General features: G+C 42.6%; 4 protein-coding genes across 8 annotated transcripts; 2 read left to right on the plus strand and 2 right to left on the minus strand.

Moving 5' to 3' along the window:
• The first annotated feature begins 13,528 nt into the window (after positions 1-13,528).
• LOC120106621 lies at positions 13,529-17,239 on the plus strand. The gene is made up of 4 exons (XM_039119604.1): positions 13,529-13,571; positions 13,989-14,065; positions 14,750-14,926; positions 16,282-17,239. The coding sequence occupies exons 1-4, from the start codon at positions 13,561-13,563 to the stop codon at positions 16,491-16,493; spliced, it is 477 nt and encodes a 158-aa protein (XP_038975532.1). The 5' UTR covers positions 13,529-13,560; the 3' UTR covers positions 16,494-17,239.
• Positions 17,240-20,903: 3,664 nt separating this feature from the next.
• Positions 20,904-23,759, minus strand: LOC103717077 (pentatricopeptide repeat-containing protein At5g08305). 3 transcript variants are annotated; one of them, XM_039119602.1, is made up of 3 exons: positions 21,593-23,759; positions 21,415-21,513; positions 21,099-21,320 (listed from the first exon to the last, which is right to left on the minus strand). In XM_039119602.1, exon 1 carries the CDS (start codon positions 23,685-23,687, stop codon positions 22,074-22,076), a length of 1,614 nt encoding a protein of 537 aa, XP_038975530.1. In that variant the 5' UTR covers positions 23,688-23,759; the 3' UTR covers positions 21,099-21,320; positions 21,415-21,513; positions 21,593-22,073. The 3 variants fall into 3 exon arrangements, with proteins under 3 accessions (XP_038975529.1, XP_038975530.1, XP_038975531.1); XM_039119603.1 differs by having other exon boundaries at positions 21,415-21,473; positions 21,570-23,759; XM_039119601.1 differs by having other exon boundaries at positions 20,904-21,320; positions 21,415-23,759.
• A 7,271-nt stretch (positions 23,760-31,030) lies between these two features.
• On the minus strand, positions 31,031-67,948 carry LOC103717076. Of its 3 annotated transcripts, XM_039119605.1 has the most exons (13): positions 67,535-67,947; positions 67,250-67,441; positions 67,038-67,171; positions 66,018-66,363; positions 65,859-65,922; positions 65,072-65,768; positions 63,493-63,822; positions 58,025-62,770; positions 57,837-57,909; positions 41,770-41,855; positions 41,493-41,606; positions 41,213-41,283; positions 31,031-31,487 (listed from the first exon to the last, which is right to left on the minus strand). In XM_039119605.1, the coding sequence occupies exons 4-13, from the start codon at positions 66,289-66,291 to the stop codon at positions 31,472-31,474; spliced, it is 6,471 nt and encodes a 2,156-aa protein (XP_038975533.1). In that variant the 5' UTR covers positions 66,292-66,363; positions 67,038-67,171; positions 67,250-67,441; positions 67,535-67,947; the 3' UTR covers positions 31,031-31,471. The 3 variants fall into 3 exon arrangements, with proteins under 3 accessions (XP_038975533.1, XP_038975534.1, XP_038975535.1); XM_039119606.1 differs by lacking the exons at positions 31,031-31,487; positions 41,213-41,283; positions 41,493-41,606; positions 41,770-41,855 and adding an exon at positions 53,218-53,617 and having other exon boundaries at positions 67,535-67,948; XM_039119607.1 differs by lacking the exons at positions 31,031-31,487; positions 41,213-41,283; positions 41,493-41,606; positions 41,770-41,855; positions 57,837-57,909 and having other exon boundaries at positions 58,031-58,216; positions 58,285-62,770; positions 67,535-67,948.
• A 65,231-nt stretch (positions 67,949-133,179) lies between these two features.
• Positions 133,180-133,647, plus strand: LOC120106620 (secreted RxLR effector protein 161-like). Its single transcript, XM_039119599.1, has one exon. The coding sequence runs from the start codon at positions 133,180-133,182 to the stop codon at positions 133,645-133,647; it is 468 nt and encodes a 155-aa protein (XP_038975527.1).
• Positions 133,648-144,179: the final 10,532 nt, after the last annotated feature.

Genomic DNA, 144,179 nt, shown 5'->3' on the forward strand with positions numbered 1-144,179 from the left:
TCCTGTTCTTGACCTCTCTTCTGAATAGGGTTCTTATCGGATTCAGTTTTATTTTCTTTTTCATGTTCAGGAAGTTGAACTTTATTGTCCACTTGCTTGCCAGACCTTAAAGTGGTAATTGCCTGGACTTCATAGGTCGGATTTCCATTAGAATTGATTTGATACTAACCTTGATTTTGTTGTCTACTAGGGTCAGGCACTGGTTGACTAGGTAGTTCACCTTTCTTCCTATCCCCTAAAGAGTTAGCTATTTGGCTTAGACTAACCTCAAGTTTTGCAATCGCTTGCGCATGAAATTGGTTAGTCTGGGCTTGGGCTGTATTGGTCTGTTGTTGTTGCTTGATAAAATCTTGTTGTTGTTTCATCATATTAGCCATCATGGTTTCTAATGGTGAAGATTGCTGTGGGATAGGGGCATTATAGGGAGGTACAGATGGAACCAAAGATTGGTTCATTTGTGGTGGCCCTATCCTGGAAAAGTTGTTCTGAAAACCTGGTGGACCACCTTGATGCTGAATAGGTTCATTCTGCTTATATAACCCAGTATTGTAAACGTACTTCATTAACAGTCGCATTACTGCCAATGTTATGAGAAATTTGGGTGGAACCTATTATCAGGGTGGTAAACTGGGCTGAACGAATTGGGAGTGGGCTTCTTAAAGGCACTATATGAATTTAGAGCATTTGCTTGCTCGGCCTTTATGGTGGGCAAATTAGGGCAGCACTCCACTAGATGCTCTGGACTGTTACACAAGACACACAAACTATATGACTCGTGATCCACGTTCATGACGGGATTTGACTCTTTATATGAACTCGAACTAGTGGAAACAGTGAAAGCATCAAACTTTTTACTCAAGTTGTTCATTTCAGCCACCAGATTGGACATGACATTTTTGAGTTCTGGGTCTGCTTTCATTTCATAATTATCTGGTTTTCTAGACCCAAACTCATCTCTAATTACTTCCTCACCATAGCTACTCCAATTTTGGGCATTTTCAGCTAAGTCAACAAGAAATTCATAGGCTTGATCCGGGGTTTGGTTCATGAACCTACCCTTATGCATGGACTCAATCATGTTTCTATGTGCTGGAGGTAGTCCTTTATAAAAGAAGTGGACCAGATCAGCCTTATCAAGCCCATGGTGTGGGCATTTGACCAACAAATCATAGAATCTTTCCCAAAGTTGGGAAAATTCCTCCTCAGATTTTTTTCTAAAAGTTCTTATGGCATCCTTAATTTTTTCAGTCTTTACCATAGGATAGAACTTAGCCATGAACTTCTTAGATAGTTGTTTCCATGATGTGATGGAATTTGAAGCAAGGGAATACAGCCATGCAGCAGCACGATCCTCTAAAGTCATGGGAAACAACCTTAATTTAATACCCTCTTCATCTAAGTTTTGATTTCTAAATGTTTGACAGATTGTCAAAAATTTGTTTAGATGAATATAGGGTTGTTCACTCTCGAACCCATGAAACTTGGGTAACATGTTTATTGTTGCAGCCCGAATTTCAAATTGGGATGCATTATTTATTGGCAATACTATACATGTAGGTGGACTAGCGGATGCAGGAGCGAATAATTCATTCAGGGTTCTAATGTGATCACCCATTGTATAGATTGGTGGTTGATCAATAATTCGTCGGATGTGACGATGCTTTTTTCCAACCTCTGGGTTAAATGGTGTTAACTTATCCCTTAATGATCTTCTACCATGCATACATTATCCACAACTTAATTAGACTCGACTCCTAAACGAAATCCTAGAAGAAGAGAAGAAGGGCTAGACCAAGATGACCACAATCAACACCACACAATAATTTGACCCTATTAGTCTTAGAACTAAGTGAGATTTAGTAGCTTTTAAAATCTAGTTGCACAGAGATTTATCAGGTTTAAAAGTTCCTGAAATTCTTTCTAGATTAGACGGCTCCTAATCTCCCTTTCAGATTAAGCTTGAGCTTACCAGTTAAGTGATCCAGTAACCAGTGACCAGAAAAGTCCCGGGGTGTGCGGTGGTGCCAGAAGGGATACACCGATACCACAATACCCGTAACAGTTCTCACTGTTGTAAAACTTTCCTAGACATCACCAATTACTAAATTCTCACTGGAGTGGCTTTCAGCCGCTTCTTTCCAAGAGCCTAATTGAGCTCGAAAACCCTAAGGCCAACGTCTAATTTGATTTTATTTTAATTTGGCTTAGGATATGTATGCAAGGTGGTGATTTTTGGGCTAAGGACAGGTAATGACTTTCCGACCTTATCTTTTTAATGGGTTATGCCCTTAAATTCTTTTATGCAAATGCTTAATACTAAATGCAGCAAATAATCAATGATTTTTTAAAGTTTATGCAATGTCATTAGGTTGTATTGATTAAATGAGCAAGCAATTTTTTTTTTACTTTTACTAAAAAAAAATTTTATTTTTTTTTATTTTTTTTAGCAATAACTTGAATGTAAACTAAACACAATCTTTATGCGTCAGTCAATCTCCGAATGCCCGTTGAATAAGCTCTGGAGATTACTCCGTGAGGAGTCCCAATAGAGGTATGATCACCTCGGGGGATTGCACCCTATCAATTACTAGCAGAAATAATATTTTTTTGAATTTTTTTTAATTTAATTAATTTTTTACTTTTTTTTATAATTTAAATTTCAAATTTCGAATCACAGAATTCAAATTTTGAATTTAAATTTTTGAATTCTTGATTTTTTTTTGAAATTTTTTTCAAATTTTTTTTTACTTTTTTTTAGAAAACTTTAATTTCGAATTTCAAATTTCAGAATTTAATAACTACAAAATTACTAACTAAAAATAATCAAAATAAAGAAAATTAATAAAAACTTACTACCGGAGTGCGTTCACTCCGGGCATCCAAAATTCAATTTGATCTTCGTGATTGTTCTTGCTTCTCGATTTGCCTCTCTGTCAACGGCGCCAAAATTATGTTCGTCCGATTTCTGTTTACCTAAAAATATGCTAAACGGATCGTTGTTAGAACCGACAAACAAAGTTTAAATTTAATTCTACTCTTACCTTTCCTACTCGAAGAATAGCGGTTGTAAGAGGTCGATCCACAGGGAGGCGATTGGAGTTGCATAAAAATTAGAACGTTCATCGGATTTGAAATCGATTTTTGAATGATAAAAGAAAAACATTATCTTGAGGATGTTGATGGATTCTCTAGTCTACCGGAGAATATATTTTTATTTAAAAATAATAAAAAGACAAGTACTTAGAAATCAAAGAGTATTTATGAATTTATGAAATGTTTAACTATTCAAAGAAAATTTTTTGCATAAATTAAAATGGATGAAGACAAGTGCTAAGAAGATCAAAAGCCTAGAACATAAATTGCATCAAAGAAAATTTAATGTATTGCATCAAAGAAGAATTAAAAGATTGCATTAAAAAAAACAGAAATTAACTTGAACCTAGAACAAGGATTGCATGATAATAAGTGTACTGATTGCATAAAAAGGATAATTACAAAAGAAATAAAATGAAGTTTGGAAGCCTAGTGCCTCCTCCTTCTACAAAATAAAACATAAAAAAACAAAGGAAGGAATAAAAGAAATTAGGAAACTCCTCTTTCTCCCCTCCTCTATTTTTTTATTCTTTCTTTCAAACCAAAACAGAGCATTTCTCTTTTTTTTTTTCTTCTTCTTCTTCCCAAAAGAGCTCCCCTGTTTCCTTGGACCCGCCGGCCTCTTTCCTCTGTTCTTTGGAACCAACCACCCAGCCGAGCTCCCCACCCTCCTCTGTTTCTTTCCCCCCCCTCCTTTTATAGATCAATCGTTGACGCATTGAGAGGGGGAGGATGCGTGATTGCTGGGGATCCGATTGCTTGGGGGCTGGGATTTGGAAACGGAAGGAGGGCGGCGCGGGCTGAGGCGCGGGGATTTGGTCGCAGATGGATGGGAACGGGTCGCGGACGGCTGGAGACGCGCTGTGGACGCGGCCGTCCTGGCTTCGATCGCGTTGATGGCGTGGAGGAAGAGAAGGTGCTGGCTGAGACGGCGACTTGATGCTTGTTGACGGGTGCTGCTGGGGCGGAAGAAGCGGCGGAGGAGGTGGAGATGGGAGGGATCACCGAGGAGGCGATGATGGCGTGATCTGTGGACGGCTGGGAGGAGAAACGGGCATTGCTTTGATTCGGATGAAGGGCTGGCCGCGGGATGATGGCGTTGAAGACGTGGACGCGAGTGGCTCGATTGCAGCTTGGATCACGGCTGTGAATTGGCTGCTAGGAGGAATCGCGGAGGAGATGGATCCGTGGATCTGGTGGATGGGAGACGCGGGGAATGGGCGTCAATTCGTGCTAGATCACGGGCTAGAGGAGGCGCGGGCTGAGGCGGAGGAGTTGTGGCGTTGATCACGGAAGAGCTGGGAGCGCGAGATTGATCACGGAATGAAGGAGGAGATGCGCGTGGGCAGATGGGATGGCTGGGCATTGTGTGATCTTTGGCCCTCCTGATATGGGAGCTGGGAGACACCAAGTTCAGTCATATAGAAAAAAAAAAACAAATAGTGTGATGTGAAATTTGGTTTGTAAACGGACAGACTCAGTTCGTCACGGATCATTTGTTCTGACTGGAGGTCTATTGCAAGTCTTTCAAGTCATGGGTTACCCAGCACCTCATAGTTATGATATGGCCAAATTAAATTTGCCCAAAATTCTTTCTCAATAAGCCTAAAAAAATTGGACCCGACTCGGACCCGAACCCGACTCGGACTCGACTTGGACCCGAACCCGACTCGGACCCGACCCGATCTTCAACCGGGTCGGATCTGGGAAGGGATCATTCTTTAGTCAAATTTGTACTCAATGTGCATTTTATCTCTAATTTATGAAAATCTGTGTTAAACCCAAATATAATATTAATCTAGTGAATTTATCATTATCGGTTAGCAATAATACTAATTTAGGTGACATGTAGGTCGCACTTTTGTGCTCTCATCAATAATGATATTGGCTTAGAGACTTCTAACCCATTGAGTTTGAGATAAATCCTGCCGGAAGGAAGATCAACCTAGATTATCTAATCAAATTGCAAAGGAAATCTACGGTCAACCCACTATTTTACCCTTCAGGGTTGGCACTCTACTAGATAAACTGGCATGAATATATATTGATGAAATCGTATGCCTACAAGGTGTGCCAATAAGTATAGTATCTGATCGAGACCTACATTTTGTATGTAGGAAGAGTTTTCAAGGTGCCATAGGAACTAAATTGAAGCTCATCATTGCTTTTCACCCTTAGACTAATAGCTAGTCAGAAAGAATGATTCAGACTTTTGAGAATGTGTTAAGGGCATGTATGGTTGATCTTGGAGGTTGCTGGGATGATCATATAGTTTTGGTGGTTTGAGTTATTTTAAAACTAGTTAGAGACATTAATTCTTTTGTCGAAAAGCTATTATAATAGAAGACCTAAGTTAGGAAAGAAGAATATCGTAATTCTTTGGCTACTGAACGTAGTTATACGATTTTCACCTGTGGGTTCTTCTATTTTTGGTTATTTCAATTTTAGCGTTAACGGATTGATGGCTCCGTGGCTAAGCTCGAACTTGGAATGTTTTAACATTGATCTCCTACTCCAACGGGTTAAATTTGGTAATGAATATAAACTATGTGGAGTGATTGATTAAAACCCCATTTGATTTTGATGAGCTCAAAGCATTTGAGTATAATTCTTGTTTACTAATGAATTCAATTAAGTGTTTCAGTGAAAATCCTGTCTACGTGTCTCTAGACTTGGTTCATAGTATTTTGGATAAGTTAAGAAATCAGCCTGAACCAAAGTCTGAGACTCGAGTCGACTCCAGAGTATCACGAGTCGACTCCAAGCGTATCAAGTTCACTGGCACGAGCTCGAGTCGACTCCAGATCAGTACGAGTCGACTCCGACTGAGAACAGACAGAAGAACAGAAAGCTTCAACTCAGAACCTGTCAACGAGTCGACTCCCAAAGTGCGCGAGTCGACTCCGATGTTCACCGAGTCGACTCCAGGGTAGTAAGAGTCGACTCCAAGAGGAACACAAAGAAAAAGTCAGAGAGCAGTTTTCGGGTCTGAGATTCGAGTCGACTCCAGTGGAACGCGAGTCGACTCCGATGGTTGGCAGGTCGACTCCAAAGAAAGCAAGAGTCGACTCTCAGCGGTACACAAAGAAAAAGTCAGAGAGCATTTTATTGACTCTGAGATTCGAGTCGACTCCCGCAATACGCGAGTCGACTCCAAGACTCCGCGACCATCAACAGACAGAAGACCAAGTTACTGCCTCTGAGATTCGAGTCGACTCCCAGACAGCTCGAGTCGACTCCAAGACAGCTTCACATCAAAAAGGCAGAAGACCAAGTTTCGGAAACTGAGAGCCGAGTCGACTCCGAGGAAGCACGAGTCGACTCCAAGACTGGACGAGCCAAAAGACAGAGGATCGGGAGTTCGGGCTCTGAGATTCGAGTCGACTCCCAGGACAGTCAAGTCGACTCGAGTGGATCAAATTCAAAATTGGATCCACGGACTTCAGTGGATGAGCCGACTCCGAAATTGCCAAGTCAGCTCCAGAAGTTGGCGAGTCGACTCCAGGTCAAGACGAGTCGACTCCCAGTCGTGAAGGCAACTTTAATTCAAATTTGGAACAGTTGCCGAGTCGACTCCGGAAAAGCTTGAGTCGACTCCCGCTACAGCCGAGTCGACTCCTGATCGCGCGAGTCGACTCTAACCCACCAACGGACACATTGTCAGGGTGCGCAGAGTGTGCAGAACGGGCAGAAAAAGCTCTCTAACGGCTAGTTTCCGTGGGGGTTGGTTTAAATAGCCACAGAAGACTGTAGCAAGGCAGAGAAGAACTATTCCACTCCAACAAATCAAGCATTCAAGCTCTGCAACGTGTTCTTCAACGAAAAAGAGGAAGATCTGCATTTACTGCATCCACCTACATCTTCCCAGCAATTAAAGCCTTCTCCTCCTGCATTCAAGTCGACTACTCACTCAAGAGGAGACCAGAAGTTTAAGAAGCCATTCCTCTTCTCCAACCTAAAAGCGTTTGAGGCTTCTTAACTTCATTTATTGTTCATATTGTCTTTTATCTGCTTTTGAGAAGCTGTATTTTTCTGTTTCTTCTTTTTATTTACACATTGTATTTGCTTGGTTCAATCGGGGGACTGAATCAAGGGGTTTGAGGTTGGTTGGTGAGCCGAGTGTAAAACTAACGTGTGTAAGGGTTCGATTGTGATCCCGAGAAAACAATCGGGGTGGTTCTAGTCGGTGAGCCTGGGAAAACCGACCGAGTTCGTTGTGAGCTCGTAAAACAACAAGTTTGGTTGTGAGCTTGGAAAACAACCGGCTGTAATCCAAGGGGGTTATAGTGAATTCCCAAGTGAGACTTGGGGAGTGGACGTAGGAGCAAGGGTTAGCTCCAAACCACTATAAAACTTGGTGTTTGTGATTGCGTGTCTCTATTCTTCTTCCTTTCATATCACTCACAGCACATAGTAATTAATTAAATAACTTACACTAGTTTTAATTACTTATCCACATCGTTTTAAATACCCAAATTATTTTAAAACCCAATTCACCCCCCCTCTTGGGTTGTCTATCTGGGCAACAAACTATGATATCTTATTAATTATGAAAATGGCCCTGTCAAGGATCATAGTGATTATAGCATAAATATCTGTGAGCAGTGTTTTGATCCATGATAGAATTAATGATATGAAGATCGATTTACGAATTTAATTGCAATATAAACTTGGCATTATGTTTATGAAAGATAGATGATTTGTTTATGCATGATTTACTTTATAACCTATTTTTAATATACCATATTATGAAAAAAATATTTTAGAATATCTATTATTTTTCTTAAGTGATGCATTGACATGAAAAACTTATATTTGATTTGGCAAGGTAGTGAAATATTTACTTACTGAGCTATGTCGCTCATATCCTTCATTTTTATTTTTCTCTCTCCAAACAAATAGGATCGATAGGAATGAAAGATGGTCTAGGCTTGGAGTTCGCACTAGCAAGCTTGGCAATTTATATAGTAGAAAAGAACCTTAGTTCTTTAGTTGATTATGAAATTATAGTTAATAATTTTTTGAATAGTAAAGATTATGGATTTAGTATTCATGTTCGGATTTAGATGCTCTAAACCAATATTGGTTTTATTCATTGGATTTTTTTTTTTGGTATGAATACCATCTTAAATATCGAATTTTGCATGAATACCCTTCCAAAAGTGATATTTACATCTATACTCTTGTAAAATACTTCTTTTGCTATTTTGCCCCTTTTTTTATTCATACTTTTGCATATGTACCCACGCTATCTAACGCTGTTAAAAAATTAACGGTTTCAAATTAAAATGACTAAAATATCCTTAATGGGTAGATATGCAAAAACGAAGAACATTTATAGGACAAACACGATGGGGGACAAAAAATGTAATTTCAAAATTTTATTTTATTTTTAATTAAAATAAATTTGTTTTTTTATTAATGGTGTTAGAAAAACTGTTATATTAGGGATATTTATGCAAAAATAGTATTTTATGAGGTTATAGCAATAAATATAAATTTTAAGAGGGTATTCATGCAAATTTAATTTTTAGAAGAGTATTCATGCAAAAAAACCCATAATAAAATTAGACTTTTAATTATTATATTTTGTTTGTGATGGATTTGAAAGATAAATGCAATATTGGCTTCGTGTTATCGTAGGTTGTACCTCTTGGTAGCATGACTATGTCATATTCCGGATTCGGGGCATGATAAACTATCTTCGGTCATTTCACCTAATTCCTCGTACCTTGGCCAACCCATTTGAAAACCCCAAAGCTGTCGTAGACCCTTGACCGGTGCCTATGTCAAACCTCTTGGAGGTGGATGAACCATCGTGGAACGCATTAAAAATGGATTCATTTTGGCACCTCTTATACTAAAAACAGATATTGGATGAGAAGGCTATGACCTCCAGAAATTGAGGTTCAAATTGAGTTTCGGGTGTGGTTGATCTTATTCTGAACTTTGTACAAGCCTACCCCTAGTGTTGAGAGTGGACCACATAGAGTTTGGTGATTTTTTAAATTGGAGGTGGGAAAATGCAAGCTTCCTCACCCCACAGATTAGATTCTTACCTTTCTGATTTGTTGATGAGTTCATCAATTTCAATGAAGTATTTACTTATTTCAACATCAATAGGACAAAATTCTTGTAGGCATTGACGAGTCTTTTTCTTGCACAATAGTCACAAGGTCAATTTTTCTTGTATTTTGGTAGCAATGATCAAGAACTCCTTCCCATCCTTTATAAGCCAATACTTCCATTGTCTCTAGTAGATATTACATCTTGATCCTATAGAAAGGGCTCCCAAGGATAACCTTACAAGCATCTAAAACAACCGCTTCATGCATCACCTCATCAACATATGTCTTAGTTATAGAAAATTTAAATATGTGCTACTTAGTGATCTTTAGCTTGATGTCCTTTTAGATCAAATAAAATGGGTAAGGATGTGGATGTAGAATAGTCTATAGCCTAGCTTTTGAACCAGAGTCTTCGAGATGAGGTTCTTTTGGCCACTAGGATCCGCTTCCCCTTTTGCTTTAGAGTCTTATCAATTTCAGTCATGTTACGGACTGCTTCCCCTTTTGCTTTAGATTTTTCTTGGTCTTTTTCCCTTTTAGGGATGGGGTCTCTAGCACTTCTCTTCATTATGCCACTATCCAAAATAATCGAAATAATTCTTCTGCATTGTGTTGACTTCGTTCTTATTTTGCTCCCTATTATGGCGCGATTTGCCGCCATTTTTCTTTGGCTTATCAACTTTACTATCTTTCCTCAATACCTTAGTCTCCTCGGTTGCTATGGGCTACATCCTAGCTTTGCTTACGTCTTTCATTTTGAAGAGCTTTAGCTCCTTTTAGATGCTCCTAGAGATCTTAACATACTTTACAAAAAATGTGTGATTATTGATGGAGAACTTAAGAGAGTTAATCTAATTATAGAACCTTGTGGTACAGTTTTGGACAGATTAATTATACTTTTACCATAAATACTACTACTTAATCCACTAATCTTCCTCATGGCCAATTGGATAGAATTGCATCCTAACTAGGTTCTTAAATTTTGAACATGTTACTCTAGAATCTTTATTATTCCTTATGTAGGAGTTCCACCATGTAAGGGTATGGCTAAAAAGCTTCAATTAGGCAAAAGACACCCTCTAGATACTAATGTAGACATAAACAATGAAATAGGTCTCTAATTGGTCTAATTAGTTATCTAGTTTCTCTACATCGACGACTCTATTGTATGCAAATATCATAATTTGACCTTCCAGTTTGAAATGTCAAAAAGAGAGGGATTTTAAGTGCCTATAGGTTGTTCATCCTTCTTATAGGATGATAGATTGTTATCTCCAAATGTTAGTGATAGCTTTATAGTAGGAGTTGTTGGTGCTTGAGTTAGCAGCTAAAGAGACAAAAGCTCGATAAGTTGGGCAATTATGCAAGGCACCTATTCACATCACAATCAATTAAAGTAGTAGTAGCAGCTATATTCGCTTTCATCATTCAATATACTTCGATTTGTGTTAGTTGTTCTCCTATCTACTTGTATCGCTCCTAAGTCTGGACCACAAACTAAAGCTCCATAAATTAGAAAATTAAAGCTCTTGTACCAACTTGATCAAATTAGGGAAAGAAAGCAATTCTTTTAATCTATTCAACTCAAATTTCTTGTGTAGAATAATAGTAAATAAGAGAATTGACAAAAATAAGACTTAGGCCCCTTTTCTTTTATTAAAGATTTATAAAACTGAGTTACAATGCATCTATTTATACTAGTGAGATTCACCCTTACAAAATCTATCTCAAATTCCACCACTGCCTAAAATATGCTACAACTTTCTAAAAATAGCCATCACTAGCAGAAATAATCATGAAAAAGCTAAAATCCTATTGGAGTTAGCTCTTATTTTTTATATCAACTTTGTGTGCAATCGTTTTATCTAATTCTATCGTGGTGAAGGGATATGTTCAGCCAAAAATCTTTCCTGCAAAGAAATTTTTTACCTTCATGTTGCTCTTTCAAGGTCCAAACATCATAGTAGGCCCCTGATCGATGCGTGCATCAAATCTCTTAAGGGTGGATACACCATTATTATACTTGTTGAAAGCTTCATTTTGGTGTCTGGCATGCTAAAAGGGGTGCCGGATGAAAAATTTATGGCCTCAAGACATTTACGTTTCCGATCTGGTCTTGGATGTAGTGTATTTACTCCTAGACCTTATCAAAGCCTGCTCTTCCAGAGAGGTCATCGGAACTAGTAATCCTCCTAGATTATGTCAAATCAAATCTAAAGGCAGTAAATTCATTATCAGAATATTTTCACTTCTACAATCCAAATTAGCTTAATCCTTTTGCTCCCCTCTGCTTACACTAACCTAACATAATTAGAGCCCTTATCTATGAGATCCTCAACAACATCATCATCAAATAAATAATTTATGTCATATAAATTTATGGTGAAACAACGATGCCAGTCACATGGTACTTCAAGGATTAAGAATATTTAGACTAAGGGAGGCGATTGAAAGTAGGAATCCGGACTTTTGTAAGAAATTTTTTGGAAATTATATTTTGTGTGTAGGTTAAGAGGAGTTTACTAAAAAAATAAATTAACTTTAATATTGAGATTAAGTTGGAGTCCTGAGTGAATGCTTTACTTTCCATGTTCTTGGTCACAATGAATGTATTGGGCATGGATCTTGAGATTAAAAAGTGAGTTAATTGGTGAGTGGTATTTTATCACGAATAATCTATATTTGGATAATATAATAAATGTGGTCGATGGATAATAATGAACTATTTGAGTTTGAGCAAGGAAGACCTTGTGTGGCCAGAAATAGATTTTTGTAATAATTAGATTGAAAGTAATGAAATGAATACATTCGCTGTATTTATACTATCTATCTCTGCTTCTACTCCTTGCTATGTTCTCAACTTTCTTGGTCTTTTATTCTTGAAACAGCAAGATTCTACCTATGGTGCTAATAAACTTCAACACTCATCCATGTTTTGCATTTAGTACCTTATTTATGTGGGCAACGGTACAATAGATGATAATGGAATTCAAATCCATTGTGAAATGGAAACTACTTTTCCACTTAGAGCCTACATACCTTATATGATGGATTTGGAGATATTTATGGAGCATGTATACAAATTATATGGTAGTCGCTTTCAAATATCAAAATTTTGATGGATATGAAATGCACTTTAGTTTGGATTTGCTAGAATACTTAGTGTTATGCTCAATACATGGGAGACATTGGATCTCATGAGTGCCCCATCATCCATCATTCTCTTGAGATTGCATCAAAATAATGCACTCCGATGCAAACAAGTTTTTAATATAGAATGTATTAAAGCAAAGCAAATCAGCGGAAACAAGTTTTTAATATAGAATGTATTAAAGCAAAGCAAATCAGCGGCGACACAAACTAGCAACGACGCAAAATAGTTGCTGCATAAACTAGCGGCAGCAAATTGGTAACAATACAAACTAGCAGCAATGCAAACTAGCTGCTGCATAAACTAGCAGCAGCAAAATGGTGGCGATACAAACTAGCAACAATGCAAACTAGCAGTAATGCAAACTAGTGGCAGCGCAAATTGGTGGCGACATAAACAAGCAGCGATGCAAACTAGTTACTGCACAAATTGGTGGCAGTGCAAATTGGTGGCAATACAAACTAGCAGCGATGAAAACTGGTTACTGCGCAAACTGGTGGCAGCACAAATTGTGGCGATACAAACTAGCAGCGATGCAAACTGGTTACTGCACAAACTGGTGGCAGCACAAATTGGTGGTAACACAAACTAGCAGCGATGTAAACCAGCTGCAGCACAAACTAGTGGCAATGCAAACTTATGGCAACACAAATTGGTGGTAATGCAGACTTGTGGCGACACAAATTGGTGGCAACACAAACTAGTGGCCGCACAAAGTAGTGAGGGTATAAACTAGTGGCACCACAAACTAGTGGCGACACAAATTGGTGGCAACACAAACTTGTGGCGACACAAACTGGTGGCAATACAAACTATTGGTAACATAAATAGTTTTTTGATCAGGGATTAGATAAAAGTAAAGAAAACTAATGGCGTATAAACCGGTAGGGAGCAAACTAGGGGCAACACAAAAAGGATGACTAATTAGGAATTGAATAATAGTGAAATAAATTTATTTCTAAAAGGGTATTGCATAAAATGATGCAATTTGCTAATTTTCCTCAGGCTCCAAAAATTTGGTTCTCATATAGTCATCTAAGTTCACAAGTCCAAAGTCTAAACCATTTTTCTACTAAAACAATTCCAAATTTCTCAACAAAAATCCAAAACTAATAAAATAATAAATAAGTAAAGAAATGAATAATTCCTACCCTACCATCTCCTATTATAAATAGCATGCTACAAATAAGAATCTCGAAACAAATCCTAGGACTTTCTTATCATGTTGAACCACTATCGAGCAATGTCATGGCCTACAGGTATGTGTCTCCTACAGATATGTGTCTCCATGAACCCCTCTCTCTCTCTCCATCTCTCTCTTTCATTCCTTCTGACCTAATGTTTCACTCTTGCATCACTTTTACCCTTGGTCCGCAGCACCCCAAGCCCAAATCCGAATCTTGCAAATGGATCAGATTGTTGATTCTAAATAGGTCTAGAAGTGGATCAAACTACAAACAATCAATCAATTTATCAAATGGAAATTTCTGTTTTTTCAATCTCTTGAATTAATTGATTAGGCTCGGGTCATTCTTGATTCCAAAGTCTGAATCATTTGTTATTCATCTTATATTCTAGCTCACCTCTCCTCTCCTTTTCTCTCATATTCCCACTCCAATGAATTTGAAGATTCGATACTAGTATTGATGACTATGAATTTGAATTTTTCTTGGTAGGTCCGCCCTTACATATCAAGACATTAAAACAACCTTCGTATCGAAGTTCTTTGGCTTGGGAGGTATTGGAAAAAAAGGTACGTAAAAATTTTTTTTTCATGTTATATTTTAGAGATACACAGCTATGGCATGACTTCATTTGAATGCAAAATATTAACAAATTAAAAGATAAAAAAAATACTGGAAATAAATATTTCAATTTGTTTATCACATCTACACATGCTAGATTCTACAACCTCCACACTTCTTCAACATTCTTTTTTCTTTTTTTTTGGCTGATATGGGATGGGAAAGCCCCACCCAAATTTGTTTAAAAAATCAGTGCTAAGGCATGAGCCCCCATAAGAGGAGCAAAGAGTTTACAAACATAAAAATAGACTCCATAAGAGGATGGAGGACACTGTAGCCCCCATTCCCTAAAAAGCTCTAAAAACTTTCTTAAGCACATCTTTTAACTGCCTTCTCTTTCCAAGATAAATTCTATCATTCTTTTCCTTCCAGAGTGCTCGGTCTTTCGCCAATCTCTTGGCACTCTCAGCCTCCAATCCGACTGGAGGAAAGACATCAACCTAAGCATTCCCGTTATATTCAGCTTTTGGAGAATTGATAGTTAGATTTGCCGAGAGAAATTGCACATTGAGAATAAATGATCAGTAGTTTCCATCACCGGGCAAGCATCATCCACTAAGAAACCAATTCTTCCTCTATCACCAGCTCCTCTTCCTCTTCCTCTGTCCAATATATCTTTAGCTCTTTTGCAGATTCAACAAGTAGTGACCATGCTGCTCAACAAGACCCAACTAAAAGCAGCTATGGAAATCAGGCAGCTCCAGCACTTGAACTGGCAACCCTACTGGCCAATCAAGCTTACCTGGGAGTAGTTTTGCAGATTGACGCTTGGGATCTTGATATTGACGAAGCCGGCCTCCCAAATCATGGTTTCTCTCTCTCCTCCATGGCTTCTCTCTTTTTTTTTTTTCTTCCATCCTATGCGCAGATCGAGGTGAATATCCAGTAAAAATTACTACACTCAACTTTCTCTTACACTATTATATTTTCCTTCATACAAACCAGTTCAATCCTTAGGCGATTGAGGCAGCCGCCTAAGACCCCGGCCTAAAAACTCTTAGCTATAAATGCATTGAAACCCCCAAATAATTGCCAAATATATTTATTATTATTATTAGTGAGTTTACCTTAGGCCTCCAAATATATTGTGCCGCTTACGTGCATATGGATACTTTTAAGATAATTATTCTATATATTTCTTTGATATATGAATGCTAATTAAAGTCCATATTTGTTTATTCACTATTAAAAAGGAATTAAACTGCTGTTATTGGTAATGTAATTTAATTTGTAGCTGTAAATTATTCTCAAATATTTGGCAAATTCTACTTCTTTTTTTTTTTAATTTTAATTTTGAATCCTCGTGACTATATGAATTGTTGCCATACATTCTATGCTATGGTTCGCTATGGTTTTTTTATTCCCCTCTATTGTACATTAAATTAGACTTTTCTTGGAATATATGCATGGAGTCCCGGGAGGTCTCCAACACAAGCTACATCTGAAACAAAACAAACATATAAGGCTGCTACATAACCAGCCCGCTACTTCATACAAATGTTTTTCAGCATGGCCAGTTATGCAAGTATTGGATAGACAAGCCATTTGCATGACATCAATTGTTTTAGAAAAAGCTAAACTGACACAACAATGGACATTGTTTAGGTCTGATATCAAGTGGAAAATGAGTTTCCAATTCGTGCCCGCCTGCAATCTATAGGTGGTTTTGAGAATTTTGCTTGTTATTTTGTATATTTGCTGGTAAAACGAAAAGTTATCTTGATGTGCCTGTGAATCTTAAACTCTTCCTTCAACTACATGTAGTTTCTAAAATCGAGACTCATTTTCCACTTCGCTGTAGATCCGAACACTCCTAACAATAAATGGATCAAGTTGAAGAACCATGCATATGTTATGAGTAAAACGCCATGAGCTTTAATGGCGCGCCCTTAAAAGCAAACAGGTTTTAGGCACTAAACATGATTCGTTAGGGTTCCATGCATGGCATCGTGTTAGTTTATCATCGCTTTAATATGGCATGACATCAGTTCGATGAGCCAAAAACAATATTAGAATGTAGAAGAAGAAAATGGAATTAGCTTGTCATGTTCTGAAAATCTATCTCGCATGCTAGTTTGAGAAGCACAACTTCTTTTGATTATGCTTTATTTGTAAAGTTCTTGTTGGCTAGTCCATGCCTCATACCTCATATTTGTTCTGCCAGAATTGTTACAGGCAATTCCATTGTACCTATTAGAGATGGCCCCACCAACTCATCAACTATACATGGCATTCCAAGAACAAGAAAGAGTTTTGAGTGTGGTAGAGCTCCCTAGGGATGGCTGCAGCTCCAGCTTTCTTCCTCATGCTCGGCATTCAAATAGCTCCATCCATCAAGACAGACTTTTTGTGAGGATGTGGAGACACTCCGGATGATCCAAGGGAACCCTAACATCCTTGCAGAACTGAATGATACAATGGTCGTCATTTGTGAAACCCGCAGAGTCACAATCTAATCCTTCATGAGGATTATTCAAAGTACATGGCCTTAACTTGAAATGGTGACAGCATCCCACAGCCCATTGTTCCAACAAGTCATATAATTTAACATCATAGACTTCTGCACTCCAAGCTTGATCCAAAACATCAACTTGGGTGAGAAGTCATTACTCATATCAGCATTTGCAATGGGACTAACAATAGTAGCTTTACCTTTGTCTTGATGAGTCGACTATGTTTATGGTGGGGGGCATCCAAATGCTCATCACAATGGTGATCATTGGTACAGCAGAGGGGCAAAACTTGGCAGCAACAAGGAGATTAGCAAGGGCTCGGACCTGCTCATCAAGCAAGATTTTCCTGTTAGGAATCAGATCGGCAAGGCAAAGCATCGTGGGAGAATAGTGGTCTGAGTTTGCATTAGTGGTGGATTGCTCGGATGATTAGCATTAAAAGAATGGATAAACTAGGAAGCATTGGTTTTGGAAGAAAATTGCCAAGGTTGAAGCAACACAGGATGGCTGTTCTGATGACAATACGTAACCTTTCAAAATATGGTGTCTACTGTTCCTGAACCACAAAAAACAAGTAAATCAGCTGTATATTGACAAACATATGCAATGTGCATGTAACTTGAAAACATAACCTACCATCAGGATCTGGTCAAATTTTCTCCCCACCAAGCTGCTCTCATGATCAAGAGTAACCTTTTGTTACTTCACTCTCTTGATCAAGAGTAACCTTTTGTTACTTCTCTTGATCAAGAGAACTCGGAGGAGGGCTTTTCGGTGCTAAATTTCTGCCCCGTAGTTTCATTTCCTAGCAACTACCTAATGGATGTCTTAGGCCTCAACAATACGGATAGGATTACTCAAATCGCCTCATTTAGGGCTATGGAATTTTGACAGAAAGTTTTAAGAAAAGGGCGTTCCATCCTTTGAACACTTTCCTAACAATGTAAACGCAAACTTAGCGGCATGGCAGATAACCTTATGTGCCAACTCACAAGTGAATAGTAAGTTGATAAAGCAATTCAAAACAGGATTAGGGCAATAAGAGAAGATAAATGAATTTTTTATCATTCATTTCTAATAATGTATTTATCAATACTTTCTCTATACATCAGTAAATTATCGTCAGCAAAAAAAAAAAGTATTTTTATATTCAACAACCTTGGCTGCAACAAAATGCACCGCAATGATCAATATCTACAAATCTTTATTAATAATCCACCTGGGCACCCTTAAGGTTCATGTTACCTACCTAAATATTTCCTCATATTCCTGCATAGAGATTCTCTCGCTGGAGAACAAGCTACTATAGATTATGCACTTAAAAGCTTCAAGGCGTGTGCTTACACCAGGGATTTGTTCCTTGCACCAAGGGACCATCCTCACAACTCAAACTGCACCAATCCCCTTTTGTCATATGGTATCTAATTATGAAGCACCTTTTTCTAGTATCATGCTTGTACCCCAAAGCATTACTCCATCAAAAATCATAATAATATATATAGCAAAAATCTTAAAGTTGAAAACCATTCATCAAAATATAAAACAAAATAAAGGAATCATTGATAATGATGAGATGACTTTGGACAAAACAGCACTCAAATGCAAATGTAAAAAAAAAAAAATGCTGAACCATGCAACTTAGAAAATATCAGCGATGGAATGTAGAGTCAGATCATCCCCGTGTACCCAACTTAAATCTAGACAAACATAATCATCTTAAGATTATCTGCTCGACATGATAATAAAATAGACTCACATATGAATCATTTAATTACTTATTCTTGCTTCAGGTGAGCCAACATTTTTATTACTCTTATCTTCTTCTTAAGCAGCTTTATTTTTCACAACCAATCATTCATTTCAGTAAAATAATAAGTAAATTGTTTGTTGGGTGAAAAAGGAATATGGAGGGAAATGCAAAGGAACAAGCTCTAGTAAAGAGGATGAGGATTTAATTATTAGAAGGAAATAGCTTTAGTACAAAGAAATACTTTTATTAGAGATGTGCAGGATGCATATTTTATTAGACTCTTAATGGATTGACATGAGGCTCAGTCCCTACTACTTGTGGATATGATGGAGAACTCTAGATTCCCTCCACCAATTTCAGCATTACAACATTCTCCAGATATCTGTATAAAACTTCAAACATGAAAGATCACACAAAAAAGTAACACACCTACGTGGCAACTAAACTGACACCCAAGCTGCCTCCATTTCTTCTAATGGAGAGGAACATTAAACAAATAAAGAGCACCTTCCTTCTCACCATATTTCTTTTTCCTATGATATGTTGTACCGTACCAAACCAAACGGTACCAGATGTACCATCCCGTACTGGTTCGGTACTGGTACCGGTACCGGTGGCGTATCGTGTACCATAACGTACCGACATTATGCTAGTGTGGCACCAGTACGGGGTCCGATACCGGTACAGCGAACCTTGTTTTTTCTCCACCTCCTCGGCCATAGCTCCCACACCTTTCCACCTTCAACTGTCTCCCCTCCTCCCCACTCGACAATGTTCTCCACTAGATTATTGCCCACTTCCTGCACTCCAAGGATGATGAGGTCATTCTCATTCAAACAAGGTGAGTCTCCAATTGAACCTCGCATGACAAACTCAGCTTCAAATACAAAATCAAATTGAGAGTCTTAATTCGTGTCTTAACATAGATCGATCACAAGAGAAAAAGTACATTGAATAAGATTTGATCTGTTGGAAGCAGATATCTTATATGAAACGCATCAGAAGTATTTGAATTGGGTTGCTCAAGCCTTAAGTTGAACACAGCATGACTTTAACCCAGATTGACATCTACCATCCTAAACTAAACCCAACATAAATATATAGGCTCAACTTACCCAAGCTATGAGGAAGGCCTAGATTGATCTAGACCAAGTTGCAACATTAAGAGGACCTAGATTCATGCCCATTTGCTTGAGAATGGATATAATTTTTTAAGGAGATACGTTTTCTTCCTTTCTACACTAAATTAAAAAAGGAGAGTTCTGATTTTGAAATATTCAACTATTATTTCTCAGTCAATTTTTTTGATTTAAAATACCTTCCACTAAATTTAAAAATACTCTCTACTTCATGAGTATTGCTATATTGGCAAAGAATCTATAATTTCTCATCAGCAAGAAATATGACCTATATTTGCTGCATAATCATGATAATCTAGAACTAAAAGCCTTCAATGAAATGCAAGTCCTAGTCTCCAATCACCATTAGTGGAAACAAGAAAAAAGGAAGGGGAACATATGAAAAAGAAAAGGTAAAAGTCTACATCAGATAAGAAAACCAACAACAAAGTTCATTATGAAGCCTTTGAAAGAGTGATCACGGTGATGTGAGCCGATAGCAAAACCATATAGTTGGCAAAGACAGATACATGAGTTTCACTACAAGGTGAGATGACTGTTTCGAGAAGGCTTGAATCGTACTTTGGATATACGGTGCCGACAACTCCAAAGTAATATGGGGCTCCGATAAGGGGATCAGATTTGGAGACTTTGCTCCCACACAAATTTAGGCTCCAAGGAGGATGGATCGAACCCCATATATTTGGGTACCTGAACCTGAATCTGACACAAGTGGGTAGGTAAAAAATACTTGGGGGCAAAAGACAACTCTCTCCAAGGAACTAGGCAAAATAGCCCCACTCTTGGATAGGCATGATCTCTAAATTTTAGTTTGTCCTCGTCTTTCCTATTTAAATTTTTGACAGGAGCTTAAGGATGGATCGTATCTATCTCCGTGCTGGTCTTTTTCAATCTTTGTTTTAATTGGTAAGTAATTTAACCTCCCATAGAGTATATTGGCTTGTATTTTGACATCCCACTGTGGTCTTATTTTGTCTTGTATTTCTTTTGCTTACATGAGTTTCTTCTTTTTTATAATTTTTATTTAATCCATTTTTCTTTTTCATTTTGTCTTTCTCATTTCATCCAATCTCATTTTATAATTTGTATCTAACATTTTTCATGTTTGTATTTTTATTCAACTGTTTACTTTTTAGTAATTTTCTATTTGTATTTTAGTGTGTGTTGATTGCTGAAATTCATATTTGATTTTACCATATTCTTACTTCAATATTTTCTACTCTATGTTATTGTTGTACTTTTTAAGTTGATATGTTCTTAATCTTTTGTATTATATTATTTTATTTCTTATTATTTATTTATTTGTTTATTTTAAACTAGATTCCATGTGATTCAAAATTCTTTATATTTCTTTTTGCTTATCATTTTTTCTTAAATGTGCATTGGATGTGCTTTTTTGATAGCAACCAATAAATCTGTCAAATGACAATTATGCACCTATGCAAAGAGTAAATACGACCAAAACTGAGGATTGTAGTAATACATCTCAAGGTAGATATTGCTCCAAGATATGCTGTGATATAAGAAGTCTCACTTGACCTTTGTGTTAGCTGTTAACTTGGTGTAGATTATCTCTCCTTGACCTATGCAAGCATGGACACTGAGCCTATAATTATCTCTCCAGCAGGAGGCCTCTTGCTTGCATCAACTTGCTCTAAATCCCCTTCAAAACCATAACTTTGATACAGATACAAGAAACCTTGGGTTCTGATATACATGTTTTAAAACCTTCACATTTCTTTTTCCGATACCACAACACCCAGCAGTTAAAGAATGCAAAGTTCCTGCACAACGTATCTTTCTCCACAATATTCCACCGATTCATTCACCTGTTCCTCTATCCCAGGCTTTGCTTTATTGTCTGAAATCAATGAAAGCATGTTCAATCTCAGAAAATGTTTTGAGCCAAACTGAAATAGAGAAATCTTAAAATGAGTTAAATAGTAGATACACACTGGAGGTAATATTTGACTTCATTCTAGTGCACTATAGGAATCTGGTTTCATCTTTGCTCCTGAGATGAAATTAGTCCAGTTCATCTGGTGCATGCATACCTGATAAAGATAATAGTTAATTTTCAGAAACAAAGCTATTCCAGAAATTGGGTTACCACTTAAGCTATGCCACAATGACCATTTGGAGGGAAGTGCTGCTTCTTGGATCCTGGACGCTTGTAGCCCTTGAAGGGAGCGCTTGCATAAGAGGGACTGTGATAGCCACAGGTTGGTTTCACTTCAAGTTTGTTTCATATTAAAAAGGAAAAGGAAGGTACAGTCTGCAGCCATTGCATGAAAATGCTCCAAAATTGCGAGTACGGGCTTCCTTTCTTATAGCATTCAATTGTACCACTTTCAGCCAAAGATTGGCCTTGCTTCCTTGATGTCATGTCGTCAAGATCTTTGTTTTTATCTCAGTACAATATTTTCCAATAGTTAGATCGCTCTGTTAGAAATAAGAATCCCATAGTGTGATGGGAATATGATCAGTTGCCGAGCAAAGAAATCAACCAGCACTCTGTTGAAATTTTAATCCGTTTGATGGTATAGGTCCCCAAGGTGTTACTGTGTACTCCATTTTTGAGATGTGCATGCATGCTTGACCATTTGCCTTTGGATTACAATGATAAAGGTTCTTGGATGATGCCATTATACTCCATTTTCATTTGCATAGCTACCACACTCAACATAGAATAAACCTCTGTTGATTGGGGATGAGCCTTATCATGAGCAATGAATATGTGTAGACCTCCGTCCACCTCAATCTCACTATACCCAGGAAGCTTCTTCACCCCTCTCTTTTCCATTGCTTCGCGCATTGTCTTGGCCTCTTCCCACCGCCTTGCAATGGCATAAACATTTGACAAGCCAATGTACCGTCCATCATGTTCCGGCTCCAATTTGATGAGCCTCTTTCCCACAATCTCTCCCAGCTTCACCCAACCATGGGTCTGACACCCACTAAGCAGAGCACCTAAAACAGAAGCACTCGGCTCGATGGGCATTGTGCTGACAAACTCATATGCCTCCTCCATACAGCCCGCTCGACAAAGAACATCAACCATGCAAGCATAATGTTCAACATGCGGTGTCATGCCTTGGGCTTTGAGGGATCTAAAGAAAGCCCAGGCATCCTCTACCAAGCCTCCATGAGCACAAGAGCTCAACAACCCCAAGTACGTGATCTCATCTGGTACCATGCCCACCCTCTGCATTTCTCTGAACATCTCTACTGACTCTTTGCCCAACCCATGCATTGCGAGCCCCCCAATCATCGCATTCCACATCAACACATCTGTTTTTTGTGCTGGGACGGCATGAAACACTTCAAGACCCTCATGTATCGATCCACATTTGGCATACATGTCAATCAAGGAAGTCAACAGCTCTGGACTTAAGCGTAAGCCATTTTCCTCTAAATGACGGTGCATCTCCCTCCCTTTATCAAGGGCCCCTAAATGCGCACAGGCACACAACACGCTCACCATGGTGACCTCATTGGCTTTTGGCCCACCTGCCTGAGCTTGCATCATCTCGAATAGGGCGAGCGCCTCTCTGTACTCCCCACCTTTCACATACCCATCAATCAGAGCGCTCCAAGACACCACATCCCTCTCCGGCATACGATCAAACGCCTCCCTCGCAGCAGCTATATTTCCACACTTTGCATAGCCATCAACCAGGGCATTCCATGACACGACATTTGGTTGGGAAATTCCATCGAACACCCTCCGGGCAGACAATATATCGTCGCAAGATGCATACAAGTGAATCAAAGAATTCTGGACGAAGAGATCGAATTCCAGCCCACTCTTCGCAATGTGGGCATGGACGGACAGCCCTAAACGGAGGGAGGAGAGGCGGGCGCAGGACTTCGCGAGGAAGGGGAAGGTGAGGTGATCCGGTGAGACCCCGGCACGAAGCATCTGGGTATAGAGAGAAATGGAGGAGTTCGGGTTCTTGGATTTGGAGAAGCCTCGGATGAGAGTGTTATAGATGAAGGTGGTTGGGGCGGGAAGGGTTCGGAATACCCGGCAAGAGTAATCGATGTCGCCGTAGTCAAAGACGGCGGAGAAGAGGAGTTTGGAGATGAGAAAGTTGTCAGCGGAGAGCCCATGGGTGGTGATTTGGGCGTGGATTCGCTTCAGCTCGCTCATAGACTTGCATCGCTGTAGGAGGAAGACGAAGCAGCGGTTGAGATGCGGTGACTTGGTCGAGGGTACTGGTAGCATTTGGTGGTTTGGAAGGGCGTTTCATGGTCTAGGCGTTACAAAACCAATTTTTTTTCCCCGCTACAATGGAAAACCTTCTTCAACAAGGACAAAACGGGAGTTCGAGTGAAGATCGAACGACTTCTTCGGAATTTCTTATGGGGCTCGTATGGAAAGGACCAAGGTTTGACCTAATGGTATGGAAGAGTATCTGCCTCCCTTTCGGTGAGGGTGGCTTAGGAGTGTTGTCTCTCCTAGAGAGACGGGAGCTGCTCCTCGCCCGGCATGCTACCCGCTTCATCCTGGAGCCGCAGCGGTTTTGGAGCCGGATCATGACTGTCCGTTATGGGAGGGATAGGCCCGAAGGGCTGGACTCGAGTAGGGTGGAGATGCTCCTTTCTGTGGCGTGAGATAGCGAGGTACTTGCCTACGTGTCGGTCACACCCGATGGCTGATAGACGACGGGCGGAGCATTGATGTGGCCGGGGACCCATGGGTCGACGGCCTCCCTCTGCATCTTTGGCCCACTACAGTTAGTGTCGAGGCTGAGGAGGGTCTACATGTCTGTGATCTTATGACCCCCGGGGGGGCGGGCTGGGATGAGACTCGATTGGCCCAATTCTTCGAGGAGCATCTGGCGGAGCGGGTCCGTTCCCTCTCTTTACCATGGAGTGGTGGACTGGATGTACGAGTGTGAAGTTCCTCTACCAGAACCAGGGTCAGGGTGGGCGATCTTTCCCGCATTCTTAGACGGGAGTATGAGTCTGGTCTGGATTGTGCCTGGATCTGGCGATTGGGACTCCACCCGAGGGTCGCGTTGTTCCTCTGGAAGGTGGCCTGGGACCACCTTCCTGCAAGAGCGATACTTGGAGGTCGAGGATTGAGGATTCCATTGGAGTGTGGGGTTTGCGGTATGGTCGAGACGGCGGACCATGCCTTGTTTCAGTGCACATGGGCTAGAGCTACTTGGCGCTTGGCAGGAGTCCCGCAGGTGGTGTGGAGCCGTGGGGACCAGTTCTTACAGGCCATGCGTCAGAGCTCGAATTCCCCGGTGCTTCGTCAGGAGGCGGATCGAGCGAGTTGCACTGCCTACCAGATTTGGTTGGCCAGGAATGCTCGTACATTCGGCGAACGACGTATGTCGTCGAGACTTGTGGTCGAGAGTTTCCGCATTTAGGCGGTTGAGCTGTGTCACACTATCCCCATTGGAGGGACCTTGATAACTCGGGACATCTGGGGTTTCCATTCTGCTTCGGCAATATCCCGTACGGTGTTTTTCACCTGGAAGCCCCCACCCTCGAGTTTCCTCAAGGTCAACTTTGATAGGTCAGTCCTGGATGGTGGCACGAGGGGAGGCACGGGTTTTGTTATTCAGTACCCGTTTGCCAGGATTATGGCGGCTGGGGGTAATAAGTTATTTGACACTTCGGTTCCGTGTGCAGAGCTGAGCTGATAGCTGCCTGGGCGGACCTTCGCCATGCCCAGTGCGTGTTACAGGCCAGGTCCATCATCCTGGAGGGTGATTTAGCTACCGTTATCAGTTGGATCCGGGGGGGGTCCAAGGGGTAACGGCTGTGACTATCCATTGCTCCATGACATTTGGGCTGAAGATGGGGAGTTGCCCTTGGCACTCCGAGGTATCTTATTTTTTGACTTTATTGGGTGTATCCGTAACCGTCAGATATGATCCACCTGTCCTAGCCAAAAAAAAAAGACAAAACGAGATAGCCATGAGGCCTCTCCCTTGCTTTCCATCATATTTAATATTCTGACCTACGTAGATGTATGCATACTAAAATGATATTATCTATCGATCTTATCAAAAAAAAAAACCCTTATTCAATGCAGTACATTTCTACAAGAAAAGCTGAACTTAATGGTGTTTTTTTTTAAAAAAAACAAACCTTGTTCAATGTACCAGGAGGGCTAAACTTAGTTGTGTTTGCTTGGTGGTAAAGATGGCTTAAGGAAAAAACAGTATTTATGGATGGTAATTTAGCCCGCCTCCGCCTCACCATAGAATTTTTTTGCATAAATATCCTTCTCAATATCAAATTTTGCATGAACACCCTTCTAAATTCATATTTGCATGTATACCCTCGTAAAACAGTCATTTTATTGTTCTACCTTTTTTTTATTCCTATTTTTGAATACATACCCATGCCATCTAACGTCGTTAGAAAATTAATGGTTTTAAACTAAAATGACTAAAATATTCTTAATGGGTAGATATACAAAAAAAAATATATTTATAAGGCGATTGCAATGAGAAAGAAAAAAATTAAAAATTTTATTTTATTTTTAATTAAAATAAATATGATTTTTATTAAAGGCGTTAGAAAAACCATTATATTAAGAGCATTTGTATAAAAATAGTATTTTATGAGGATATAAAAATAAATATAAATTTAAAAGGATATTCATACGAATTTAAATTTTTAGAATGGTATTCATGCAAACCCCCAACACCCCCCAATATATAATTCTCCATAATTTTTTGGAGACAAAAAAATAATTTATAAAATTTTTTTTTACTTTATCTGATCCAATTCTTCCAATCCGCCCGGTGTAACTATACCCTATCCCGAAATTCCACCTATGAACAACTCCCCATCTCCAGCCTATAGGATACTACTGGAATGAATGGCTACATAAGCAGCCATCCAGTCCGCAGCCCCGTTAACTTCACGAAAAACATGCTTGGCCTGGAAGGCCCCTCCATCCCTCACCTTTGCCCAGATATCTCGGAGCAATGGGTGACAACCATTACCCCTAGGGCTCCCCCGGATCCAACTGATGACCGTGGCCGAGTCTTTTCAGGACAATGGAACTGGCCCGTAACACACACTGGGCATGATGAAAGCCCGCCCATGCGACCCTCAACTCCGTACTCGGAACCGATATATCGAAAAGTTGACTGCCTCCTGCAGCCACGACCTTAGCAGACGGGTCCCAAATAACAAAACCCACGCCACCCCTCGAACCTCCGTTCAATACAGACCCATCGAAGTTGACCTCGAGAAAACTCAAGAGTGGAGGTTCCCAGGTGAAAAACACCGTACAAGATACAGCCGAAGCAAAATGGAAACCCCAGATGTCCCGAACTGTCAAGGTTCTTACGTCAGGTATGATGTGGTTGAGCTCCGTCGCTTGGACATAAGCACTCTCCACCACAAATCTCGGCGACGCAATGCGCTCGCCAAAGGTTTGAGCATTCCTAGCCAGCCAGATCTGGTAGAACGTGCAAATCGCTCGAGCCGCCTCCTGGCGAACCAATGGGGACTCCGAACATCGGCGCATGGCCTTCGGCCCCGAACCTTCCGCAGTCGCCCTAGCCCATGTGAACTGAAAGGCATGGTTCACAGTCTTGTCCACACCAGTCCCCACATACCGAAGAAATTCTCAGTCCTCGTCCACTAAGTACTGCTCTTGTCGGAAGACGGTCTCAGACCACCTTCCAAAGGAACAGTGCTACCCTCGGGTGGAGTCCCAATCGCCAGATCTAGGCGTAGTCTGGCCCAAGCTCATGCCCGCCAGAGAATGCGGGAGAGGTCGCCCACCCTGACGCTGGTTCTGGTAGAGGTGCTTCAGACCCGCACGTTCGGACCTACACACCTATGTAACGAGAGGGAACAGACCCTCTCAGCCAGATGCCCTCCAAAAATTTGGACCAGCCTAGACTCGTCCCAAGCAGCACCCCCAGGGCCAAGGAGATCACAGACCCGCAGACCCTCCGCCGCCTCAACACTAACCAAAGTTGGCTAATGTTGCAAGGAGAGGGCATCTACCCACGGGTCCTCAGCCACATCAATACTGCGCCCATCACCTATCAGCCATCTAGTGTACATCAACATAGTAGGCAGGTAACTCGTAATCTCTCGCCATAGAAAAAAACATCTCTGCCCTCGTACCAGTGCCTCGGGGCCCATCCACCCATAGTGGGCTGCCATGGTCCGGCTCCAGAACCCCTGCGGCTCCAAAAAGAACCGAACTGCATACCGGGCAATGAGCACCTCCCGTCTCTCCAAGAGAGACAAAACCCGAAGGTCACCCGCACTGAATGGGAGGCAGATGCTCTTCCATGCCACCAGATGCACCCCCTGACCACCACCATGCGAGCCCCATAAGAAGCCACGAAGTAGCCGCTCAATCTTCAATAGCACTGTCCTTGGCACCACTATGTTTGCCATAAGATAGATGGGCATGGAACCAAGTATAGATCTGATCAGCGTCAATCTACCCATCATAGATAGAGACGTGGCCCGCCATCCCTCCAGCCTGCTCTGGACCCGTTGAACCAGCTCGGAGCACTCAAATACCCGCAATCTCATACATGAGATCAGTACACCCAGGTAGCTCCAAGTCTCGTCCTGCTCTGGCATCCCCAAAATTCTTTGGATCTCGCATCGAACCCCAGCCGTCGTGCTAGGGCTGAAGGAGATGGTGGACTTCTGGGCATTCACTTTCTGCCCTGACGTGGCGCAGTAGTCGGCCAGCACCCTCCTGAGGGCTCGTGCATCCTCTACTCGCACCCTCGTCAAGAGGAGACATTCATTGGCAAAGAGTAAGTGAGATATCAGCTGGGCCCCTGAAGCTGGAATATAAGCCTCCAGCTCCCCGGCGGTGCACGCAGCCCGTAGTGCCCGAGACAAAATATCAGAGCAAATGATAAACAAGTATGGGGATAAAGGACATTCCTGCCGAAGCCCCATGGTGGATTTGAAAAATGGGGACAACGTGTCGTTGACTAGAATAGAAAACCTCGGTCCCCGAACACACCCCAGTACCCAATCAATCCAGGTCTCGTGGAAACTAAGACTCTCCAAGGCACGCCTAAGGAAACTCCACCTGATTCTGTCATAAGCTTGTTCCATGTCCAGCTTGACAGCCATCAGGCTTCGCCGCCTCGGAGCCTGCTGAAGATCCCACATCATCTCTTGGGCTAACATGACATTGTCGGATATGCTCCTACCTCTCACAAAAGCTTCTTGCTCCTGGCAGATGATTTCGGGAAGCAAGGCTTTCATTCGCTCCACCAATATTCTTGCCACAACTTTATATAAAGTTGTGCACAAGCTGATAGGCCTAAAGTGGCTTGGTTCCACCGCATCCTGACGCTTCGGTATCAGCAACAAATGTGATCTTCCAGTCGTCAGGCATCCCTGCCCGACTAAAGAAACACAGAACCGCTTCAACCACCGCCGTCCGAACGATGCCCCAGTATCTCCTGGACCAGGAGCCCTATTCTCTCTCAAGGCTCAGACCGCCTCTCGCACCTCCTCTTCCACCACCTGTCGATCCAATAATGCATTCTCTGTAACGCCAATACCCATGTCGGCCAGTAACTCATTCTCCACACCACCAATACCTGTGGCATCCCTTGGGAGCTGGTCAACCTCATCATCCTCCCTATCTTCTATCCATCTAGAGCGGAAGAAATCAAGCAGGACCTGTCTAATTGCCAAGTCCCCCTCCACCTGCTGACCCATCCCGTCTCGTAGAGACTGGATCATATTCCTCTGGCTTCTGATGACCGCGATCCGATGGACCCTCTCTGACTTACTGGATTTTGAATTTCTGTCCGCAGAATATCTCACATTGTCGCAAGATCGAGTGATGAGTGGCAAGAAGCCCTCGAAGGCATACCATGCCAGCCTCAGGCAGTGCACCCTCAAGATCTTCTTTCCTTTGAAGGTCGGCTATCAGGCCCTCCACTTCCTCCAACTTTCTAAAAATATCGCCCACAACCTCGCGGTTCCAGCGGCGCAGCCGCCTCTTGGTCAGCTTCAATTTTCGAGAAACCTTATGCATGGCATCACCACGCACCAGCAAGCTCCAAGCTCCTCGGACAATATCCCAAGACTGAGGGTAAGATAATCAAACCTTCTCAAAGCGGAAGGGGCAATGGTGACTGGAGTCAAATGCCATCGAGATCAGTAGTGGACAATGATCCAAGGCAATCTGAGATAAGTGGCTGACTCGATAGGAAGGAAACCGGATAATCCAATCAGTAGACGCCACGGCTCTATCAAGCCGCTCCCAAACCCTGGCTCTACCGGACTGATTGTTACACCAGGTTAACCGCGGTCCGGAGTCTACGATAGGAATCACGGAATTCCCTCCTATCCATTGTGTCAGTAAAAGCCCTACGACCCCTCTTCTCGCTAGCGTCCTGGATACAATTGAAATCTCCCACCACCGCTAACGGAAACTCCTAGGCGACTACATGGGTAATTTCGTCCCACAAGACTCTCCTAGTCCTATGGTCAGTGCTCGCATACACTCAGCTTAAAACCCACGGTGTTGCATTGGAATCCAAGACAACCTTAATAACTTGTTGGGAGTAGTAGTGGAAAGCGTCTACTAACGCCACACCCCGCTTCCACATTGCCAAAATACCCCCAGACAGCCCTTGGGATTCTATTGCTATTGCGTAGATCTCCCAATCTGTCTCTATAAATCAGAGCCCTTTATCGAACAGACGTGTTCTGGTCCATGGATCTGCACCAACCTCCTGAAAGACGGCTTTGCCGTCCCTCTACAATTCCATGCTAAAATCTTTATAGAGAAAAATCCGAGAGTTCGGCCACAGGCACGTCCGCCCCTTGAGCCTCAGAATCCATCTCCACCTCGGGATAAATGCCACCCCACTGAACGTCATCCACACTGGCTCCAGAAACGGCCCGTATAACAACCGCTTTAACCCATTGCACAACCGTTGAATAATCCACCATAAGTAGTTAATATTTATAAAACCTGTTGCTATCTAGCAGAATGCTGTTGGATTAGACATTATTAAAAAAAAGGGGGGACATCTCCTGCATGAAATGAAGCATGCAGCATTTGATTTATGTAACAGGAGGGAGAGACAAAATCCCATTTCATACCTGTCAAGATATGCAACCATGAAAAAAAATAGGTGAAACAAACAGGAATCCTTCATGGGAAGGTTTGAACAGTGAGAAGTAAGATGTGAAAAACAATGGCCGCTTGACCCCGGTTAGCTGGCGGGAGGGAAATGAAGAATGCCTATTCTTTTGGATGTGGGTGCCTGGTGCCCACTAGGATTGGAAACTTGAGGCTGGGTTGCCTAGCCACTGATGGCTGATGCATTGCCATCCAGGTGTAGGATCGGACGTCTCAGTTACCCAAAGGAGAATGCATATTCACTCTATCAACAGAGTCCAGACTGGTTTTGCCTGGACTTGTCCAGACCAGACACCCACACCACCACCTGGCACCTGCACTGGAAACTTGAGTAGGTGCATGCAATTAGGGTAAACAAGTAGCAGGAAGATCACCCTCGACGATCCCGGCGAAACCCCAACTGGAAGCCGACTGTAAGGGAAATATAAGCAAAGCACTGCTTGAAACTGCAGCATAATGCAATTTTCAAAGAATTCCCACATTCAGGGAGCTGATTATCCTTCTAAGAAAATATTACCAAATGAGGTGTACTAACCGTCCAGATTCACATATATACAGTACTCAGTATATACAATCACATTTACACACTGATGCTTCACATCTGGCAGCAGCCAGTACCTATGCCAAGAAGGATAGTGAGACCAAAGCTTTCAAAAAACAAGGCAACAGTCTTCGAACTTCTGCCACCTTATATATTTACAGATTCCATTTACAAAATTTTGCTGTAGTATCACCGAGCTACATCGGCCAAAATTTGGACGACCAGAAAGTAGAACTCCAAGACACAAGTTTGCCAAGCAATGATGTGGGACAAAACCTGACATGGTTTCAACACGACATATATCAGGGTTTTTGTCTGTTTCACGCGTCTCCTTATCTTACTCTCTCTCCAACCTGATACGACATATGATATAGTCAGTGATAAGCCTCGTGCTAACGCAACCATATCTTTATGAGTTTGGTTTTCCAGAGATTCTAATCTTAAATTCCCACAGATGGCCCTGTAATAAGGTGACAATCAACAGCAGCATGCCCAATGAAAAACATAAGTATTATCAAGAATTATCAAGAAACACAAGAAGGTTTTGTAGCACAAACAGTTATCAAGAACCCCTAATGATGCATGGAATGGAGCTCAGGTGCTTTCAATTGTTAAGACTTAAGACCCTTAAGACACTTCATCTTGCCAAACCATGTTGACATCATTATCATCATGGTAGATTTGGTGTCTCTCTCTCTCTCTCATATTTCATTTCTCTTTATCCAAAGTTCTCCTTAGATTAGTGTAGTTAACCTTTCAACTCAAGGCAGCAGTCATAGCATGGCTTCAATATGTATGGGACTGCACACATTGGACCGCTCCAGAGAAGACTTTATTTATTGCTGGCACGTTTATATTTATTGCAACCATGTAGTATGCCACTCAAGGTTATCAAAAAAGCCAATCAGAGCAGCTACTTTTAGTTGAACTGTTTCAACTATACTTGTTCAAACGTGCAAATTTTTAATGTGTTTAGCTACTTAACATCTTTCTGATTGGTTGGATTGTTTAAAGGATAATATTGAAATTTTACTGTGTGGAACTTAATTTTTCACAATTTCAATAATTGAAATATGACATCTCATGCAACATATGATCTAATGTTTTTAATTGATGCTGCTTTCTTTTCGTACACTATAATCCAAATAATGGAAAGAGTGTGCCTTCACCCATCACACCTCACTCCAAAAGCCAATTTGTGAAGGATGTGTACACCTTGTCTTCCCTCTCTTGCACTCTTTCTGGTTTTTAATTTTATCTTTATTATTTTCTCTAATGTTCTTAGTTCCACATCAGGAATTGCAGTAAATATTATTTTCTTTTCAACTATGTTAATAGTTGTCTGCATCGGTCCTATCTTCCTTTACTCTTATAGTACATGGTTATTGATTCAAATAAATATAGTTAGTCATCACTGTAGTCACTTTATTTAAAATACATGTGCTTTCTAGATTCTATATGCATGACTTAACAAATTGCGTAAGCTAAGGGACTGAGGTGTGGACATGCAGCTAAAAGCTGTAGAATGCTCCATTATTCCCTACCATACTGCATATGTGTATCTAAACATATTAAAATTACAGCATAACCTTCCCCTCCCTCCCTCCCTCCCTCCTCTTCATCCTTCCCCTTCATCTCCTCACCTCTCTTTCCTTTCCTACCTGCCTAATCCTCTTGCCTCTTCCTCTCCTCCGACTATCCCTACTCCCTTTTTAGTTCCCCCTGGCACACTTCTCGTTTCATCCTACACTTCTGCTACCCTACTTAATGTTTCTTGTTTAACTGAAAAAAAAAATCTTATGAATTTCTTATTTTCCACTTACTTTTATCTATTTTTATGAATTTCATTTATCGTAATTGCATATCTGCTATATGACACCTTAGTTGCCTGCACATTGCTGCCAAATTTTCCAAATCTTGAACTAAACAGCCAATATGGCAAGTTTCAAATACTGTAAATTAAGGTCTGCCGAACCGGGCCATACCGCCCGATTTAGGCAGAACCGAACCGACCCGATCTCGGGTCGGTTCGGTTCGCTATAGAAAAACGGTTCCGGCCCCCAATGTTACTGGCCAAAATCGGACGGTTCCATCCAGTTTGCAGCAAGTCAAAGGTGTGGAATCAGGGCCGGCCCGAGCCCTAGGCGACTGAGGCGGTCGCCTAAGGCCCCGGGCCAACGGAAGGCCCCCGGGAGGCTGACCAAAAGGAAGCAAAGGCCCCGATCTGGGGCTGGCTACGAGTCTTCTCCCTTGATGGAAAGGAGGTGGAGAGTTTCCTGGCCTGCAGAGGGGCAATTTGGGATGTTGGGGACAGTAGTTTTGTTTTGGGTGGGGAGAGCGAGAGAGAGAGGAGGGTTTTGGTTGGCTTAATAGACGCCTGAAGCCACTCTTATCTTTCATCCCTTCTCTTTTTTGGTTTTGGTCTTGGTTTTCCTTCCCTCACATTACTCCTGATCCAGCTGGGCCATCCGAAAGAAAGATAGGGGGATTGGAGATGGACTTCTTCGAGGGTGGAGATTCTTTTAGTTTTCTCCTCTCGGTTTCTTCTCCCCTCTTGGGTGGTAGAGAGAGAAAAGGAGGGAGGGGGTTTATGAAAGAGTAGATGCCCTATAAGCCAATCATTTGATAGGTTTCTCTTTGTAATCCTCCAAATCATGTACTTTGACACTCGATATATATCAATAAAGGCATTGTGTTTCATCATTTGCTGCTTATCTATTTTATTATTGGATGATGAACCCCATAAATTAGGACATTGGTTTTAGGGTTATGATGAGATCATATTAGTGAGACCTAAAATCCTAAAATCCTAATTTAGAATATTCCCAGTCAAATTGGTATATTGAGTCGGGGATCAATATTACCGAAAAGACTGGCATATCTTATGTATGCTCAATGTAGAGGGTGATTGATCTCACAATCACTTGTGTGAGACACTAATACAAAGATGTGGGTGCTCATTAGAGGAATGAGTTCACTGAAATGACTAGCCATGAGAACATCTTATGGATTCTTAATTATCAAAAGATGGTTCTCATAGTGGGAGTTGTGCAAGTGATCCTTAGACCTGAGATCACCATGGTACCTTGTGCACTTGAAGCTATATTTTGGTTTACCCTCATTCACGACATTGCGTTGTGTACGGGGTATTCTGGATATGGTGGATTTTGTACGAAGGTTGTGAGTAGGTCAACAAGGAATCAGTCACTTCTAGTAAGAGAAGGTAACATCCTACTTACTCTAATCTTATGATGATTCAAGAAGCCTTTGATCAAAGCAAAATGAATATTAGAAAGAGTTTCTAATGTTTCATTGTTTGAATTATCATATAAAAGATTGAGAGAGACATGAATAAGTGATTGAGTTTGATATTGATCCATACTCATGCACTTATTCAGGATGTAGTATGACTGAGGGATTGAATTGCACAGTAACTTGCCACTGAAGGGTATGTTTGGATTTGTCCAATACATTCCTCATCTTCCGGGTAGACATGATACGTTGCTAGACGTCAATCATGTCTTGTGGGTTGATCGGATCAAAGAGTTTGATTAGATCAAAGCATCAGAAAGGTTCTGATTGCTAAGTCAGGTTTAGCACTAAATTGAACCTAAATTGGATTAGAGGTATTCTAATCAGGTTAGGTCAACTTGCACCTGCACCTACTGCTGGCTAAGATAAGGAACCCAATGGGTCACACACAAGGAAATTGATCAAGGGTCTAATTGGATTAGATCATGTTTGCAAGATGAACATGCTAGCACGTGTTGCAAACCCTAGCTCCTGATTCAAATTAAATTCGAATCTGATTCTTAGGTTAGGTTGATCTAATATGATTAGATCATGACCTAATATGGGTTAGCCAAGAGTTGGAACCCATTTGGCTTTAATTAGACCTGATTTGATTAGGTTTAATGTTTTCTTTAAGTTGGTTAAACCCAATTGGATTGGGTTTGATAGGGCCTTCACTTCTGGACCATTGGATCACTCCCGATGGATTTCTGGATGAAGGATCTGGACCATTGGTCAGCGCCTGAATCTGGACACTGGATGGCTCTCTGGATGGAAGATCTGGACCGTTGCTCAGCGCCTGAATCTGGACCATCGGTGATGGCATCTTGCTTCTGGACCATTGGATGGCACCCTGGATGATGATACCTTGATCTGGACCATTAGATGGTGCCTAGATCTGGACCATTGGCTTTGGTTCCCTGCATTTGGGCCCTTGGATCATCAGGATTTAAGAGGGAGACATGAGAAAGAAGTTGATACACCCTTCTCCTTAGCACCCCATCATGATGGGATGCCTCTCTTAGCACATGCCTCATCATGATGAGGTGTGTGGATGGGATGCATCCCTTTATGATGCATCCCTCCATCTCTTATAAATAAGGAGGTGCCTTGGGGTTCTAAAGATCATCCAAGAAAAAGCTTCTCCTTCTCTCTCCCTTATCCCTTCTTTCTTACAAGCCTCTCTCTTTTGTCCTAACCCAAGACAAGAGGGTCTTCTTTAGGACAAAAAGGCTAGTGAATGTTTTAGAGGTAGAAAGGAAGAAGGAAGTGAAGGAAAATTAGCCAATTAAATCCTTTGGAAGGATTGAACAATTAGAATCAAGTTTTGGTGGAGTTAGAGTCTTGAACCCATTCCTGTGTGGATCAACATCGGAGGGTGAACATTTGGGCACCTTAGGACGTCTTCAGACATATTGGATATAGCGTGATAGGTATTCTTCTATACCAAGATTATATTTTCTACATTATTTGGTTATACTATTAAGGCGATCTTGACTTATTAGGATTTCATATAATGGGTTTTATAAGAAAATTTTATAATCCCGTATCTTCCGCTGCGCCCTAGGGCACTGGGAAACCCAACAGTTTAATGGCTGCTATGCTGTGATGTTGCAGTTGCCGCTTGGGTACTTACTTGAAGGGGAGATGGTGGGATGGGGTGAATTTCCCATAATGATCCTACTTTCTCTTATAGAGAGATTCCTTTATGGAAAAATTCTTTTCTTTACCTTGACCATGAAGTGCCATGGGATGACCTTTTTCTATTTGGCTCTTGCTTGACATGGTAAACAGTATTGCCAAGCATTATCTCAGTTATTTAATCAGTTTCATGGCCCTTCATTTAGTATAATTACTTTTATGTGCTTCCATTCAAGAATTATATTAAATTAAAAAGGCTTCTTGTCTATCTTTGTTAGATTCATGTATTTTTGTTAAAATAGTGTACTTGATAGCTATCTATTTTTATATATTTTTTTAAGTATTTTATATTTATTAAAAAAAATATTAAAAAAAAGGCCTCGTTCATTGGATTCGCCTTAGGCCCCAGAATGTATTGAGCCGCCCCTGTGTGGAATTATTGCCATGCTGTGGCATCTGGTTAGACCCAGACTCTGTGCGAACCGGTTAGTTTGCATCGAGTCAATGGGTGCAGAATTATTGCCACAGCGTGGGCATTGTGGTAGGGCTTTGGCTTTAAAAGCCGAACGCCACTGAAGAAGGCCCAAGAAAGACTTCCCAATGGTCAGTCCAAGCCTTTCTCTTTCCAAAAAATCCACAAACAATACTGATTCAGACTGTCAAAAAAAAGAGCCAAGACTAAATAAGGTGTGCTTCTTTTTTTCTATCTTCTTTCTTTTTTTTGTAGGCACCTTGAAAAGATAGCTCGAAAATTACAAAATAAAAGATCATGCCAAATTTTTTGATTTGGGCTTGATTTTTTTACATATTGTAGATCTATGGACGATGTATATAATGATATAAAAATTTTTAATTTTCAAGGTCATTTAGAGGACATGATACAACTACAGATGACCTCATACGTGGAGTAGGATCCATAAATGTATTAGATTTCGAGTCGTATACTGGATCGTATTATCCGCAGCCACATGCAGTCTATGACCCATACAGATATACGGATATGAATATAGTGCGTCCGAGACATCTTCTAGTGACTACTATCTAACGCAACCCGAAAAATCTCACGGATCGAATTTTGCCGCCGGTATATTTGGATGGACCCCTCCACAACCGTATTATCAGCCAGAGGATCTCTCAGAGCCAGAGCTTCAGCAAAAGTGCTTATAACCCAGCGTGTCTTCCTCCTGGGATGAACATACAAGATTACAACACCGCTTGGTTAGAGGGGTAGATTGATGTGCCTCCTGATTATGCTGATGATCCGGATATCTACGAGAGACATCGCCGCTCGACACAATTTTAGATATCAGTATGTATATTGGACTTTAAAAGTATATTGGACTTTAAATGTATATAATTGATTGTATCTTGATTTGAAAATATTTTATGTTGTTCGTTTTATGATTTGTATCATTTTAAAGCAACAAGATGCATCTAGGATAAACCAGAATCATAGAAGCACCAAAAAACATCAAAAAAACATCACATTAGACTTAAATTCATAGAAAAAGTATTAAAAAAGAGAGAATTACAAAAAAAAAAGGACGTGCCGATACGGCCGGTTCGATTCGGCCTGAACTAGTACCGAATCATACCAGGCGCTAACCGGTATAGATTCCGATACCGGTTCGGCGGACCTTGCTGTAAATTAATCTTCTATTTTTCATCGGAAGCCTTTCTTTTCCCCAAAGTTTCCTTAACAAGGAACCAGATAGTACTATACAAAACAAAAGGTTGGTGCCAAGTAGAAAGATTAGTTGCAATATGTCCTTAAAATCGGCAAATCAAACTTCCATGTACCTAGGAAAGATATAGATGGATAAGGCATGGAATTTAAGGTTTTATCAGGTTGTGAAGCATAGGTCCCAAGGAACACAAAATTAACCCGACCATGTGATTTTCAAGGAGGTGACACCTATCAATCACTACGAGGATGCCAAATACCAGAGATTGCTCTCAGCTAATACAAAAAGTACAAGATAGATTGAAGGGAGGGAAGTAAAAGTCTCTATCTATGATGGGCAGAGGAGTGTTGGTTAAGTTGGTGCTTTGTGCAGTTCCAGTTTATCAAATGACCAGCACTATTGTGCCGAGGGCAGTCATCCACAAGCTCGAGAGTTTGTTAAGAAATTTCCTGTGGGGCTACACTGACAGTTCCAAGAGGGTGCATCTCTTAGCCTGGGATGTGGTGTGTCAACCAAGAAAGGAGGCTGGCCTCACTTTCCAGCCTTTCACTGCTCGTCATGATGCCTTCTGTGCTAATAATGTCATCAGTTTCCTGTTGAATTCAAGGAGTTTCTGGTTACTCTAATGAGAGCTAAATATGGCACTTGGGAATCTACATCCAATCCAGTTCCACCAAATAATAGCTCGTTTATTTGGAAAGCTATCTGCTCTTTTGATCATGACTAGCATCAGATGGATTATTGGGGACGGAAATTTGATCAGCATTCTCAATGATCCCTAGATCTTGCAGCTCCCCCTCAATTGCACCCTTACTTATTGGATTGCCTTGCAATGGAAAATATGAAGGTTAAAGACCTTATCACAGAGGGAGTCGGGGGTGGGATGTGGCTTTCATCAAGCAGGTTTTTGGTGATGGCCTGGCTCAGAAAATGCTTTCTCTTGCCTTACCGATTCATGGGACTTGTGAAAGATTGGGCTGGAATGGTTCGGTGTTTTCTGAAGTCATGGTCAAAGACCTTTATAAGCTCTATTGTCACAGCCCTTCAGTAAGAAGGGATATGGTGTGGATATGGAAAGTGAAGATTCATCCCATAGTGGCATTATTTTTATGGAAAGTGGCATGGCATCATCTACCCTGCCATGAAGTTCTACATCGGAGGGGTATTCAAGTCTCCCCATATTATAATTGTTGCCCAAAAGTAGTTGGGATAATCGAGCATGTTCTCCTTAGCACCCAAAAGCCACGAGTGTGGAGTATGGCAGTCATTCTCATTGTGGCGTCTTGGCTTAGCATTCCCCTGGACCTTTTTTCACAGGGCCTTCAGCAGGAGTTGCAGCGTGTTGCCACTCACAATCATGTGACTTTAGTGTGTTATATAGCCCACCACATATGGGGAGCAAGGAACAGTCGCATATTTGAGGGCAATGCTAAGGCCCCAAATGGTCTTTATGTAGGCAACCACCCAAGCAGAAGAGTTCACTAGCTCTCACACCCTGGAGAGGTCTTTGATGATAAAGAAAATCTCAGGTTCCTCCCTTGCAGCTTCTGCATCCTCACATCGGATCCATTTCATATGGAAACCTCCACCCCCAAGCTTCCTCAAGATCAATTTTGATGGTAGTGTGGTAAGCAGTGGTGAGCCGTGGTGCAGGCTTTGAAATTTGAGGATTGAAATCCTCAATGTTGTCACAAGTGGATTGCATTTGTATGATACTACGCACCAATGGCAAAATTGGAAGGGGCATAGAAAGGATTGGTGTATGACACCTCTACTTACAGGATCATGATTGAGGGAGTTCTAAGATTGTCATTAGCAGGGTCGCACGCTTCAAAGCCCATTCAAAGGGAATTCATCCTCTATTATCAGATATTTAGACGATTGGCGCATCTTTGGAGGCTTTTGAAGCTATGCACATTGATCAGGAAGCAAATAACACAGCAGATTGGGTGGCATCTTTCGTTGCCAACAATCTAGACTCGGTGATTTGGGACTCTAGCGCATCCATTCCTAAGCTGCTTCATGATATTTTGTTTTCTGATTCTATTGGTTGTATCTACTCTAGGGTTGTGTAATCATGCTGTCATGCAAAAAAAAAGGGGGGGAGAGAGAGAGAGAGAGGTGGCGCCTATTAAATATAGCAGCAAATACATGCAAGCATGTTATGGAGTATCTCATGTGTTTAATTGTGTCCTACAGGGCACCAAAATTTTGCTGCTGTTCAATATTTTTGGTATTGGGATTTTATCTTTTATGAATGTGTATTATTTTTCTCTTGTAGTGTCAATTAAGTATTTACATAAGTTTTTTCCCACAATGTAACAATATATTTACTGATATCTTCCCTTTTGCAAGCTATTCATGGCAAGGTGTACCGTGCCGGTACTAGGCACCGTACCGGTTGCCTGGTGGCACGAGTCAGCACGGACTGTGTCGGGCCATACCAAGAGAGAAAACCTGTTGGAGTTGGAGAAGGAGAAGAAAAAGAGAGAGCGAGTAAGGAAGAGAGGGAGGAGTGGTGGCGGACGCCGGTGGAGGGCCGTGGGGGGCCGGTGGAGGCTGCGGAAAAAAATTTGGAGATCCGCCGCCCCCCCGCAGCCTCCGTTGGCCCTCCGCCAGCGTTTGCCACCGCTCCTCCCTCCCTCCACCACTCGCTCTCTCTCTCTCTCTTTTTCTTCTCCGACTCCAACAGCGAACTGTTTTCAAAGCCGGAACCGTACCGGTAAGCCACCGGTACGGCTCGGAACGGGCAAAATCTTCCAGTTCGGGAGGGTTCCGCATTCCATGATTCATGGTCCAGATGTAGCAACTTTCTGCCTTAGGCTTTCACCAATTAATTATTAAATAATACAATTAATTTGAATTAATTGATGCATGGCCCTTTTATTTGTCAGAAAAAATATTGCATTATCGGAAAGAAAAATGCCTTAAGAATGACTTCTTATTTTAAAGCTGATAAGAATCCCAATATTTTTATAACTTGTTTTAGGTTTTTCACTACCCTCCATCATAACTTCGTATGCGATTTATAGGTCTAAGTCTAATACTACAACAAATGATATAATTAGATATTCTATTCTTATGGAGGAATATGCAAGCACTTTGATCATTTGCCATCTTACTTTCAAGATCTCATTGTTTTTTAGAAGAAAAATTGGACAGAGTCCAATGAAGATCTCATCTTACCTCCAACATGTTCCTTCACAAGTTCATATAATTTGCCTCTTTATTCTTTTCCAACTGAGGGACTTAAAGGTAAGTCATGAACACTACAGAGCATAAAGTGTTCTTATTCCATATATATGTTGCAACAATTGCAATGCATAGAGAGCACCAATTCATGCATTAAATGAATGACATGAAAAAGAACAAAGAAAGCAAACTAGTGATGGTACAAACTTCTAGTTGCAAAAGCACAAACAAATGGTAGATGCAAGTAAAGTGGAGTCTGGTTTACTTACATAAAGATTGATTTTCTATCTTCTAAATCCTTTACAATTTGGTTGATTGCATAAACAACCATTTTCTTCACCTGTTCACAATGAACATATAAGAAAAAGGTCATAGCATGAATAATGATACAATATGCAAATATAGACTAACTATGCATTCTTTGCTGGCAAAACATGCAAATAAATGTTTCCAGCCAAGATATTAGAATAACTAAATTTGTACATTTACAAGAATATAAACAGAAATGTGTTAGAAGAAAAGAAAATGCATTATAGTTAATAAGCCAACCTCTAGTTTCTGTCCCCAAGCATGACGATGGGGGGCACGATATTCATCTGTCAGACGAATGCACTCATGAACACTCTCAGGAGACATAAAATCAAGCGCAACCTTCATACATGACTATTTAGAATAAAAAAAATTAGTAACAATCTAAAAATCAATGTCTCAGACGTGATTTGCATCAAGGCTTGCAAATTTCCCTCAAATATTGTCCTTGGCAGATTCAAGGATTAAATAAACTGTTCATGCCTAATAAATAGCTCCACCTTCAGTATTAACTAACCTTCAGATTTCGGACTTGATGAGGGCATCCAGCAGGAACGAAGACAGCCTCACCAAGCTTTTGCTCAAATGTCCAAGGCTCTACACCTACATAAGCACTCAAAATATGATAGCTTACTTAGAGATGAAAATATTACCAAAAATGTTTTAAGAGTCTTATCTCCTGACCATATTATTTGGAAAAGGAACCGAACATCAAAAGATAAGGTAATTTGAAAGCATAAGGATACAAGATAATTTGACAGAAAAAAACCAGTAAGAACTTCTTGGACAAGCTCAAAGTCTTCTTAACAGGTCTCTTCAAAAATAAATTTCTACCGATCGCAGTAAGCATGATGAGGAATATTGAACAAATGAACACCAAAAGCTTTCTGTAAAAATACATGGGATTTGGTTCACAGCATATGATGATGAATTCTTGGGATTGTGAGGAAAAGTTGGTGGGATTCTTGTCTGTACAAATATAGTAGTGTAGCTGGTGTTTGTTTTTCTTCTTTTTTTTTTCTTTTGGTTCCTCTTATCTTGCCTTTCCATCCCTCAAGTTAAAGGATCTGTCGTAATCATAGCCATTATATATATATTCATAAAATAAAGGTTGGGTTGTGTGCATGCTCCAGCTATACCAATTTTACATGGTATCAGAGCCCTACAACTCTTGAGACCAAGGTCCACCGAACCGATACCAGGACCCGTATCGGTCGGCACCCGATACGATTTGGTACTAGCTCGGTTCAGGCCGAACCGAAACAGCCAAACCGATAAGGTGTGCCGGCACTGCCTATTTTTTTTTGTAGTTCTCTCTTTTCGAACTTTTGCTATGAATTTAAGTCTAACATGATGTTTTCTTGATGTTTTTTGATATTTCTATGGTACCAGTTTACCCTAGATGATGCATCTTATTGCTTTAAAATGATACAAATCATAAAATGAATATAAAATATTCTCAAATCAAGATACAATCAATTACATATTTTTAAAGTCCAACATACATACTGGTATCTAAAATAGGATCAACTTGCGATGCCTCTCATAGATATCCAAATTATTAGCATAATCAAGAGGCACATCAACCCACCTCTCTAACCAAGCGGTGTGTAATCTTATATGTTCATCCCATGAGGAACGCGCGTCGGGTTATAAGCACTCTAGCTGAAACTCTGGCTCTGAGAGGTGTCCTCCAACTGATGATACGACTGTAGAGGGGCCTATTCGAATATACTGGCAACAAAATCCGACTCGTGAAATGCTTCGGACTGCGTAGGATAGTAGCAACCAGAAGATGCCTCAGACGCAACATATCCATATTCGTATCCGTATGGGTCATAAGTTGTCTGTGGCTGCGGATAATAAGATCCAGTATATGACTCGAAACCTGATATGTCTATAAATCCTACTCTACGTGCGAGGTCATCTGTAGCTGCATCGTGTCCTCCTAAATGACTTCGAAGAGCCCGTCTTCTATATGCAATTGTATTCTCGCGGACTCTACCAGATCGTCCACCGTGGTCCCGATTTCATGTTGAGAATGATAGTGTTATTTTAATAATTAACACAACCATTAAGGAAATATCTAATTAAATATTACAAGTTAATTTGATACATCATTACTGAGTTCGTCACTCTCGGTACATTAAAAGAATGAGATCAAGATGTATTTCAATAATTAATAATGAGATAAAATTTGCGATAGAAAGAAGATAGTGAATTCTAAATTCTAATTCGGCAAAGTTTTAAATGAAACGTACTCTTAAGGGGACAATAGTAATTTTCATTGTTAAAGAGTATGTAGCAATACCATGGCGTACATTCAAAAATGCTTGAAGCATATTTCATTGATTATACGGATGAATCTAACCTTAAGTTGCAGCAAAGTGTGGAATGAGTCGACCCCAAGATTGATGGAGTCGACCCCAGCACATCATGGAACCATCTGGCACACTTCTGCAAAAATGGCACGGATGAACAGTAGTTGAGTCGACCCCAAGTTTGCTTGAGTCGACCCCATCTTCAAGCCTCAAGAAAACAAGTCTCTGGAATCTCTAAGAGGGTTGACCCCAATGTAACTTGAGTCGACCCCACCTTGAGTCGATCCCAAGGCTGTGTCATTCAAAACTGGGTCTCTGGAATCCCTGAGAGGGTCGACCCCAATGGAACTTGAGTCGACCCCACTGAACCTTGAGTCGACCCAAAAAGAGTTGAGTCGACCCTAGTGAAAAACGGCTAAAATATAAGGTTCTGTGTTTCCTGAGAGGGCCGACCCCAATGTAGCATGAGTCGACCCCAGTGAAAGTTGGGTCAACCCCAGTGAAAGTTGGGTCGACCCCAAGTCTGATGAACAGTAGTTTGAGTCGACCCCAGGAAAGGTTGGGTCGACCCCAGCACGGGCAGAAGCATAACGGCTAGTTCTGCAGAAGTACTTTTTGTCCTCCTAACAGTAAGTAACGGCTAGTTTTTGAAATCTAACCAATGGGGAGTGTCCAATGGATGAGGAAAACTATTTAAAATGACACTATTCATCAGAGAAAGCATTCTTTTGCAAAATATCAAAGCTTACACAAAAAAGACAAGTGCCCTAATTTTCTTCATCCAAGTGCTTCACTCAAAGAGTCAAAAGAAAGTAGTAGAGCAGATTCTAAGAATCCGAAGGCAGAGGTAGACCATCGAGCGGCAGAGCCACCTTCTTATCAATCTACAGAGTCAGAGTAGACATCTGCTCCGGATAACGAGGCACGAATTCAGACTGCCATACAGGCGAGCCTAGATGATCAGGGGCAGCAGGATGAGGTGGACAGATAGGGCTCGAATTAGGCCCTCACACGTGGAGTAGAATTCATAGACGTATCAGATTTCGAGTTGTATACTGGATCCTATTATCCACAGCCAATGACCCATATGGATACAGATATGAATATGGTTTGTCTGAGACACCTCTAATGGCTACTACCCTACACAGTTTGGAGCATCTTATGGGTCGAATTTTGCTGCCAGCATATTCAGATGGGCCCCTCTATAGCTGTATCAGTAGCCAGAGGATGCCTCTCAAAGTCAGAGCTTCAGCGAGAGATCCAAAAGTGCTTATAACCCGACGTGCGTTCCTTATGGGATGAACATATAAGATTACGCCGCTTGGTTAAAGAAGCGGGCTAATGTGCCTCCTAACTATGCTAATGATCTAGATATCTACGAAAGGCATCGCTACTCGACCCAATTTTAGATATCAGTATATATGTTGGACTTTAAATGTATATAATTGATTGTATTATTTTTTAATTTTTATGTCACTACTTGATTTGGGAATATTTTATATTGTTCATTTTATGATTTGTATCATTTTAAAATAATAAGATGCATCAGCTACATTAAACCGGAATCATAGAAACATAAAAAAATCAAAAAAATATCAAGAAAACATAAAAAAAACATCAAATTAAACTTATATTCATTGCAAAAGTTCAAAAAGAGTAATTGCCAATTAAACCTTTTGAAAACTCCAAAAAAAATGGGTGTGCCGGTCCGTGAACCGGTTCGGTACGATATGGACCCCAGTACTGGTTCGGCTGACCTTGATATAATGTGTATACCACTTTGCCCACCACTAGCACCAAGAGCTTCACCTCCTTGTAAGCCTTCGTCTTTATTATGGCATGAAGCTTGGACATCTTTCCTTGGATCATTTGTCGAAAATTCCTAGCATGTCCAAGGATATGATTAATGATTTTAGTCTACGCTGTGATGCTTGTCATCATTCCAAACATATCGGAAATCATTATTCTGAGTAGTAATAAAAGCACTTCATGTTTTACCTTAATTCATTGTGATACTTGGGGTGGATATCAAACTCCTTCACATAGTGGGGGCATACTAATTTTTAACAGTTGTTGATGATTTTCTTCACTCTTCTTGTTTACTTTAGGAGAAGCCTATTACTTTTCTATTGCCTTTTGTGCTATGGTTCAAATGAAGGTTTTAAATCCCATGGGGCAGGGCCAACCCAATTTTTTCTAGGAACGGGATGTGTCGTCATCCCGACCGTCCTGATACTTGAGATAGGAGATGTCACGGGATGCACCAATCAAGATGTTGAGATGATGACCAGACAATCCTGTCCCGATACGTGGGATTGTACCCCATCTCGACGTCTTGCAGAATGCCCCGCAAGGATTTGAAACCACAATTCAACCACAATTTCATTATCAAGTCAGACAAATTAGGATTAATAATGGAGCTAAGTTTACTCCTGCTATGCAAACCTTCTTTGCCAAAATGGTATTATTCATAAAAAAACATGTGACAATACCCCACAATAGAATAGCACAGCGGAATGCAAACATCAAAACCTTCTAGAGGTTGCTCATGCACTGTGTTTTCAAATTAATTTACCAATCTCTTTTTAGGATGAATGTATTCTTACTACTACCTACCATTAATTTACCAATCTCTTTTTGGGATGAATGCATTCTTACTGCTACCTACCTCATAAATTGCCAAAATGTCGAAAGAACCTGCCTCCATCATCCGATTATGCCTCTCTTAAATAAAGAAGTATTTGTACAAGGAAGTTTATATGTACAAGAAAGTTTATGCTATTCTTACTATTCTTGCTGTACAAAACGTGCGCCTACCTCTATTTCCTAATATATAGGAACTATACAATAAATTGCATAATTGACTACCTAAAATAGAGAATCTGGAAGATATTCTAACATGCCTAAAATAGGACTTCTAGAAGATTTGTCGTTAAGGCCAGATACTCTTGATGACACCCCCCCCTCAAAATGATACTGAAAGATCAATCAGAAGCAATTTGCTAATCAAGAACTAATGTCGTTGACAAACAAGGCTTTGGTAAGGACCTCCGCAAGCTGGAGATCAATGAAAACATGCAGAAGTGAAATGTCACGGTTTTCACAAGCCTCCTGAATGTAATGGCAGTCAACTTCAATGTGCTTAGTAAGCTCGTGATAAACTGGATTGGCTGCAATCTAAATGGCACTAGTGTTATCTGCATGAAGAGGAGTAGGACTTAATTGAGCAAAACCAAGCTCAGCAAGAAGTCCGCAAAGCCAAACAATCTCGGCACCAGCAAGAGACATAGCACGGTATTCAGCCTCGGTTGAGGACTTAGAGACCACATCTTGTTTTTTGGCTTTCCAAAAAATTAGTGCATTACCAAGAAACATGTACCAGCCAGTGGTAGAACGTCGTGTTCAGGACAACCAGCCCAATCAGCATCACAATAAGCTGTCAAGGTGAGGACTTAGAGACCACATCTTGTTTTTTGGCTTTCCAAAAAATCAGTGCATTACCAAGAAACATGTACCAGCCAGTGGTAGAACGTCGTGTCCAGAACAACCAGCCCAGTCAGCATCACAATAAGCTATCAAGGTGAGGGGAGAACCAGATGGAAAGAATAAGCCTCGAGAGGATGTCCCCTGAAGATATCGAATGATACGACGAATTGCAGCCATGTGAAGATGCCAAGTAGTGAGGAAGTGGCTCACTTGCTGAACAACAAAGGCAATGTCTGGGCGTGTAGTAGTCAAATAAACCACGCTGCCAACCAAGGTTCGTGGTACCGATGGTACCGACGTACCGGTCGGCTTCGGTAACGGTACGGTACCGATGCCGAACCGAGCCGAACCGGTACTGTACCGATAGGGCACATTCGGCCTGGTTTCGACCCCATCGTCATTTTTTTTTTTGGAGTTCTTTCACTTTTGGATTTTTTTTTGATGTTTTTATGTTTAGATTTAAGGTTAAAACTAGATGATGCAACTTATTACTTCCAAATGATTCAAATAATGAGATGAAGAATATAAAATATTTTCAAATTAAGATACAATCAATTACATACATTTAAAGCACTCTCGGATATCTAAAATTGGGTTGAGTGGCGATGCTTCTCGTCAATATCTGGATCATCAGCATAATATGGAGGCAGATCAACCCATCCCTCTAACCAAGCGGCATTGTAGTCTTGTATGCTCAATCCTCGAGGAATGCGCGTCGGGTCATAAAAACTCTCGGATCTCTCGCTGAAGCTCTGGCTCTGAGAAGTGTCTTGATAAGGGGCCCATCCGAATATGCCGGCACCAAAATCCGACCCGTAAGACCCTCCGGGCTGCGCAGGATAGTAGCCACCGGAAGATGACTCCGATGCACCATATCCATAGGCTGGCTGAGGCCGCGGATAATAGGAAGACTCGGAACTTGATACATCAATGGATCTGACTCCACATGGGAGGTCATCTGCAGCTGCATCCTGGCCTCTTGAACGACCTCGAGGAGCTCTTCTTCGATATGCAATGGTATCCGACCGGCCTATATCAGATGGCCTACCGTGATCCGTATCTTGTGTAGCATGCGTAAACTGAGACTCACTGATGTATCTTAAATCTTCCTCCGGCTGTCTCATAAGTAGTATCATACTGTCCTCCATTTCCTCCATGGCAAGTAAATCCATCACCACCAGAACCTTCATCGCTGCTGGTCCAAGTCTCCTCCTCGACACTCTCCATTGGGGCCCTTTCCTTTCCTTTTCTTCTTTATTGGGATTGACGCCCTCCTGATCGAGTCGACTGGGTACTAGAGCGTCCTCGTCCGCGCATGAGAGGATCATCTCTCTGAACGGGAGCATCGTACCAGTTATGCGGTGATTGGCTCCCCTCTAGCCACGTCATATCAGCTGTAGGAGTGCGTGGAATGTTGCGCTCAGCCCATTGCTGTGGATCGACCATAGCCTCGGTGGCTATGATGCTGGCTGGTCGTCGAGGCGATCCTGGCTCATCAAGCTCAGGCTCGTGCTGCTGGGCCGCAAGCCAGTCGAGCATAGGATTATCATCATCATCTGTAAAAGTCCTATAGATGGGATCTGCATACTTGAGCTTCACTTCCTCCTGAATGCATTTTAGCCTCAACCGCAGATTGTAGTGCACATAAACTAGGTCGTTGAGGCGCTTTTGTGTCAAACGGTTCCTCTGTTTGCTGTGGACGAGGCCGAAGGTGGACCAGTTGCGCTCACAGCCACTCGAGGAGACCGTTTGGGAGAGGATCCGGATAGCTATCCGCTTAAGATTTTTTGCGGATCCGCCAAAATGAATCCACCATTCAGCTGCAAAAATATTGAAGATAATTACATTTTACATATATGATGGCCTCATAGTTGAAGATAATTCAGATGCAGAGGTGTCTTGCAGATTTGTATTGCATCTGGATTCATAGTTGTCTTGCTCACGACAGCTGGTCGCTATCCAAAGCTATAGCTGCCCCCTCTAAATAATTTGGTCTGTGGAAAGAAGTTTGTTGTAGTATGTCAATAATATAAGATCTGATATATTTACATATGTTACTAAATCATAGTTACCTCTTCTATACATGACGCGGCGACTTCTGGATCAGGCTCCATCTTATAAATAATATTACGCAGAGCATGAAGAAGTTCATCATCCATACCAATTCCACACTCTACTGAAACCGAGGATTCAGATAATATGCTGCACATAGATGACACCATCTTAGTATAATTATACAAATATATCAAACAGTATAATTATCAATATTATCGCTTACCTGCTAGATGCAATTTCCTACCCATTTGGGCTCCCCACCGCTGCTCAATGATGTCGATGTACTCCTGAGCATGGGCTACATCTGCCTCCATGATCTGAGCCTTTGCCTTCTCCATCATGTGATACAAAAAGTCCATCTGGGGGTACCTCTCACTATCCACGGCCCGCAACACTTGATATAATGGTTTGATAGCCTTGACTATCGCATTGGCCCGCTGCCAGAATGACTGCCTGTTTACCAAGTCTTCCATTCTGCTTCCTTCAATGCCGGCCTGGGCATATCTACTTTCCTGCCACTCGGGACTGACAAACATCTGACGTAGGGCTCTTTTCTTCTCGATAAGGCTATCAAGTGCAATGTAATTCGTAGCAAACCGTGTGACTCCTGGTCTAAGAATTTCTCCTCCTGCATACTTTCTCATTAATGAAAGAATTCAAGTATGGCTATAAATATACCTGGTGATGCGTTGGGCTATCTCCACCGTATGTTGCACCCTACAAATCTTTCCAATGTCCATCAGGATGAGGTCGATGCAATGTACAGCACATGGGGTCCAGAAAATTTATGGTCGCCACTCCATCAAGACCTGCCCGGCCAACTTATATTGCGGCCCGTTATCAGTGACGACCTGCACGATATTCTCCTCTCCAATTTGATCAATCACCTCCTCCATAAGTCTGAGGATGTATGAGGCGTTGTGCACCTTATCTGAAGCATCAACTGACTTGTGGAAGAAGGTCTTCGTATCACAGTATGTTAGAAAGTTGATGATGGCCCACTTTGTCGGACCGGTCCAACCATCACACATCAGAGTGAGCCCATATGTGGGCCACTTGCTCTTATATGAGCCAATCCAATTCTCTAGCTCCTCCTTATTGTTGTCAAGAAGCTCACCGTAGATGTCCCTCGGACCTGGAGGATCGACATCGAGACCGGCATACTGTATGGCAGAAATGGCAGACTTGTAGTATGTATTATCTGCAGCATTCGCTGGAATGTGGCTGAAGTGGAACCAGGATCCAATAGCTCGCCACATATCCTTCTTCTTCTCCTTCCACATTGTGCCTACCCTTTGCTACTTCGAATCTCTCCTGGGGAAGGCATGCGGATCTACATCATGGATTGACGCACCTGGTGGAATCCCTCCGGAAGACTTCTTTCGGCCACCAAAACCACCCAGGATAGATGCAATCCGGCTACGTCCTCTGCCCTCGCCCTCTGACTGAGGTTGTCCTTTGAAACTCTGGATCTTGTCTGCTTCCACCAGAACCGGCGCCCGACTCGAAAAACGAGGATCCAAATCAAGCCCGATGCCTCGCCACCTCCTCCTGCTGCCACCGATCATCCAGACTCGCCCGCATGGCAGCCTGGATCTGTGCCTCCTCATCTGGACCCTCGACCTCCTGTGACTCCATCAAGTGATAGAAAGGTGCTTCTGCAGCTTGGCGTTCCACCTCCACTTTCTGCTTGGCAGCTCTCTCCTTAGCTGCTTTGATCTCAGCGAGGTTTTTCCTCATCAGCTGACGGGTGCTCGGTGGGCACTCCGAGCATGCAGATATCTCACGAGAATTACCGGCTAAGTGCTGCTTTAATCTGGTTATTCCTCCTTTGAAGCACTTGTGGCAATAATTGCACTGAAACTGGTGCCATTCACCGAGCATCTTCCCATGCTCCCAGCCAATATTACGCTCTTGGGATTGCCCTCTCCTTGACGGCTCCATTCCTACAACCACATTAATTTTTTTCAATTTTTATTTTTTTGCAATTAAAAATTAATGTTTAAATTTTTTAATTAAATTTTAAATTATATAAATTCTGTAAAAACAAAAGTTAATGTCACCATTAACATCGTCCATATATCGACAACATATAAAAAATTCAAGACGAAATGGAATCATTGAATCATTTTCTATTTTTTGGCAATTTTTGACTTAATTTTTTTAAGCAATTTAAATGAAATATTAAAAAAACAATGTTGGAGAAAGAAATTTTACCTTATTTAGTTTTTGCTGGATTTTTCTTCAAGAAAAACGACGCTCTCCGACCTTTCTAATTTTTTTTCATGCCTGTCTTTGCCTTTCTCTTCTTTTCCTCCTCCTCTCTCTCTGCAAAATACTTCACCTAAGCATTCGGTCGGCTTTTATAGCCAACCGTTGAGGGCTTGAGGCACTGTGGCACTTTGAAAAGTGCCACTGTGAGCCACAGCACGGCACTTTCGAAGTGCCGCACTGGCACTTTCGATTGAAGTGCCGCACAAAGCGGCACTTTCGATTGAAGTGCCGCACAAAGCGGCACTTTGAAAGTGCCTCTGGCCCACGGTTCAATCTCATACCGGTGCGAACCGAGCGGTTCGCTCTGATTCGAGTATATACCTCGGTTCGCACCGGTTTAAGCATTAAACCGAACGGTTCCGACCCAATATGGGTCGGAACCGTTTTATACCTCGGAACCGGACCGGTGCCAGTCGGTACCGGTCCGGTTCGGGCTGAACCGACCGGTACAGGTCGGTTCAGCAGACCCTGCTGCCAACTAACTTTCGACAGAGAGTAGGATCAGGCAAAAGGTCCCCTTCTTCCTTAGGCAACTTAAGATTGATCTCCATCGGTGTATCCACAGGTGTAGCATCAGCAAAACCAGCAAGAGAAATAAGATCGGTCATGTACTTATGCTGATTCAAGAAAACTCCCGTGGAAGTCCAATGTACTTCCAAACCCAGAAAGTAGGTGAGAGGACCCAAGTCCTTCATATGGAAAGAGGCACTTAAGGACTTCTGAAACTGACCAATCATAGCCGAGTTAGTGCCGGTGATAATGATGTCATCAACATAAACCAGTAAGAATACATTACCCTCCGAAGTAGTATGAAGAAACAAGGAGTTATAGCGGCTCTAAACAAAAGAAAGTTTCCTCAATGTAGACCGAAACTTTTCAAACCATGCTCTAGAGGCTTGGTTCAAGCCATATAAAGATCGTTTCAACCGGCAGAGATGCTCCGGAGAAGAGCTGTAAAGACCAGATGGAAGCCACATATAAACTTCTTTGAGATCACCATGAAGAAATGCATTCTTCACGTCCATTTAGTGGAGCGGCCAAGACTGAGAAGCAGCAATGGCTAAAAGTGTCCGAACCATGGTCATCTTGGCAACAGGAGAAAACGTCTCATAATCAATTCCATAAGTGCAACCAGACGTGCCTTATAGCGATCCAAAGATCATCTGGATGCAATTTCACCAAATACACACACTTGCATCCAATAAGCTTCACAATAGGAGGACAAGGCACCACTTCCCATGTCTGATTCTCCTCAAGAGCACATAATTCATCCTGCATAGCCTGCTGCCAACACTCATGCTGCACTGCTTGGTTATAACAGGAAGGAATAGTGGTGGTAGTTAGAGTAGTGGAAAGAGAAACATGAGGTATGTCTGTAGATGGAAAACCATACCGATCAGGGGGCTGTGAGGGCCGTGTGGAGCGTCGTAAAGAATCAGGTGCCAGAGTGTGATCGGACAAAGGTGGAGAAGGCGTTGGAGGGACATCAAGAAGAGTGTTTTGCGGGCATCATCGCGCATACATAAAACCAATCTTGAACCAAGCGGAGTCCGAGATCTCATTCTCCGAAGCTGAAAAATCCGGTAAACAGACTATAGACGAAGAAGGGTCAGCATGAGACTCAAAGAAGACCACGTTCCGAGAAATGTGGAGACGCTGCGAAGAGGGATCAAAGCATAGGAATCCCTTCTGAGACATAGCATAACCGAGGAAAGCACATTTGACCAATTGACAGTAAGTTTAGTACGCTCAGGAGGGGGAGGAACAAAACATATACAACCAAACGTATGCAAATTAGCATATCAGGATGACGACGATAAAGACGGAAATAAGGAGAATCATGCTGTAAAGTAGGGGAAGGAAGGTGATTTATCAAATAAACGGCTGTAGAAAGGGCCTTACCCAAAAAGTGTAACGGAATGGAAGACTCCAAAAATAATGTGTGAACCACATTAAGGAGATGACGATTCTTTTGTTCAGCCACACCATTTTGTTGAGGTGTGTAAGGATAAGACCGCTGCGAACGAATCCCCTTTGGCTGAAGAAAATCATGAAACTCATTTGACATATATTCACCACCAGAATCAGAGCATAATATTCTAATACATGCGGTGAATTGATACAAATAGCAGAAAAGGAACAAGACATCGCCAGAGGAATGGTTTTGTATGGCAGAAACAAACGACCCACTTTAGGCCCCTTCACGATCAACATCCCTGACACTCGATCCTGCACAATACAACCAGTAGGTGAAAACTGAAAAGTGAACATCATAATTGTTTTCCACCAATTGTCCAACGAAAAGGAGATTAGTGGATAACTCAGAAGAAACAAAAACATTATCCAAGGTAGGGTTCAAGTTTCCAACAGCAGTAATGGGCAAAGCACTCCCATTAGCTGTGTGAATAAGAAGGTTACCATCATACAGTTTGACATGTGTAACGATAGTTGGCGAAGATGTCATGTGGTTTGAAGCAGCAGAATCAAAGTACCAAGGTTTGCGATTACCTAAGATGCCTAAGGCAAAGAAAGCAGAGATGATCATTTGCTGAATCATCTCGGGAGTTACAGCACCTGTGGAGGCTGGAGTGGACGAGGATGAGGCATCAACAGTGAGCACGGGAGGTTGAATAGAACATGCAATGATGATATGCCCATTCTTTTTGCAATAATTACAGAACTTCTTTGTACAATCTCGTTCAATATACCCATACTCCTTGCAGCTATAGCACTGAAATGATCGCATGTCACGGCCTTTACTCTTTCCTTGCACATCATAAGCAACATTCAGAGGCCCACTTGAGGAAGCTTGCTGCTCCATGGCTACCTGAGTCCTTATGTGTTGCTCCTCTCTTAGAAGCTCACCTAAACAGAAGTCCAACGAAGGTGGAGGATCACGATTCATAAGATTAGAGCGTGTAACCTTATACTCTGGCAGCAACTTCATGAAAAATTGATCCCTCTTGCTAGTCTCATGGATTTCTTGAATTACAGCAGGGAATTCAGATGGCACCTTGCTATATATGAGAGTAGAATATTTAGTCCAAAGATTCAGAAAAACAAAGTGGTATTCTGAATGCACCGACTTCCTTATGAATAACCAGCAAGCTCAAACTCCAATTGAAAACGTCGAGCAGAATTATCTTGATGGTAAACCTTCTTCAGATAGTCCCACATACCCTTAGCCATTTTGTAGGGATGCAGACTAAGAATAATGTGGGGCTCCATAGAGCCAATGATCCAAGACATAACTCTTGCATCTTTTGTTTTCCATGACGTCTTGTCAGCAACACTTCCGTCACACTTTGTGGAACCATCAATATGTCCCCATAACTCCTTGCCTTTGACCAAGATTTCAAACTGAAACTTCCAAATGAAGTAGTTTTTGCCCGTGAACCGAATACAGAATGATTCTCCTCTCTCAGATATAATAACAGTCAGAGACAACAAGAATAATAAAAAAACTACTGTAAGATGTGTAAGAAACTTGTAAGAATACCAGCACACCGGGTCAACCGATTTCACACAGAACATCCAGCTAATCGCAACAAGAACTTCAAGAAACTAGTGCACAAAACACCTCAGCACAAAAGAATTCTAAGAAACTGCTGCACAAAGCAACTCCACAGAACTCCACACAAGAAAATCAGACGCCACGCCCAGAAGGATCGCACAGACCCCCACAGAGCCCACGCACAAAATAATGCCAGGAAACTGCCGCACAAGAGAACTCCAAAAAAAATAGACCAAGAATCTCCAAGAACTCCAAGACCGAGACAATCACAATAAGAGAGAAAAATTTCCAAGATAGCTCTGATACCATGCCAAAATGTCAAAAGAACCTACCTCTATTATGCGATTATACCTCTCTTAAATAGAGAAGTATCTGTACAAGAAAGTTTATCTGTACAAGAAAGTTTACGCTATTCTTGCTATTATAGCTGTACAAAACGTGCCCCTACCTCTATTTCCTAATATATAGGATCTATACAATAAATAGCATAATTGACTACCTAAAATAGAGGATTTGGGAGATATTCTAACATGCCTAAAATAGGACTTTTAGAAGATTTGTCATTAAGGCCAGATACTCTTGATGACATAAATTGCCTTCCCGCACCCATTTTTTCAGATGTCCTTCTATCCAAACCACAAAACTATGACTTACTACATGTGCTTGGTTGATTGTGTTACGCTCATAACCATAGATTGCCCAAAAGTAACTTTGCTCCTCATGCTGCTCATTGCATTTTTGTTGGATATCCCTATGGGAAGCGAGGTTACTGAATGTAAGATCTTCATACCAAAATGACTTTTACTTCTAGAGATGTCATATTCTATGAGCATGAGTTCCCATTTCAAACAAATGATCCAAGTGCCTCCCAAGCACCCATGTTGCCCGCAGAGGCTGCACCATATGAAAGTGCCCAAAGCAATTGCAAGAAGCACAACAGCCACCCCTAAAGTCACCTCAAAATTCTCACCATCATTACCATATCAGTCCCCGCACCCACCATGACACCATAAGCAATCAATGTCCCTACACACCAACCACCTAAAATAGCACCAAGGTGATCTATTACAACCATGCTAGAGCTTCATACCTCAACGACTATGTATGCTCAACTCTTACTAGTGCTACAATTGCCATCTCATCACTCCATGATTCTTCCCCAAGTAACTCCAACCCCATTTTTAATCATGTCTCTCATCAGAAAATTTTCCCCTTCACATTTTGAATTCCTTTCGCCATCTATTCAGGTGATGAGCCATCTTCTTTTGCCCAAGCAATCAAAGATCCCAATTGGTGAGAGGCCATGGCACAAGAAGTTGCAGATTTAGAGAAGAATAACACCTAGATCTTGGAGAAACTCCCCCCTAGAAAGAAGCCTATTGGTAGCAAATAGGTCTATAAAATTAAATACAAGGCCTTAGCTGAGCTCTACAAGGCTCGACTAGTAGCAATAAAATATACTTTGTAACAACCCGAATATCACCTAAAAAGGCTAGACGGAAGGTAATTAGTTGGGCTCCTTAGTCCTATATAAGTACGCAAGATCTCCCTGGCGAATAACCGACGTGGGACTAAACACATGCCTGCACGAGTTCTCACATACTCCCCCTCGTTTAAGCCCTGGCGTCCTCGCTAGGGTCCAAGTCCATTCAAATTCAATCACAAACACCACGATCAGCTCGTGGCCAACTCAAATAGGCCAGTGCTAAAGTATCTCCTAGTCTACATAGGTCATGGACCGGGTCTACTATGATATCATTTGTAACAACCTAGAACCTCACCCAAAAAGGTTAGCCGAAAAATATTATTTGGATTCCCTAGTCCTATATAAGTACCAAAAATCTCTCTAGCGAATAAAATAGAAGGCATCAACTGCAATAAGACATCCTTCGGTGCTTGTCGATTCTGTTCGAGGTTGGTTTTTGCACCATACACAATGCATTCCTTCATGGGGATCTTCATAAAGAGGTATATATGATCTTGCCACCTGGTTTTTCATGAAGGAGGGAGACACAAGTTTGTCAGCACCATAAATTTTATACCGTCTAAAATAGGCATCTTGCAACTAGTTCAATAAATGTATTACTCTTAAGCAGATTAGGTTTCAACAATTTGCTGCTGATTATTCATTATTTATTGTTGTATAAGGGAAGTGATTTACTGCTCTCTTGGTGTATTTTGATGATATGATCATAACCGGGGATTACCCTTCTTGTATTGCTTCTCGCAAGCTACATCTTGATGAATTCTTTCATATCAAAGACCTTGGCACTCTCAAATATACATAACTAGAAATGGATACTCTATTAGGAGGAGATCCAGCCTAGTCGGCATCTGAGCATTCCCAAACTACAAAATGTCCTCAAGCACCTTACAGAATCTTGCATCCTGGTTCCCCCTTAAGATACTGTCGAATCCAATATACTCTTACTTGGTACATGCTCCTTTGAAACTATGTCAACTTATTGCTAACTGATTCTCATACTACCATGATAATGTCACCCCTGATTCCATATGCTACAAAGAGGTCACAAGTATGTTGAAAAAATGTGTAATGCCAGTAATCTGTTGGTGCATTATGGATCTTCAAAACATGTTTTATCCTAAATGTTTAGAAAACCTATAGGATTGTGGTTGTTTGATTTACCAATATGATTGTTCTAAAATACATCCATCTAGTCAGAACATAGAAACTAGATAAAAGAGAAAGATACATGACATACCATAAAGTTGCTTGAGCTTCCATCCTTGAACGAACTCCAAGAATGAACAAACCCCTTTTTAGTTATAGTGGAATTCTTATGAGAGTCATGTTAGATTCATTGTTGACAAGATTGTAATCCCACTAGTGCCAAGTATTAGATGTCATAAAAGTGGAAAATAATATTAATTATAAGAAAAATAATAATTAAAATCAAGTAGGAATGAACTTACCAAATTCCTTCTTGAGCTTTGTTTTATGCTCTGATGTCAGATAGAAAGCTTGGTCATGGATCGGATGAACCAGCTAATGATAAAAGTGCAGTTCAATTACCACACAAAAAAAAGCACAATTAATAGTAACGTGAAACAACAGATAAAATGCTAAAACACAATCTTGCTGACATAGGATTAATCCTAACCTGCTCTACTGGAGAACAGTGGAGACCTCTCAGCTCTGCAGAGTGCCTCTTGAGATACTCCTGCAACTTCATAACATCTTCTCTCCGAAAAACATCCCATACAGCAGCACCTTCTGACTGTTCTGGTTGCCTATTGTCACCCGAGTTAGTTGGCTTTCCATCCGACTTCCTCTTGCTGCCTCCTGCATATGTCTTCTCTACACCATACTCAAAATTTCCAGGCATGTTAAAGCAACCATTTTGTGGAAGATGAGACTCACCAGCACTTCCATTTTGGTTAACATGAAGGGATTCATTAGTTACAGAACCAATACTTAATAAACTAGGACCAGCAACATCTTGTGCTTTATCTCCACCAACATCCCCATTTGATTCAATTCCAAGAGGAACAAAATCAGGTTTACCCCTCAATCTACCACCGGAAAGCTTTGATTTTTTTCTACTCTTTTTCTTCTGGCTTCCAATTATCTTTTTCCCTACACGTATACCAGAACATTCAGGACTACCACTGCACTCATGAGTTTGTTTTTCAGGGCCCTCTTTCAGTGAGAAACCAGAAATACCAGTTCCCTGAATGTGCCTCTCAAAATCAATCAATTCATTAGCCACAGTTCTAGTGCCAGTTATACAAAAATCAGATTTCTCTTGCGGAATCTTCCCATCCAGCAGCTTTACAGTTTCACTAGAATAAAGATCAGGTTTTCTCTTCATTATGATGCCCAAGCCAGCAAGATACCTTCCCTGCCTTTTCTTCCTGCCTCCACTTCTCTTCCTTTTGATGGGAACTGCAGCATCTTCAGGAATATAAGACAAAATGGTCTGTTTCCCCACATTATCTTCAAAATTTCTTTCTGGCACATGTCGTGTGAAGTCAGATCCAAACCCTTGCTTTGCAACTTCAACAGTAACATCAATTAAAGCTCTGCCACAACGAAGGCTTGCATCATTTCCTTCTTGTTCTTCATTTCTATCAACTTCTCTCAAGCTTTCAGCTTCAATAGGAAAAGAATTAGGTTTTCCCTTCATTTTGGTTCCCAGACCTGCAGGATTTCTTCCCTGTTCTTCTTTCCAACATCTACTTCTTTTTCTTTTGGAATGCATTACAGTATCTTCAGGAATATCACTACAGAGAACAATTTTTTTGTCGACATTGACACCAAAATTTCCTTCAGACACCATTCTGAAGTAGTTAGCTTCAACCCTTTGCTTGGCAACCTCAACAGTGTCACCAGCAAGAGCTCTGGCACTAGAAAGGCTTGAATCATTCATTGCTTGTTTTTCACTTCTATCAATTTCTTCCATGCTTAAAGTTTCATTATGAAAAGAATCAACTATTCTGTTCATCTTAAGTCCTAAATCAGCAGGGTTTCTTCTCCGCATTTTCTGTCTAGCTCTTTTGCCCATCCTTTTTACATGCATTACAGCATCTCCAGGTATATTGCTGCAGGGAATAATTTGCTTCCCCACATTAACTCTAAATTCTCCTTCAGGTGTGAATCCAATAAAGCCAGCTCCAAACATTTGGTTTGCAACCTCAACGACATCATCAGTTAGAGCTCTGCCACTAGCAAGGCTTGAATCATTTGTTTCTTGTTCCTCATCCAGGTCAACTTCTCCAACACTTTTAGGTTGGTCAGGATAGTGATCAGCTTCTTCATTGTTCTGCCGCTCCCTCATAACACCATCATCTCCAAGATTTCCATCTGGCATCAGTCCAGTGAAGTCAGGACCTGCCCCTTGCATTGCAAACTCAATAGTGTCATCAATTATGGCTCTTCCACTAGCAATCTCAACAGTATCATCAGTTAAACCACTCCTACTAGCAATGCTTGAATCATTTGCTTCTAGTCCCACATTCCAGTCAACTTCTCCAACACTTTTAGGTTTTCCAGGATAGTGATCAGCTTTTTCATTGTTCCGCAACTCCCTCACAACATCATCTCCAAAAAAATCTCCTTCTGGCATGCGTCCAGTGAAGTCAGGCCCTATCCTTCGCATTGCACATTCAATAGTATCATCTGTTACGTCTCTTCCCCTAGCAATCTCAACAGTATCATCGGTTGGAGCTCTGCCACTAGCAAGGCTTGAATCAATTACTTCTTGTCCTTCCCTCCAATCTCCAATGTTTTTTGGCTTGTCAGGAAACTGATCAGCTTCTTCTTTGTTCTGCAATTCCCTTGCGACACCATTTCCAAAATTTCCTTCTGGTGTGAGTCCAGTGATGTCAGGTCCTACCCTTTGCATTGAAACCTCCACAACATCATCAGTTACTTCTCTGCTCCTAGAAACCTCAACAGTATCATCAGTTAGAACTCTACAACTGGCAAAACCTGATCCATTTGTTTTGTTTTCTTCCTTTTGGTCAAATTCTACCATGCTTTTACATTTGTCAGGATAGTGATAAGCTTCTTCACTGTTCTGCAATTCCTGCAGAACACCATCATCTCCAAATTTTCCTTCCGATGTGACTCCAACGAAGTCAGACCCTGCACCTTGCGTTGCAACCAAAACAGTATCATCAGCTACAACTGTGCCTCTATCAAGGCTTGAATCATTTGCTTCTTGTTCTTCATTCTGGTCGACTTCTCCAATTCTTTTATACTTGTCAGGAAAATGATCAGCTTCTTCATTGTTATGCAGTCCCCTTAGATCACCATCATGCACCGCCTTGCCCAACTTCTTAATGAATCCAGGAGGATTTCCCATTACCTTTCTAGGTTGGAGGAACTTCTTTTTGTCCATAAATTTTCCTTCTATATCCTTGGTTACTACAAAATGTGCCTCGCCATCTTCAGTTTTTATTCCAGGCAAAACAGTACAAGCACCATCACATAAATCCATCCCTGAACAATAAGATTCTCCATCCCTTTCAGTTTTGACCACAGATAAGCACATATTTGAGTTGCCCTGCTCTTTTGAGTGACCAACTTCATCAGCTCTTTTAGCATTATTATCAGTGTTCCCATTGGATCCTTCTTTCTGAACTTCATGCCCACTATCAGCAACTCCAGTTTCTTTAGTGGCACCCTGTTGTATGAGAAACTCACCAGTGCAACAAGTTTCCACATTTCTTTCAGTTTCAACAGATATCTGCACTTTCCTATTGCTATTCTCTTTGGCAAGGCCAACCTCTCCAATTTCACCTCTCATAAGAGTATCAGCACTTATTACAGAATTATTTTTATAAAATCCAGTCATAACAGTCTCTTGATCATACTCAGTTTTGATAGAAACGCTGTCAGCTATGCATGGTTTGTGCAATTTACTAGAAACAGCACCATTTATCACCTTGCCCAACTTCTTAGTAAATCCTGGAGGTCTTCCCGTATATCCTCCTTGACAAATTTTCTTTTTCTCTTCAAATTTTCCTTTGCTATTCTCAACTCTGACATCTGATGTTCCATTGTTATCAGCTGTTATGCAAGATAAACCATCCCTTCCATTTTGATCAATTCCCAAACAACAAAGTTTTCCATTATTTTCAGTTCCTTTGACACGTAAATGCATGTCTCCATCATTATTTTGCTCTTCAACTGTACTAATTTCCCTGTCTCTTTCATTACTCTTATCCTTGATGTAAGTATACAAACCAGATCCTGAGTTATGTACTCCAGATACAGCATTTTCTACATCTATTTTTGTCAACATAGACACCGAAGACACATCTGTCCAGCATAGTTCTTCATTTCTTTCAGAGTCTACAACAAATAAATGAACATCTCCACTGTGCTCTATGGTCTCCCCAACTATGTCACCTGTTTCTGAAGTCATATCAATATCCTGATTACATCTCTCCTTACAAGTTTCATTCCTAATACTTACCATATCCGACACATTCCACTGAACTGTTTTCTCCACAAAGCAGTCAGATATTAAAAGTTCATTAGATGAGGCACGAGACTGATTATCATCAAACACTGATGTGGATTTCACAGTAGATGGGCCCTTTGTATGAATTCCATCAACATCAAAATCACCATGAGCAACATAGCCATGCATCCTTTCTTCTTGACTAAGACCCATCTTATCTTGTTCTTCTCTGTTAGCCATTAGCTGGTTGCTCACATTACAAGATGTGCTTCGCCCATCTTCTTCACAAATTACACAATCAACCTGAGTTTGCACCTGAAAAGCAGCCATCAATGATAATGGATTGTCTGCAGATGATTCAGTATGGATTTCATGAGCAATATTCTGATAATCTTGGGTCTTGCATGTTTTTTCTATATCTTCATTCTGAGACAACTGTCTGTCATTGAAATTACAGAAGTTATTTTCTTGTTCTTTTTCATTGACCAGTTCATCAAGATTTGCATAATCTCTAGTTCCATCAGCAGAGAAAAATTTAACACCTATATTCTGCTTGTAAGGACCACCATGCTCACCTGCTTCAACATTGAAATTGGAAACATAACTATTTAGATATTTTTGGTCTCTGGTTGTCAATTCTAACTTTCCCAGACTACAACCATTATAAGTAGGGACTGCATTTCCTGTTTGCTCATCAAGGATGTCCTCAGGAGAAAAAGGTTTAAATGACAATACATTCCCATCATTTGTGTTATTTAAGTCAATGTTGTCCAGTACTGTGTAATTACTTGCAGGTGGTGCTGAGTATTTTTCATCCATTTTCAGATTGGTACTGATATCTTCTTTGTTATCTTGATATCCATGCCTCTTTTTCAACTCCTTTGAGTTCCAATCAAAAAAAAGGTTTACTTCTGTCATATGAGTCAAAACATTCACCTGAAATTTAAATAAATAAATAAATAGGATATCATATGAAACACAATTTCTTATTCAAATCAAGTAAAAGCTAAAAAGCACTTATGATGTCATTCATGAATTAGTCTATGCTAGTGAAATTAGTTGTCATATATGGTAAAGAAACCATTATTATTGGAACTTGGTAAATAAAACATATAGACATCTTTAACTACCATATATTAGTAAAAAAATTGAGCTTAAGAACTAGAATCCAACAAAACATCATCATATGGTAACTCGTAGAAAAGAATGAAATGCCATAGCCATGTCCCTTTTTTGTTGATAATTGGAAAAGATATTGAACAGCAAAGGAAAGGTATATAAGGAGAGAGTGACCATATCTTCAGCCAAAAGCTCATCATATTTTTCTGAATTCACAGGCCTGTCAAACATGTGCTGGTCTTATCTCATAGAGAAACTCTCTAGAATGACTGGTATTTCATTTATTTCCATTTCTTTATAATGGTTCAACTAAATGTTTAGCCCTCACAGGCAAGAACTATCAGAAGATACAAAATCACAAGATAGAATAAAGATGAGGACAATAAAACAAAGCAGTACCCAAAAGTGGCTTAAAAAAATTAGGTCACTCATAATTATAACCATCAATGAAGTTGCAAATGTTTCAGTATTTCTATAAGAGATTTAACAGCTCGGCGAACACAAAACAAAATCCCAATGAGATCTCTTATCAGACATACTGTATCAGTCTGATCAAAGTGAAGCAGGGTCACCGAATCTCCCCTGCCTATTTCTTTGTTAAGTCCATAAGCAACATGCAACCTTGGTCCCAAATCTGGTTTCCTAACATTTTCAGGCAACTTCAATGCAAGATTAAGAAATCCAGTTCTTGGATTTGTGTATTCCTGATAAGGCAAAGAACCAATTAATTCATTGCAGTGGCAGTATAAGCGCTCTCCAAAATAACTAGCTGGGGGCCAATCCTTAAGTTTGAGCATCTTTGGCCGTCGGCTTTTTTCAATCCATCCTTTGGTGTATCCTCTGAAAAAACGGTAGATATGCATCCCAACCTACAAATTGGCATAATTCATGACAATTAGAACCACAATTTTCAGTTTCATAAGAAAAGAATAAGGTATAAGTAATTGACCATGAGTTTCTAGGAAGATCAATACGAAATCCAAACTATAGATAACAAAGAAGAAGAATGAAAATAAGAAGAACTGCAACTAACAAGTATACAAAAATTTATATTTAACAATATTAAATTTCAGTTGTGCCCCTGTCTGTAGGTGTCGATTCATAGAATGTGAACAGAAGAATTGCATAACCATTTGACCAAAGTACAGTTGGCAAAGCGGTTAGCATACCAAAAACGAGAAAAAGACAAAAGAAGAGAAAAAAGAGGACTGAAATTCACGTGGAAATGTCACAGTGTCCATGTAAACCATATTGCAAAACAGGATAAAAAGCATGGTCACTCTTTTTCAGCCTGTGATATAATGCACTATGAGCCAGCAAATAATTGCTTTGGTGCCCAATCCCAGTTTTTATTTCTAAGTAAGGGTTCAAAGAAGAAAAAGACACTGAAGCCATAGTCAGTTACGTAAACTATCTGCTACTATACTGTTTTTAGTTTTTTTAACTAGATCAAATTATTTTTGTCCCATTAGATCTTTCTACTTGCATCATAAAACAGAGGACATCAAATTAGTTGCCAAAAACTAATGAATGAATGCATGAACCACATTAGGAATCAGAAGATTTTGAGTACAAAAAGGCTTTCCTGAATTTTTTCCAACATTCGGTTGGAAGCCAATCTACACATCCCTTACAAATTATTTTCACCCAAATTTATTAGAACAGTAATTTTGTATCAAAGAAAAAAGAATTATATAAATAAATCATGATTAGCTATATGTTATATGCTAATTTCCTCATAATACCTAGTGCAAGATAAGAGGTATTTCAGATTGTAGTTAGTTAATATTAACATTACATTAACAAAATCAATAGAGCATAAAAGATCATTCACTTAGATGGCAAGATTATGCTTTCTCTTAGCTACCTATCAATTTACAAGTAGCGGCATGACATGTTAAATGCATATGCACACCTTTCACTTTATAGCTGCGTATTGAATTTATTAAGTTATAGAATCAAGTAACAAATAGTAACACTAATTGTGAGCTCAAAATTAAGAAAAAATGTTGGTTCTTATTAGATAAGCAAGAATTTAAGGATTCGAATATATAATTTTAAACCACAATACATAACTATTGCAGAGAGAATTTGATGCAAAAAAGTGATGAAACTAACATGGGACCAGTTCAAACAATTGATTGCCTTCACTTCAAAAAGATCTGATTCATCCTTGATCTTAGACCTCTCACGCAATGCACGCAATATAACTTCTGGCTCCCAGCTCAAGCCCAAGGTGAAATTAAGCACATTGCGGATGATCACTGGCTGACCTTTAAACCAGTGCTGCTGAAAGTGCTCTAGCTCATCCTGCTCAATCTCTTCCGCATTAGGACAGTATATGAAGTTATCATCAGACTCCTCTCGACAAGCCGCTTTTCTTAATTTTTCCCTTTCATAATCTACCCGATTAGATGGATTGAAACAGAAGCAACGGGCAGACATATCAGGTAGTTTTACAAAGTTATATGTTTGAAGAAGTGCTTCAGCTTTTTCTTCTAATTCAGAAAGCCGGTTTTCAGAAAATATATGCTTCAGATCCAAAAGTGAACTACCACAGCCACCTAGTTCCTTCGAGGGACAGGTCAGGCTGCCATTGCTGTTGGCTCTCCATTCTGTCAACGGCCTCGGTTTGTCTGCAGAAAGTCCTGCATGCACATAACCCTTCCCTATGGCTTTATATTGTAAAGATTTCATCCTTTCACCTCCAGGTAGGTGGAGATCACGAAGCTCTTGGCAACAACTCAGGCAAAGGGCATAGGAACAGGCATTGCAGCTTCTGTGAAGGTCAACAATAGAGGCTCCACAGTTTTTGCTGCCCCAAACCCATTACAGAGATCACTATTCACAGAATAAGCATAGGTTCATAATAAACAATTATTTTATCTAGAGGAAAGTGATCTACCAGCAGATGCCTTCGCTCGCAGAAAAACAAGCTTGTTTTAACTTTATTTCACTTGACAGAAGCCCTAGATTGGAGAAACATGTATCAGATATCAATATTATTTTTCATGGAAAAATGCAACAGTAAATAACTTAAGATACAGCATGATACAGGCCATACCTTGAATCTTAGCCTCAATTTCCTTCTCCATCATTTGTTCTCGGCATAGTTCTTTCAACAATGGAACTAGGACATGTATCATATAACAAGAATACCTTATTTTGTCAGTTATCTTAATATTCACTTCTGAAGGCTGAAAAGGAAATGGCAGAAGCAAGTTGTAAGATAAATTCTTAAAGTAGAGTTTCAAATGCTGACACCAATAAAGAATAAATTGATTAAGAATGCAAAACACTGAAAGCAGACGCTTGCATTTTCCTTCCTGCGCAAACATGACTTGCAATTGCAATTCCTTCTACAGGATGGACAAGCTTTTGCACATACAGCTTCCGGTAACTTAGGGTACCTGAATTTTGAAAATATGCAAAATAAACAATGAATACAAGTGCTCAAAGAAATGGATGAAGCTCCACAACCAATATTAGAATAAGAAAAATTCACAATACATGTCAATGGATATGAAAATGCTTGAAATAACATCCGAGGTAGCACTAAACAGGAATCCTTGGTGTATCATGATCCATAAGCAGACTCCCAAATAGTTGGCACAAGGCTTGATGGTTATGGTACTGGTTGCTAGGAAATCAATCTTTTAATCCATTTCAGAATCTCTTATAATAGCCAGGGCTCACAATTCCTTTTAAAAGTTTCACCAAAAAGGGGAAGAAAGAGCTTGTACACTGTTCAAAGCTCTTATGGAAGTCCATAAGCATCCAGATGAAACAACTAGAGATCAGTCAGCAAAACTTTGCCATGCATTTCTAAATTAAACAAAATGGAAGAACAGAAACATATTTACAGTCAAAACATCGATGTGAAGTCATTTTTTACAAGTTAAGTCGCACCCAAGTTCAGCAATTTGTGACAAGGCAATAACAAATTCAAAGCAACAATACAGATGTAAACAATAAGCTAACCAAGAAACATGAGGCAAATTATGACACTAATGCAATGATTTACAGCTCAAGTCAGGTAAGATATAGCTACTAAAGCAGTGATAAGAGATACAAATACCCTCACCATCGTTTGAGGCATTGAATGCAGTATTTCTTCCTTTTGCACGTCAAGCACTCCACAACTCTTCCTTTATTATTCTTATGACATTGATGACAAGTAAGGGAGGTCACATTCTTCCCTGGCTTTGGCCGACCAGCCTAATGCGATTACCAAAATTTAAAATAAAACCAAATAAAGAAAAAAGAAAGCCAAGCTGAAACAGAATAACTACACACCGAAGCCATCTTTCCAAGACCAACCCCCTTTCCGGAACCACTTGAAAGTGCAGCAGCAACAGGAGAGGAGATTCTCTCTAAACCCTCTTTCCTCAACTTCAACTTTTTCCTTTTCCTACTCAACTTCTCCAAAGCCTCCCTTTTACACTCGCCCAACAGGTCCAAAATCCTTTCTTTCCCTTCCTCATTGCTCTAGCAAAATAAAAACCAGCATACGCTCAAAAGAATGAACCTCAAAAAGAAAAAAAGAAAAAGAAATTGAAACTTCACCAAGATCACCCTAACCTTGGCAACGGAAACCCTAAATCTAGCCTTTCTTGATCCCAGAGAAACCCTAGCCATCTGGGACCTCACCAGATTCTGCCGCCGTTCATGCAATGAACAGAGGCTCCTCCCGTCGATCCGCCGGTTCATGCACCTCCACGACCTGCCGTCGCTCCTGCCGCACCGGAGCTCCTCCGACAGGGTCGCTGCCAGCGCCGCCCCTCCCTCCATCGCCTAAGAGCCCTTCTTCGCCTCACTCTTCAGTTCCCGCTTCCCTTCAAGAAGAAGAGCAACAAAGGTGGAATTAGGGTTAGGATCAGGGTTTGCTAAGGGTTTGGTCCTTCTCGGTGCGGAGCGATGGTGAAGGGTACGAAGAGTCTCGACGTCTGGAAACGGCCGTCGGCGCGGGCGCCCCGGGGGGAGGGGGGGTGGGGAGGGGGGTTGGGCGGGCGTGGATTAAGAAGGGGATGTAAGAGGTCTTGCCTCGGAAAGCAAGGAAGCTTGGAATAGCGGGAAGTCTTTTTAGCGCGTGTATGGCGTCGTTTTGTCCGCTTCGATGGTAATTATTTAAATTTTTACAGAAATATCGATTTACCGTTGCTCCGCTGGCTGATTTACTAAACAATCTGACGGAGAACGCCGGAATCGTACATCACGCCCACTGTTGTGCTCTCTCTCTTCTTCTTCTTCTTTTCTTTTTTTTTCTTTTTTTTTTTAATGAAACCCTGTTGCCGGCAAATCCACGGGCTCAAAGCTTTCAAATGTTTACCCGTCTTTGTCAAAGAAACAACTATATAGAGCGCATGATGCGGAGCGCCTGGTGCGGAGCGCCTGGTGCGCCAATTTTTGTGCTACGGCTGAGGCATTTCCTCAAACGCCTGGTATACGAAAGGATGATCGGAGGAGGGGCCGGAAAGGAAAGGGCGGCTCCCAAGGCCTCGAGCGAAGGTAAGGCCAATGCTGTGCCGCGAGGTTCTAGGTCCGTCCCGTCTTGGGCGGAGATGGCTGGAGGCCGCTCTCGGCAGGTGTTCTGGACAAGTCACAACATCTCGTCGGCGGAGCTCAAGGTACTCCAAGGATACCACACCGGCGTTCTGGATGTCTCACCGGAGGGTTGGAGGAGGAGAGGAGCAGCTGGAGCTCCTCGGCGGTGATTGTCCGAAGCCTCGGCAGGAAGGTCCCGGCGGAATGGATAGGGAAGGAGTTGAGCTCGAAGGGGGGACTCGGCAACGCGGCCGAGACTTTCCAAATAGCGGAGGATCATGTCGCCGTTCGGTTCAGGAAGGCGGACGATCGGGAGGCGGCGATGGTGAGAGGACCGTGGCTGGTAGCTGGCCAGCCCCTCGTCGTGGAGCGGTGGCTTCGTCCCTAGGGTGAACAGAGTCAACCGGCTGCTGGTTTGGGTCCGGATGCCGGGGTTGCCCATGGAGTTCTGGAGGAAGGGCACGATAATGGAGGTGGCTATAGCGGCAGGTCGTCCGGTTGCAGTGGACCGCTTCACCGAGGAGCACCGGCAGGCGGGTTACGCGAGAGTGAAGGTGGAGGTCGATGCCAGTCTACCCCTAAGGCCGGGGGTGTTCGTTCGAGGCCTGGATGTCGGATTTTGGCAGGAGTTCGTCTACGAGTGCCTGTCGGTAGTGTGCTTCAAATGTGGTATTATTAGCCATGGCGAGGGTGATTGTTGGCCGGACCTCCCGCCGCCACGGAGGATTGGGAGGACACTAGGACGCAGGGACAACCGACGAGGCATTGGCTTCCGGGGGGTGGCAAGTGTGTCCTAGGCCCCTAGATCACCACCAATCAGATCCGAGCGACGAAGCAGGCGGCGGCCGGAAGCTCGGGCCCCAGGAAGGGCGAGGTGCCCGGTCGGAAGCCATCCAACCCGATAGCGGAGAGGGCTAAGGAATGCTTGGGGAAGGAGGGGTCGGCCACGCTGGCTTCGCCCCCAGATCTGAAAGGGAGGCAGAATCCGACGAAGGTCGCCCGATGGAAGTCGCCGACTACAGTCGCCATGGAAGAAACAAGGGAAGCAACTGGTGGGGCGGCGAGCGGAGGCGGGCAGCTCAGGGGAGGCGTTGCCGACTTAGGTGAGGCAGTGTGCCTGGTGCAACCGGGTGGCCCATCGCGTGGAGCAGAGGTAGGCCGGGCCAAGCCCACAGAGATCGGAGTCGCTTGGGCCAAGGCGCGCTGAAGCGGGCCCGGAGCCCTCTGTAAGCGAACCGAGCTCCTGGGCCGGTCGAGCCGGATCTGGGACGAGGCGTACGCGGGCTGAGCCAGAGCAATCAAGGCCAGGCAACTTCGACCGGCCTGGGCCAATGCGGAAAGAGCTCCGAACCTGGGCCTGGGCCGAATAAGGAATTGGGTCGGGCCCGTCCGGAGCCCACTACGGAAAGACTGAAGTGGATCGGGCTTCTTCTTCGGTGGGTCCAGGAGATCCAGCACCGGGGCCTGCCATGGAGTCCGGAACCTCCTTCACGGATGGAGGGAAGGCCGGAGGAGCCTTGGGGGACTTCGAGAGGGGATGAGGAAGCGACCGGGTGCCGGTGCGACGGTCATCCCCGGCCCCGACGCCCAGATCGGCATCTCAGCCCCCATGGGTGGCCGGCAAGAGCACGGCCAAGGCGACGCGATCGTTGTCAGCGGTGGCCCTGCGGTTATCGCCGGCGGTGGAGGAGATGGGGTTCAAAGGAAGGAAGGAGGATGGCGTGGGAACAGGGGAGGCCGACGCTGTTAAGAGCCTTGGAAGAAAACCGGGAGTGGAACCGAAATGGCACTCGATTGAGAAGGATGTGGGGGCGTCCGGCACGGTTGAAGGGTCGGCTGGCACGGGAGGGTCTGTGGTGGGGAGAAGTCATTGATGCCAGGCTCCCAGCACAAGCAAGTCCTAAAGCAGATCAGGGGGGTGTTGCTAGAACCCACTGGGGGCGGCGTGGAGGAGACGGAGTTGGTGAGTGGGACGGGGGTAGGGCCTGGGGAGGAGGGTCGTATCTTTATATGAAGATATTTTTGTGGAATTGCCGTGGGCCGGGGGTAGGGCCTGCCGAAGGGGTGGGGTTCTTATGTAGTGGAATCAAGAGGTTTGCTAGGTGGCATTTTGGCAGCGTGGAGGAGAGAAGCCTGCAATCTGGATGTGTTCAATATATGCAATCAGCGGGTAGTTATGGTGATCTCGGAGGGCACTAGGGTGTGGGTGCTAGTGGCGGTGTATGCTAGTATGGAATTCAGAGAAAGAAGGGTGATGTGGGATGAAGTAAAGAAGCTGGCTCAACAGGGGCAATCGTTGATGGTGGTCGGAGACTTTAATGTTATAGATGGGCTGTAAGAGAAGATGAGAGGGAGGCCTTTCACCAATAAGAGGGAGACCAGGGAGTTTCAAGACTTTATTGCTGGGAATGGATTAATTGACCTTGGTTTTGTTGGCCCACGATTCATATGGTGCAACAACTGACATGGGCAGAACAGAGTATGGGAGAGACTAGACAGAGTGTTTGCTACGACAGATTGGATCTAGAGTTTTTCGGACTATGAGGTGAGCCACCTGCCTCGGATTGCTTCGGACCACTGTCTGATACTGGTGAGCACCTTAGTACAGATTCTTTTTTGTTGTCCTTTTCGATTCGAAAGTTTTGGTTATCATATCCCAAAACATGGAAGGTGGTTCGGGAGGCATGGATGGTGCCGGTGCAGGGGGATGCAATGTACAGAGTGTCTCAAAAGCTGGAAATAACCAAGCGGTGGCTACAACGGTGGAATAGGAAGGAGGTGGGGAATATTTTTGATAGGGTGAAGGAGGCGGAGGTGGCCATAGCAGAGCTGCAAGTCCGGGAGGAGCAGAGGGGGGTTTAACTGGGGTGGAGTTAGGGGAGCTTAGGAGGCGGCTATCCTTGTATGATTCTCTTCTCAAGCAACATGAGGTCCTATAGAAGCAGAAGTTTAGGATATAGTGGATCAGGGAGGAGGATAAAAATATCAAGTTCTTCCATTAGTCGACAATCATTAGAAGACAAAGGCATAGATTTGGGTTGCCAGGGGAGCTAACAGTTAGACCACAAAGGACCCCGATGCTATCAGGTGGATTTTTGAGCAGTTCTACGGGGATAGGGTGGACGGACTAGGTGAGCAGTGGGATCCCGCAAAAAATACAGCCACCATCTACTAGGGTCATGGAGGAGGAGAATGCGGTGTTGACCAGGCCGATCACGGCTGAGGAAATTCAGGAGGCTTTTTGGTCCCTAGCTAAGAATAAAGCTCCAGGGCCAGATGGGTTTCCCCCTATATTTTTTAGAAGATACTAGCCTGTGATCAGACGAGACGTAGATGAGGCGGTCTAGCAGTTCTTCAGCACAGCTTCGATGCCGGCGGATTGGAAGAAGACCTTGGTCATCTTGATTCCTAAGAGATAGGATGCTGTGGAGCCGTGCCACTACCGACCTATTAGTCAATGCACCATCCTGTACAAGGCCACGACCAAGGTATTAGTAGCCAGATTGAGGTGTATCTTACCGAGGCTTATTAGTCCTGAGCAGGGTGCCTTCATCAAAGGACGGAGCATCTCTGACAATATTCTCATCACTCAGGAGTTCACGCATGAATTTCAAAATGCCTCGTGTTGGAGGAGCCTTATGGGGATTAAGCTAGATATGGAGAGGACCCATGATAGGATGGGTTGGGACTTCTTACAGTACTCACTGGCCGAATTTGGATTCCACGAGGATTGGATTGGTTGGGTCATAGGATGTGTTTGATCTCCCTCCTTCGCCATTTTGATCAACGACTCGTCCACACATTTCTTCGAGTCATCTGTTGGACTGCAACAAGAGTGTCCACTATTGCCATTACTCTTCATTTTGTGCTCGGACGCGCTATCTAGAGGTCTGTGTCATGCAGCGGAGTCCCGGGTATTGGAGGTGTACAGCCCGGGGGCGGCGACTACTCAGATACTTTTTGTTGATGACTGTTTGCTTTTTGTGCGAGCTACAAGGCACGTTGCAAGGGTTATATGGAGAATTGTGGGAGAGTATTGTGCAGCTTCAGGCCAGCGAGTAAATTTGGCCAAGTTGGTGATCAGTTTCAACCCCAAAATTAAGGCGCAGGTGAAGGCATCTATCAGGAAGATATTAGGGGTGGGGGAGCAGGAGGGGACCATGAGGTACTTGGGGATCCCTATCATGGGTCGTCGGCTTCGGAGGGGGGATTGTGCGGATGTGGAGCTCAGTATCAGATGTAGATTGGAGGGGTGGCAGATCAGAGCTTTGTCGATGATGAGTTGGGTTACCTTGGTGCGATCGATTCTCAATTCCATACTGATCTATTTGCTGTCGAATACCATAGTGCTGGTGTTCCTATTGAGGTGAGGTCATTGGAGTAGCTATGCAGAAATTTTATTTCGGGCAACCAACGAGGGCGAAGGGGTATACACCTGATGGCATAGGAGGTTGTGTGTCAGCCGGTACGTTAAAGAGGTCTGGGGATCTAGTCTAGGGAGGTTCTCGCGGTGCGACATGCAGCTAGATTTATACTGGAGCCTGATTGTTTATGGAGTGCCCTACTGAGGGCCAAGTATGGAGTTTACATAGCGACCAGGAAGTTCCAGGTTGGTATGCTCCTTTATTTGGAGGGAGATTTGCTCCTATGCGTCGATGATGCGGGCTGCGGTCCGGTGGGCGATGGGTGATGGGCACTCTATAGATGCCTTGGAGGACAATTGGATATTGAAGGAGGTACTTTGTCGTATACCGACCTTCTTTGATCCATCGAGGCTAGAGGGCCATCGAATGAGTGACCTGACTATTCCAGCCCAGAGCAGGTGGGACGAGCCACTAATTCGGGAGGTCTTTGGGGTGAAGCTGGCTGAGTTGATCTTGGCTATTCTGCTACCTACGGTGGAGGTGACGAACAGGTTGGTTTGGGCGGCTACATGCAGTTCTAGGGTATGCATTATGGATATCCGAGGGGTGATGGGAGGGGAGGTTGTTAAGCAGATGGATGGTGGTGGATCTAGAGGTTGCGGGTCCAACCTCGTGTGGCCCTATTTCTATGGAAAGTGGCTTGGGGCTGCCTACCTACAAGGAGAGTGTTGGCGGGGAGGGGTGTTTGGATCACTCAAAGTTGTGCCTGGTTCCCAGATATGGAGGAGTCCATCAATCATGTGTTGCTTGGATGCGAGCAGGCAGTACAGATCTGGAGCTGCGCTGGCCTTCTACAGTGTCAGGCTACCCAATCTGTAGATGACCTACTACACTAGCTGAGGGTGGCTGTGTAGAGCTCGAGGACGGTGGCGTGGGAGATTCGATTGGCCTATATGGCGTACCACATATAGTTGGATAAGAACGCCAAGGTTTTCGACGACAGACGGAAGTCTCCATGGAGTATTGTGGAGAGAGCCCATATCCAGGCGACTGAGATCATCAGGGCTACTACTACAAGTTCACTTGGGATGGCTAGGAACATTTAGGACCCCGTTCGGCTGCTTTAGCTCTCAGGTTCTTCCTTATCTCTTAGGAGCCCCCACCCCTCGGCTATGTAAAGGTGAACTTTGATGGATGTGATCCTAGAGTCGGCGGCAGGGCCGGTGTGAGTTTTGTGATCAGATGTCATGATTCACAGATAATTGTTGTGGGTGTCCGGAGTGCCGATGGGCGCTCAATTACATGGGTGGAGTTTAGGGCAGCATGGGGGGCATTTCCTACACAAGATGGAGGCTGGGAGTTGAGCGCATCATTCTTGAGGGAGACTCGGCCACAGTGGTTGACTAGATACAGGAGGGATGGAGGGAGGATGGGAGTCCCCTACTTTGTGGCATCCGTCTGATGCTGAGAGACTCTTAGTGCCTCCCAGGCAGTGCACGTGTAGCAGGAGGCGAACAAGACTGCAGACTGAGTCGCTTCCTATGCTGCGCAACACTTTGAAAAAATATGTTGGCCACATCTGCCTTTGATTCTGCTGGCTGCTCCTACACTAGAGCAGGGTGAGCAACCGTTGTACCAAAAAAAAAGGCTCTCAAATAACATCATGATGGATCCCGAAAAACTTATAGACTATTATAACAATTTAACTTTCATTATTTATTTTAAAATTATTTTAAAAATTGAATATTAAAATAATTAGTAAAATTACAGCCATTATAACAGCATTAGAATAAAAAAATAATGGGTTATTTTTGTTATAAAGTTCCATTATAATTGGAAAGAATGATAAATAATAGAAAATAATGGCTATTATATTTTTAATTTTTTATAATAATATGAAGGGAGTTGCCGAAATGGTCATTATAACACCATTATTTAAAATTATAGCCTTGGTGTTGAAGTTTGAAATAACATATTACTCTATTATAAGGGTATCTCTGTAACCATCATTAGTTGTTTAATAGTTATGATGCTATTATATACTCGGTCAACTTTTTGATGGAGATTTTTTTATGAGAAAAAGCGGATGTATAGTTGTTATAATACATGAATAGTTAAATACATGAACAATTAGCACCATAGCAACATTATTTGAATTCGTCTTTTATCATTTTGATATTATTTTGTAAGTTTTTATTTCCTTTTGGGAGTTACAATTTTGCGATAATTAAAAATAGATAAATATCATAAGAGGGGAGAATAAGGCCTCTTTATTTCATTGAAGGATGACAAACTTGTACGCGTAGGGATGCTTGTTAATCCTTCATACATGGTGTTGCTGGAAATTGGACCCGGGGGCGGCCGTTGGCTGAGGGGGAGGAGCTCCGGCGCGAGAATGGCGGGTGGCGGTCCGTCGGCGGGCGGCGTCCTCCAGGAGACCTGCAAGAAGCCGGTGGCCGGAGTTTCCGACGCCGGCCCTCCGATGCTTAAGTCCGAGGAGAAATATAGGTAGAAACAATATCTTCAGGGTTTCTGCCTCCAGCCCCCTTTAAGGTAGAGGAATTCCCCTTTTATAGAGGGAAACTGGGTTACCTGTGATGCGACGTGTCACGACCCCCGCCCCGTTCCCGGCGGGCCGCCGCGACGGTCCTAGGGTGCGGGTAGGCATAAGGCCACCAGCCACCGCGTAGAACCCTACTACCTATCAATCATCAATAAATCTTGAAAATTTTGGCATGATACATGCACAAAATGATCACCTTTCCTATGGTGACCTGTCAGGATTATCTCAATACATATAACACACTACCTGTCAGAGCAGTAATCACATAATCTGTCACATAATAAACCTGGACAATATATAGCAATACATTATCACAGGCACACAACTGATCTGCACACACACATATATATACATGCTTCCCAATCCATCCATGGTCAACCCATATCCACAACAGGATCTATGACTGTAACTATACACTATATACAACAGAAGGTTTATAATACACCAAAAGGGTATAAACCTCTATCTACATTATACTATACTATGGAGCGGCACAGCTAACAGGCAATCACTAATCCTGCTCCTCTCTATACAATACCTGCCCTGCAATCAAAAACACCAAACTGGGGAGTGAGTATATAAATACTCAGTGAGTGGAGTAGAGAGTACTATGCACATGAGACTAGATATAATCATGGCTCGAGGTGAAATCTCAAGATCAATAACAAGATGAACATGAACTCAACATAAAGAATATGGAGTAAATCATCAATATCACCACAATCAATATCAACTCATCTGAAGCATATATGGAATAATCAAGTCAACATATATGCTACTCATGAATATGTTCAACAGGTCATAGTACTGAATCATATAAATCAGGTGTCAATAGGCTGAATCATCAACAAGACAGCTATCGGGAGGTGGGTTTTACGCCCCAGGCGAACCAGCAACAACTCCCTACTGCCATATGCATACATCGAATATGACACCACACCAATATGTAAATCATCACTAGACAGCTGTCGGAAGGTGGGTTTTACGCCCCAGGCGAACCAGCAACAACTCCCTACTGTCACATGCATATGCAGGATAAGACACCATACTGATAACATAAATGCTAGACAGCTATCGGGAGGTGGGTTTTACGCCCCAGGCGAACCAGCAACAACTCCCTACTGTCACATGCATATGCAGGATAAGACACCACACTGATCATATAAATGCTGGCCAGTATCCAGAACAGAAATCCATCTCACATCTACATACTAAACGGCACCTCGCGGGAATTCTACATCCGCGGAAAGCCATACTGCACCTCGCGGGGTCTTACTATGCCCGGCGGCAAGCAGAATATAAGTCGTAGGACCGGCCGATCCTACGCCTAGGGCCGTGTTCCCCCCTAGGAAGGGACTGGGCTCCGCCCACCCAGAAGGCTACTATGTGCGCACAAAGGCCGATGTTCAACCCCCATCGACTATAGGTGTCCTGCAGATACTGCCAAGCCATGCATAAATGCCATAATGCACCCTCCCAATACTCTACTAAAAAGGAGTATAATCAAGACTACCACTTACTTGATCATGACCCAATCATAAACTAACATCAGGGTTAGAAGTGAGGGTCAAGGAAGTGCAATACAACTCAATATACCACTAAAAAGGCTCTACAAATCTTTGAAATAGAGGAAATGAAATCAATTTACAAAAGAAATCATTTCACAATTCGGAATCAATTTGATTACTCATCAACCCCTCGTAATTCCTCTCAATGTTCCCTCAAATGCATGTACAGAATAATCAAGCATGGAGAATCAAGATTATAGAGGAATCTACTACAATATCAGTCAATATGCACAAGTGGAATCAATTCACACTTGGCGACATTCATGAAAATGAATTAAGAATGCTCATGGTGCAAAGTACATGACTCCCACTCACCTGTCAATCCGGCACGGCCTCGATACGCCTCTAGAATTTTACAGTAGGCAGCAGGGGACTTCTTCCTCTTGTTCCCTAGCTTCTTGCCCAACTGTGACATGCATTTACAATACATTTAGTTTTGTATCAAGGGCTATAATCTACGTGCCAATTATAATATAGGGAACTTTAATTAATTCAACTCCCCCATTCCCTAAATCTTTTCTTTTCTTTTCTTTTTTTCTTTTTCTATTAATTAACTCGCCATTTATGTGTATTAGGGACTCCCTTGCATGAGTACAAGGTCCCCTTAGCTTAATCTGGGCTTAATATCCTATTATGGCATGAAATCCCCTATTTTCCCACTCGGATGAACAGTAACCCGGACCAACAGCCGGTTACTTCATCCTGGGTTTGATCCACTTTCAGGACTCCAAATTTGATGAAATTTTTACCTAACATTCTACACTCATAGAGGATTCCAAAGAGATAACATGCATCATCATCGGAGGCCGTTTGACCCCCTAAATAATTCGCCGAAGTTGGGACTTCGACACAGTTTTTCCGTAGTGCCGGAAAAATTTGTTAAAATCCGATTCTTCCTCTTTTAACCACCTCTACAACCCTTATCCGACCCCTCTAGACTATATCCACCCTTTGTATAGCCTAATGTCATCAAAAGACTAGATAGGGACGGATATTTACCTTTTTCTTTTTGGAAATCGAGGTCCTTGCGTAGAGAAGAAGGAGATCTACGTTTTTCCCTTCAGCTGGAAGTGCAACCGGGATCCCTTTCCTCCTTGAATCCCCTTCCTCTTCTTCTTTCTTCTTCTTCTTCTTCTCTTTTTCTTTCTTTCTTTCCTCTGTTTCACGCCTGAGAACCCCCTCCCTCTTTCTCTCGGTTTCACCAGCTCAAACCCTCCAATTAAATCACATCAAAACACTATTCACCCTTTGTTTAATATTATTAAATTCCCATTTTGCCCCTAACACTTCAACATATCTACCGTTATGCCATTAACTTTTGATTCCTTCCAATTTTACCCTTACCACTTCAATGCATCTACAACTATGCCATTATCTTTTGATTCCTTCCAATTTTACCCCTTATATCAATTTTAAAGGACTATTCTATCCCTTTTTATATATAAAAAAAAAAAATTTGGGGTTATTACATCCTCCCCCCCTTATATAAAATTCGTCCTCGAATTTAAAAGAGTAAATTACCTGTCATAGCTGCATTCGATGTCTGTGCCTCCTGTGGATTTACCGTGAACACCCTTCCTTGCCCTCTGCCTACTGGAGCTGACAGTTGAGATGGTCCAGCACTCTGCTGTGATGTTTGTGCTTGACCTCTACCTCTGCCTACAGGCTCCCTACTACTAGGCCTGTCCATCTGCACAGAAGGATAGGATGCCAAAGGCACAAACTGCTGGGTGGCACCCTGCGGGCATTCTCTGACAAAATGACCCGGCTGTCCACATCTGTAGCACACTCCCTGACCCATTCTGCATCTGTCAGGGTGCTGCTTCCCGCATATGCCACACACTGGCCATGATTGGAACCCGGATTCAGTTCTGGCCATAGTGACTGGAGGACGAGGTACTGATGGTAGAAAAGTATCTTGTGATTGACCTCTTTCCCTCCATTTCCTCTTACGTGGGGCAGGTGGAGCTGAGCGTACAGACTGCTCCATCGGGCCCTCCGAGAGATCTACTCCCTCAGATCTATCTCTACTGCTTTGCCCTTTCCCCATACTCATTTTCCTCTGTTCTCTTTCAGCTCTTTCCTCTTTGTTTCTGGTCTCCCACTGTTTTGCTTTATCAATCTAGATAAGGTGGGGACCTCTACTGCCAGTACTGCATTATAAAGCGGGGAAATCAGACCCCGCCTGAATCTTTCTATCCTGGCAGCTTCAGTGGGGATGATGTAAGGAGCATACTTCCCCAATCTAGTGAACTCACGAGCGTACTTAGATACGCTCATTCCGGGCATCTGCTTCAGCCTCTCAAACTGAAGAGCCCGATTCTGCCTCTCAGCCGGAGACAAGAACTCATCCATCACTGCTTGCCTGAACTCTTCCCAGGTTGGAGGATTCCTACTGTACAATCTGTCCTCCATATGCCTCTGGTACCAGTCCCAGGCATCTTCCTTCATTGTAAGCCCTACAAGTTCTATAGCTCTTGCATCAGAACAGGGCAGTCTCCGTATCATCTTTTCAGTCTCCTCCAGAAATCTCTGAGGATCTTCACCTTCTTCCCCCTTAAACTCCGGGGTTCTGAGCCTCAGAAACTCCTGTACAGTAATCCCCTCATCATCTAGAGCCCGCCTGGCCAAACTTCTTGGCACAGGTACAGGAGGTGGGATGGATACTACTGACGGGGCAGGAGATTTCCCCCGAGCAATCTGCTCCCTCAGAGCCTGATTCTCCGCCAGTAACTGTTCCATCAATGCATCTCTACTTCCTACATCTCCTTGATCATCAACCCTCCGTCTATCAGCAGGAGGAGGTTTTTCTCTTTGGGGCTCGACATGTGCAGAACCCGCATCCAATGCTATATCTGGCTCCATCCTCCTTCCAGGACGAGCGGGTCCTCTCCTTGGAGGTATTCTTTATATCTTTCTAAAAAAGTCAAAAAGAGAGGATGGTCGTTACACACTGAGTCATGATATATTTTACTGAGTTGTAAATGACTCATAAAATAACATACAGAAAAATCCTATGCTCCATAGTATAATCCTATACTTAATCCTGACTCATCCTATTGCTCTGACAGGACTCTTGTTTAACCTTTGCTCTGATACCACCTCTGTCACGACCCCCGCCCCGTTCCCGGCGGGCCGCCGCGACGGTCCTAGGGTGCGGGTAGGCATAAGGCTACCAGCCACCGCGTAGAACCCTACTACCTATCAATCATCAATAAATCTTGAAAATTTTGGCATGATACATGTACAAAATGATCACCTTTCCTATGGTGACCTGTCAGGATTATCTCAATACATATAACACACTACCTGTCAGAGCAGTAATCACATAATCTGTCACATAATAAACCTGGACAATATATAGCAATACATTATCACAGGCACACAACTGATCTGCACACACACATATATATACATGCTTCCCAATCCATCCATGGTCAACCCATATCCACAACAGGATCTATGACTGTAACTATACACTATATACAACAGAAGGTTTATAATACACCAAAAGGGTATAAACCTCTATCTACATTATACTATACTATGGAGCGGCACAGCTAACAGGCAATCACTAATCCTGCTCCTCTCTATACAATACCTGCCCTGCAATCAAAAACACCAAACTGGGGAGTAAGTATATAAATACTCAGTGAGTGGAGTAGAGAGTACTATGCACATGAGACTAGATATAATCATGGCTCGAGGTGAAATCTCAAGATCAATAACAAGATGAACATGAACTCAACATAAAGAATATGGAGTAAATCATCAATATCACCACAATCAATATCAACTCATCTGAAGCATATATGGAATAATCAAGTCAACATATATGCTACTCATGAATATGTTCAACAGGTCATAGTACTGAATCATATAAATCAGGTGTCAATAGGCTGAATCATCAACAAGACAGCTATCGGGAGGTGGGTTTTACGCCCCAGGCGAACCAGCAACAACTCCCTACTGCCATATGCATACATCGAATATGACACCACACCAATATGTAAATCATCACTAGACAGCTGTCGGAAGGTGGGTTTTACGCCCCAGGCGAACCAGCAACAACTCCCTACTGTCACATGCATATGCAGGATAAGACACCATACTGATAACATAAATGCTAGACAGCTATCGGGAGGTGGGTTTTACGCCCCAGGCGAACCAGCAACAACTCCCTACTGTCACATGCATATGCAGGATAAGACACCACACTGATCATATAAATGCTGGCCAGTATCCAGAACAGAAATCCATCTCACATCTACATACTAAACGGCACCTCGCGGGAATTCTACATCCGCGGAAAGCCATACTGCACCTCGCGGGGTCTTACTATGCCCGGCGGCAAGCAGAATATAAGTCGTAGGACCGGCCGATCCTACGCCTAGGGCCGTGTTCCCCCCTAGGAAGGGACTGGGCTCCGCCCACCCAGAAGGCTACTATGTGCGCACAAAGGCCGATGTTCAACCCCCATCGACTATAGGTGTCCTGCAGATACTGCCAAGCCATGCATAAATGCCATAATGCACCCTCCCAATACTCTACTAAAAAGGAGTATAATCAAGACTACCACTTACTTGATCATGACCCAATCATAAACTAACATCAGGGTTAGAAGTGAGGGTCAAGGAAGTGCAATACAACTCAATATACCACTAAAAAGGCTCTACAAATCTTTGAAATAGAGGAAATGAAATCAATTTACAAAAGAAATCATTTCACAATTCGGAATCAATTTGATTACTCATCAACCCCTCGTAATTCCTCTCAATGTTCCCTCAAATGCATGTACAGAATAATCAAGCATGGAGAATCAAGATTATAGAGGAATCTACTACAATATCAGTCAATATGCACAAGTGGAATCAATTCACACTTGGCGACATTCATGAAAATGAATTAAGAATGCTCATGGTGCAAAGTACATGACTCCCACTCACCTGTCAATCCGGCACGGCCTCGATACGCCTCTAGAATTTTACAGTAGGCAGCAGGGGACTTCTTCCTCTTGTTCCCTAGCTTCTTGCCCAACTGTGACATGCATTTACAATACATTTAGTTTTGTATCAAGGGCTATAATCTACGTGCCAATTATAATATAGGGAACTTTAATTAATTCAACTCCCCCATTCCCTAAATCTTTTCTTTTCTTTTCTTTTTTTCTTTTTCTATTAATTAACTCGCCATTTATGTGTATTAGGGACTCCCTTGCATGAGTACAAGGTCCCCTTAGCTTAATCTGGGCTTAATATCCTATTATGGCATGAAATCCCCTATTTTCCCACTCGGATGAACAGTAACCCGGACCAACAGCCGGTTACTTCATCCTGGGTTTGATCCACTTTCAGGACTCCAAATTTGATGAAATTTTTACCTAACATTCTACACTCATAGAGGATTCCAAAGAGATAACATGCATCATCATCGGAGGCCGTTTGACCCCCTAAATAATTCGCCGAAGTTGGGACTTCGACACAGTTTTTCCGTAGTGCCGGAAAAATTTGTTAAAATCCGATTCTTCCTCTTTTAACCACCTCTACAACCCTTATCCGACCCCTCTAGACTATATCCACCCTTTGTATAGCCTAATGTCATCAAAAGACTAGATAGGGACGGATATTTACCTTTTTCTTTTTGGAAATCGAGGTCCTTGCGTAGAGAAGAAGGAGATCTACGTTTTTCCCTTCAGCTGGAAGTGCAACCGGGATCCCTTTCCTCCTTGAATCCCCTTCCTCTTCTTCTTTCTTCTTCTTCTTCTTCTCTTTTTCTTTCTTTCTTTCCTCTGTTTCACGCCTGAGAACCCCCTCCCTCTTTCTCTCGGTTTCACCAGCTCAAACCCTCCAATTAAATCACATCAAAACACTATTCACCCTTTGTTTAATATTATTAAATTCCCATTTTGCCCCTAACACTTCAACATATCTACCGTTATGCCATTAACTTTTGATTCCTTCCAATTTTACCCTTACCACTTCAATGCATCTACAACTATGCCATTATCTTTTGATTCCTTCCAATTTTACCCCTTATATCAATTTTAAAGGACTATTCTATCCCTTTTTATATATAAAAAAAAAAAATTTGGGGTTATTACACGACGGGACCAGGTTGCCGTATGATTGAGCACGTCGTATGAATTGGTGCACGATCATGTGAATTAATGCCTTGCCGTAGAGGATGAGGTCGGAATCAGGGAGTTGACACGGCTGACTAAACGCAGCCGAGCTAACTTGCCGTGGAGGACTGTAGATCGTAGACAGCAGGAGCCATGCGCATTAATTGTGGAGTAAGCTGGAGGTCTGTATAAACCATGCGCATTAATGGTTGAGTAAGCTGGAGGTCTGCAGAGACCATGCGCATTAATGGTTGAGTAAGCCGAAGGTCTGCAGAGACCATGCGCATTAATGGTTGAGTAAGCTGAAGGTCTGCAGAGACCATGCGCATTAATTGTGGATGGCGGTGGCCGGGCATGGTCCCTGGCCGGGCTTCAGAAGGACGTGACCGCAGCGAGCGGTCGAAAAGGTTCGGCCTTCAAGGTGGAAGGCCTTCCGAGGCTGTGCACCTTTCGAGATGGGGCGCCTTCCGAGGTCGGGCGCCTTTCAAGTCGGGCGTCTTTGACCATGCGCCGGCGACCTGCTCACGTGCTTTGGGACAACTTATTTTCCCCAACACTACTCCCGACTTCCGAGTTCGAGCCGTTTGCGAGCTCGGACGTGGGAAGTAGTTGCCTTTATTGCGTTGGCGGGGGCTAGAGAGTCTTAAATTATTCCGGCATTCCGCACGCTTCGTTGGTGCTTTTAATGAGAGAAGATGGGGCGACATCCTTGCGTCCCTCGACCTGCTCACGTGCTTTGGGACAACTTATTTTCCCCAACACTACTCCCGACTTCCGAGTTCGAGCCTGCGAGCTCGGACGTGGGAAGTAGTTGCCTTTATTGCGTTGGTGGGGGCTAGAGAGTCTTAAATTACTCTCAACCTGCTCACGTGCTTTGGGACAACTTATTTTCCCCAACACTACTTCCGATAAATTACTCTCGACCTGCTCACGTGCTTTGGGACAACTTATTTTTCCTAACACTACCCCCGACTTCCGAGTTCGAGCCGTTTGCGAGCTCGGACGTGGGAAGTAGTTGCCTTTATTGCGTTGGCGGGGGCTAGAGAGTCTTAAATTATTCCGGCGTTCCGCACGCTTCGATGGTGCTTTTAATGAGAGAAGATGGGGCGACATCCTTGCGTCCCTCGAGGCTGCCTCGCATAGTGAGCTCATGATGGGGCTTTGGGATCCGATAGGACGCCTTCTCAATTTCGTATTCAAAGCGTCGCTCTAAGTTAAATGTGTCGCTTCAGTTTTTTGAACCGACACATGGTGCGATCTAGACGGAAGGCGGGTTTTAGCCTCGCCGATCTGCGCCATTGGGAGGGTCTATATAAACCCCTGACTTAGCCCTAAAGAGGTCTTGCTTGCTCGTCATTGCTGCCATCTTTCCTTCTTTCTTCTCTGGTTGCGACCGAGCTTTCCCGGTGACGTCCAGAGGCAATTTCCGGCAGCGTTCAGAGGCAATTTCCGGTGATCCCATAGTAGGTCATTTTCCCACATTGGCTCGAAAGTCCTTTCCTTTTCTTTGAGTGTCTGCTTTCTTCCCATTCTCCGTCCTTGTTTCTCGCTTTTTCCTCCATTTTCCCCTTTTTTTTTGAGATGGGTCTCGGTCCCGGTGAGGTTGGGTCTACCATGACCGAGGAGGAGCTAGATCTGATCCATTCTCGATTTTTCTTCTGGCCCAGGTTTCGTCTCGAACTCGCCGGGTCGGAAGGCCGAGTGAGTAGGCCTCCGCCAGGTTGGATCGGGGTGTACATCGATACACTTTGGGCCAGCTTGCGCTTTCCACTTCATGAGTTTGTGACCGACTTGCTGGTGGAGTATCGATGTGCCCCAGCGCAGCTCACTCCAAACTCATGGAGGATTATTATCGGGTTCGTGTCCCTCTGCCTTGTGCATGGGATTTCAACCTCGGTGAACGTCTTCCGCTGGTATTTCATGTTAAAGACGAACTCGACGGATGTAGAATGGTTGTACTTCGCTTGGAGGAGCGGTATGTCGCTCTTCTGAGGTGCCCCTTCCTCAATTCATGAGTGGAAGGGGAGATTTTTCTTTCTTTCTTCCGAGCTCTCGTGGGGGTTCGATTCGAGATGGGGGCGTCCCGGGCTGAAGGCCCTGAATAGGCTCAACAGTCTTTCGGTGGACGAGCAGAGGGCCTTTGATGCTCTGCGAGGTCTCGAGAGGGACATCCTTCTGACCGAGTTTCTGACCGAGGAAGTTCTGGTGAACGTCGGCCTGAGCTCGGCACGCCCCGAGGGTAAGGGCAGTTGTACTGCTCCTTCATTCTTTAGTTTTTGCCTTGTCCGTTCCTTTTCTTTGTTCTTTTGATGTTGGTATGATACTTAGAAAAATTTCTTCCCTTCTTTGTTTCAGACGTTCCCCACATGCCGACCAGCAACACATCCCTCTTCTCTTGGCTGAAGAGGCGGGCAGTCGAGGTCGGCGGGGCTGTTCCCCAGCCCCGAAAGAAGTCCAAGTCGGCCGGTACTTCTGCCCCTGCTGAGATGAGGGGTTCCGAGGCCGGAGTCTCGGGGTCTGCTCGGGGGAGAGTTTCGGTTGCCGAGCATGCAAACTCGGGCTCTGGGGGGGCGTCCGGTTCGGCATCTCCGATCTGTCTCGCCCCCATTTCTCAACGGGCGGGTCGGCCGGTCATCCGTCTATGACGCTCGGGGCCCGAGCCGAGCAAGGGCCCCAAAGTCCCGACTGCGCCTCGTCCCGTTGTTGCGAGCTCGGCTGGGCCGAGCTCTTCGGGGGCCGAAGGGAGGGAGTCAGCCGAGCCGAAGTCTCCAATACCCGAGGGGAGCTCGGCCTTCTGAGACGGCGACGTCGCGCGCGAAGTGTTCCGCCGCGCCATGCTTCCAGCGGATCGGGCTGAATTCCGGACCTTCATGCTGGAGGAGGTCGTCGACCAGACCTACTGTAACACAGCTCGGGTAAGTCATCTTTTCATTTTGCCCTTAGTTATTAGTATTTTCTTCATTTTCACTTATAGTTGCTTTCCCTGCAGCACATCCACGAAATTGATACCCTGGTATTCATTGCCTCGGAATGCCAGGAGGAGTCTCGGTGGCTCTATAGGCAATTGGAGCCGGCCCAAAAGAGGATTGCCGAGTAGGAGGCCGCGCTGGCGGAAGCAGTGGCGCAGAGAGAGGCCATTGAGGCCGAGCGGCGAGCGATGGTGGACGAGCTCGAGGAGGAGCAGGCTTCGCACGCTCTGGCGAGGTCGGAGTTGCGCGCCTCCGAGGCGCGTCTTGCCAAGGCTCGCTCCGAAGCCGCCAGCCACAGGTATGAGTGCGGGGTTCTCCGCCTTAAGATCGAGCAACTCAAGGCCCGAGAGAAGAGGGCGCTCGAACAGGCTGAGGATGCCGTGGAACTCTTCAAAGAGTCGGAGGAGTTCCGCGATATGTTGGAGGAGGAGACCGTGGACGGATTCCTCCAGGGCTTCGAAAACTTTCGAAGACAGATGGCTCGGTATTGCCCCCAGTACGATCTGTCAGGGATCCGGCTGAAATCGGGATTCGGCGATGAGTTCGATCTGCCCTCCGGACTTGAGGACGAAGCAGCAATCATTAAATCTTTTGAACCTTCAGTTCTTCTTGCCCCAGTACATCATCTTCGAACGATTCTTCCGGTTATGCATCAAACCGACGCCTTCTAAGAGTAGGCTGCCGAAGCCGAGGTCGGGGGACAGGTTGCCGAGCCCGAGATTGCCGAGGCTGATCAACCGGTTCGAGGGGCTCTTACTGGGGAGACCGCCGGGGGAGTTGCCGAGACTACTGGCGGAGCTCCATCCGAGCCTGCTGTGGGGGGTTCCGAGCCGAGTCCCGCCGAGGGTCCCCAGGTGATCGTCGTGGACAATCCTGGAACTGATGAGGCTGCAGCCCCCTAGGACTTGTTTTCTCTTTTGTTTTACTTTTATTGTAAGCGAAGTCGGCCTTAAAACTTGTTTTCGGCCGACCCTCAACTTTGTACTTCAGCCTCTGGGCTTTTTATTAATGAAAGAACATCTTTTGCCAATTTGTATTTGCTTTCCTTTCTCCCTTTCGCGCAATAAGTGAACTTTTACTTTAATTGTTCGAGTCGATCTTCTCTCAATAAGTTCTTCTAAGTTTCCGAGTTCAGCTAAGCTCTCAGGCTTGGATTCCGTAGACTTAGGTTTAAGGTACTTTTTCTAAGCTATTAAGCTTAGCCCCGACTAGGGTAGCATCTTAGGCGCTCAGCTCAGACCTTAGGGAAATTCACTAAGTCCTTGAGCTCGGCCAGGTTCGTAAACTTAAGTCCCGTAGGCCTATGTTTCGACTGCATTCGCTAGGGAAAGCTCCGAGCTTAATCTTTAGGAGAAGTCATCGCATCTTCGAGCTCGGATGCGAATTCAACCAAGCCCTTAGATTCGGCTCTTGGACCCCGAAGGGGTTTCGTCGGGCCCTCCGGTTTGTCTTTCGAAAAACTCAGCTAAGCCTTTGAATTCGGCTATCCAGTCGTGGGCCTACGAAAGGTTTCGAGGTCAGTCTCCGAGGAGATCGTAGACTGAAACCGCGTTATTGTTGGGGTCTTTGTGATAGTTGGCCTCGAGCCCAGTTGAGGTACCAACAAGTGGGGCAGAGATTTATGACGGGTGCCTTGGCACTCTCGAGCTCAACCAAAATATTAAAGGTTGAGGCCGTCGCTGCGGAACGGTGCCGACCTTTAATATTTGGGCTTGGCCGGGCCCTCACTCGGAGGGGCCTGTATAGGTTAACAGGGAGGTCATCAACAGAGAGAGTGCGCACGAGGTCGGTGGGACCTCGGCCTCGGATTTACTCAGAGAAACATCCCGACCTTGGTCGGGGGGAATCCCAAGCTTACTCGGGATCTTGCCGGCGATGCGTAAATAAACAAATGTAATGGAGTGGGTGCCAAGTGGGATGTACCTCTTGCACCTTCGGGACCAGGCGCTCCTTGTTGAAGCAGGCCGCTTTGTTTCTTGGTCAGCTTTTGGAGACGTTCTTTGGCTTGGGGTCCGTTTCGGGAACACCGGCGGACCAGGAGATGTTGCCATTGTTGGAGACTTTCGTGGGTGTCGTTCTGTTGTCGCTGTCGAGTGTCCCGGAGGGCCGCGAAGGCACTATCCCCGATTTTTCGAGGTCGAGGGAGCTTGGGCTCGCTGTCGACCTGGTGGTGCTTTCCGAGGTCGAGAGAGTTTGGGACTCTACGGTCGACACACGGAGCATCCCGACCTTAGTCGAGGCATCGAACAAGAGATCGAGGGAGCTTGGGCTCGCTGTCGACCTGGTGACGCTTGCCGAGATCGAGGGAGTTTGGGACTCTACGGTCGACACACGGGGCATCCCGACCTTAGTCGAGGTATCGAACACGAGGTCGAGGGAGCTTGGGCTCGCTGTCGATCTTGTGATGCTTCCCGAGGTCGAGAGAGTTTGGGACTCTACGGTTGACACACAGGGCATCCCGATCTTAGTTGAGGTATCGAACACGAGGTCGAGGAAGCTTGGGCTCGTTGTCGACCTGGTGACGCTTTCCGAGGTCGAGAAAGTTTGGGACTCTACGGTCGATACACGGAGCATCCCGACCTTAGTCGAGGTATCGAACACGAGGTCGAGGGAGCTTGGGCTTGCTGTCGACCTGATGACGCTTTCCGAGGTCGAGGGAGTTTGGGACTCTACGGTTGACACATGAGACATCCTGACCTTAGTCGAGGTTTTTGAAGAAGATCAAGGCCGAGCTCGACGTCGACGTAGCATGGCGTTTACCCCTCAACTGGGGCATCCGAACTTGGTTGGGCATCCTAGCTTAGTCGGGCACCCGAACTTAGTCGGGTTTCTTGAAGTTCACAAATGTTTTACCATCGGGAAGGGTGTAGAGTAATCAAAAAGGAACTATGAATAGATTAGCACTGAGAGGATGGAGGGAGCGAAAGTCGCGTTTTCGGGTGTTGGAGACCCCCAGGGGTTCTATTGGTAGTACATCCGGAGGTTCTCGGCTGAGGGGGAGGAGCTCCGGCGCGAGAATGGCGGGTGGCGGTCCGTCGGCGGACGGCGTCCTCCAGGAGACCTGCAAGAAGCCGGTGGCCGAAGATTCCGGCGCCGGCCCTCCGATGCTTAAGTCAGAGGGGAAATATAGGTAGAAACAATATCTCCAGGATTTCTGCCTCCAGCCCCCTTTAAGGTACAGAGATTCTCCTTTTATAGAGCGGAGCTGGGTTACCTGTGATGCGTGTTGGGAACCCGCCCATGCCGCTGATATTTCAAAAATTATCAGATGGCAGCGGAATCGGCATGCACGAGTTCGACATTCATCGCATGAACGCTTGTTTCGAGACCTTTCGTAATTAGGTAAGAATTAAAACTTTTAAAACTAATAGGAAGATCAAATCTTCACCTTGCGCGGGTAGATGATCACCGCAAATCTGAATTCGTGGTTTTGGAAGAGGGTTCGTTTGAAGCCGTTCAAACGTCCGGCCTCTACGGGTATCCACACGAAGTAGAGAACCGATCAAAGCTTTCTTGTCTTCCCGGGGTGCTAGCTCCCTTGCAAAGACTTCTTTTGATGGCTGATCTCCTCTCTTTCAATCAACCCTTGATTGTGCTTGAGAGGAGGAAGAGGAAGAAGGAACTCAAGGAAGAAGAACACAGCTTCTGCAGCCTTCTTTCTTTTCCCCGCGTTGGAAGAAGGATTGGAGGAAGAGGAGGCGGACAAGGCTCTCTTCTTTTTCCTTCTTGTTGGCGGCTGAACCAGGGAGTTGGGAGAGGGTGGCGGCAGCAAGGAGAAGAGGATTCAATTAATTAGGGCGCCGGCCCCTAGTCCTCCTTATAAAGGGATTGGAGCTCCTAACTTTTAGGAGTTCCAATGACAACTTGCCTAAGAAGGGGGGGCGCCGGCCCTAGCTTCTTCATGTCGCCCTAGCCAAGTGAGAGGGGCTGATGTCCCTCTTACTTGGTTAACCTAATCCTCTTCCAAAGAGGATTAGGTGCCTCTCTCATGGTTTAATCCCAATCCAATTAGGATTAGCCAAATTTGGTTCAATCTACGCTAGTCCTAATCCAATTAGGACTTGAATGAATCATGACTCAATTGAACTCTTCAATCCTAATCCTATTAGGAGTCATGTTGATTCATTAGATTAATAATTAATTTAGACTTAAAGAATCCTAATCTAATTAGGATGTATTTATTTTTAGTCCTAATCCAATTAAGACTCTATTTGAATCCGTAGTCCTAATCCAATTAGGATTTCTAGGAATCCTACTCCAAGTAGGAATCCGATTTTGATTCAAAATTCCTAATCTCATTAGGATTGTAGGAATCCTATTCTAAATAGGAATCCCAGTCCTACTCCAACTAGGATTCCCAGTCCTAATCCAATTAGGACTCTAGGAATCCTACCCGAAGTAGGATTTGTGTTTAAGTCCAATTAATTAATTCCCTTTGTTCCTTCTTTAACTTCTTATCAATCAAATTGATTTCTTGTGATTCCTAATCACGATTTCAACCATCGGATCGGTCAATACTTCTAGTGTGTGTGACCCCATAGGTTCTATTCTGACTGGTAGTGAGATATATTGTGATCTCTATCACTATATCATTGAAAACTCCTTTCAATGGGTTGGAACGATTCCAACTCAACTCATTAGGGTTTATCGATCATCAAGATAATCCCTATGAGTCCCACCATCCACCAGTGACACCTAGCAGCATGTAGTGGCTACCCAGCAGAATGGAATGATGAACCTCTAGGTGCAGTTAACATGTGATACAGTCCTACTATCGTGGATCCCTACAGGACGGAGGTCATGGACAACTCGTCAAACCCCATCGTCTGTCATATGTCAAGATTTATTCGACTTGAGTTCGATAGTGGAAAACTCTTTCTCCACTTTACTGCCCTGGCCAAGGTCTTAGAACTCAGTCTAACAAATCACATAGGATCACTCCTCTTCTATCAAGGTCGATAGATTCCTTATAGGTGCATACCCTACTCCTACAGTGAACCTACTGCAGCCAATCTACACTGCATGGACCCATATGGCTAGAGACCATGTATGTGTGCAGTCAAACTACAATAACCTCACTGTGAGTAGCCGAAGCACCGCAGGTCAAAGGACCAGTCACACTACTGCAACATCAAGTAAGTCACTGACGAGTGGATAGACATCCAAGTGACTTCTTGTCTTGGTCACGCTCAGTACCCTTGTTCTCTAACAAGCACCTGCACTATCACTTCAGTGTCCCTACACTGTGGACTCAAGTCTCGTCTATCCAGAAGGAAAGTGATCTGTGCACTGATCGGATCGATCACCGTCCTCGTGATGATCCATTGATCAGGAGCATTTAGAAATTAATCACCAATGATACATGGCTCAAATTCTCAACTCTTGAGAATATGTATCATCATCTTATTAATTTCTTGGACGATTCATAGACACATAAACAATATGAATGAAAAGATGCCTTTTATTTATTCAATAATAAATAGTCAAGTACAAAATTATGTCCCTAGAATCAACAATGTGTCAGCCAAATTGGCTTCTAGGGCATACATCTAACAATCTCCCACTTGCACTAAAGCCAATTGGTCATATATCTTAGGCCCATCTTCTCAAGGTGGGCTTCAGTCTTTTGCTGACTCAGCTGCTTAGTGAAAGGGTCTGCCACGTTATCCGCGGAGTTTACTCTCTGCACCTCTACATATTTCTTCTCCACATAGTCGCGTATGAGGTGAAAGCGCCGCTCTATATGCTTAGACTTCTGATGAGACCTTGGCTCCTTAGCAAGGGCTATGGCGCCATTGTTATCGCAGTAGAGTGTTATGGCATCTGATGTCATCACATCCAGCTCTGCAATGAATTTCTTGAACCAGAAGCCTTCCTTAGCAGCTTCAGAGGCGGCGATGTATTCGGCTTCCATAGTAGAATCAGCAATGATCGGTTGTTTAGAACTCTTCCAATTCACCGTACCACCATTGCACAAGAACACGTATCCAGATGTTGACTTCCTGTCATCGACATCAGTCATGAAGTCTGAATCTGTGTACCCTTCTACCTTTAACTCTGATGATCCTCCAAAAACCAAGAATAAATCTTTAGTTCTTCTCAAGTACTTAAGAATATTCTTCACAGCTGTCCAGTGTTCTTCACCTGGATTCGACTGATATCTGCTTGTGACACTCACAGCAAGAGCTATATCAGGTCGTGTACATAGCATGGCATACATGAGGCTTCCTATTGCCGATGCATAAGGAATCTTGCTCATGCGTTGAATCTCCTCAGATGTGTTGGGGCACATCTTCTTGGAGAGATGAATTCCATGCCTTAGGGGTAAGAGACCCCTCTTGGAGTTTTCCATGCTGAACCTCTTCAGCACCTCCTCTATGTACATCTTCTGTGAAAGGCCAAGCATCCTTTTAGATCTATCTCTATAGACCTTTATTCCCAAAATATAGGATGCTTCCCCAAGGTCTTTCATGGAGAATTCTTTTGACAACCAGACCTTGACCGAGGTCAGCATGGGAATATCATTCCCAATCAGGAGAATGTCATCTACGTACAGTACGAGAAAAACGACAGCACTCCCACTAACCCTTTTATAAACACATGGTTCCTCTTCGTTTTTGATGAAATCAAACGTTTTGATTGCATCATCGAAACGAGTGTTCCAACTCCGAGAGGCTTGCTTTAGTCCATAGATGGACCTTTGCAGCTTGCAGACCTTGTGATCTCCATCACTGGAAGTGAAACCCAAAGGCTGTTCCATATAGATATCTTCATCAAGATATCCATTCAGGAAAGCAGTTTTCACATCCATCTGCCAGATTTCATAGTCATGAAATGCTGCAATGGCAAGCAATGTCCGGATGGATTTTAGCATGGCTACAGGTGAAAAGGTCTCCTGATAGTCAATACCTTCGCGCTGACTATACCCTTTCGCCACAAGCCTTGCCTTATAGGTCTCTACCTCTCCATCCGAACCTATCTTCCTTTTGTAGATCCATTTGCATCCAATAGGTACAATACCTTCTGGTGGATCTACTAAGGTCCAGACTTGGTTGGAATGCATGGAGTCTATCTCTGACTTCATAGCTTCCAGCCATTTCTCGGAATCGATATCAGATATCGCCTCGTTGTAGGTTTTGGGATCCTGTATGTGATCCCTATCTCCCATCAGGAATATTTCCTCGGTATCCTCTTCTAGTATACCTAAGTATCTATCGGGAGGATGGGAGACCCTACTAGATCTACGAGGTGGTCGAGGGACATCGTGTACTGGCTCTTTATGAATGGGTTCAATAGGATCCATGACTCGTTGCTTTTCAGAGACTTTCTCTTCAAGCTCAATTTTCCTCCCACTGCCTTTATCAAGGATAAACTGATTTTCCAAGAAGATGGCATGACGGCTCACAAACACATTGTGATCCTCTGAGACGTAAAAATTGTATCCTAATGACTCTTTAGGATATCCTATAAAACGAGCACTTATGGTCCTAGCCTCTAACTTGTCCGCCTGTAGTCGCTTGACGTGGGCCGGACATCCCCAAATCTTGAGATGACCCAGACTTGGTTTCTTACCATGCCATATCTCATACGGTGTGGTAGGAACGGATTTAGAGGGAACTCTATTCAATAAATAAATTGCTGTGAGTAAGGCATCTCCCCAAAGGAACATAGGTAAATCAGTGAAGCTCATCATGGACCTGACCATATCCAATAGGGTCCGATTCCTCCTCTCTGACACTCCGTTGAGTTGAGGTGTACCCGGAGGTGTCCATTGTGAGACTATGCCGTTTTCTTTGAGATAGTCCCGAAATTCCCCACTAAGGTATTCTCCTCCTCGATCTGATCGAAGAGCCTTAAGAGGTTTTCCAGTTTGTTTTTCTACTTCATTCTTGAACTCTTTGAACTTTTCAAAAGAGTCAGACTTGTGTCTCATAAGATACACATACCCATACCGTGAATAATCATCGGTAAAGGTAATGAAGTATGAATAACGTCCCCTGGCTAGCACATCGAATGGGCCACATACATCTGTATGTACTAGGGTAAGTATTTCGGTGGTCCTCTCCCCATGTCCTACAAAGGGCAGTCTAGCCATCTTTCCTTGAAGACAGGACTCGCAAACTGGATATGACTCGGAAGTCAATGAGCCTAAGAGCCCATCTTTATCCATTTTGTTCATCCTATCTTCTCCAATATGGCCAAGTCTGAGGTGCCACAAATATCTTTGGTTTATCTCATCTCTGGATCTTTTGGATCCTTTGGCACTCACATCTTGCTCGGTAACATTCACAGATACATCCATATGTAAATGATAGAGACTGTCAATCATGAAACCACGTGCGACTATTTTATTTCTTAAATAAATAGAACAGCAGTCTTTGTCAAATGTAAAAACATGACCTTCCTGTGCTAGACATGAAACAGAAATCAAATTTCTGCTAGCAACAGGTACATAATAACAGTCTCTAAGTATTAAACTAAATCCAGACGGTAGTCGCAGATGGTAGGTGCCCACAGCCACAGCAGCAACTTTTGCCCCGTTGCCAACCCGAAGGGTTACCGCACCTTCCGCCAGCCTTCTACTTTCCTTTAGACCCTGCATGGTAGTGCACAAATGAGCACTAGAACCAGAATCTATAACCCAACTAGAAGTAGAAGAAACCGTTAGATTAGTTTCAATAATGAGCAAGTCTATACCTTCTGAAGGTGTGTCACCTTTCTTGTTCTTCAGGCTCTCGAGGTATGAAGGACAGTTTCTCTTCCAGTGGCCTTCGACATTGCAGTGGAAACATTTTCCTTTGTCGTTAGCCCTTTTCTTTTGAACTTCCTTCTTTGGCTTCTTGTCTTTCTTCTGCTTCTTTGCAGGCTTCTTTTTCTTCCAAGTAGACTTTCTCTTGGAACCAGAAGTCAACTCAGCAGCGAGGACATTGCCCCTTGAACCTTTCAAGGCTCCCTCAGCAGTTACCAACATGTTGATTAGTTCAGTCTTAGTGCATTCAATCTTATTCATGTGGTAGTTTACTATAAACTGACCAAATGAATCAGGAAGTGACTGTAGGATCAAATCCACTTGCAATTCCTTGTGCATGTCCATACCGAGCTTCTCAAGCTCCTCTAGGTCCTTAATCATGGTCAGACCGTGATCATGGACAGACTGCCCTTCGCGCATCTTCGCTTTGAAAAGCCTCTTGGACATTTCAAAACGAGCTGTGCGACTCTGCTCACCATACAACTCTTGTAGGTGTGCCAGTATGTCCCTAGCAGTCTTTATATTTTCATGCTGGCATTGGAGTTCATTAGACATAGATGCCATCATATAGCATTTTACTCTAATGTCATCATCCAACCACTTTTTATGCATCTCACGCTGAACATCAGTGGGACGTGCTGGTAATGTGGGGATATCTGAATCGAGTATATAGCCTATCTTCTCACAGTCCAAAACTATTTTGAGATTTCTAAGCCAGTCCTTGTAATTGGTTCCGGTCAGTCGGTTGGTCTCAAGAATACGGGTCAAAGGGTTTGAAGCCGACATTGTATCTGCAGAGAGTAAAGATTCTAGTTAGACTTTTGTACTTGATCCTAATCTGTCCTAAGGTCTTTTAGAACAAATGTGACTCCCACTATTTTCTCGAATTCCTCACACTCCCCTGGTAGGAAAACGGAAATCCCACACGACTAGGGTTTCTAGTGGGTACTGCGGTCCCACCAATTCACATGCCACCTCACCTAACAGTTATTGGTGACACATAGATGGATGAGTGTACAACTCTTGTACAATGCTTCTCAAGCATGTTGCAGTGCAACTTGGTCTCTAAGCCATGAAGACCTCACCTAACAGTTATTGGTCCCATTTCTTAGTTAAGTCTGACCCACCGTATAACCGTAGGAATAAAGTCGTCATTGGGTCCTCACCTAACAGTTATTGGTGCCCAACCCCACCTTTACCCTACAACATCTCATGTCTATAGAGAGGTCCAGCCCCCCAATGCAACTTGACCACTGTATCCAGCCGAGACAAGTCAACATCAGAAAGGCCTTAGCAGCTCTACTACAGTGGAAGACCTATTGACTTAATATTGGTTAATCAGGTCTTAGTGTTTGCAACTTGAGCCCTTCATAAGAGGTAATCGAACAATTGGCCAGGTAAGCAGGTGGGAGGCTCCCCTTACTCAGAGAGTAAGGTCCTAATTAAGTAACCACCTTTCATGCTTTCCTAGACACCAATTAGATCAATTAATCTAATATGACTTGCTCATGTCGGTTCACTCTCGACTTGATTGAGGAGGTTTTGATTTAGGTCTCAATTGGGTTTGCTACATCACATGTAGACCTATCTACCCGACTCTCATTCACATCACATGCAAACGGCGCATTGCAGGCAGTTATAATTGCGGCATCAAATTAAAGCTAAACTTTAACTAGGTGATGATCATGGATTCTAATTAGGTCGTATTACAAGCACATGCACATCAATCGATCAAGTGGTCTTCAACTCTTGAATTGGATCCAAGCTTCCTTGATTCGATCCTTGATCAACTCTTGATCCCATCGCCATCAACCGCTTAGACCCCTGTTCATCTCATGCATCGTCTTCGACTTGATCGTTGATGTACATCACATCACAGAAATACAACCAGATGTAAAATAAAAATAAAAATAATTTACGTCTCCTTTTAGGAGGCACGCAGGCCTCTCAAAACATCAAATAAGATGCATGCAAGCATCTGTAAAATTTACATGACATCGCAGATCACATCGCAGGTCATTACATTTGATACCAAAAGGGTTTGAATCCTATGATCATCACCGTATGCTACAATTATAATTTCAGATCTGAAAACTAACTGATTATATCATGACATAGGTCGCTGATCATGCTAATCATGATTCTAAACTTTGTAATCCCATTAACAATGCAATTAGAATCATCTTTTTATCACATAAAAATCAGCATGTAAAAATCAGCACCCCTGAAAAATCTGCATGCAGAATTTTTCAGCATGCATGATCAATCAATTTTCAGATCTAATAAGCCTTTAGATATTTAATTCTTACCTTAATCTACGAAGCCTAGGCTCTGATACCACTGTTGGGAACCCGCCCATGCCGCTGATATTTCAAAAATTATCAGATGGCAGCGGAATCGGCATGCACGAGTTCGACATTCATCGCATGAACGCTTGTTTCGAGACCTTTCGTAATTAGGTAAGAATTAAAACTTTTAAAACTAATAGGAAGATCAAATCTTCACCTTGCGCGGGTAGATGATCACCGCAAATCTGAATTCGTGGTTTTGGAAGAGGGTTCGTTTGAAGCCGTTCAAACGTCCGGCCTCTACGGGTATCCACACGAAGTAGAGAACCGATCAATGCGACGGGACCAGGTTGCCGTACGATTGAGCACGTCGCATGAATTGGTGCACGATCATGTGAATTAATGCCTTGCCGTAGAGGATGAGGTCGGAATCAAAGAGTTGTCACGGCTGACTGAACGCAGCCGAGCTGACTTGCCGTGAAGGACTGGAGATCGTAGACAACAGGAGCCATGCACATTAATGGTGGAGTAAGCCGGAGGTCTGCAGAGACTATGCGCATTAATGGTGGAGTAAGCCGGAAGTCTGCAGAGACCATGCGCATTAATGGTTGAGTAAGCCGAAGGTCTGCAGAGACCATGCGCATTAATGGTTGAGTAAGCTGAAGGTCTGCAGAGACCATGCGCATTAATTGTGGATGGCGGTGGCAGGGCATGGTCCCTGGCCGGGCTTCAGAAGGACGTGAACGCAGCGAGCGGTCGGAAAGGTCTGACCTTCAAGGTTGAAGGCCTTCCGAGGCCGTGCACCTTCCGAGATCGGGCGCCTTCCGAGGTCGGGCGCTTTTCAGGTCGGGCGCCTTCCGAGGTCGGGCGCCTTTCAGGTCGGGCGTCTTTGACCATGCGCCGGCGACTTGCTCACGTGCTTTGGGACAACTTATTTTTTCCAACACATGGTATACTTGTTTTCTTCAAAAACTATTATATTTCAAACATCCTCATCAATACTAATATCCCTAATGGATAATCATCTCTCAATAAAATATCAAAAGATAAGTTCTCGGAGCCAAAGTCGGACGAAAGCAAAGACAATATCTCTTCTATAAGAGAACTGCAACGATCCAAGTACCCATTGTAATAAGAGGACAAATGAGTAAATTTATAATTGTGAATAAGGTGTGTACCATAATTATGGAGAATTATTTGTTTGTGGAATTATAAAAGGACTGTAATTGAATCCATTATCACCGGAAAACTTCGATGTAGCAAGGCTTTTGCATAGAAATCCCGAATTTGTGGAGGATATACTTTAGAATTTAATTGAAGGTGCTTCTACTTCATCATTTCCTTAGATGCCTAGTCAAGAATATTTTCTAGAAATTGAACAGGTATTTCAACATAAATGCAAAACAAAAAAATGAGAACATAGTTACTCAACATATTCTTTATGAAAATATAAATATATTATTTAATTAAACATGTTTTTAAGTAATAATTAAAAGATAAACTTAACAATGATCAAAATTAATTAATTAGGCAATACAAACTTCAACTAAATCATCTACCAAATATAATCACTAAGTACAGCATAACAATTCAACTAATAGTTATACAAACCTTGAATATAGGAGGCCATCTTAATAATAAACCTTGGATGGCATATAAGAGACCATCTTAATAATAATATCTTGACTCCAAGAGAAAATTGTTCATATCATGAAAATAAAAAATTTTAGTCACCCAAAAATGGTTGGTTTTTTGTGTCCTTCAAACCATAATGGTCCACCGTGGTCATATCAAGTGCCATGGTATTGAATATTGTCTTACTAGGTGCTTCCATATTGAGTGCCACCTTGGTTAACAAGAAGTTCTAATGATCAAGCAGCAATGTTCCAACTTATGGATGAAAGCTATCTAAAAATATTGATCATCCGAAGATTCAACAGTAGATTTCCTTTCCAATTATTTGGCAATTCAAGTTTTTGAGCAAAAATAGATTGTGCAGGATTAGTACTATACAGCAACTTATCTATTTCAATATCTAACCAAGTCTTGTTTGGTTGACATGCTCCAATTCTTGAAGTCCAAGAGCAACTCCCTCTTTGGGATCCTCTAGCCAATCATCTATTGGATACACCAAAAACTAATGGTAAACAAAATAGGGTCCATATATTTAATTTTTATTTCAGCCCTATAGATGAGTACTGTAATGCACAAAAACTGGATTATTTAATTGTTTGCCTTCAAAACTATTCCTTCTTTCGTAAATGTATCTCATCAAAAATATGCTCTACTTATGTTCTACTCACAACCATATGAGGTAGCAGCCTGACTGTACTTTTTGTAAAGCCTCCAAATTTCCTCCACAACCATACCACCATTTTGTTGTCTTGCAAAGTTTATGGTCAGAATGGTGGTCACGATTATACATGATCTTATTTAATATTAAAAACAAGTTAAATTACTGACATTTCCATTCTTAACACTACTTGAAGCTGTTAGGCTTCCCATTATGCCAGCATTGTTTTTAGAATTAGGGCTAAAAATAAGTCAGATATTATCTGATCATATCCACTTCAGTATCATGTTTGGATTCAGATCAGATTTGAATACCCATTCATGAATTTTGCTGGATCCGGATCTAGATATCCGCAAAAAAAATTATTTAAAATGTCATTCTTGTCAAGGATCAACCTTGTATGCTTCGAGTAAGTCACCTAGTCATTGAGACAAAAATTGTTCTTACTATATATTCATATTTATTATACTTCTTTAAAACTTATTCACTTCATAAAAATAGCATTTTCATATGTTATTTATCAATTCTTTTTTTAAAAAAATTAATCATTTTCATTATAATAAAATGAAATATTTAAGATTTTCCCTTATGGTATTTTCAAAACTTTTTTGTATAAAATATTAAAAAATATTAATACATATAACATATTATTACATCTATACAAAAGTTTTTTGAAAGTTCTCTAATAAAGTAGATATTTCTTGATTTTTTGTTATATATTTTTACTTTCTAATTAATTTTAATATATTTTTACTATAAATCTAATTGAACTAATGATATAGTCCCTTGGTTAGGTTAATCTCCATTTAAGTTTAATAACTATAATTTAGACCCTTACCTAATTAGTTGTGCCTCATATGCAACCTTAATATTGGATGCTATACCTATCCTTTCTTACTACATATTTTATATTGATTTTCATTATCGAGATTCACTGAAAGTTCAATTTATATTTGAATAATATCTGACTTATATTCATATTTGAATAGAGAAAATATAGAGATAATGAATATTTAACTTGCATCAATATCTGTTTAGAATAAATATGGATACTCATTATGAGATCCATTTAATCTATATCTATAACAATATCTACTGACAAATTTGGAAACAGATATGGATATACTAATATTTAATCGGTGTTTTCAGCCCTATTTAGAATCCATAAAATAGTATACATATAAAGTTATTATTGATATGTAAATACTAAAAAAAAATATATGACTATATTGAGTATTATTTTTGTAGGCTCATGTGTGGCGCATCCAAAGGAAAACCAGCTCAAAATTCAGTTTCTGCAAGGCTCGGGTCGACTCATGAAAAGCTGGAGTCTAAGAGTTAGGGTCGACCCCAGTGAAGGAAGGGTCGACCCCAAGAAGTTACAGGGAGACGACAGAGAGCACTTCTCTGTCGGTCTCAGGTGGGGTCGACCCCTAATAGTCAGGGGTCGACCCCAGTGAAGGAAGGGTCGACCCCAGGAAGTCACAGGGAGACGATAGAGAGTTGTTTTCTGTCGTCTCAGAAAGGGGTCGACCCCTGTCTGTGAGGGGTCGACCCCTGATCTGCAGGGGTCGACTCCAACGTCGTGCCAGGCGTGCCATTCAGTCAATGACAGAAATTTTTGGTCTTTAACGGCTTAGGGACTTCATGATTTATGTTCCTAAGGGTCTAAGTCATTTTTGGGCTAGGTTTAGACTCAAGGGGAGAGAGCATGTAAGTCATGGACTTGGGTTGAGTGCTTTCTAATGTGGCTTAGGGGGAGATTGAGTTGGTTTGAAATTAGACTTAAATTAAGAGCCTATATAAAGGCCTGATGTAATCAGTTTTAGGGTTATTACTTGTATTATTTTCTGGAGAAATAAGAGTGTTGCCCAAGAAGACAACCCAAGAGGAGGGGGTGAATTGGGTTTTAATTAATTATTGACCAATTAAAAATAAGATGAGTGATTAACTAAATCTATTGTAAGTGAATTAATTAGATCACTAGATGCAATGGGTGAAGAGAGAGAAAAAGATAAGGTCCAATACAAACACAGTAAGGTTTATAGTGGTTCGGAGCCAACTCTTGCTCCTACGTCCACTCCCCAAGCCGCACTTGGGAGTTCACTATAATCTTTAGGATTACAGCCGGTTGTTTTGCAAGCTCACAACCTAACTTGTTGTTTTCGCGAGGTCACAACGAACTCGGTCGGTTTTGACAGGCTTACCGACTAGAACCACTCAATTGTTTTTCCGGGTTCACAATCAAACCTAGTTGGTTTTTTCGGTCCACCAACCACAATCTTACATCATTGGTTTTATTTTTGGCTCACCAACAAACCTTACAATCCTTGAATCAATCTCCTGATTGAATCAAGTACAAAAAACAAGAGTTTAAAGTTCACAAGGAAAGCTTCTAAAAAGCAAATATGAAATAATGTAAACAAGATTGAGTTAGAAGCCCTCAAACAGATTTAAGATGAGGAAGTGGGGGCTTTTCGATTTTTGAGTCTCCTCTTGAATGAGCTGAAGGATGTACGATAGTAGGTAGAGCTTTGAATGTGAAGAAATCCCTTTTGGTTTGAGTTGAATGAACTTTTTTCTTCTTTTGCTTGGATTCACTCTACGGAAACTCTTGGTGGTTGAAAACCTTTAATGTTCAAATGGAATAACTCTCTTCTTATCTACTTGTGGAGTGATTGATCATAACCCTATTTGATTTTGATGAGCTCAAAGCATCTGAGTATATCTCTTGTTTACTAATGAATTCAATTGAGTGTTTCAGTGAAAATCTTGTCTAAAGTGTTTCTAGACTTGGTTCATAATATTTTGGATAAGTTAAGAAGTCAGTTTGAACCAAAGTCTGAAACTCGAGTCGACTCCGGAGTATTACGAGTCGACTCCAAGCGTATCAGAATCACTGGTACGGGCTCGAGTCGACTCCGGATCATTACGAGTCGACTCCGACTGAGAACAGACAAACGAGCAGAAAGCATCAACTCAAAACCTGTCAGCGAGTCGACTCCTGAAGTGCGCGAGTCGACTCCGATGTTTACCGAGTCGACTCCGGAGTAGTATGAGTCGACTCCAAGGAGTTACAGATAGAAAAGTCAGAGAGCGAATTTCGACCCTGAGATTCGAGTCGACTCCTGTGGAACGCGAGTCGACTCCGATGGTTGGTAGGTCGACTCCAAAGAAAGCGAGAGTCGACTCTCAGTGGTTCACAAGGCAAAAGTCAGAGAGCAGTTTTCGGACTCTGAGATTCGAGTCGACTCCCGCAATGCGCGAGTCGACTCCGAGACAGCGCGACCCCAAAAAGACAGAAGACCGAATTATTGTCTCTGAGAGCCGAGTCGACTCCCAGACAGCTCGAGTCGACCCCAAGGCAGCGCTACACCAAAAAGGCAGAAGGCCATGTTTCGAAAACTGAGAGCCGAGTCGACTCCAGAACAGTCCGAGTCGACTCCAAGACTGGACGAGCCAAAAGACAGAAGATCGGGAGTTCGGGCTCTGAGCGCCGAGTCGACTCCCAGGATTGTCGAGTCGACTCGAGTGGGCCAGGTTGAAAATTGGCTCCGTGGACTTCATGGGATGAGCCGACTCCGAAAATGCCAAGTCAGCTCCAGAAGTTGGCGAGTCGACTCCGGGTCAAGTCGAGTCGACTCCCAGTCGAAGAGGCCACTTTAATTCAAATCCGGAACAGTTGCCGAGTCGACTCCAGAAAAGCATGAGTCGACTCCCGCTACAGCCGAGTCGACTCCTGATCGCGCGAGTCGACTCCGACCCCCAACGGACATATTGTCAGGTTGTGCAGAGTGGGCAGAATGGGCAGAAAAAGGTGTCTAACGGCTAGTTTCCGTGGGGGATGGCTTAAATAGCCACAGAGGACTGTAGCAAGGTAGGGAAGCACCATTCCATTCAGAGAAATTAAGCATTCATTCTCTGCATACTTGTCTTCAACGAAAAGAAGAAAGAGCGCCATTAACTCCATCCAACTTCCTCTTCCCAGCATTTTAAAGAAGCCTCCTCCTGCATTCAAGTCGACCAGACATTCCAGAGGAGACTCAAAGTTCAAGAAGCCCTACTCTACTCCAACTCAAAAGTGTTTGAGGGCTCTTAACTCCTCTCTAGTTTATATTGTAGCAAATCTGCTTTTTAAGAAGCTCAGTTTTTCTGTTTGTTTCTTATTCTTTTCATATTATCTTTGCTTGGTTCAATCGGGGGATTGAATCAAGGGTGTAGAGGTTGGTTGGTGAGCCGAGTGTAAAACCAACGTGTAAGGTTTCGATTGTGATCCCGGAAAAACAATCGGGGTGGTTCTAGTCGGTGAGCCAGGGAAAACCGACCGAGTTCGTTGTGAGCTCGTAAAACAACAAGTTTGGTTGTGAGCTTGTAAAACAACCGGCTGTTGGGGAGTGGACGTAGGAGCAAGGGTTAGCTCCGAACCACTATAAAAGCCTTGTGTTTGTGATTGTGTGTCTCTTTCTTTTACTCTCATTTCATTCACAACACATAGCAATTAATTAATCATCTTGGTAAAGCATTAATTAGTCATCCACAACGTTTTAATTGCAAAATTATTTTAAAACCCAATTCACCCCCCCCTCTTGGGTTGTCTATCTGGGCAACAAGTGGTATCAGAGCCTAAACTCTTCTACCCTAAGAGTAAAAGATCAAAATGACAACCCCATTTGGATCTTCCCACATTGAGGGTCAGTCCACCCAAAGACCCCCATTCTTTAATGGATCCGACTACTCATATTGGAAGGCTAGGATGAGAATATTCATCCAAGCCCAAGACTATGAGATGTGGACCATTGTAGTAAATGGACCATACATCCCATCCATCTATGTAGAGGGTGTCACTGTACCTAAACTAGAAAAGGATTGGGATGAACATGACATGAGAAAGGCACAATTCAATTCTAAAGCAATGAATGTGCTTTACTGTGCATTAGATAGGAATGAATTCAATAGAGTCTCTACTTGCAATTCTGCAAAAGAGATTTGGGACAGACTTGAAGTGACCCATGAGGGCACGAATCAAGTCAAAGAATCCAAAATAAATATATTAGTTCATAAGTATGAACTATTTAAGATGGATTCTAATGAGACAATCACTAGCATGTTCACTAGGTTTACTGACATTGTCAATGGCCTAAAAAGCCTTGGCAAAAACTATACTAACAGTGATCTTGTCAGAAAAATTCTTCGCTGTCTACCAAGGTCATGGGAAGCCAAGGTGACGGCAATCCAAGAAGCTAAGGACTTGAACAAGCTTCCACTTGAAGAGCTCCTTGGATCCCTAATGACTCACGAGCTAACAATGAAGCAGCACAGCGAAGAAGAGTCCTCCCATAAGAAAAAGGTAATAGCTCTCAAATCTACATCATCTAACAAAGATTTGTCTTGCAGTAGCAGCAAGTACAAGAAGAAAAAAGCCCTTGTCACCACCTTATCGGACTCCGACGCATCATCTTCATCATCGGATGAGGAACAAGAAGAAAAGGCCAATTTCTGTTTCATGGCCAATGAAAATGAGGTAACATCCAACACGCATCTCGATTTTACCTTTGATGAATTGTATGATGCATTTAATGAATTAATGATTGAATATAAGGCCATAAATCTTAAGAATAAAGAACTAAAAATAGCTAATCAATCTTACCTACATAAATACGATAAGTTAGTTAAGGATAAGGATTGTATCACCAAAGAAAATGCAGAACTTAAAACAAGCAACCAAATCTTGATACAAAAGAATAATACCTTAACTAAAGAAAATGAAAGGCTGAACAAAAAAACATTAGAACCCAAAAACAATAAATATATAAATGAGAGTATCACAAAAGAACTGAATGATTTAAAAGCAGAAAAACAAACACTAACTAAAGAACTTGAAAAATACAAACCCTTGGTTGAAAAATTTACATATAGTTCAGAAAAACTGAATATGATACTTAATAGTTAACGAGCAGTATTCAATAGAGCAGGTTTAGGATATAAACCTAAAAATAAGCAAAAACTTCTGAGTAACTTCTTTGTTAAAGATGGAGAAAGCAAAACTAAGAAAGTAACCTGCTTTTGTTGTGGAACTGTAGGACATAAAGCAACTGTATGTGACTATAGGAAAGGGAAAACTAAAAGAAAAATTAAAAGGGTATGGGTTCCAAAAGGAACCAATATGACTAACCATGAAGGACCCAAGAAAACTTGGGTACCTAAGATTATATGATCTGCTTGTGTAGGAGTGTCTTGCAGCCAAGGTCAACAAAAATTGCTGGTACTTGGATAGTGGCTGCTCAAGACACATGACGGGTGACAAGGATCAATTCTTCACCCTTGAAGCTAAGAAGGGAGGTGCTGTGACTTTTGGAGACAATAACCAGGGTCACATCATTGGTATAGGTAAAGTTCAAATTACTCATTCTACTTTTATTGATAATGTTCGCTATGTTGATGGTCTTAAGCATAATTTATTAAGCATTAGTCAATGATGTGATAGAGGTTATAATGTTATGTTTAAACCATCACTATGCATCATAACAAACCCAAATGACAATAGTTTAGTTTTTAAAGGAATAAGACGTGGAAATGTGTATGTTGTAGACCTTGAGGATCTTGCCAAACACAATCCATGTTTAGTTGTTAATGAAACTAAGGACAATGATGCTAGTTGGTTATGGCACCGTAAGTTAGGTCATGCAAGTATGGACTCAATATCTAAACTAGTTAAAAGAGATTCGGTGATAGGTTTGCCAAAATTAAAGTTTGAAAAGAATAAAATATGTGAAGCATGTCAATTTGGCAAACAATCAAAGAACTCCTTTAAATCTATAAATAGTGTCTCAACCTCTAGACCTCTAGAACTACTACACATGGACCTATTCGGACCAACTAGAACCACAAGCCTAGGTGGAAATAAATATGGTCTAGTTATTGTAGATGATTATTCTAGATACACTTGGGTCATGTTCTTAGCTCATAAGGATCAAGCTTTTTCAGTTTTCAAGAAATTTCATAAAGAAGTAACCAATGCTAGAGATACTTCAGTAATAGCTATTAGAAGTGACCATGGTACCGAATTCGAAAATCATTTATTTGATGAGTTTTGTAGTAAAAAGGGGATAACACACAATTTTTCTGCACCTAGGACACCACAACAAAATGGAGTTGTGGAGAGAAAAAATAGAACTCTAGAGAAAATGGCTAGAACCATGTTATGTGAAAGTAACCTCCCTAAGTACTTTTGGGGAGAAGCCATTAATACTTCTTGTCATATATTAAATAGAGTTTTATTGAGACCTATTATAAAGAAAACACCTTATGAACTTTGAAAAAACAGAAAACCAAAGGTAAACTATTTTCATATCTTTGGATGTAGGTGTTTTGTTCATAATAATAGGAAAGATAATCTAGGAAAATTTGATTCTAAATCTGATGAGGGCATATTCTTGGGGTACTCTACAACTAGTAAAGCATATAGAGTCTTTAATAAAAGAACCCTAGTTATAGAAGAATCCATACATGTTGTCTTCGATGATTCTAGTGATATCTCTTCTAGTAAGAGAGTTAATTTTGATGATGATACGGAAATTCTTGAAGAAAAGATTGACGAGATGACATTACAAGATAATAATCAAAAATTAATTGGAGATGCATCATCAAGCCAAGAGATTATAGTAGATCATGGGCTAACTAAGGCGTGGAGGTTTGCTCACGGGCATCCTAAGGAATTAATTCTAGATGATCCATCTCAACCCGTTAGGACAAGAGCATCCCTTAGGAACTTAAACACTCATCTAGCTTTCGTTTCACATTTTGAGCCCAAACACATAGAAGAAGCTGAAAAAGATGTAAATTGGATAAATGCAATGCAAGAAGAATTAAACCAATTTACTAGAAACAAGGTATGGAATCTAGTTGAAAGACCTTCTGAATATCCAATTATAGGTACCAAATGGATTTATAAAAATAAACTTGATGAAAATGGAATTGTCATAAGGAATAAGGCTAGACTAGTAGCAAAGGGCTATAATCAAGAAGAAGGTATAGATTTTGATGAAACCTTTGCTCCTGTAGCTAGACTTGAGGCTATTAGATTATTATTAGCATATGCATGCTCTAAGGACTTCAAACTATTTCAAATGGATGTAAAAAGTGCATTTTTAAATGGGTATATTAATGAGGAGGTATATGTAGAACAACCTCCTGGTTTTGAAAATTATCAATACCCTAATCATGTATATAAATTGAACAAAGCACTTTATGGTTTGAAACAAGCACCTAGAGCATGGTATGAGAGGCTTAGCAAATTTCTATTAGAACATGAGTTCTCTAGGGGTAATGTAGATACAACACTATTTCTGAAAAAACAAAACAAAGATATGTTATTAGTGCAGATTTACGTTGATGATATTATTTTCGGTGCTACTAACAATCACCTCTGCGAAGAATTTGCTGATTTGATGCAGAGTGAATTTGAGATGAGCATGATGGAAGAGCTGAACTACTTCCTCGGGCTTCAAATCAAACAGTATGAAGGAGGCATCTTCATCAATCAAGCCAAATATATCAAGGAGATACTTAAAAAGTTTGATATGGAGGGGAACAAGTCAATCAGCACCCCCATGAGCTCATCATGCAAATTAGACCAAGATGAATCAGGTAAATCTGTAGATCAGAAACTATATAGAGGTATGATAGGATCTTTATTGTATCTTACTGCAAGTAGACCTGATATCATGTTTAGTGTTTGCATGTGTGCTAGATATCAGTCTAATCCTAAGGAATCACATCTAATTGTAGTTAAGAGAATCTTTAAATACCTAATAGGAACTAAGAATATAGGTTTATGGTATTCTAAAGAATCTAGCCTAAAATTAATAGGATACACAGATTCAGACTTTGCTGGATGTAAACTTGATAGAAAAAGCACCAGCGGGTCATGTCAATTCCTAGGAGAAAACTTAATATCATGGTTTAGCAAGAAACAAAACTCGGTTGCATTATCTACTGCTGAAGCTGAATATGTTGCAGCCGGGAGTTGTTGTACTCAAATCTTGTGGATCAAACAACAATTAGAAGATTATGGCATTAAACAAGATAAAATACCCATTAATTGTGATAATACAAGTGCCATTAATCTAACTAAAAATCCAATTCAGCATTCAAGAACTAAACATATTGAGATAAGACATCACTTCATAAGAGATCATGTACTGAATGGTGATGTGACACTACAATTTGTTTGCACTGATGATCAATTAGCTGACATTTTTACAAAACCCCTAAGTGAAGAGAGATTTAGTGTGCTTAAGAGGGGATTAGGAGTGATTGATCCATCCTAGTGGTATTTTCCACTAGTTCATTGATTTTGATGATTAGATCATGGTTAATTTAGAGTTTCTTTACAATGATCATCAAATCAGATCATAACTTAGTGATTTTCCCTCATTCGGCACGAACGTAGCATGATTTTTAGGTGCGTGCCAGAGTTCGAGACAACTCGAGCAAGTTTCAGAGTCGGCTCGTAAGGGGGAGTCGACTCGCACATTTACGGGAGTCGACTCGAGAACGATGGCAGCAGAGGGGGAGTCGACTCGCATACAGTCGGGAGTCGACTCGAGGTAAACAGGCGCATAAGGAGAGTCGACTCGCGCATATTTTGGAGTCGACTCGAGGTCGAGTCGACTCGCGACTCAGTGGAGTCGACTCGCAGTTAGAGATGGGCACTGGGCCGGGCCGCCCACGGCCCGGCACGGCACGAAGCGGGCCGTGCCTGGCACGGCCCGCCAGCTACAGTGCCGGGCCGTGCCGGGCACGGCCCCTTTGATAGGGCCGTGCTGGGCTAGAGGTTCCTGGCCAGCGGGCCGTGCCAGGCACGGCCCGCTTCGGGCCTGGGCCGGCACGGCCCGGTCTAGGCCCGCGGGCCAAACACGGCACGGCCCGCGGGCCAGCACGGCACGGCCCATAAGGGCCTGGGCCGGGCTGGCACGCGAGCCTGGCACGGTCCGGGCCTGGGCCCGGCTCGGCCCGATAAATTTTTTTAATAAATTAATAAATATTGAACACTAAGAAATCTTGATTTATGAATATAAAGCCACCTTAATGGTGGGGAGTTTGGCATAGACCCCTACCAGTTTATTAATTTAAATCAAAATGGTACATGAAGGGAGGTTTGGACCTTGGTCTGACCTCTAGATTCTAGAATATAATAAGAAACTAAGAAAGGGCCGAGGTTTGGACCTTGGTCTGACCTCCAGAATACAATAAAAATGTACAATTATAAAAAATTAAGAAATCTTACTAATCATCAGTGATTCAGTGAATCAGTATTCACTCTTCAGTCTTCAGTCTTCAGTCTTCAGTCTTCAGTCTTCAGTCTTCAGTAGTGTTTGTATCATCATCATCAGAGGATGTTGTATTATGTCCACCTTTATCTTGAAGTCTTGCCTCAGCATCCAGCCAATCCTTGAAGCAGAGAAGCATCTCCACCGTTTCGCCCGTCATCCTACTTCTCTTTTCGTCAAGAACACGCCGACCTGCACTAAAAGCGGATTCCGATGCTACCGTGGACATCGGCACAGCTAAAATATCGCGTGCAATTGCAGACATAACAGGATATTGATTTCTAACACTCTTCCACCAAGATAATACATCTAGATTCTCTATTTGATTTTCATCATATGCAGACTGAAGATCATTTCGTAAATAAAATTCTAGTTCACTACTTAAAGATGAAGAAGATGAAGAGGAACTTGAAGCATGTGTGTGTCTTCTCTGTGCAATGAATGAAAAAATAGATGACGAACGAGAACTACTAGAAGGAGGAATAGAGGTTTGTATTTGTGTTCTAGATCCACGAATTTTTTCATCATATATAGCATAAATATCATAAAGAAGTTGTCTTACCTCATCTTTAGCAGATTCAGCATCTTGATTCATATTTTCAGCGTATGCATCAAGTAAAATTAGCACGCCATTTAATTTAACTCTAGGATCAAATACAGCAGCTAAGTTATGCATAGGACATATCCTGTCCCAATACTCATTCCATTTAGATTCCATTAGGTGAATAATAGGCATTAAAACATCATCATATCTATGTTCTGCAAATTTTTGACTAATTATATATGCTTGTTGTAAAAATGAACATGAAGTAGGGTAATAAATACCAGAAAGAACATTGGTAGCATTATAAAAACTAAGCAAAAAATTTTCCAAAATTTTTCCTTTATTCCAATCAGTTTCAGTCAATGTAAATCCTAATCCACGATCATTAATATATGCACTTAATAAATTTTTATATGGGTATGCATCATGTATCATGCTATATGTGGAGTTCCAACGAGTAATTACATCAAGTTTAAATTTTTTAAAACGTTTACCATGATTTATGCATAATTCCTTAAATTCTTGAAGTCTTGATCTAGAAGCATGAATAAAAGAAACTGCATTTCTAATTTTTGAAATCACATCTTGAATCATGCCCATGCCAGCTTGAACAGAAAGATTTAAGATATGACATGCACATCTAATATGCAGTAAATTTCCATCTAATATGGGATGCAATGAGTCTTTTAATAATACAACAGCAGAATTATTATTAGATGCATTATCAAAAGTAATAGACATAATTTTATCATTAATATTATATGAACATGCAGTTTGATAAATTATATTTGAAATTTGTTGCCCAGAATGTGGAAAATCAAAAGCACGAAAAGCAAGAATACGTTTATTTAATTGCCAATCATTATCAATATAATGAGCAGTAATGGCAATAAAACAATTACTACCTACAGATGCTGACCAAATATCAGAAGTTAATGAAATTTTTACATTTAAAGTAGAAAGTGTTTCAATTAAATTTTGTTTCATTGCTAAAAAATTGGTCATAGCTACTCTTCTAAATGTACGCCTACTAGTTCTTTTGTAAGCAGGTTGTAGGTTTAATTGAACATATTCTTCAAAATTAAAAGATTCACATAAACTAAAAGGTAATTCATCCTTAACTATCCATTTTACAAGTGCTTTTCTTTGATTTTCATGATTATATGCAAAATTACCTACAAGTAATCCCCCTTGTATATTAAGGCTACTTTGAGTTTGAGCATGAGAATCATGCATCCTATGACTCTCTTGATGTCTTTTTAAATGCCCTGTTCCCCCACTACTACTACAACTATAAAGTTTGGCACATTTTTTACATTTAGCTTTCCAGACTCCCTCAACCATAACTCTATCAAATTCATTCCATACAGTACTAGTCCTCTTACGAGAAGAGATTTGACCTTCACTCGGTTCACCAGTTCTAGAGGAACTAGGAACAGGGGGTTGGGGATTAGTTTCTTCTCCCTCAGAAACAGGAATGCCAAACTGACTTTCCTCAAAAGATGACATATCTATGATTAATTCAAAAAATAAAAACTAACCGCAAGGAGGAATTGAGTAGAGGGTCGGAGGGCAGAGGCAGAGCCGAGATTCCGAGCTTCCTCTTGTGCTCTCAACAGAAGCGACCTTCTATTCTCAACAGGAACCTCCTCTTGTGTAGCAGTTGAACAAACTAAAAATTAAATTGCTAGAAGAGCACTTTAGAGGAGAGAAATAATAGCAGTAGAGAAGGAGAGAATGAGAGGTTTGGTGTGGTGAGAATGAGGGAGGAATGGGCTATTTATAGAAGCCCAAAAATTTTTTTTCCCCAAAATACCCCTCCATTCAGCCGTTATTGGACTGTTGGGAGGGGTAAAATCGACTTTTCCCGAAAATAGCCGTTGGAAACGGCTTTTTTCCCTCCTCCTCTCCAGACGGGCCGTGCCTGGAGCCGTTACGGGCCATGCCAGGCACGGCCCGTTTAGAGACGTTGCGGGCCGTGCCTGGCACGGCCCGTTTGCGCCCGTTACGGGCCGTGCCTGGCACGGCCCGTGCCGTGCCGTGCCCGGCCCGGCCCACCAATAGAGGGGCCGGGGGCCGGGCCGGGCTGGCCTTCCGTGCCTCACGGGCCGTGCCAGGCACGGCCCGCTTAGAATTTGGGCCCGGGGGGCCTGGGCCGGGCCGGCCCGGCACGGCCCGTTGCCCAACTCTACTCGCAGTCGGGATCCGACTTTTTAACCCTAACTCCATCGTTTAGAAAACACTTATTTTCACCGCCGCCACTGTTCAAAACCCTAGAGCCGACTCCTAGAACGTCTCCGGCCGCCCCTAGGTCCTTTTTCCGTTGATCCTTCATCGTCCATTAGGATTTCATACCATTCTAGGTCAACCATGCCTCGCAAAGCCACTGTCCCAAGCCGGAAGAGGCCCCATTCCGCGACCGGTGCCGAGCGGCGTTCCAAGGCTCGGAACGACCCCGTGAGGCCACAACCTCCGGCTCGTTCCCCGCCGAGGGCCGTTCCCTCGAGGCCGTGTGCCGGGAAGGCGGTCTCCACCGGAAGATACGTCGATTTCGACTATCTCTCCCGGGAGGGCTTCACTATAGGAGATAGACTTAGGGCCCAGGGTTTAGAGTACTTTTGTTCCCTAGACCTCCCCACATACCCTGGCCTAATTAGAGAGTTCTATGGTACTGTCCATAGGGGGAATGGGGAAATAGAGGGAACTGTAGCCGGTGTCCCATTGTTTATTTCCGAGGATTTCATAGCCCAAATCCTCCACCTTCCACAGTTAGGGGTGGCTCCCACACACCCCGAAGATAGGACTGAGGCCCTTACGGCCATTCTAGGGCATCCACCCCAGTCCCCTTTAGATGAGGTGTCCGCCAGCTCACTTTCAGTTGAGATGCGGCTCCTCTTGAGCATCATTTCTCGGTCTTTGTTCCCAAAGACAGGACGGTTTGATTTTGTGTCTGAGAGGGACCTAGCCCTCATGTACTACATTCTTCAGGATACCCCCATAAACTTTCCCAAGATGATATATAGATACCTATGTGAGCCACTAGATAGACCTAGGCTCACCCTCCCCTATGGCATGATGTTCATCCTTATCTTTAGGGAGGCCGAGATCCCTATTCCTGAGGGGGAACCCTCTCGCGCATTGCGATGGACAGATCGCATGCGTCCGGAGACCCTACACAGGATGGGATTTCGGAAGGTAGAGGGGACCTTGGTTAGGAAGTCTTCCACCTCCACACATACCACCAGACATTCCCCTAGTCCTGAGCCAGACTCAGATTATCCTGACTTTCCCTCCACTTCTGCTCCTACCACCTCATCCGGACCCTCCTCCTCAGCTCCTCAGCCCATGGAGGTCCGGATCGCTCCTGAGCAGCTCCGGGAGTTGCGCCAGGAGATAGTTAGAGACCTGCGGGATGATCTACTTCGGGAGCTCCGGAGTTCAGTGCCTGCTCCCTCTCCTGCACCATCTTCAGCGTTGGTCCCTTCCTTGACAGCCGTGACTGAGATGACGGCCCATGTGCGGGAAGAGATCGACAATGTACGGTTCCTGGTCCAAGCCCAGTTCCATAGCATGAGCGAAGTCTCGAGCACCACTCGGAAGATGCGCGATAACGTCCGACAGGATATGGGCACCACTACCCAGGGGGCCGAGCGCTTGGCGAATGTGCTCATCGACAAGCTGGACACACTTCAGAAGTCGGTGACTGAGCTCGATACGACACATAGCAGGGCCACCTCGGCCATTATCCGACAGCTCGAGCACGTCACCAATGCAGTCACACTACTTGCAGAGCGCATGCCCCGGGGACCCGCATCCTCCTCGAGGAAGCCTTAGATCATTTTGTGTTATTTTGACATAAACTTTTTTGCTTTACTTATTATATTCTAAAATGCATTTACATACACATCAATACAATGAGTAGACATATTCTCTTCAATTGTGTGCAATTTGATCTCTAAGTGATTGTTTGTTCTGCTTACCTCCTTTTTGATATGATGACAAAAAGGGAGAGAAATATTTAGTAGATATGTAAATGGAATCAACATAAAAGAACTCAAAATGAGAATCAAAAATTAAAACATAATTTGTTCTTAGTGGATTTGGTACCTCGAGGCTCATTATCTCTCTGTTGGGGCTCCTAATGGAGTAATCTCCAGAATCTATTCAAGGGATATTCGGAGATTAGCTAAATCCTACTCAAGAACAAATTGACAGATTTTTTCTCTAAAAACCAAAAATTTCAGTTCAAAAACTTCAATGCATTAAAAGGAAATTCAGAGAATCAAAACAAAGTTGAATGCATATGTTGAGGGGAAAAATCTGAATTTTTAAGAAAGCTAAATCATTAAATATATATAAGCCAAACAATTGATTGCATGATATGAAGGCTTATATAATTCCAAATGAAAGGGGGAGCTTTAATTCCAAAATTTATTGTTTCACACCTTTCAAGCTTGGATAAATTAAATAACCAGACACTTGAATTCATTTATGGATTTTATTTCCTTGTTTATTGAGCAATTCACTTTACATATACTCAATGTTTTGTCATCATCAAAAAGGGGGAGATTGTGGAGTGATTGATCATAACCCTATTTGATTTTGATGAGCTCAAAGCATTTGAGTATATCTCTTGTTTACTAATGAATTCAATTGAGTGTTTCAGTGAAAATCTTGTCTAAAGTGTTTCTAGACTTGGTTCATAATATTTTGGATAAGTTAAGAAGTCAGTTTGAACCAAAGTCTGAGACTCGAGTCGACTCCGGAGTATTACGAGTCGACTCCAAGCGTATCAGAATCACTGGCACGGGCTCGAGTCGACTCCGGATCATTACGAGTCGACTCCGACTGAGAACAGACAGACGAGCAGAAAGCATCAACTGAAAACCTGTCAGCGAGTCGACTCCTGAAGTGCGCGAGTCGACTCCGATGTTTACCGAGTCGACTCCGGAGTAGTATGAGTCGACTCCAAGGAGTTACAGATAGAAAATCAGAGAGCGAATTTCGACCCTGAGATTCGAGTCGACTCCTGTGGAACGCGAGTCGACTCCGATGGTTGGTAGGTCGACTCCAAAGAAAGCGAGAGTCGACTCTCAGTGGTTCACAAGGCAAAAGTCAGAGAGCAGTTTTCGGACTCTGAGATTCGAGTCGACTCCCGCAATGCGCGAGTCGACTTCGAGACAGCGCGACCCCAAAAAGACAGAAGACCGGATTATTGTCTCTGAGAGCCGAGTCGACTCCCAGACAGCTCGAGTCGACCCCAAGGCAGCGCTACACCAAAAAGACAGAAGGCCATGTTTCGGAAACTGAGAGCTGAGTCGACTCCAGAACAGTCCGAGTCGACTCCAAGACTGGACGAGCCAAAAGACAGAAGATCGGGAGTTCGGGCTCTGAGCGTCGAGTCGACTCCCAGGATTGTCGAGTCGACTCGAGTGGGCCAGGTTGAAAATTGGCTCCGTGGACTTCATGGGATGAGCCAACTCCGAAAATGCCAAGTCAGCTCCAGAAGTTGGCGAGTCGACTCCGGGTCAAGTCGAGTCGACTCCCAGTCGAAGAGGCCACTTTAATTCAAATCCGGAACAGTTGCCGAGTCGACTCCAGAAAAGCATGAGTCGACTCCCGCTACAGCCGAGTCGACTCCTGATCGCGCGAGTCGACTCCGACCCCCAACGGACATATTGTCAGGTTGTGCAGAGTGTGCAGAACGGGCAGAAAAAGGTGTCTAACGGCTAGTTTCCGTGGAGGATGGCTTAAATAGCCACAGAGGACTGTAGCAAGGTAGGGAAGCACCATTCCATTCAGAGAAATCAAGCATTCATTCTCTGCATACTTGTCTTCAACGAAAAGAAGGAAGAGCGCCATTAACTCCATCCGACTTCCTCTTCCCAGCATTTTAAAGAAGCCTCCTCCTGCATTCAAGTCGACCAGACATTCCAGAGGAGACTCAAAGTTCAAGAAGCCCTACTCTACTCCAACTCAAAAGTGTTTGAGGGCTCTTAACTCCTCTCTAGTTTATATTGTAGCAAATCTGCTTTTTAAGAAGCTCAGTTTTTCTGTTTGTTTCTTATTCTTTCCATATTATCTTTGCTTGGTTCAATCGGGGGATTGAATCAAGGGTGTAGAGGTTGGTTGGTGAGCCGAGTGTAAAACCAACGTGTAAGGGTTCGATTGTGATCCCGAAAAAACAATCGGGGTGGTTCTAGTCGGTGAGCCAGGAAAAACCGACAGAGTTCGTTGTGAGCTCGTAAAACAATAAGTTTGGTTGTGAGCTTGTAAAACAACCGGCTGTAATCCGAGGGGTTATAGTGAATTCCCAAGTGAGACTTGGGGAGTGGACGTAGGAGCAAGGGTTAGCTCCGAACCACTATAAAAGCCTTGTGTTTCTGATTGTGTGTCTCTTTCTTTTACTCTCATTTCATTCACAGCACATAGCAATTAATTAATCATCTTGGTAAAGCATTAATTAGTCATCCACAACGTTTTAATTGCAAAATTATTTTAAAACCCAATTCACCCCCCCTCTTGGGTTGTCTATCTGGGCAACACTACTACTGTTCACTCTAGCTATTTAAGTGATTCTCTTCGAAAACTAGCCGTTAGAGAGGAGATTAGAGCTGTTCTGACCCGTCTGCACATTCTGACAGTGTATCCATTGGGATCGGATTGGCTCGTGCGATTTGGAGTCGACTCGGCTATTACTGGAGTCGACTCGCACTTTACTGGAGACGACTCGCCTATTGTTCCAAATTTGAATTAAAGTGCATACCTTGTCCTGGGGTCGACTCGGACCAAATTGGAGTTGACTCGTCAACAGCTGAAGATGACTCGTGCACTTAGAGGTCGGCTCGTTCTCAGGGTTCCAGAAATCCAACTTTCTGTTTTTCTTTCTCGAGTCGACTCGGGTTTACTTGGAGTCAACTTGGCTGTCTTGAGAGGCGACTCGAGATCTTCGGAAGACGTCTTGTTCTCAGAGACCGAAAAATTGATTCTCTGTCTTTTAAACATATCTGCCTCGGAGTCGACTCGGACCTTACTGGAGTCGATTCGGCTATCTTGGGGGTCGACTTTGGAACATCTGGAGTCGACTCGTTCGTAGAATTTTCGAAACTGCTTCTCTGCCTTTCAGACTGCTTTCCTCTGGGAGTCGACTCGGCCGATATGGGAGGCGACTCGTAGTCTTCGCGAGTCGGCTCGCTGACAGGGTCCCAAAAACTAACGTTCTGTCTTTTTGTCAGCTTTTCTTTGGAGTCGACTTGGGACCATCTGGAGTCGACTCGTCAAGCATCGAAGTCGACTCGCAACCTTCTAGAGTCGACTCGCTAATAGGTTCTCAAATTCCATCGTTCTGTCTTTCCGTCTGTTCTTAGTCGGAGTCGACTTGGCGTGTCCCGGAGTCGACTCGAGCTTGTGCCAGAAACTTTAAGTATCCCGGAGTCGACTCGCAAAGTTCAGGAGTCAACTCATGATGCAGACTTTGGTTCAAATAGAGTCCAATACTTAACCAAAATACTTTGAACCAAAGCTCAAGGTACTTAGATAGAAATTCATAAAGATTTACCTGAAACACTAGATTGAATTCATTAGAACAACATACGATATACTCAAATGCTTTATGCTCATCAAAATCAATTAGGAAATACTCAATCACTCTACAAAGAGCTGCCAGAAAATTTTCTCCCATGTTCTCTCTTCTCTTCCTCTTCTTCTCCATGAAAATTCTAGTTTGTGATTGTGGTTCTTCATCTCTTCTTCCTTCTTTCCCCACGCGGCCTGACGCCCTAGGGACATCCTAGGTTAGCAGATATCAGGGATCCACATGCTTCTGCACAACGCCAACAATTGGTATCAGAGCGAGATTTTGGCGTGTGAAAGAAGAAACGAAGGAAAGACATCAAGAGGAAAGCAGTCCGCTCATCTCCCTTCAAGGTAATTTCTCAAATCAGATTTGTGTTTATTTATGATTGTGGTATGGCCAACCATGAACAATAACATGAAGATGGAGTTTGAGAAGTTTAATAGAAAGGAAAGCTTTTCTATGTGTGTTGCCCAGATAGACAACCCAAGAGGGGGGTGAATTGGATTTTAAAATAATTTTGCAATTAAAACGTTTGTGGATGACTAATTAATACTTTTGCAAGATGATTAATTAGTTGCTATGTGCTGTGAGTGAAATAAGAGTGAGAGAGAGAGACACAAGCAATCACAAACACAATGTTTATAGTGGTTTGGAGCTAACCCTTGCTCCTACGTCCACTCTCCAAGTCTCACTTGGGAATTCACTATAACCCCTGGGATTACAGCCGGTTGTTTTACAAGCTCACAACCCAACTTGTTGTTTTACGAGCTCACAACGAACTCGGTCGGTTTTTCCAGGCTCACCGACTAGAACCACCCCGATTGTTTTTCCGAGATCACAATCGAACCCTTACACGTTGGTTTTACCCTCGGCTCACCAACCAACCTCTACACTCTTGATTCAATCCCCTGATTGAATCAAGCAAAGACAAGATGGAAAGAACAAGGACAAACAGAAAAACAGAGCTTCTAAAAAACAGATATACAGCAATATAAACTAGAGAGAAGTTAAGAGCCCTCAAACACGTTTGAGTTGGAGTAGAGTAGGGCATCTTGAACTGTGAGTCTCCTCTTGAATGTCTGGTCCACTTGAAGGCAAGAGGAGACTTCTTTAAATGCTGGGAAGAGGTAGCTGGATGGAGTTAATGGCGCTCTTCCTTCTTTTCTGTTGAAAACCAGTTGGCAGAGATAGGATGCTTGATTTCTTTGAGTGGAATAGTGCTTCTCTACCTTGCTACAGTCCTCTGTGGCTATTTAAGCCATCCCCCACGGAAACTAGCCGTTAGACACCTTTTTCTGTCCGTTCTGCACACTCTGCACATCCTGACAATATGTCTGTTAGGGTCGGAGTCGACTCGCGCGATCTGGAGTCGACTCGGCTGTAGCAGGAGTCGACTCATGCTTTTCTGGAGTCGGCTCGGCAACTGTTCCGAATTTGAATTAAAGTGACCTCCGCGACTGGGAGTCGACTCGACTTAACCCGGAGTCGACTCGCCAACTTCTGGAGCTGACTTGCCATTTTCGGAGTCGGCTCATCCCATGAAGTCCATGGAGCTATTTTTCAACTTGGCCCACTCGAGTCGACTCGACAATCCTGGGAGTCGACTCGGCGCTCAGAGCCCGAACTCCCGATCTTCTGTCTTTTGGCTCGTCCAGTCTTGGAGTCGACTCGAACTGTTCCGGAGTCGACTCGGCTCTCAGTTTCCGAAACACAGCCTTCTGCCTTTTTGATGTAGCGCTGCCTTGGAGTCGACTCGAGCTGTCTGGGAGTCGACTCGGCTCCCAGAGACAATAATTCGGTCTTCTGTCTTTTTGGGGTCGCGCTGTCTCGGAGTCGACTCGCGCATTGCGGGAGTCGACTCGGATCTCAGAGTCCGAAAACTGCTCTCTGACTTTTGCCTTGTGTACCACTGAGAGTCGACCTGCCAACCATCGGAGTCGACTCACGTTCCACAGGAGTCGACTCGAATCTCAGGGTCGAAAATCGCTCTCTGACTTTTCTGTCTGTAACTCCTTGGAGTCGACTCATACTACTCCGGAGTCGACTCGGTAATCATCGGAGTCGACTCGCGCACTTCAGGAGTCGACTCGCTGACAGGTTTTGAGTTGAGTCTTTCTGTTCGTCTGTCAGTTCTCAGTCGGAGTCGACTCGCTGACAGGTTTTGAGTTGAGTCTTTCTGTTCGTCTGTCAGTTCTCAGTCAGAGTCGACTCGTAATGATCCGGAGTCGACTCGAGCCCGTGCCAGTGATTCTGATACGCTTGGAGTCGACTCGTAATATCCCGGAGTCGACTCGAGTCTCAGACTTTGGTTCAAACTGACTTCTTAACTTATCCAAAATATCTTGAACCAAGTCTAGAAACACTTAGACAAGATTTTCACTGAAACACTCAATTGAATTCATTAGTAAACAAAAGATATACTCAAATGCTTTGAGCTCATCAAAATCAAATAGGGTTTTAATCAATCACTCCACAATCTCCCCCTTTTTGATGATGACAAAACATTGAGTATATGTAAAGTGAATTGCTCAATAAACAAGAAAATAAAATTTATAAATGAATTCAAGTGTCTGGTTTTTTTAATTTATCCAAACTTGAAAGGTGTGAAACAATAAATTTTGGAGTTAAAGCTCCTCCTTTCATTTGGAATTATATAAGCCTTCATGTCATGTACTCAATTGTTTGGCTTATATATATTTAATGATTTGACTTTCTTAAAAATTCAGATTCTCCCCCTCAACATATTCATTCTACTTTGTTTTGATTCTTTGAATTTCCTTTTAATGCATTGAAGTTTTTGAACTGAAATTTTTGGTTTTTAGAGGGAAAATCTGTCAATTTGTTCTTGAGTAGGATTCAACTAATCTCCGAATATCCCTTGAATAGATTCTGGAGATTACTCCATTAGGAGCCCCAACAGAGAGATAAAGAGCCTCGAGGTACCAAATCTACTAAGAACAAATTATGTTTTAATTTTTGATTTCTTTTATGTTGATTCCATTTACATATCTATTAAATATTTCTCCCCCTTTTTGTCATCGTATCAAAAAGGAAGTGAGTATAACACTCAATCATTTAGAGAGCAAATTGCACAAAATTGAAGAGAATATGTTTACTCATTGTATTGATGTGTATGTAAATACATTTGTGAATACAATAAGTAAAGCAAAAAGAATACATGTCAAAATACAAAAAGATATCTAAGGCTTCCTCGAGGAGGATGCGGCTCCTCGGGGCATGCGCTCTGCAAGTAGTGTGACTGCATTGGTGACGTGCTCGAGCTGTCGGATAATGGCCGAGGTGGCCCTGCTATGTGTCGTATCGAGCTCGGTCACCGACTGCTGAAGTGTGTCAAGCTTGGCGATGAGCACATTCGCCAAGCGCTCGGCCCCCTGGGTAGTGGTTCCCATGTCGTGTCGCATGTCATCGCGCATCTTCCGAGTGGTGCTCGTGACATCGCTCATACTGGAGAACTGGGCCTGAATCAAGCTCCTGACGTTGTAGATCTCTTCCCGCACATGGGCCGTCATCTCAGTCACGGCTGACAGGGAAGGGACCAATGCTGAAGAAGGTGCAGGAGAGGGAGCATTCACTGTACCTCGGAGCTCCCTAAGCAGGTCGTCCCGGAGATCTCTAACTATCTCCTGCCGCAACTCCCGGAGCTGCTCAGGAGAGATCCGGACCTCCATGGGCTGAGTAGGTGGAGCTGAGGAGGAGGGTCCGGCAGAGGTGGTGGGAGCAGAGGTGGAGGGAAAGGTAGGATAGTCTGAGTCTGGGTCAGGACTGGGGGAATGTCTGGTGGTATGTGTGGAGGTGGATGATTTCCTAACCCAGGTTCCCTCGACCTTCTGAAACCCCATCCTGTGTAGGGTTCCCGGACGCATGCGATCTGTCCATCGCAATGCGCGAGAGGGTTCCCCCTCAGGAATGGGAATCTCGGCCTCCCTAAACAGAAGAGTGAACATCATGCCATAGGGGAGGGTGAGCCTAAGTCTATCTAGTGGCTCATATAGGTATCTATACATCATCTTGGGAAAGTTGATTGGGGTGTCCTGGAGGATGTAGAACATAAGAGCTAGGTCTCTCTCAGATACAAAATCGAAGCGGCCAGTCTTCGGAAAGAGGGACCTAAAGATGATACTCAAGAGGAGCCGCATCTCAACTGAAAGTGAGCTAGCGGACACCTCATCTAAGGGGGACTGAGGTGGATGTTTTAGAATGGCCGTAAGGGCCTCAGTCCTATCCTCGGGGTGTGTGGGAGCCACTCCTACTTGTGGAAGATGGAGGACCTGAGCAATGATATCCTCCAAAATGAACAATGGGACACCGGCTACCGTGCCCTCGATACCCCCATCGCCCCTATGTACAGTACCGTAGAACTCCCTAACTAGGCCAGGGTATGTGGGGAGATCTAGGGAACAAAAATACTCTAAGCCCTGGGCCCGCAGTCTCTCTCCTATAGTAAAGCCCTCCCGGGAGAGATAGTCGAAATCGACGTATCTCCCGGTGGAGACCGCCTTCCCGGCGCACGGCCTCGAGGGAACCTCCCTCGGCGGGGAACGAGCCGGAGGTTGTGGCCTCGCGGGATCGTTCCGAGCCTTGGAACGCTGCTCGGCACCGGTCGCGGGTTGGGGTCTCTTCCGGACAACGGCTTTACGAGGCATTTTGACCTAGGGAAGAGGAAGGAACCTAAAGAAGCGAGGAAGATGGACGGGAAAAACCTTAAGGTCGGCCGGAGACGCTCTAGGAGTCGGCTCTAGGGCTTGTGAACAGTGGCGGCGGTGAATAGAAGTGTTGAGTAAACGATGAAGTTAGGGTTAAAAAATCGGATCCCGACTGCGAGTCGACTCCTCTGAGTCGCGAGTCGACTCGACCTCGAGTTGACTCCAAAGTATGCGCGAGTCGACTCTCCTTATGCGCCTATTGACCTCGAGTCGACTCCCGACTGTATGCGAGTCGACTCCCCGTTACGAGCCGACTCTGAAACTTGCTCGAGTCGTCTCGAACTCTGGCACGCACCTAAAAATCATGCTATGTTCGTGCCGAATGAGGAAAAATCACTAAGTTATGATCTGATTTGATGATCATTGTAAAGAAACTCTAAATTAGCCACAATCTAATCATCAAAATCAATGAACTAGTGGAAAATACCACTAGGATGGATCAATCACTCCCAATCCCCTCCTAAGCACACTAAATCTCTCTTCACTTAAGGATTTTGTAAAAATGTCAGCTAATTGATCATCAGTGCAAACAAATTGAAGTGTCACATCACCATTCAGTACATGATCTCTTATGAAGTGATGTCTTATCTCAATATGTTTAGTTCTTGAATGCTGAATTGGATTTTTAGTTAGGTTAATGGCACTTGTATTATCACAATTAATGAGAATTTTATCTTGTTTAATGCCATAGTCTTCCAATTGTTGTTTGATCCACAAGATTTGAGCACAACAACTCCCGGCTGCAACATATTCAGCTTCAGCAGTAGATAATGCAACCGAGTTTTGTTTCTTGCTAAACCATGAGATTAAGTTTTCTCCTAGAAATTGACATGACCCGCTGGTGCTTTTTCTATCAAGTTTACATCCAGCAAAGTCTGAATCTGTGTATCCTATTAAGTTTAGGCTAGATTCTTTAGAATACCATAACCCTATATTCTTTGTTCCTATTAGGTATTTAAAGATTCTCTTGACCGCAATTAGATGAGATTCCTTAGGATTAGACTGATATCTAGCACTCATGCAAACACTAAACATGATATCAGGTCTACTTACAGTAAGATACAATAAAGATCCTATCATACCTCTATATAGTTTCTGATCTACAGATTTACCTGATTCATCTTGGTCTAATTTGCATGATGAGCTTATGGGGGTGCTGATTGACTTGTTCCCCTCCATATCAAACTTCTTAAGCATCTCCTTGATGTATTTAGCTTGATTGATGAAGATGCCTTCTTCAGATTGTTTGATTTGAAGCCCGAGAAAATAATTCATCTCTCCCATCATGCTCATTTCAAATTCACTCTGCATCAAGTCAGCAAATTCTTCGCAGAGGCGATTGTTAGTAGCACCAAAAATAATATCATCAACATAAATCTGCACTAACAACATATCTTTGTTTTTCTTCTTTAGAAATAATGTTGTATCTACATTACCCCTAGAAAACTCATGTTCTAATAGGAATTTACTAAGCCTCTCATACCATGCTCTAGGTGCTTGTTTCAAACCATAAAGTGCCTTGTTCAATTTATATACATGATTAGGGTATTGATGATTTTCAAAACCAGGAGGTTGTTCTACATATACCTCCTCATTAATATACCCATTTAAGAATGCACTTTTTACATCCATTTGAAATAATTTGAAGTCCTTAGAGCATGCAAATGCTAGTAAAAGTCTAATTGCCTCAGGTCTAGCTACAGGAGCAAAGGTTTCATCAAAATCTATACCTTCTTCTTGATTATAACCCTTTGCTACTAGTCTAGCCTTATTCCTTATTACAATTCCATTTTCATCAAGTTTATTTTTATAAATCCATTTGGTACCTATAATTGAATATTCAGTAGGTCTTTCAACTAGATTCCATACTTTATTTCTAGTAAATTAATTTAATTCTTCTTGCATTGCATTTATCCAATTTACATCTTTTTCAGCTTCTTCTATGTGTTTGGGCTCAAAATGTGAAACGAAAGCTAGATGATTGTTTAAGTTCCTAAGAGATGCTCTAGTCCTAACAGGTTGAGATGGATCATCTAGAATTAATTCCTTAGGATGCCCGTGAGCAAACCTCCAGGCCTTAGTCAGCCCATGGTCCATAATAGCCTCTTGGCTTGATGATGCATTTCCAATTAATTTTTGATTATCATCTTGTAATGTCATCTCATCTATCTTCTCTTCAAGAATTTCACCATCATCATCAAAATTAACTCTCTTGCTAGAAGAGATATCACTAAAATCATCAAAAACAATATGTATGGATTCTTCTATAACTAGGGTTCTTTTATTAAAGATTTTATAGGCTTTACTAGTTGTGGAGTACCCCAAGAATATACCCTCATCAGATTTAGAGTCAAATTTTCCTAGATTATCTTTTCCATTATTATGAACAAAACACCTACATCCAAAAATATGAAAATAGTTCACTTTTGGTTTTCTGTTTTTCCAAAGTTCATAAGGTGCTTTCTTTATGATGGGTCTTAATAAAACTCTATTTAATATATGACAAGAAGTATTGACGGCTTCTCCCCAAAAGTACTTAGGGAGGTTACTTTCACACAACATAGTTCTAGCCATTTCCTCTAGAGTTCTATTTTTCCTCTCCACAACTCCATTTTGTTGTGGTGTCCTAGGTGCAGAAAAATTGTGTGTTATCCCCTTTTTACTACAAAACTCATCAAATAAATGATTTTCAAATTCGGTACCATGGTCACTTCTAATAGCTATTACTGAAGTATCTCTAGCATTTGTTACTTCTTTATGAAATTTCTTGAAAATTGAAAATGCTTGATCCTTATGGCCTAAGAACATGACCCAAGTATATCTAGAATAATCATTTACGATAACTAGACCATATTTATTTCCACGTAGACTTGTGGTTCTAGTTGGTCCGAATAGGTCCATGTGTAGTAGTTCTAGAGGTCTAGAGGTAGAGACACAATTTATAGATTTAAAGGAGTTCCTTGATTGTTTGCCAAATTGACATGCTTCACATATTTTATTCTTTTCAAACTTTAATTTTGGCAAACCTATCACAGAATCTCTTTTAACTAGTTTAGATATGGTGTCCATGCTTGCATGACCTAACTTACGGTGCCATAACCAACTAGCATCATTATCCTTAATTTCATTAACAACTAAACATGGGTTGTGTTTGGCAAGATCCTCAAGGTCTACAACATACACATTTCCACGTCTTATTCCTTTAAAAACTAAACTATTGTCATTTGGGTTTGTTATGATGCATAGTGATGGTTTAAACATAACATTATAACCTCTATCACATAATTGACTAATGCTTAATAAATTATGCTTAAGACCATCAACATATCGAACATTATCAATAAAAGTTGAAGGGGTAATTTGTACTTTACCTATACCAATGATGTGACCTTGGTTTTTGTCTCCAAAAGTCACAACACCTCCCTTCTTAGCTTCAAGGGTGAAGAATTGATCCTTATCATCCGTCATGTGTCTTGAGCAGCCACTATCCAAGTACCAACAATTTTTGTCGACCTTGGCTGCAAGACACTCCTACACAAGCAAATCATATAATCTTAGGTACCCAAGTTTTCTTGGGTCCTTCATGGTTAGTAATGTTGGTTCCTTTTGGAACCCAAACCCTCTTAATTTTTCTTTTAGTTTTTTCTTTCCATAATTACACACATTTGCTTTATGTCCTAAAGTTCCACAACAAAAGCAGGTTATTTTCTTAGTTTTACTTTCCCCTGCTTTAACAAAGAAGTTACTAAGAAGTTTTTGCTTATGTTTAGGTTTATACCCTAAACCCGCTCTATTGAATACCGCTCGTTGACTATTAAGTATCATATTCAATTTTTCAGAACTATATGTAAATTTTTCAACCAAGGGTTTGTATTTTTCAAGTTCTTTAGTTAGTGTTTGTTTTTCTGCTTTTAGATCATTTAGTTTTTTTGTGAGACTCTCATTTATATGTTTATTGTTTTTGGGTTCTAATGTTTCTTTGTTCAGCCTTTCATTTTCTTTAGTTAAGGTATTATTCTTTTGTATCAAGATTTGGTTGCTTGTTTTAAGTTCTGCATTTTCTTTGATAAGAACATCTTTATCCTTAACTAATGAATCATACTTACGGAGATGAGTTTGGTTAGTTACTTTTAGTTCTTTGTTTTTAACGTTTATTGTTTTGTATTCATCCATTAATTCATTGAAAGCATCATATAATTCATCGAAAGTAAAATCTAAATGTGGTGTGGATGTTACCTCATTTTCATTGGCCATGAAGCAGAAATTGGCCTTTTCTCCTTGTTCCTCATTCGATGATGATGATGATGTGTCGGAGTCCGATAGGATGGTGACAAGGGCTTTCTTCTTCTTGTACTTGCTCCCCTTCTTCAGTAAAGGATACTCAGCTCTGATGTGTCCCGGCTTCTTGCACTCATAACATCCAATCCCCTCATTTTCCCTTTCCTTACCTTTATCCTTTCGATAGAAATTTGAGGGGCCTCTCCTTTGATGAAAGAACTTCTTTTGGTTGATGAATCTTCTGAACTTACGTACGAGAAGAGCCTCATCATCCTCTCCCTCGTGATCTTCTTCTTCACTGCTGCTACTGCAAGACAAGTCTTTGTTAGATGATGTAGATTTGAGAGCTATTACCTTTTTCTTATGGGAGGACTCTTCTTCGCTGTGTTGCTTCATTGTTAGCTCGTGTGTCATTAGGGATCCAAGAAGCTCCTCAAGTGGTAGCTTGTTCAAGTCCTTGGCTTCTTGGATTGCCTTCACCTTGGCTTCCCATGACCTTGGTAGACAGCTAAGAATCTTCCTGACAAGATCACTGTTAGTATAGTTTTTGCCAAGGCTTTTTAGGCCATTGACAATGTCAGTAAATCTAGTGAACATGCAAGTGATTGTTTCATTAGAATCCATCTTAAATAGTTCATACTTATGAACCAATATGTTTATTTTGGATTCTTTGACTTGATTCGTGCCCTCATGGGTCACTTCAAGTCTATCCCAAATCTCTTTTGCAGAATTGCAAGTAGAGACTCTATTGAATTCATTCCTATCTAATGCACAGTAAAGCACATTCATTGCTTTGGAATTGAGTTGTGCCTTTCTCATGTCATGGTCATCCCAATCCTTTTCGAGTTTGGGTACAGTGACACCCTCTACATAGATGGATGGGATGTATGGTCCATTTACTACAATGGTCCACATCTTATAGTCTTGGGCTTGGATAAATATTCTCATCCTAGCCTTCCAATATGAGTAGTCGGATCCATTAAAGAATGGGGGTCTTTGGGTGGACTGACCCTCAATGTGGGAAGATCCAAATGGGGTTGTCATTTTGATCTTTTACTCTTAGGGTAGAAGAGTTTAGGCTCTGATACCACTTGTTGCCCAGATAGACAGCCCAAGAGGGGGGGTGAATTGGGTTTTAAAATAATTTTGCAATTAAAACATTTGTGGATGACTAATTAATACTTTTACAAGATGATTAATTAGTTGCTATGTGCTGTGAGTGAAATGAGAGTGAGAGAGAGAGACACAAGCAATCACAAACACAATGTTTATAGTGGTTTGGAGCTAACCCTTGCTCCTACGTCCACTCCCCAAGTCTCACTTGGGAATTCACTATAACTCCTTGGATTACAGCCGGTTGTTTTACAAGCTCACAACCCAACTTGTTGTTTTACGAGCTCACAACGAACTCGGTCGGTTTTTCCAGGCTCACCGACTAAAACCACCCCGATTGTTTTCCCGAGATCACAATCGAACCCTTACACGTTGGTTTTATCCTCGGCTCACCAACCAACCTCTACACTCTTGATTCAATCTCCTGATTGAATCAAGCAAAGACAAGATGGAAAGAACAAGGACAAACAGAAAAACAGAGCTTCTAAAAAACAGATATACAGCAATATAAACTAGAGAGAAGTTAAGAGCCCTCAAACACATTTGAGTTGGAGTAGAGTAGGGCTTCTTGAACTGTGAGTCTCCTCTTGAATGTCTGGTCCACTTGAAGGCAGGAGGAGACTTCTTTAAATGCTGGGAAGAGGTAGCTGGATGGAGTTAATGGCGCTCTTCCTTCTTTTCTGTTGAAAACTAGTTGGCAGAGATAGGATGCTTGATTTCTTTGAGTGGAATAGTGGAGTGGAATAGTGCTTCTCTACCTTGCTACAGTCCTCTGTGGCTATTTAAGCCATCCCCCACGGAAACTAGCCGTTAGACACCTTTTTCTGCCCGTTCTGCACACTCTGCACATCCTGACAATATATCCGTTGGGGTCGGAGTCGACTCGCGCGATCTGGAGTCGACTCGGCTGTAGCGGGAGTCGACTCGGCAACTGTTCCGGATTTGAATTAAAGTGACCTCCGTGACTGGGAGTCGACTCGACTTAACCCGGAGTCGACTCGACTTAACCCGGAGTCGACTCGCCAACTTCTGGAGCTGACTTGCCATTTTCGGAGTCGGCTCATCCCATGAAGTCCATGAAGCTAATTTTTCAACTTGGCCCACTCGAGTCGACTCGACAATCCTGGGAGTCGACTCGGCGCTCAGAGCCCGAACTCCCGATCTTCTGTCTTTTGGCTCGTCCAGTCTTGGAGTCGACTCGAACTGTTTCGGAGTCGACTCGGCTCTCAGTTTCTGAAACACAGCCTTCTGCCTTTTTGATGTAGCGCTGCCTTGGAGTCGACTCGAGCTGTCTGGGAGTCGACTCGGCTCCCAGAGACAATAATTCGGTCTTCTGTCTTTTTGGGGTCGCGCTGTCTCGGAGTCGACTCGCGCATTGCGGGAGTCGACTCGGATCTCAGAGTCCGAAAACTGCTCTCTGACTTTTGCCTTGTGTACCACTGAGAGTCGACCTGCCAACCATCGGAGTCGACTCGCGTTCCACAGGAGTCGACTCGAATCTCAGGGTCGAAAATCGCTCTCTGACTTTTCTGTCTGTAACTCCTTGGAGTCGACTCATACTACTCCGGAGTCGACTCGGTAATCATCGGAGTCGACTCGCGCACTTCAGGAGTCGACTCGCTGACAGATTTTGAGTTGAGTCTTTCTGTTCGTCTATCAGTTCTCAGTCGGAGTCGACTCGTAATGATCCGGAGTCGACTCGAGCCCGTGCCAGTGAGTCTGATACGCTTGGAGTCGACTCGTAATATTCCGGAGTCAACTCGAGTCTCAGACTTTGGTTCAAACTGACTTCTTAACTTATCCAAAATATCTTGAACCAAGTTTAGAAACACTTAGACAAGATTTTCACTGAAACACTCAATTGAATTCATTAGTAAACAAAAGATATACTCAAATGCTTTGAGCTCATCAAAATCAAATAGGGTTTTAATCAATCACTCCACAATGTGGAAGGTACGGTGGAGGATCTCTTGGTGCAGAACTATTTGAATTCGGCCTTGGAGGACAGGCCGGAGGGTATGACAGATAAGAAATGGTTTTCTTTGGCGAAAAAGGCTTGTGCTGCCATCAAAGGATGCTTGGCGGATTCAGCCTTGTACAGCGTCCTAGAGGAGAAGACACCCAAGAGATTATGGACAAAGTTGCATACCATGTATATGAGGAAGAATATGTGCAACAAGCTGATGTTGAAGAAACAATTGTACAACCTTTGGATGCATGAAGGTGGAGATATTGTTCTTCATATTCAGAGATTTGACCAAGTTTGCAATGACTTGCAAACCCTTAGGGTGAAGATGGAAGAGGAGGATAGATCTCTACTCTTGCTTTGCTCGCTGCCAGATTCTTATGATCCTTTGGTTACTACTTTGTTGTATGGGAAGGAGACGCTGAATTAAGAAGACATAATTTCTGTGCTAAGGTCCAATGAGCAAAGAGAAAGATTGACAAAAGATGGAGTTCCTCAGGAAGATCTTACTGTCGGAGAGAGGCCTGGGAGAGGGAAGGAACGGAGCAAGCAAAGAGGACGATCAAAGTCCAAGAAAGGCAAGAAAGAGTTCAGATGCTACAAGTGCAATGAAGCAGGACACTTGAAGCGGAATTGTCCGCTTTGGAAGAAGCTTCAGGGAGAGAAGAATGGCAAGGATTCAGTCAGTGTCGTGGCTGATCTCAAGGTGAAGGATGACCTTTTGGTAGTTTCGGATGATCACAGGAACAACACAGATATCTGGACAATGGATTCAGCCTGCTCTCATCACTACACACCAAATCGGTCTTGGTTTGCTACATACACCAAAATCGATGAAGGAAGTGTGACATTAGGAGATGATCATCCTTGCAAGATGGTCGACATTGGGATCATTAAGATGAGGATGTTTGATGGGATGGTGAAGACTCTTACCAATGTAAAACACGTCCCGGATCTGAAAAAGAATCTAGTGTCATCTGGCTACTTGGAGAAGAACGGTTACAGCTTTATTAGCCGTTCCAGGAGTGGTATTTTGAATATATCCATAGGAACCATAGTTGTGATGAAGGGGAGGAGGTTGGAGAATAATTTGTACAAGATAGAAAGGTCTGTGGTATGTGGGGGACCCAAAATAGGAGCAGTGGCACAGGGCCAGCAGGAAGCATATCGTTTGTGGCATTACCGCTTGGGCCATATAGGAGATCGTGGTATGAAGATGCTGAGCAAAGATGGACTGATATCAGATCTGGATGGAGGAGTTCCAAAGGTGTGTGAGCCTTGCCAGTTGGAAAAGCAACACAGGGTGAAGTTTGCTACCAGTACTACACGCAGCGGTGGTCCCCTGGAGCTAGTGCACACGGATGTTTGGGGACCGGCCCCGGTCACAGCCAGAAATGGGGCAAGGTATTTTCTAACCCTTATTGATGACTTTTCAAGAAGAGTTTGGGTGTACTTCTTGAAGAAAAAGTCAGAGGTCTTCTCTAAGTTCAAAGCCTGGAGGACAGAGGTAGAGAAAGAGAAGGAATGTTGCGTGAAGTATGTGCGGTCCGACAATGGTGGCGAATTCACAAGTAAGGAGTTTCTGAAATTTTGCGAAGATTGTGAGATCAAGAGGCAATTTTCAGTAAGGAAGACTCCTCAACAGAATGGGGTGGCCAAAAGGATGAACAGGACTCTCATGGAGAAAGCGAGATGTATGAGATTGCAGGCAAGGCTTTCCAAGGTGTTTTGGGTGGATACAGTAGACACAGCCTGCTACTTGGTGCATCGATCTTCTCATTCAAAGCTAGATGGAAGGATTTCAGAAGAGCTATGGTCTGGAAAGAAGGTGGAGGTTGGCCATCTTAGAGTATTTGGGTGCACGATATTTGCGCACATTGATCCCAGTGAGCGGAGCAAGTTGGATGCTAACTCACGAAAGATAGTGTTCATAGGATATCCGCATGGAGTCAAGGGTTATCGGCTGTGGGATCCCTTGGAGAAGAAGACTACTATCAGTAGGGATATGGTATTTGATGAGAATTCAGTCCTAAAGATACAAAGGGTTAAAGAAGAGCGGGGGGAGAACCAACCGGACAGGATTGGACAGCTAACTTCTTATTCAGTTTTACCTTTTGCAGGTGCACCAGAAGGACATGAAATTCAGGTGGAGCACCAGTCAGAGGTGCCTCCACATGTGGAGAGGAGCGAGATGCTAACTCGGAGACGAGATGTGCAAAGAAAGGAACAAGATCCCAACAGAAGCATCGGAGTCGCACTGCACAAGCCTAAGCAGATTGTGAGGCAGCTGGAGAGGTATGGTTTTAGCGAAACCATGTGTTATGCATTGGTTGCTATGAATGAAGACTCGGAGACCTATGAGGAGGCATTGGCATGCCAGGATAGCGATAGGTGGGTCCAAGCTATGGTAGAGGAGATGCAGTCTCTTCAGAAAAATCAGACTTGGCGGTTGGTGCAGTTAGCAAGTGGAAAGAAGCCTGTTGGATGCAAGTGGGTGTTCCAATACAAGGAAGGACTTTCAGATAGAGAAGGCATTAGATACAAGGCCAGGTTAGTGGCTAAGGGATACTCCCAGAAGGAGAGCATTGATTATAATGAAGTATTCTTCCCAGTTGTTCGACATACTTGTATTCGGATGCTGTTGAGCATTGTTGCTATCCAGGATCTGAAGTTGGAGCAAATGGATATTAAAACAGCCTTCCTCCATGGAAATTTGGAGGAGAAGATTTATATGGAGCAGCCCAAGGGGTTTGGTGAGCCAGGGTCAGAAGGAAAGGTCTGTTTGCTGCAGAGATCACTCTGTGGGTTGAAGCAATCATCAAGGCAATGGTACTTGCGGTTTGACACATATGTGAGGAGTATTGGCATGACCAGATGTGAGTATGATCCTTGTGTCTATGTGAAGACTCTTGAGGATGAGTCTACATTATATCTATTCTTGTATGTAGATGACATGCTGATTGGTTGCAAGAGTAGAGGAATTGTGGAAGACTTGAAGGTAGCCTTATCTCGGAAATTTGAGATGAAGGATTTGGGTCCAACCACGAAGATTCTAGGCATGGATATTCTCAAGGATAGAACCAAGAAGGTGCTGCATTTATCTCAGGAAGGTAACATCAGAAAGGTCTTAAGAAGATATGGCATGGATGGAGCAAAATCAGCGGCATTACCAATAGCCGGTCATGTCAGTCTTTCGAAGACAATGTCACCATAGACTGAGGTGGAAGCTGAGGAGATGAAGAGCATTCCATATGCTTCAGAAGTTGGGAGGGTGATGTATACCATGATTTGCTGTAGACCAGATCTTGCACATGCAGTTAGCCAGGTCAGCAGGTTCATGGCTAACCCTGGCAAAGAGCATTGGAGAGCACTAAAAGGTGTTTTCAGATACTTGGTGGGCACAGTTGGAGTTGGTATTTTCTATGGACAGGAAGGTAGCAAGGAGAAAAATTCTAACATGACCAAGGAGAACCAGAACCGAATGATTGGTTTTGTAGATGCTGATTACGGAGGAGACATGGACACACGACGTTCTACCAGAGGTTATGTGTTTTGTTTGAACGGAGGTCCAGTGTCATGGAGATCAAGCTTGCAACCAATCACGGCATTGTCTACAACGGAAGCGGAGTATATTGGCATCACAGAAGCTGCCAAGGAAGCTCCATGGTTGAAAGGATTGGCATTGGAAATGGGATTTGCATAGGAGGCTGTCAGGGTGCATTGTGATAGCCAGAGTGCACTATGTTTGGTTCAGAACTCGGTCTATCATGCGAGGACCAAACATATTGACATCAGGTACCATAGGATTAGGGAGTTGGTGGAAGAACGTGAAATAGAGCTAGCCAAAGTTCATACGAAGGAGAACCTGGCAGATGCACTGACCAAGACTCTTCCAAGGGATGGCTTCCTCAGGTATGTGACGCTGATGGGATTGATGGACTAGGAGAAGCTTGCAGAGGCTTTGGAGCACCAAGGTAGAGATTGTAAGCTCATGTGTGGCGTATCTAAAGGAAAACCAGCTCAAAATTTAGTTTTTGCAAGGCTGGGGTTGACTCATGGAAAGTTGGGGTCTAAGAGTTAGGGTCGACCCCAAGAAGTCATAGGGAGACGACAGAGAGCACTTCTCTGTCGGGTGAAGGAAGGGTCGACCCAGGAAGTCACAAGGAGACGACAGAGAGCTGTTTTCTGTCGTCTCAGGAAGGGGTCGACCCTGGAAGTATTGGGATCGACTCCAACGCCGTGTTAGGCGTGCCATTCAGTCAATGACGGAAATTTTTGGTTTTTGATTGGCTTAGAGATTTCATGATTTATGTTCCTAAGGGTCTAAGTCATTCTTGGGCTAGGTTTAGACTCAAGGGGAGAGAGCATGTAAGTCATGGACTTGGTTGAGTGCTTTCTAATGTGGCTTAGGGGGAGATTGAATTGGTTTGGGATTAGACTAAAATTGAGAGCCTATATAAAGGCCTGATGTAATCAGTTTTAGGGTTATCACTTGTATTATTTTCTGGAGAAATAAGAGCCGCCAAAAAACTTTCTCCCACATTCTCTCTTCTCTTCCTCTTCTTCTCTACGAAAACCCTAGTATGTGATTGTGGTTCTTCATCTCTTCTTCCTTCTTTCCCCACACGGCCTGACGCCCTAGGGGACGCCCTAGGTTAGCGGATATCAAGGATCCACATGCTTCCGCACAGCGCCAACAATTTTTATAATTGCTAAGGAAGCTTCTATCGAGGTTAGATTATGTATTTTCGTCACAAAAAATACAAATTCCTTTTACGTGTTTGCAATGCTAAAATTTTTTGATACAAATGTTGAATAGAAGATTTAACTTATGTGTTGCGATATGAAGATCATTATGCAGTTGACCTTTCTATTATCTATAATTTTCATATCCCTTATATTTTTTTCTTTTCTTTGTTTAGTGACATTATAATTACCTATTTGAGTTAGGAGAAGCTTCTTACTTATGGACAATTGTAAGCATCTGACTACCAACTAGACGAATAAGCATAATAAAAAGTTCACCAATAGCTAGTGTTTTCTTTGCCTTCTTCAAGAAGTTTTGCTAAAAATAGTTTTTCTGGCCTTTTTCATACTAGAGTCCCTTGACAAAAGGCTCACTTTCAACTTGGTAGAAAAGAATAGCATCTAAAGAGCACTGATATGATTTATGATACTCTTCAGAATATAAAAGGAAGTGACAAGGTAGGTAGTGGAAAAACAAACTAAGGCAAGTTAGAGAAGGTATTTGCCATTGGAGCATCGATAAAATCTAGCTAGCATCCATGCATGGTTATCATTAAAGGAAGAGAGAGATTTAGCTTGGTGAACTACTTCTAAGATGAACCCAATCTTCTTCTCATGATCATGTAATAAAAGATCATAAACATGTGCAACATATGCACTCCAAAACGAGTACTCTTTATACTTCATTTTCGGTATTCTTCTAGCTACCTTACCTCAAGATTCATGATTTGTAATTACTTGGACAACATTTTCTGGACTAGTTTGTTCTATAATTTCTTATAATATTAAACTAGATGTGCAAATGCTTTGAAGAAATACAATTAACGCATCTAAATAATAAATAAAAAAAAGTTTATCAATTTGTTTCCACGTTGATCTTTTTAGCCATCCGCTATTAAGGTGCAATCATATATCTCACAAATCGTTCAATGCTTTTGAATAATTTCTTTCACTATCCAATGATTTAATTTTGTAATAATTTGCAAGACAAGTCATATGATGTAGGGGTCCTATATTATCTATCATAATTGGATATTGCAGGAAGCATTCTTCACATGAGGTAGAATTTTGCCACATTAAATGAGAATGTGCTTTATATATAGAACATTTGATCATAAGGGCATCTACATAATTGACTTTGCTAGGATAGGGCATGGTCAAATAAAATTGGTGGATCTCTTCTACTTCCTATGTATAGAGTAGAGATGCCAATATCTACAAATATTCTATGACTAAAATTTCTAACTTTTCCACCTTTACCATGACTAGACCTTCCTAAATCAATGCAACATCTTCCATGACTAATATCATCTCCCTCTACTATCGTAAAATACTAGTGTGGGATCTCATAAACATCATCGTCATCATCATCATCATCATCATCAATATTTGTTACTGTTGTCGGATCCTACTCCATAGCTTCCTTTCTTCGATATTGTGGAGTACATAAAAAATTATTCCATCAAAGATTTTTTAACATATAAAAGGAACAAAATAGACAAGAATTGACTATCTTTTTCCCAACATATGACTCCCCATTTGAGTGATAGCAATTATTACTATTTTATCATAGTAATTACATTGAGTTTTGTACCAAAAAAAATTACATTAGGTTATATTTTTGTGATGAGTTTATTAGCACACTAACAATCACTACAGAAAATGTGTTTTTCCGAAGCTTTTTTTTTCTGATGCTAGGGGCAAGCGTCGGGAGATTTTGGTTGAGCGTCGAGCTTTACCGACGCTTTAAAAAAGCGTTGGTAAATTTACGGAAACGACGACGCTTTTTAAGTGTCGACGAAAGCCCTTCACAACCACTCGCCCCCCTCTCTTTATATTCTCTCGATCGATGCCCTAGCCGCCCCTATTCTGTGTCTCTGATCCACATCTGCCCCACGCCGTGTTCTTCCTTCTTCCTTCTTTCCTCTTTGGCCGTGGTGGATTTCGCTTCGAGCCCTCTGGCGCGATGAAGGTGACTGTTGTCTCTCAGAGTGGCAGAAAAGTCATCAAGGGCGGGATCGAGCTCAAGGATTCGGTGTGCCCCTTTCCTTTTCTCTCTTTGTTTCCATAAAAGTTTTGATTTTTATGTTCTCTCTTCTTCCTTCTTTCCTCTTTGGCTGCGGTGGATTTGGCTTCGAACCCTCGAGCGCGATGAAGGTGACCGTTGTCTCTCGCGGCAGCAGAGAAGTCATCAAGGGTGAGATCAAGCTCAAGGATTCGGTGTGCCCCTTTCCTTTTCTCTCTTTGTTTCTAGAAAAGTTTTGACTTTTATGTTCTCTCGGTTTGTCTTAGGTCCGTCAAAGTTTGGATTTTTGGTGTTCTATACTTCTAGTCTTTTTAAGTGAATTCGTGTTGCTTGTTGAAATTACCCTGTGGATCTTGTGGATGACTGCAATTAAAATTCTATCTTGGGACAGTTGAAATATGTTTCTGATGAGTATAAAAACTGAGAAAAATTGTTCTTTGATGTGTTTGCAGGCCACCGTGAGCGATCTACAGGATGTCATTCATGCTTGAAGTAAGTGATCGAGAGGATCTCTGACTGTTAGATTTTTTTCTTGTTACGATTTCATGCTTTAAATGATGCTGAAGGCTCTTAAAGAACAAAATTCATCCTTATTTGATGAATGTAGTGAATGCCATGAACAGTCCCACTCCTATAATTTTTTTTTTAAAAATGAGGCTTTTAGCGATGCTTTTAAGCGTCGCTAAAAATCAATTTTTTACGATGCTTTTCCAAAGTGTCGGAAAAAAATTTTACCACTCAGGTATCACCGACGCTTCGGCGATGCTTTTGGTAGCGTCGGTAAAGACCTAAAAAAGCATCGCTAATGTCCCTTTTTCTTGTAGTCAATGTTGGCAGTGTTGGGAACCCGCCCATGCCGCTGATATTTCAAAAATTTTTCAGATGGCAGCGGAATCGGCATGCACGAGTTCGACGTTCATCTCATGAACGTTGTTTCGAGACCTTTCGTAATTAGGTAAGAATTAAATCCTTTTAAAACTAATAGGAAGATCAAATCTTCACCTTGCGCGGGTAGATGATCACCGCGAATCTGAATTCGTGGTTTTAGGAAGAGGGTTCGCTTGAAGCCGTTCAAACGTCCGGCCTCTATGGGTATCCACACGAAGCAGGATCCGATCCAAGCTCTCTATCTCACCGGGGTGCTAGCTCCCTTGCAGAGATAGCTTTTGATGGCTGATCTCCTCTCTTTCAATCAACTCTTGATTGCACTTGAGAGGAGGAAGAAGAAGGATGAAGAAGAGGAAGAAGATCACAGCCTTTCGCAGCCTTCTTCTTTGTCTTGCGTTGGAACAAGGAGGGAGGAGGAAGGGACCCGTCAAGCACCTTCTTTTCTTTTCCTTGCTGTCGGCTGAAACAAGGGAGGGAGAGGGTGGCCACGGCACCAAGGGAAGAGAGGAATCCAATACCTAGGGCGCCGGCCCCTAGTCCTCTTCTTAAAGGGATTGGAGCTCCTAACATTTAGGAGTTCCATGACAACTTACCTAAGAAGGGGCGCCGGCCCTAGCTCCTCATGTCGCCCTAGCCAAGTGGAGAGGGGCTGATGTCCCTCTTACTTGGTTAACCTAATCCTCTTCCAAAGAGGATTAGGTGCCTCTCTCATGGTTTAATCCTAATCTAATTAGGATTAGCCAATTTTGGGTTCAATCTATGCTAGTCCTAATCCAATTAGGACTTGGATGAATCATGACTCAATTGAACTCTTCAATCCTAATCCAATTAGGAGTCATGTTGATTCATTAGATTATTAATTAATTTAGACTTGAGGAATCCTAATCTAATTAGGATTTGTTTAATTTTAGTCCTAATCCAATTAGGACTCTATTTGAATCCAAAGTCCTAATCCAATTAGGATTTCTAGGAATCCTACTCCAAGTAGGAATCCAATTTTGATTCAAAACTCCTAATCTCATTAGGATTGAGGAATCCTATTCCAAATAGGAATCCCAGTCCTACTCCAACTAGGATTCCCAGTCCTAATCCAATTAGGACTCTAGGAATCCTACCCGAAGTAGGACTCTTGTTTCAAGTCCAATTAATTAATTCCCTTTGTTCCTTTTTCAACTTCTTATCAATCAAATTGATTTCTTGTGATTCCTAATCACGATTTCAACCATCGGATCGGTCAATACTTCTAGTGTGTGTGACCCCATAGGTTCTATTCTGACTGGTAGTGAGATATATTGTGATCTCTATCACTATATCATTGAAAACTCCTTTCAATGGGTTGGAACGATTCCAACTCAACTCATTAGGGTTTATCGATCATCAAGATAATCCCTATGAGTCCCACCATCCACCAGTGACACCTAGCAGCATGTAGTGGCTACCCAGCAGAATGGAATGATGAACCTCTAGGTGCAGTTAACATGTGATACAGTCCTACTATCGTGGATCCCTACAGGACGGAGGTCATGGACAACTCGTCAAACCCCATCGTCTGTCATATGTCAAGATTTATTCGACTCGAGTTCGATAGTGAGAAACTCTTTCTCCACTGTGCATACTGCCCCGGCCGAGGTCTTACGAACTCAGTCTTATAAATCACATAGGATCTCTCCTTATCTATCAAGGTCGATAGATTCCATATAGGTGCATACCCTACTCCTACAGTGAACTTACTGCAGCCAATCTACACTGCATGGACCCATATGGCTAGGGACCATGTATGTGTGCAGTCAAACTACAATAACCCCACTGTGAGCAGCCGAAGCACCGCAGGTCAAAGGACCAGTCACACTACTGCAACATCAAGCAAGTCACTGACGAGTGGATAGACATCCAAGTGACTTCTTGTATTGGTCACGCTCAGTACCCTTGTTCTCTAACAAGCACCTGCACTATCACTTCAGTGTCCCTACACTGTGGACTCAAGTCTCGTCCATCCAGAAGGAGAGTGATCTGTGCACTGATCGGATCGATCACCGTCCTCGTGATGATCCTTTGATCAGGAGCATTTAGAAATTAATCACCAATGATACATGGCTCAAATTCTCAACTCTTGAGAATATGTATCATCATCTTATTAATTTCTTGGACGATTCATAGACACATAAACAATATGAATGAAAAGATGCCTTTTATTTATTCAATAATAAATAGTCAAGTACAAAATTATGTCCCTAGAATCAACAATGTGTCAGCCAAATTGGCTTCTAGGGCATACATCTAACAATCTCCCACTTGCACTAAAGCCAATTGGTCATATATCTTAGGCCCATCTTCTCAAGGTGGGCTTCAGTCTTTTGCTGACTCAGCTGCTTAGTGAAAGGGTCTGCCACGTTATCCGCGGAGTCTACTCTCTGCACCTCTACATATTTCTTCTCCACATAGTCGCGTATGAGGTGAAAGCGCCGCTCTATATGCTTAGACTTCTGATGAGACCTTGGCTCCTTAGCAAGGGCTATGGCGCCATTGTTATCGCAGTAGAGTGTTATGGCATCTGATGTCATCACATCCAGCTCTGCAATGAATTTCTTGAACCAGAAGCCTTCCTTAGCAGCTTCAGAGGCGGCGATGTATTCGGCTTCCATAGTAGAATCAGCAATGATCGGTTGTTTAGAACTCTTCCAATTCACCGTACCACCATTGCACAAGAACACGTATCCAGATGTTGACTTCCTGTCATCGACATCAGTCATGAAGTCTGAATCTGTGTACCCTTCTACCTTTAACTCTGATGATCCTCCAAAAACCAAGAATAAATCTTTAGTTCTTCTCAAGTACTTAAGAATATTCTTCACAGCTGTCCAGTGTTCTTCACCTGGATTCGACTGATATCTGCTTGTGACACTCACAGCAAGAGCTATATCAGGTCGTGTACATAGCATGGCATACATGAGGCTTCCTATTGCTGATGCATAAGGAATCTTGCTCATGCGTTGAATCTCCTCAGATGTGTTGGGGCACATCTTCTTGGAGAGATGAATTCCATGCCTTAGGGGTAAGAGACCCCTCTTGGAGTTTTCCATGCTGAACCTCTTCAGCACCTCCTCTATGTACATCTTCTGTGAAAGGCCAAGCATCCTTTTAGATCTATCTCTATAGACCTTTATTCCCAAAGTATAGGATGCTTCCCCAAGGTCTTTCATGGAGAATTCTTTTGACAACCAGACCTTGACCGAGGTTAACATGGGAATATCATTCCCAATCAGGAGAATGTCATCTACGTACAGTCCGAGAAAAATGACAGCACTCCCACTAACCTTTTTATAAACACATGGTTCCTCTTCGTTTTTGATGAAATCAAACGTTTTGATTGCATCATCGAAACGAGTGTTCCAACTCCGAGAGGCTTGCTTTAGTCCATAGATGGACCTTTGCAGCTTGCAGACCTTGTGATCTCCATCACTGGAAGTGAAACCCAAAGGCTGTTCCATATAGATATCTTCATCAAGATATCCATTCAGGAAAGCAGTTTTCACATCCATCTGCCAGATTTCATAGTCATGAAATGCTGCAATGGCAAGCAATGTCCGGATGGATTTTAGCATGGCTACAGGTGAAAAGGTCTCCTGATAGTCAATACCTTCGCGCTGACTATACCCTTTCGCCACAAGCCTTGCCTTATAGGTCTCTACCTCTCCATCCGAACCTATTTTCCTTTTGTAGATCCATTTGCATCCAATAGGTACAATACCTTCTGGTGGATCTACTAAGGTCCAGACTTGGTTGGAATGCATGGAGTCTATCTCTGACTTCATAGCTTTCAGCCATTTCTCGGAATCGATATCAGATATCGCCTTGTTGTAGGTTTTGGGATCCTGTATGTGATCCCTATCTCCCACTAGGAACATTTCCTCGGTATCCTCTTCTAGTATACCTAAGTATCTATCGGGAGGATGGGAGACCCTACTAGATCTACGAGGTGGTTGAGGGACATCGTGTACTGGCTCCTTATGAATAGGTTCTATAGGATCCATGACTCGTTGCTTTTCAGAGACTTTCTCTTCAAGCTCAATTTTCCTCCCACTGCCTCTATCAAGGATAAACTGATTTTCCAAGAAGATGGCATGACGGCTCACAAACACATTGTGATCCTCTGAGACGTAAAAATTGTATCCTAATGACTCTTTAGGATATCCTATAAAACGAGCACTTATGGTCCTAGCCTCTAACTTGTCCGCCTGTAGTCGCTTGACGTGGGCCGGACACCCCCAAATCTTGAGATGACCCAGACTTGGTTTCTTACCATGCCATATCTCATACGGTGTGGTAGGAACGGATTTAGAGGGAACTCTATTCAATAAATAAATCGCTGTGAGTAAGGCATCTCCCCAAAGGAACATAGGTAAATCAGTGAAGCTCATCATGGACCTGACCATATCCAATAGGGTCCGATTTCTCCTCTCTGACACCCCGTTGAGTTGAGGTGTACCCGGAGGTGTCCATTGTGAGACTATGCCGTTTTCTTTGAGATAGTCCCGGAATTCCCCACTAAGGTATTCTCCTCCCCGATCTGATCGAAGAGCCTTAAGAGGTTTTTCAGTTTGTTTTTCTACTTCATTCTTGAACTCTTTGAACTTTTCAAAGGATTCAGACTTGTGTCTCATAAGATACACATACCCATACCGTGAATAATCATCGGTAAAGGTAATGAAGTAAGAATAACGTCCCCTGGCTAGCACATCGAATGGGCCACATACATCTGTATGTACTAGGGTAAGTATTTCAGTGGTCCTCTCCCCATGTCCTACAAAGAGTAGTCTAGCCATCTTTCCTTGAAGACAGGACTCGCAAACTGGATATGACTCGAAAGTCAATGAACCTAAAAGCCCATCTTTATCCATTTTGTTCATTCTATCTTCTCCAATATGGCCAAGTCTGAGGTGCCACAAATATTTTTGGTTTATCTCATCTCTGGATCTTTTGGATCCTTTGGCACTCACATCTTGCTCGGTAACATTCACAGATACATCCATATGTAAATGGTAGAGACTGTCAATCATAAAACCACGTGCGACTATTTTATTTCTTAAATAAATAGAACAGCAGTCTTTGTCAAATGTAAAAACATGACCTTCCTGTGCTAGACATGAAACAGAAATCAAATTTCTGCTAGCAACAGGTACATAATAACAGTCTCTAAGTATTAAACTAAATCCAGACGGTAGTCGCAGATGGTAGGTGCCCACAGCCACAGCAGCAACTTTTGCCCCGTTGCCAACCCGAAGGGTTACCGCACCTTCCGCCAGCCTTCTACTTTCCTTTAGACCCTGCATGGTAGTGCACAAATGAGCACTAGAACCAGAATCTATAACCCAACTAGAAGTAGAAGAAACCGTTAGATTAGTTTCAATAATGAGCAAGTCTATACCTTCTGAAGGTGTGTCACCTTTCTTGTTCTTTAGGCTCTCGAGGTATGAAGGACAGTTTCTCTTCTAGTGGCCTTCGACATTGCAGTGGAAACATTTTTCTTTGTCGTTAGCCTTTTTCTTTTGAACTTCCTTCTTTGGCTTCTTGTCTTTCTTCTGCTTCTTTGCAGGCTTCTTTTTCTTCCAAGTAGACTTTCTCTTGGAACCAGAAGTCAACTCAGCAGCGAGGAGATTGCCCCTTGAACCTTTCAAGGCTCCCTCAGCAGTTACCAACATGTTGATTAGTTCAGTCTTAGTGCATTCAATCTTATTCATGTGGTAGTTTACTATAAACTGACCAAATGAATCAGGAAGTGACTGTAGGATCAAATCCACTTGCAATTCCTTGTGCATGTCCATACCGAGCTTCTCAAGCTCCTCTAGGTCCTTGATCATGGTCAGACCGTGATCATGGACAGACTGCCCTTCGCGCATCTTCGCTTTGAAAAGCCTCTTGGACACTTCAAAACGAGCTGTGCGACTCTGCTCACCATACAACTCTTGTAGGTGTGCCAGTATGTCCCTAGCAGTCTTTATATTTTCATGCTGGCATTGGAGTTCATTAGACATAGATGCCATCATATAGCATTTTACTCTAATGTCATCGTCCAACCACTTTTTATGCATCTCACGCTGAACATCAGTGGGACGTGCTGGTAATGTGGGGATATCTGAATCGAGTATATAGCCTATCTTCTCACAGTCCAAAACTATTTTGAGATTTCTAAGCCAGTCCTTGTAATTGGTTCCGGTCAGTCGGTTGGTCTCAAGAATACGGGTCAAAGGGTTTGAAGCCGACATTGTATCTGCAGAGAGTAAAGATTCTAGTTAGACTCTTGTACTTGATCCTAATCTGTCCTAAGGTCTTTTAGAACAAATATGACTCCCACTATTTTCTCGAATTCCTCACACTCCCCTGGTAGGAAAACGGAAATCCCACACGACTAGGGTTTCTAGTGGGTACTGCGGTCCCACCAATTCACATGCCACCTCACTTAACAGTTATTGGTGACACATAGATGGATGAGTGTACAACTCTTGTACAATGCTTCTCAAGCATGTTGCAGTGCAACTTGGTCTCTAAGCCATGAAGACCTCACCTAACAGTTATTG

Source organism: Phoenix dactylifera, unplaced genomic scaffold (assembly GCF_009389715.1).
Source record: "Phoenix dactylifera cultivar Barhee BC4 unplaced genomic scaffold, palm_55x_up_171113_PBpolish2nd_filt_p 000581F, whole genome shotgun sequence".
NCBI lineage: Eukaryota > Viridiplantae > Streptophyta > Magnoliopsida > Arecales > Arecaceae > Phoenix > Phoenix dactylifera.

Bases quoted from the DNA above. Each gene is read 5' to 3' on its own strand.
- LOC120106620 (XM_039119599.1), top strand. From the start codon at position 133,180: ATGAAGAGCATTCCATATGCTTCAGAAGTTGGGAGGGTGATGTATACC.
- LOC120106621 (XM_039119604.1), top strand. The intron at 14,066-14,749 runs GTACGTAAAAAT...GCTCTTTTGCAG, and splicing joins GGGAGGTATTGGAAAAAAAG to ATTCAACAAGTAGTGACCAT. The intron at 14,927-16,281 runs GTTTCTCTCTCT...TTGTTCTGCCAG, and splicing joins AGCCGGCCTCCCAAATCATG to AATTGTTACAGGCAATTCCA.
- LOC103717077 (XM_039119601.1), bottom strand. From the start codon at position 23,687: ATGCTACCAGTACCCTCGACCAAGTCACCGCATCTCAACCGCTGCTTC.
- LOC103717076 (XM_039119605.1), bottom strand. From the start codon at position 66,291: ATGTTTGCGCAGGAAGGAAAATGCAAGCGTCTGCTTTCAGTGTTTTGC. The intron at 63,823-65,071 runs GTTAGTTTCATC...GCCAATTTGTAG, and splicing joins ATTGTTTGAACTGGTCCCAT to GTTGGGATGCATATCTACCG. The intron at 57,910-58,024 runs GTTAGGATTAAT...TTTTATCATTAG, and splicing joins ACTGTTCTCCAGTAGAGCAG to CTGGTTCATCCGATCCATGA.